The 127,841-nt window shown below is 42.4% G+C and overlaps 1 protein-coding gene across 6 annotated transcripts; it reads left to right on the forward strand.

The window, feature by feature from the left end:
* Positions 1–988: 988 nt before the first annotated feature.
* On the forward strand, positions 989–117,552 carry ARMC3 (armadillo repeat containing 3). Of its 6 annotated transcripts, none has more exons than XM_043541321.1 (20): positions 989–3,665; positions 7,629–7,673; positions 11,554–11,602; positions 16,836–16,953; positions 20,374–20,499; positions 32,797–32,865; positions 33,193–33,368; positions 34,832–35,026; positions 39,371–39,554; positions 47,609–47,761; positions 47,886–47,991; positions 81,167–81,416; positions 82,626–82,762; positions 90,398–90,566; positions 91,901–92,001; positions 93,350–93,436; positions 95,850–95,945; positions 104,909–105,112; positions 111,710–111,872; positions 116,042–117,552. In XM_043541321.1, exons 3-20 carry the CDS (start codon positions 11,555–11,557, stop codon positions 116,249–116,251), a joined length of 2,592 nt encoding a protein of 863 aa, XP_043397256.1. In that variant the 5' UTR covers positions 989–3,665; positions 7,629–7,673; position 11,554; the 3' UTR covers positions 116,252–117,552. The 6 variants fall into 6 exon arrangements, with proteins under 6 accessions (XP_043397256.1, XP_043397258.1, XP_043397254.1 ...); XM_043541319.1 differs by having other exon boundaries at positions 3,509–3,665; positions 7,479–7,673; positions 93,341–93,436; XM_043541320.1 differs by having other exon boundaries at positions 3,509–3,665; positions 93,341–93,436.
* Positions 117,553–127,841: the final 10,289 nt, after the last annotated feature.

Here is a 127,841-nt window from a genome sequence, read left to right on the forward strand (position 1 = left end):
CTTGACTTCTCGAAGTCCCTTCTAGGCCTACATTTCTATGATTCTATATGTCCATAATATGCAGCATACAAGTCTGGCTTCTTCAGATCTTTATAAGAATGTTAGCATCCTCTTTCTTTTCAAACATTTCTCAGTGTTATCAGCAAATCCATCTCTCACAATAGAAATGTGGCAAAGAGTCCTGTGGCACCTTATAGACTAACAGACATATTGGAGCATGAGCGTTCATGGGTGAATACCCACTTTGTCGGATGCATGTGCAGAAATGTGCAGGCTCTTGCACTGATCAACCACTGACGTCACAAGACTGTCTTCAGCAGATATATTTATAACATTTCCCACCTTTGAGCTCTGATCGGCTCCGCTATAAGGTGAGTAAACAGGAAGTGTCTTACCTACAATGAAAACATCCTATACTGCTTCAGAAACAAATATAGAGCATATCTAGTAACTGCCACACCCTATTTCTGGATGTTTCAGAGCAAACTGATCTGCCCTGCTCTCTGCATATGTGCTGAGACACAACATCACAATGTTTTAAGTGAGCTGAAAATATTTTTGTTGTGCCTATCAGATTGTGTTCCCACACTGTTGTGGATATCACAATAATGGACTCAATATTACTATCATGATGTACGAAAGGTTTAAACACAACAAATGCTGTATGTGTAAGTTAAATTTTTCTGGGATAAGATAAAGTTTCTATCATTTGTGGTTAATGAGCTGGTAGAGGCTGAAATCAAAGAGAAATCTTTAGAGGTAAAGCACCAAAACATATATCAATCAGTTAATTCTAGTGGAACAAGTGTCACCACTTTATTTGCACTGCTTATAGACAGGATCATTGGACAGCTAGGCCAACACCCTCTGTTGTGCACAACAGGATCTACCATGACATTATCAGGCCTTCATTCTCCCCGCCCATGAAAGGTGTCCTGACCAGCTTAGAACAGAAAGAAGGAGCAAGATCACCTTAAATTTTAATCTTACACCATTTATTGAAATTTTGTCATTCCAAAATTGATATCTATGAAATACTGCAAAGGCTTTTCTACAGGAAAAGTTCAGCTGAGTGCTCCATAACATCACTCCTTTGGACTTAAAATATCAAACAGGGGATACACATGGACTACACACAATTTTAAAAATGTTCAAAACAGGTCAAAGACCTGATGATTAATAGTGTTGGGGAAGGATTTCTGCAATCTTCTATGGTTGCCCTGGCTGCTGTTGACAAAACTAAGGCCACCTAACTCTGCTTCAACACAGGGGTTTACAACACTGTAATATATGTGCATTAACATCACACTTTCAGTGTCACACAATCTAGACAAGCCCTTAATAAAGGAAACTGAGGGTGGGAAAGCCTCTCTTAATTCCTTTAATTTAAAATGCTTTAACTGGTTTTCCATGAAACCTACACAAATAGGGGCAGCACACATTCAAACATAAATACATCTTACGGTGAAGGAGCAGCGTTAGCCACACAATCAGTATCAGAGTTGTCAAGCTATGAATAATAATGGTTCATTTGACATTTGAGTCTGCATTATAGTCTGTCCTCAGTGTTAAGAAAATATGTTTTTTCTGTGGGATAACTATTTGCTGTCCCCCTGTAAAAACATGTGGAGACAAGGCACTTTAGTTTCACCAAATGGCAACCAATGCAAAGGAGTAACAGAATAATTCATTTTAAAAAATCCTTGATTTTGGCAGTACAGAACAGTACACTTGTCAGAATGAAGAACATCACTGAAATGTATCATAACAAAATATGTAACATACATAAAATTAAAATATGCAATTAGTATAAACAATTCAGTAGAAAAAAAATCAGCATGTATGTATGCTACAAATGAAGTGACAGAAGAGTAAAGTGTGCTCTTCAGTGTTTGCAGGATGAGGAATTACTTGCAGAAATAAGGATTTTAAATAAGTTTTCACTTACAAAGGGCAGCGGAACCATGTTACTGGAAGTCAAAAATGATACTGAATGTTATAGGAATGTACAACCACTTTAAATATATGGATTCTTTGGGAGAGGTAACAGCGAAAGTATGAAACTAGCGTGCCCTAAAGACTCAGGAACAAAAAGGGAAATTTAAAAAACCCAGATGTATTTATGTATTTTAATTTCAGAACTTTTGGGTATATAACTCAAGACTTTTGAATACTTGTGGTTGTCAATCTATCTTGGGGGCGTATATCTGTACTTAGTAAAAAAAAAAAAAAAAAAAAAAGTAGAAATTGCCTTTGAGAAGGATTTCACAAAAGATAAAAACCTGGCCTTAAGGGTACGATGCTAAAGGTACTGAGGCAACTAGGGAGATTTTCAAAAGCGTCAAGGTGCTTTCAACCTTTACAAATCTGGTCTGTAGTGACTATTTGGGAACCAAGTTCAACACACAAGTGGTGACGTGAAAAAAGCACAAGGGTGCTGGCTAGAGAGGCAAAATAACCATTGACAAAGGCAATCCCTATTGGTGAATCACAAGAAACTAAGTTTTGACACCAAATCAGGAAATCAGTCATCCTTAATGTCACATGACACCATAGAATAAATTTGTACATCAAATATGCAAAAAAAAAATTAGAATTAAAAACTAACATATCCCAATACAAACAGGAAGCGGTACTAGAAACAGTGTGAGCCCTGATTGCTGAAGCTACTAGCAACTATTAATATTTTCAATGATTATTTACTATGAAAGTATCAACTAAATAGCACAATGACATCCATCTACTCAGCAGTAACCAAGGTAAATGATGAAGTGCTAAGAGTAATAAAAATAATAGTTTAAAAAAGGAATGAAACTCTATTTACAGGGATTACAAGGAAAAGGCAGCCCAGCTCAGGCAACCAGAACAGCCGCTGACACAAAGGTGAGCTGCGACTTGGCGCTATACAGCCTGTCCATTGATACGGGACTCGTATAAACACTGACGATTTTAATTTTTGGAGGGGGAAGGCGTCTGTAAAGGGTTTCACTGACTCAAGCCTCCTTTAGCAGCTCAATACATCCTATCAGAGAGGGAGGGAAGAGCCGCCGGGCAGGCAGCGCGCCTTTCAGCACAGCCCTGGGCCGTGGGCGCGCAGCTGCGCCGTCCTGTGGAGGGGGAAGCAGCTGGCTCACCGCATCTGGGTCACTTTCACCCGCTCGGCTCCCACCTCCCTGGCGGGGGATTTCCCCTCTGCCCTCGTCTCAGCCCCGGCTCCTACCCCCAGCCCTGGTTTTACCGCGCAGCCCCCGCTTCGGGAGCAGCGTTGCTGGGCGGCCCCAGGGCCCGCGCTTTGAAACCTCCCAGCGGCCGGGGCAGGGCCTCCTCCCAAAGGGGCTGCATATGGGTGCGATCGCTCCGCCCCGCCACTTAATGCACCGCACTCAGACCCGACCTCCTGCGCCGCTAACCGCAGCACCAGCTGCCAGCCCCAGGCAGCCCGATCCGCGACGCGAGATCGGACCCCGCGACAAGGTCGCGTGCGCATGCGCCACAAGCCTCGGCGCTGTCTCCTCCCTCCCTCTGTCGCCAGAGGGAGCTCCGGGAGCGTGCGCAGCGGGCACGTTCGGCGTTCCCTAGCAACCGGCAAACAACAGCGAGGCGGGGGAGAGCGCTGGCGATAGGCCCCGGCGGCACCCCTGGGCAGTGGGCACCCCTCGCCGCGGGTTAGTGGCACGTTCCCCGCGGGGCTGGGCGAGCCGGCGTGGGGGGGGGGGGGGGGGGGTGTCTGTCTATCGGGGTGGGGGAGAGTGGCCGACAACGCTCGTGTGTGTCATGTGTGGGGGAGGTGTAATGTCTGTCTGTCTGCCCGCCTCAGTCCTGCCCTTGCCGTGTCTCTGCCTGCATTGCTGTCCCTTAAGCGAATAATTTCCCAGTCTTCATTAGTAGTTCTCAACAAGTGGTCTATCATGTTAGCAGCTGGCACTTCAGGCTTCTGGGACTGGCACTCTAAATTGCCTCTTTCTGGATCCAGTCCAAATCCTGCTGAAGTCAATAGGAGTTCTTTCTGTTCTCTTGACTTTAAGGGGAGCTAGATCAGACCCTTAATGGTGAACTCTAGTAACCTGTTTCAGAGTCGCAGCTGTTAGTCTGTATCCGCAAAAAGAAAAGGAGTACTTGTGGCACCTTAGAGACTAACCAATTTATTTGAGCATAAGCTTTCGTGAGCTACAGCATCCGATGAAGTGAGCTGTAGCTAACGAAATCTTAGGCTCAAATAAATTGGTTAGTCTCTAAGGTGCCACAAGTACTTCTTTTCTTTTTTTTAGTAACCTGGAGTCTCTGCCTGCTTCCCATTCATTTGTGGCTACTCTGTTCTCTTGGGTGGCTTGTGGTCATGTGTGAACTCCAGGCATTCAAAAATCAAGGGTCAAAGTCCCCTAAAAATGAGTCTTTAAAATATTAATTTTACATTATTTTTATTTTCTTTCTGGCTTTTGAACTTTTAGAGTTCCCATTTTCAAGCTTTTCTCCACAACCACGAGGGATAGAAATTACTTTAAAAATAAAATAAAAGCTGAGATTCTCAGATACTCACATGACTCCAGTAGAAAGGGCTTTAAGAAAAACACCAAATGTTGCAATACTTGTGATAAAATCTTAAGAGTTGGCAACTTTGTGAAAAACTGTGAGAATGTACACAACTGAAATGGGAACCAAGAGGCACTGTTTGTTACCATCAAGATCATAGTTTAGTAAACTGGCACAGCTGCCTGAAAAGTTAGGAACCTCTGATTTATATGACCCTTTAAAATGGCTTGCTTGTGAGGTAGTGGCAGACACTCCTTGACTTGAGTATTAAAAATATCCTGCTGCTAATGTACAGAAAGTGATTGCATAACTGCCACGTCTCATTTATTTTAGATTCATATTAAAGCAGTTCTTCTTCAAGTCTCTCTCTCTTGGGATGAGGGATTTTGCTGTGTGTCTCAACGTGACATTTAAAATCTCACACATAATTTTTAAAAATCTCCCTCATTCAAATTGTCACAGCTTGGATTCTCCAAGGATATATACTAGGTCTGGTGTTATGTAATATGTTAGTTAATGATTTGGAAAAGGGAGAGAACAGTGAGATGGCAAAATTTGGAGATGAGACAAAATTATTTAGTTTTATCAAGATTTAAGAAGATTGTGAGGAACTTCTGAGTGACATAACAAAGCTAGGTGAAGGGCTGCTCTATGGCAGGTGAAAGTCATTGTTGATAAATGCAAGGTAATGCACATTGGAAGAAATAGTTTGAACTTTGCAGTCACATTAATGTGTTCTAAATTATCTGTAACCACTCTGGGAAATGACTTATTAACGTTGTGGACAGCTCAATGAAAACTTCCGCTCAAGGAACTTGGTAGAACCTAAAATTTTATGATGCCATGTTAGAAGCCATTACTACAAAGGAAACTGGAATGCTGTATTCATTTCTGGTCATCACATCTGAAAAAGATATAACAGACATTGAAGGAGATGAGAGACAACCAACGAATATGATTAGAGGCTTGGAAAGACTGCTAAATGAAGACATTTGGGGTGGTATGGGGAAGGCCTGTTTTGAGAGGTGACAGTTCAGAGAGAACAATAAAGAAGGATATAAATAAAATGAATAGTGTATAGAAAAGATAAATCAAGTATATATATTTACTCAGCCTTACAATACAAGAAAAAGGGAATGGTCTATGAAATTGAAAAGCAACAAATTTAAAACTAATGAAATCATGTTTACATAATGCATACTTGACTTGTGGAACTCGTTGCCACAACATATCATGGAGGCTCAGAATAGAATAGAATTAAAAAAGGGAATAAACATTTCTATAGCTAATAAGAACATCCACAATTGTGTTAGATAAAAAAAACTGTTAGAGATATAAAACCTCATGCTTCAAGGAATTAGCAAACCACTAACAGTTGCAAGTTTGGAAGACTGATTTGAGGGCAGGTTTCATGCAACTTCATCTGAAGTATTTGGTACATGCCACTGTGAGAGGCAGGATACTAGACTCCATGGACCTGTTGTGATCCAGTATGGCAATTTCTCTGTGCCTAACAAACCCTGTTGCTGTTTTCTTTTTCTCTCATTTCTACCCATTAATTCAATTTCTTCATTTATTAATCACATATTATGCTTTATACTATACAAAACAGAGAAAGACACCATTTTTGCCTCAAATAGCCTACAGTCTTAATAGGACATGACTTGAATGTTTTCAGCTGCACATGGACAGGGTTCGAGTGACTCACCTACTAGTCTCTGTGTCCTCGTGATAAACATCTTACTTTGAGTTTTTCTGAAAATAAAATGTAGTAGTTCAGTACTTTTTTAATATACTATTTTTGTCACAGGATGAGTGGCATAGAAGGTTGCTAAAGGGCATATGGATCCTTGTGCATCTAGGATGCCTGCTCAGATTTGAGCCCAACGTGTGGTTTCTGAGGCCAAGGCCCAGATTGGTGTCACTGGCTGTTTTGTTGATTTATCTGAAACGAATTGGTAGACAAGATTCGTTCTTAGTGAAAAAATGTCACAATAGAAAATCCTTGCAATTGGTACCCAATTGATGGTTTCAAAATCCAAGGGTTCAGTGAGCATGAAGACTGAAATACCCTCTCACCAAGTGCTTTGAGGGGCTCTCTTCAGAAGAGGTCTAAAGTATGTTTGGGGAACAACATGGAAAAAGGTAACCCTACCAATCACTGTTAGTATTGCCAACTCCTGTGATTTTTATCACAAGTCTTGTGATATTGGTGTATTTTTAAGAGCCCAGATCCTGGAATCATGTGAGAATCTCAGCTTCCATGAAAAAATAAGTAAGTTTTTAGCCCTTATGGTTGTGAAGAAAAGCTTGAAAATATTATTCAAGTGGACACTAAAGGTTCAAAAATCAGAAGGCAAATAAAAAGAACTGTGTGGTAGGATTTACAGATGATCCCACACAGAGATTAAGGAAGGGAAGGAGCAGTACTGTCTCAAGAGGGCCCCCACCCCCCATCCCCAGAACCTACAGCAGCATGCTTTCCATTGGAGCAGAGTGAAGGAGTCGCTGTCTGTAGGGAGGAAGCCAGTTTGAATGAGGAGAGGGTGAGGGCCTGGTGTACTGGGTTTGGGAGGTTTGTTCATACATAGGGGACAGGATGTAAGAAAGTTCAATGATAGGAGTTGGAGAAGGAAAGAAAGGGAGTTGCAGAGCGGGCATTACTGTTGGAGCAGTATGAAATGAGACCTGAGATGTAGGCTGGGCACAGTTATACAGGGCCTTGGTGGTAAAGATGAGAAGTTTAAACTTGTTTTGGTAGGCTAGGCTGTAGTAATCAAGGCAGGAGATGACAAGCATTTTAGCTGTTGGGACAGAAAGAAAGGGTTGGATTTCTATAATGGAGAAGAAATACCTAGACTTTATCTAGTCTAATTAGTTTTCATTTTAATTAAGTCAAACTAATTAACATTTTGAAGAAAAATAATACATTTCTGGGTCCTTCTTAGGAAAAACTTGAAGCTGGTGGCAAAGGTGGCAGTAACACAGCCACAAGCTCTCCTAGACAAGGGCACTGTCAGCTTCAGAAGTGGATCAAGTGATAAATAACTGCTCAGAAGTTATCCTTACATTCTTCTCTCTCTACCCCATCTCCACAGGAAGTAATTTCCCCCAGAACTGACCTCTGATTTCTTGACAAAGAGGTAAGTTCCACATCTGGCAGTGCTTTTTTCTTATTCCTTTGCTTTGTCTCACAGCTCACTGCTGCTCAGGGCTTGCAGGGTCTTAGGCTGTTCCTTCTGTCATTTGAGTTTTAGATAATGGGTGAAGGGAAGCACTGGAGGCAGTTAGTAGCTTTGTAAGTGCAAATATCTGATCCCACCATGGTGTAAGTTTTTGTTTGTGGATACAAACTGACGTGTTTGGGTTTGGGAGTAGAAGTAGACATCTGGTACTGTATAGGAACAGTTAGGATTTGAGAGTGTGTTTGAACACTGCAAATTTCAATGGACCTTTTCACATTTTTCAGAGCAAGTTTTACAGACTATTTTCCTTACAGTTCACTTGTCATCCATCACTCTGCTATGAATTAGTGGAAAGGAAAACTATTTCTTCACACTCATTTAATCCTCAAGTTTATTGGGGAATGATGCATTGAAAATTCACTTGTACTATGTGTTACTCCTCAGTATAAAAAAGCCAGTTGTCATAGAATATTAATTTTATACTTGACTAAGTTATTAAAAGCCCTTTTTATGCCCTTAATTCTTTGATCTCAAGTAATTTAGGAAAAGTGTAGGACTTGTGATGGTAACAGCTTTTAGAATGAGAGAACAATTTTCTGCATCACTGTGGTTAAAAGATCCTTTACTAGGTTCTCAAATTCAAATTGGTGATACTGCTTTTTTATTAATATAGAGTTCCATCTTTAAAAGGGACATATTGACAAGTAGTTTAGACCCAAAATTTGACCACAATTAAAGTTATAATCTCACGGGAAGGGTGTCTGTATTCTAAATATTTAATTGAATAATTAAATTAATTAATAAAATAATTAAAATACATTCATTTTCAAGCTTTTAAAATAACATTAGAAACAATGGAGAATAAAAAATAGTAAGACCGTTAAAAAGCAGGAGTGTATTCTCTTTCAGTTAGATGTGTTGCATTTTCCTTTCATTCTAACCTTAAAAGGACCTTACTACATAACCCAGTTAGGCAAACTACTTTACAGACTATAAAAAGCTACTGAGTAAGCACATGAGAACAAGGCACTGTATTTTCAGCTGGGGAAAGTTTATTGAATTTTGCATATACTTAAAACTGGAATACAGTTTTTTTAGTCCAGGGACTGAGCAGCGGAAATTGGCAGAAACTGCACTTCTCACTATTACTTGTTTTTTGGTGTAGCTACTTCCCTTAGCTAACAGTTGACTAAAATGTAAAATCCCTCACTTGTCTTTATGAAGCCTTGATATCACAGGTATGGTGATGAGAGAATGAAACAAAGGTTGGTTGAGTGGGTGCAAGTGTTAGTCAGAATGCAAAGAAAAGCAAAGGGGAAAATAGCTGACAGTTATAGCAACAGGAATGGAAAATAACCTCTGAAATAAATTCACACTACAGCATTTTGTGTGGGAAATCCTGTGCCTTAGGACTGCTCTACTTTATGCCAGCTGCGTGCAGTCCCCAGGACTTGTTCTGGAAGGCAGGGGATCACCAGGACATAAGACATCCCAGCCTTGCGACCTTTCCTCCATCCATGCTTCCTTCATTCCAACAACCCTACACCACCGGAGGACTCTCCTCAGTATGGGGAGTCCTTCTGAAACCAAATCTGCCTGGTTTAGGTTGATATACCCTACCAGAGAATCTGGCTGCAAATATCATCAGAAACAATTTAAAAAACATTCAAAATAAGGTAAAGTGACAGACTGTAATCTCATATGATAGGATTCTATCTATGTGTGTGGAATTCTTAGCCTTTATCAGGAGCAAGAAGGTACAGGAGGGAAAGTTGAAAGGGGTCAGGAAGAATAAGGATCAGAGGCAGACAGCTGTGTTGTGGACATATATGGCTGAGGGCATTAGGAAGTCAGAGCCCAAGAATATGCATACTATGTGATTATTGAGAAATAGCCATATGGTCAATATGCAGATTGACCATCCAGTCAGCAAGCAATAGGGATTTGCATTACTGAGGAATAGCCATTAGAACTGGCTGGGAAATTGAAAATTGTCATGGGGCAGGAAAACATGCTGTTGAAAAACTTCCTTTGTTCTGCAGCAGGATGAGCCTGAGACCTCTTGAAATTTATTGTGGAGAGTAACATTCCCACCCCCAGAATAGCCTGGTGGTTATGGTACTCAAAGGGCATGCAGGAGACATGGGGGATTTAGGCTCAGCTCCCTGCTTGGCCTGATTGAATGCTCTACCCAACAAGCTATTATAGTGTGGGTCTCTCAGGTGCTGGAGCTGCTCCCCTTTTTATAAATTATTAAATATTCATTGGGCCAGAATAAAAGCAATAGACTCTGTGGCCCTATAGTTAGGGAATACACCTGTGGCTTGGGAGGCTTGGGTTCAAGTCTCTGCTCTAAATCAGGCAGAGTAAGGACTTAAACTTAGTTCTCCCATTTTTTGTATCCCAGGTGAGTGCCATAACCGCCAGGCTCTTGGTGATGGGCTCACTGTTAGCAGGAATTCCATCCTGGATCTGAGAATCCTTCCCGAAAAAGGATTTTGTCATTACTCCCCCTTTAACTGGAAGAGTTTGAAGTTTTGACAAATTGGCACTTTTAGATGAAAAGCTGTCTTGTCTGAAAATTCCTGACCAGCTCTAAAAATTGTGGGTCGATATCTTTTCCACCTCTATTCACCCCAATTGACTGAGACAATTCAGTATAAAATTCACATTTTTTTAATTAGCAGAAAGTGGCCACTAAACAAAGGGAGCTTTTTGGTAACTAAACTGATGATACTATTTGATGACAAAATGTACTGAAACCCAGGATAGTCACTGTAGTGGTGAAGTAACTGTCCGTGTAGGGTAATTAGGCTCCTGAAGTGAGGCCAAAGGCTGTTAGCCCACTGAATATACGATTCCTTCATACTAAAGCTCATTCATATGGATCATACTGCTTTTTAACATTACCAAGGACCCAAAAACTCTTTGAATAGTGTAGGGAAGTGTAGCATTACTTGCATATTCATCTGCATTCTGAGTAAAATCCCATGATAAAATTATAAGCGCTTGATTCTTCACTGCCTTGAACCTTGTGTAATTATCGATCTCTGTATAAAGTGAATGAAAACACTGTCAAGTCAGAATTGAAGTATGTTACACTCACTTTTCACAGATGCATATGACTACACAAGGTACAAGGCAGCGGAGAAACAGGCTCTGGAGTTTTATTAAATAATTTGTTCTGTCTTCTTTTCCCTTTCCGCTTCCAGGGGCTAATCTGCCCTTATCAACAGTCACAGAGTGTTGTTATTCCACTGCTTGTAAATGCCAGTGTGTCTTCATAGAGTTGTCTGTCTATATTTGTATGGGTAATTACTGCAACCATCCATGGAAAAATACATTTATGCAACTAAACGCCTATTTTCATGTACAGTTGTAATAAATGGGTGCACAGTTTTGTGCATGCTTGTGAACCTAAACCTACAGAAAAGTTAAGCCTTAATATATTTCCTATATGGAAACAACAACTACCACTACAACCTGACCTTGTAGTATCACATTGCCTTCCAATCTAGTGTCTCTTTCTTCATCACTTTTCAGAAGTATATTGAGTTGGCATTTAAGCTTCTCCAGGTGTGATCAAGTGTTAAGAAGTTTGTTCTGTGGCACAAATATAATATTGCTGCCTTTGAGGGATGACTTTCAGCCAATGAAATTACTGTTGCTCCGTGCAAAAGAGTCCTCTAAGATTTGTCTAGACTGGCTAGGTGGGTCAAACAGGTGGGAGAGCCTGTCTTAAAAGCTTCTGTACAACATCCCTGGTGAACTAGGTCCTAAGACACACAACATCACTTGTTTGTTTATTAACTGCTTTTGTTTTTTTGTTTGTTTTTAGAATGGGTAAAAAAGTAAAGAAGGAAGTGGAGCCTCCTCCCAAGGATGTGGTAAGTTTATAAAATGCTATGTGCTGTGAAATGAACATATTACACAATTATAGGCTCCAATCATACCCTTCTTACATAGTCCCTTACTCCCACTAACTTCCGCATGCATTCTAAAAATGTCTCATAAAGATGATCCCATTTATGCTTTCTTTGGACAATATGCAAAACAGTGACCAGGCATGTGTTGTTTTTATGAAGAATGTTATCTTTGGCGGGGTTTATAAACAGTAATGTATGAAATAATCGAAGCTTCGTTTTTCTCTAAAGTCTATATGCTCCCCTCACACTGTAAACATCAGAGGAAGGGGGAAAGAACCAAAAACTCCATGGCGTTCAAACTGTGGAGCTGGCACATTCTCATCTCAATGGGATTAGTTGTGTAGCAGCGTGGATGGCTCTGTTACTGCACACACCTCAATGATTTACAGATGTTTCAAGCTCTAGCACTGTGGATTCTGTGTTATCAACTCCCCCCATGAGAAACAGCTCAGTCTTCTTCATTCAAGATTCATCCAAAATTCAAGAAAAATATTGATAAGTTGGAGAGGGTTTTGAGCAGAACCATGAGAATGATTAAAGGATTAGAAAACATGCCTTATAGTGATAGATTCAAGGAGCTGAGTTTATTTAGCATAACAAAGAGAAGGTTATGAGGCGACTTGATCACAGGTTATAAGACTCTAAATAGGAAACAAATATTTGATAATGGTTTCTTCAGTCTAGCAGACAAAGGTATAACATGATCCAATGGCTAGAAGTTCAAGCTAGAGACATTCAGACTGGAAATAAAGTGTACATTTTTGAAATAGTGAGGGTAATTAACTGTTGGAACAATTTACCAACAGTTAATGTTTTGGTAAATTCTCCATCACTGGCCATTTTAAAATCAGGACTGAATTTTTTAAAATAAATATTTATTTATGGGTCAGACTTGATGAGCACAATTCTCCCTTCTGGCCTCAGAATCTATAATTCTATATCTACCACTTCATCACCACAGCTAAATATTTTGACCAGATTCATCCCTTTTATAGGCAGGCCCAACTCTGGAAGTCAGTGGAGTTTCTCTAGCTTTCACCAGGGCTGAAAGTGACCCTCCCTCTTCAATAGGTGGCTCATTAGAATGTTAACTGTAAATCACCCTTCCGTTCAAAGCCTAATATCATTGCAAGGTCTGCAACTGCCTATGACAATTTCAAGAAGCCTAAGTTTCTGAAGTTTCAGAAAAAAGTGAGGTTATGGTTTATTCCAGTATTGTTTATATCTTTACCTTCTAGCCTAACCAAATGTTTATAGAAGCACACAACCTAAAGCTATAGAGAAATCACTCAAGGCTATGTCTAATGCAGTTGCACAGGGGTGAGGGAAGGGAGCAAGAATTCCTCCTTTATGTAGCCTGCATCAGGGAAGCCCAAATCACAGCCACAGCTCCTGAGGGAGTGCAGAGGCTGTGCCACAGATGCATCCTCCAGGCACAGCTGGGTGGAAAGGGACAAGGAGTATTCTTTTAGGTTTTTATTTATTTCCTTTCAAGTTAAAATAAAAAGTGCTCAGACAGACTTTTAGCACCTGCCCACTTATTTAAAATTACAAAACTAAAATCCAAGAAAAATCGGTTCAGAGCTATGGCTTTGCCTCCCACCCTCTCACGTGTTGGCCAGCAGAGCTAGCTATGCACTTGGGGAATTATGATGGCTGTGTCCCATGAAGAAGTGTCACAGATGATTTCGTACCTCCCTCCAAGCTCCTCACTGCTCCTTCCTACGGGCTGTTTGCTAAAAGTCCCAGCTAGACTTCAGATAGCAGAATATTTTGGAGGGTGGTGTATATATATCTGTTATTGGTTATCAGCTCAATTTGTCATATCTGCTTAGTATAGATGTAGTATAATAATAGTAATGCATACATTTTTAACAGTTGGGAACAAGTTACCAAGAGTTGGGGTGGATTCTCCATTACTTACAATGTTTAAATCAAGATTGGATGCTTTCCTAAAAGATATGCTGTAGGAATTATTTTGTGGTATTCTATGGCCAGGAGATCAGACTAGATAATCACAATGGTCCCTTCTGGCCTTAGAATCTATCAATAGTTTACATTTACAATATATAGAGCCCTTCACCCTAAAGGCTCCCAAACCTTTACAAGCTGAAATATAAATGTAGAAGTTAGGGTGACCAGATGTCCCGATTTTATAGGGACAGACGCAATATTTAGTGCTCTTTCTTATATAGGCACCTATTACCCCCCACCCCGTCCCGATTTTTCACACTTGCTATGTAGTCACCTTAGTAGAAGTAGAAATGAGGGATATGACATTAATCTCTTAAATCTCCACTGCATCAAAGGGCCCTGATCCAGCAATTAGAAAGGGGTGGGATGGGACAGGATTGTCTGACTCTCAGAATGGTTATATCCTGTGTTTACCACATAGTTCTTCTCTATAGGGGTTTCCTATGTCCCAGCACACAGAGAGATTTTTTGGTTGGGACAGGGGAAGAGTGAAGGTGTGGCAAGAGATCCTCAGCTGTCCTGTGGCCATTTGCCATGCAGGGAGAGTGAACCAACCACATAGGCTGTTGCAGCTGTGAGGCTGTTGTAGAGGCCATGGAATGGCTGTATTGCCTCTCTACAGCCTAGGGAAAAGATTCCCATATAGATCCCCAGCATATAGAGCTGTCATTTGGGCTGCACATTAGGATCAGAATTTGGCTCACTATGCTCATACCTCATAGAGCTGCTGTGAGGATTAACTAATTGCACTACTTCCCATGCCCGATGCTGATCACAGCATGAACTATGTGGGGGTTGCTGGGCCATATTGTCAAGCCAGCTGACAACATCGCTTGATGGGCATAAGCACAGACAGGTGCCTTAGCCAAGCAATCCCCTCATAGCATTCAAGGGAGTTCTAGGGGGCCAGTCCTGCAGACTTTTACTAATGTGAGTTGCCCCATTGAAGTCAGTGGAATTAATGACATGGTAAGGACTAGTTTTGCGAGGAGGAGTTTGTAGGATTGGGTCCTAGGAGCATATTTCGTCTTACTTCTGCACATGTGCACTGAGGATAGGGGACAAAAAGCTTCCTGTACCCTCATCTGCCCTCTTCTAGCACATCCTGCAGTTCAGGGCAAGATCTGAGTGATCTACCTGGTCCTAAGTGATATCCTTGACTGATGAGCTATGTATATACATTTTGGTGACCTCAATGTTCAGGATTATTTAGCAACATGGACCTCTGATGTATTAGTAATATGAAAAGGCACTAAAGAGTAGTATAGCAATACAAATAATAAATGGTTTAAAGTGTGTAATTATATGGTATAGATATATTTAATAGAATACTAGTACTAATACAATATATAACATGTATATTAGATATGCCATGATTTGTATTTTAAATGCTTTAATTTACTAAATTTTAAATAAAAATACATTTGTGGATTAGGAAATCTTCCTGACTTTAGCAGTCTGCTATATATTAGCCCCTTTAACACAGATACTCTGACACAGTCATTGAATGTGATATGGCCGGGATAGAAGACTGTTTTCCCAAAGTCACAAAAATTGTATGTTAAAGCCAAAAAAAAAAAGCTTACTTTTTGTTCGTGGTTGAATTTTAAAGTCTTCAGAAATGCTTCAGTCTAAATAAAGAACAAAAGGCTTGTTAAAAAATTGCCCTTTCTCAACCTATGTCTGTTTCAAACAGTCTGTTAAGAGAGTCAGAGCAGCTGGATTTGATGGAAGGTTTCTTTCTATATAAGAGAGGTCAGAAATGGAAATGAACACTTGTACCACTTCCAGCTATCTGAATAGAGACCGTGTCAGGGTAATGCTCCAACTAGCATAAGATCATGAAGAGCAGGTGTTTAACAAGGGATCTTGGGAAAAGATAGCACAGGAAGGATCATTTTATTTTTAAAAAACTACCACAATGTAGGAGTGCAGCAGAATGTGCACCAGGGCAAAACCTATTCCCCATGCAACATGTGAGTACATGGGTTCACCTCTTCTGCATGATGAAATCACATAGTTACTGCTGTCTTCAGGACTTTCTGGTTATACAAGGAAGTGTGAAGATTTTCCCAGAGTTTTCACATATGATGTCGTCTTGGTCTCATTTAAGTCAATGACTTCAGTGGAGCCAGGATTTCACACATTTTATCAGATGGGTATTTGCCAAACACACTGTGACTGTTATTGCAACCGCATATAATATCTTTGGGGAACATATTGTACTAAGGTTATGTATCACTGTGGGTCAGGGATTGTGTACAATTCCAGAGGGGAGAGTTATCACAGCTCCTCTAGGAGTCAAAAACAGTGGGGCATGACTAAGATGAATCACTCAGGTTGTAAACCTCTCCAGGGAGGTACCCTCTCCCCAAGGACGCTTGCATGGACTGGTTCAAACACGGTTTTCCAGAGACCAACAGACAAAGGGCTTTTGATATAAAAAGGCTGGGTTTGAACTGACTTAGGGCCTTCTTTCTGATCCAGCAAATGGACAGAACCTTTTGCCCAATGGGGGCCCCAGTCCTTAGGGGAGGATTGGAAAGACTGTGGCCTACTCGAGCCCGATAAATCTGGTATGTTTAGTGTGTTTAAATCTGATTATTGTTTTTATTATGTTTTTGCTATAATCCTTTTACTTTAAGAATACGTGTGCTTGCTTAGAAGGAGCTTTGTGGTAACTTGAAACTGCTGGCAATATACTGTTCATAGTCTTTGGAGAGAAAGCAAAGCACAGGTGCTGCTGGCTTTTAGGCAGAATGGCTTGCTGCCCAGAGATCTGAGACCTGGCTGGGTGGGATATAGGTGCAGGTGGTGTGGGAATATAGGTGTCAAATCAAAAACCACTAACCTCCTTCAGAGATCAGCAGAGTGAGTGAGTACGTACTCTTGTTGGTAAGTAATTTAATAAAACTTTGCGTGTGTCATCTGTATAATTAGTTTCACTGAATTTATAATTTTGTGTTAAATTAGCAATTTTAAAGGTGAGTTTTTGCCCTCTTATCTTTCAGCAGAAGCTCAAGCTGTTATTAGGAAAGATGAAAAAATGTCCTTGAATCTTATTGAGTATATGGAAAACCCATTTAAACGTATTTAGCTGGCCTATAAATCTCAGACTGGATCAAGTCTGATTTAAAAATATATATATATAGTGGGCTGCTGCATTGAACAGTAAGGCTTAGTATGACTGAGGAAATTCTCTTCTCTTTTGTATTTGTAGTTTGACCCTTTATCGATTGAAAGCAAAAAAGCAGCAACAGTGGTGCTGATGCTTAATTCTCCAGAAGAGGAAGTTTTGGCTAAAGCATGTGATGCTATATATAAATTTGCATCAAAAGGTTTGTCTTTTCATGATCAGTCTCTCTCCACATTTCCTACGTTTCCTAGAGTAGTTGTCCGGCATTTTTTTAGTTTCCATATTTAACTATCCTGCTTGGCAGTAAATGCTCCTATTGGAATTTTGTAAAATATTTTTCATGTATTATTTACAGTTATAAGGAAGTCCTGTGTTCTGCATGAAGTTAATTTTTTTGCATCTTTTAATAATAAAACTTACCCTGAATGTAGGATAGTCTAAATCTGTTTTATCTTGAGCATGAGATTGTGGCATCTTGGAAAACAAGAAATTCTTTCTTTGCATATGACAATTTGCTATAGCGGTACATAATTTAAATTGGAGAAATAGTTATTTCAAGCTTTTTTTTTGTGTCTCTGGGGATTTGTTTGTTTCCTTGTTTTTGTATTTTGCATTTAATCCTTTTCTTTTCTTTTTTCTTTTTTTCAAGAACAGTACTTCCATAGCAGAAGATCCTCATGAGAACAACCAGTCTCAATCATTGCTACATGTTTGGGAATCAAACAAGTGTCTAATATTTCAAATCCCCTAAATGTTCTTGTTTAAATTATATGTATAATAAAGGCACTATGTGTGTGGCACATCAAACATAAATCGGGGCAGGGCCATGTTTTTGTTCTGGGTTTTTACAGAACCTAAAAAATGGCCTAACAAAATGAGGTCCTGGTTTTTGACTGGGGCTCCTAGGTCTTATGGTAACAATAATAATAATAATAATTAATAAAGGAACCCACAATTATGTGACCCTGCCTTTCCCAAATTCTCTCCCACTCACTCCACTCCACCCAGTCTAGTCTAATTAGTGTACTGTAGTGGCATCTTTAGTTTAATTTATTTTTATATGATATTCCATCTATTTTATGTTGCCCTAAATTGTAAGGTTTCTGTGGGCTGCAGATTTTTGTATTGACAGACATTGATGACATTGTTAAAGTTGTTAGAGAAAAGCTGAAGCTTTTGACTGCTGGCTAGGGAGCATTTGGGGTTTCTGGAATGCTGGAAGGTATGCAGGCTGGGCTTGGTAAACAATATGCAGTTGAGGCTTTAGGTTCTGAGGAGGAGATGCAGCAATGTTTTGTGCAGGGCAGAGATTACTGTAAATTTGAGGAGAGGGGGTTGAATTCCTTGTTCCCCACCCCAACAGCTCTTGACAGCTATCCCTTTGCTCACTGCAACAATACTGTATCTGCCATCATGTCCAAAAATAACAAATATATTAGTTTGTTGTTTCTGCTAAATTAACTATTTAACAGATTATTGATGTGAATGTTCTTCTGACCCCACAACGGTGTTAGGATATAGATATTCAGGTCTGTCTGCAAAGGCCTATACTTTAAGAATTTAGGTGTATTCTTATCACTTAGCTAGTTATAGAGATTTAAAGAAAGAATCAAAATTACTGCCTTAAGGCCCTTACACTGGTAGACAGTGATTTTGATTCTTTCTTTTATACCTCTATAACTAGCTAAGTGATAAGAATACACCTAAATTCTTAAAGTATAAGCCTTTGCAGACAGACCTGAATATCTATATCCTAACAAGCGGGCTAGAGTGTACTTTTGCAATCAGCCCTGAATAGGGGTGTGTCTGCACTGCAGTTGGAGATGTCATTGCAGTTCAGGTAGGCATATTTGTGCGAGCTTTAATCTAGCCAGCACAGCTAAAAATAGCAGTGAAGATGCAGCACAGGTTATACAAGCCCACCCAGAAACCTAGGTACATGCTCACTTTTCTAGCACACATCATGGTCCATGCCATTGCATCTGCACTATTTTTAGCTGCACTAGCTAGATTAAAGCTAGTGCATGTATGCTTACCTGAGCTGCAGTCACGCCCCCGATTGCAGTGGCGACATATTCTAGGTAGTTGGGCTTGTCTTCACTGCAAAGTTAACTCAGGTAATAACCTGAGTCCCATCCACATACAAAAAAAGGTTCACTGGTGCAGTTAATTTGAATTGGCTAGCCCAAGAGGGAGTATAGGCTAAAACCTGAGTGAGCGCAACTCATCAGCTGCTAACATGACAACTCTGCAGTGTGGACACAGGCTAGCTCCACTCAAGTGCTGCTAGTCCTCCAGTGCCTTCCCATAGTCGTCCCCCCACCCCCACCCCATGTGCCCTGAAGGGACAGACAAGTTCTTCCACAATTCACTGGGAAATAATTGATGGAGCAACTCAGCTTACTGCAGTGCTAAGAACCACAGGCTGTGCCCCCAGTAGTCTTAGCACCACACATGAGAGAGTACAGCACCAGTGCAAACACAGCAGCTTGAGTGTTACTTTACAGTGTAGCTGCTCTCACTTAAGCTAGGCTAACTTGAGATGGGTAACTTGAGTGCTGATAACATGAGTTACTTCTTGAGTGAAGACATACCCTTGGTGTGTAGCTGCGCTGCCCCAAGAACAATTTCTTCTCTGCTCCCACTTTCATGCAGTAGAGTAAGTTATTTCACCCCTTTTAATGGAGCAACTGTCTCCTCATTGTGTGCCTGGTCAGCTACTTTGGCCAGCACATAGTAGGGACAGAGCACTCTCCACTCCATTCCCTCCACTCCCTCCATACCCATTTCTATGTACGGTGTGTGCAAGGTCATGATGCATGGAGGACACCATTTTGCTCTACAAAATGGTGTCCTCTGCACAGTGTGACTTCGTATGTATGGAGTGTGTGAGGTCAGACCGTGCAGAGAATGTCAGTTTGCTCTTCAAAATGGTGTCCTTCATGCTGTCTGGGGCTCCAGTAGGGATCATACCAGCAAAACTTTGGGAACCCTTGGGTTAGTGGCATGGATCTTGCTTTTTCCTTGCTCCTTTGTTAGGTTGGTGTTGGTCGTATCCCTCCAGCCTAGTGGGCCTTTGATCAACACCCAATTGAGATGCATAGGGCCGTGCACAACTTTCAGAGCTGTTGTTCCAGCCTCTCTGAAGACAAGCAGTTACACTTGGTTCACATTTTCAAACTTTTCTTCACGATCATATGGGCTAGAAACTTACTTTATATTTTCATGAGGAGTCTGAGGTGATCATATGACTCCAAGAGCTGGGGTCTTAGACCCGGGCCTTTAGTGCCTATGCTTTAATCCAGCTTTGGATGTGACATCGCATCCTTGTGAACCACACATTTTTTTATTTACATGTGGTGTATTATGTTTAATACTGCAGTGTTTAAGGCTATAATTCCATCAAAGAATTTTAATGACTGTGTTATGTTAGACTGCTTTATTTTAGATCATTTTGGTACTATTTGAAATATATTCTGTAATCCAATAAAGAGATTGATATCAATAATACCTTATATTAATATGTATGTATATTGCATTAGTATTAGCGTTTTTTTGTTGCATTCTGGTGTAAGGTATTTTCAATCATTCATATCAGAATTTAAACCTAATTACTGTTTAGGTGATGAAAACAAAGTGACACTCCTTGGTCTTGGAGCTGTGGAACCTTTATTTAAACTAGTCTCACATGAAGACCCACTTGTGCGAAGAAATGCCACCATGGTATTTGGGATCATGGCTTCTAATAGTAAGTCTTCCGTTTTTAATTTTTTTCATTAAATTGTATTTTGTAGGAATACAGTTAATGCAGATATAGGTGGCATGTGAAATGAAACTTTGATACAAATTAAAACATCCTACTAATGTTTGTTTCTTTGCTAATATGAAAAATATCTAATTTAAAAAACAACAACAAAGGGCCAACTTTATCTCTGGTGTAACTCAATTTTCTGTGATATACCATAGTTAGACCAGAAATACACTTCACCACAAACAATTTAATATTGATGTGATAATTTAGGTCTAAATTCCAGTGGCTAGCTACTGGAATTCTAGCATGTCTAGAAAGGCTTGATCACTCCCCTTTTATAGAAAATAGAGGAAAAAGAATTAGCTACTGCTTACCATCCCCACCAAAAGCTATGGTTAAATAAGTTATCTAAGAAAATAAGAAGATATAAGTAAATAGTATTTTTACAGTCACTTATAAGTTTCCACCCTGCTAGTATCACAGACGATGTCACTTTTTTGTAAGTAACCTGACCAATTTTTTTCCTGTCATGCCCTATTTAAATCTTTTCACTGTGTCCTCTGCCTTCCATACCAAGTTCTAGCTTCTGGTTCTGACCTTCAAGGCACTGCACAGTTCCCCACCTGCTTACATTTCTGCTCTGGTTTCTTCCTACTCTTCCTCTTGCCCCTTTTGCTCCGCACCAAGCTTCTTTCTCACTGACTCCCATTGTAAGTTTTTCCCATTTTCATCATCATGCCTTCTTCCATACTGCCCCTTATTTTTGGAACACACTCCCATTTCTGGTGCACTAACAGTTGCCTCAAGGTCAGGTCTGAAGGATCTTCCCCATAAACATCTAGGTCCTTTCCTTTTATGTATGTTCACCTCTAACTGTTTCTCCTCCAGTACAAACATGAACATTGTGTGACATGTTGATAGGCTGCAACACAGCATCATAATATTATGATATCAACTGTTTCAAAAGTAAGTGTCTCAAGTCAGCTCCTGAACCTGTGTCTCCTGTTGTCTGTGTTTATGCTAAGCAAATGGTCAACAATAATACTATCTTTTAAAAGTCTCTCTCAAAATGTCTTTGTCATAGTTTTTACAAAATCCATAAAAATTACATTATTTGATAATCAGATATGAAATTTGCTATGTGTGCTGTGTCATCAGGAAATTAGAAAATGATTACTTTGAAAAACAAATTCTTCAAAGATTATTTTAGGGCAATTAAAAAAAACCTTCATCCTTGCCAAACAACAAATTGTTGTTTATTCCCAAGGTTAGGTTTGGGTGTTTGCTGCCTAAATCTTTATAATAACTAGTAAGTTAAATAACTTGTCAGAAGCAAGTATTCTTTGATTAGTGTGCCTGTGGATGCTCCACATTAAGTATGCATGTATCCCTGCACCTTTGATTGGAGATTTTTGATAGCAGTGCCTGATTGGCCTGCTCATGCACCCTACATATCCTCTTGCCCTGTACTGAGGCTGTATAATACTCCTAAGGGAATTCTGCTTAAAAAAAAAAATCTGCCCACAATATTTTAAAATTCTGCATATTTTATTTGTCACTAATAAATGTGGAGGCTCCAGCATGGCAGTGGGGAACACAGGCCACTGGCTGCATGGAGATGGAAGATCACCCTGCAGCCCTCCTCGGGATATGGAATTGGTGGTGAGGCTGCACCCGACCCTGACATAGCACAAGGGCCAGGTCTGCCCCAGAAACGCCCCAGTGTCATGCCCCTCCAACCAGGTGCACCAAGATAGCAAGTGAGAGGGACAGAATCTCTCATGCACACCCAGCCTTAGCCCTGCTCCAGGTGTGGGGCAAGCAGGCTCAGCTCAGCAGGATCCAAGAATGGAGGGGCTTAGTGTGGGGGGATCCAGGTGTGGGGTAAGAGGATTCTGTATGGGACACTCTGGGTGCAGGCAGCTTAATGGGGGGAGGGGTCTTGCTGCACAGGGGAGGGGTTCAGAGGGGGTCCGGATGCAGGGGGGGGCTCAGCAGGGTGGGGAATATAGGTGTGGAGGGGTGAGGCTCAGCACTGGGGCTTGGGTATGGGAGGTCCAGATGCATGGGGGTTGGGTGGACGGGGAGCAGCTCCTCGTACAGTTACCTCGCCCCCTGTGACGGACGAGTGATGGGGACAGTAAGCAGGGGGCTATGCAGAGCTTCCTGCAGCTGGGGGAGGTTTCTGGAGGTGGGTCTGACCTGGCCCTGGACATTTCTTGCAGGGGAAGAGGAACTGAGTCTGGTGCAGGGTAGGAGCCACCAGCTGGAGCATCCCCAGCCCACTCCCCTTCCTCCCCCGCAGTGATTTCTCTCTCTACTGGCTGCTCTGGGTGCCCAAAATGACAGGCCCACACTGCCGGGGAGGAGTGTGTGACCACTGTTGCGGCTTCCCTTTGCTTCCCCATCAGAAAATCATTTTTCTGCAAGGAAGCCTGCGGGGGCATGAATTCTGCATGTGCGCGTAGTATAGGGCTGCACGGATTAACTGCCCTCAGCTCCTTCTCAACTACCTTTGGCCAGAGATGGAGTCTAGCATGTGTCAATTTACTGTGCACCTCTTCCATCTTGTATTAGTGTTTTGGCTTCTATAATTAGTCATTGTAGTAGCAGGTTTAGTACCTTATAGTTGTAGGAACACTTGTTCTCCCTTGTTCTTTTCTTCAAAAAAATGTGTTTTTTCTTTTTTCCTTATGGAGGGGCTTGAACAAATTTTCTCCTTTCAGGGATATCAGGCTCCCCAGACTTTTGAAAGGTGCCTCTCTTGTCAAGAAGGAATTCCTTTTAGCGACAGGCACTCCCAATGCATTCGTTGTTTGGAAGACTCTGATATTCCCAACAAGTGTAAGGTCTGCTCTTCTTTTAAAGGAAGATCTCAGAAGAACAGGGAAATAAAGTATAGGGAAACTGTTAATGATGGAGCAAGCCTGGAGACCGGCTGCTCACCAAGGGGCAGAGAACCCTCCAGTATAGGGATCCTCCACTTCTGTCAGTTCCCGTCATCAAGATCATGGTCATCGAGAGCTTCCAAGGGGAAGAAGGCATCCAACACTCTTTATGAGAGAGGTGTCTATAACTGTGACACTGAGAGCTTCCCACTCAAAGTATAAGGAAGGGAGAAGAGGAGGAGAACAGAGTTCCGCATTAAAGAAGATCCAGTCACTGGAAACCTCAGACCCCCAGAGGAGTGCTAGTGAGGCTCCAAGTACTTCAGGTACTGTGAAGGATTCTAAGAATTCAACTAAGTTCCATTCCTCTGGTCTAAAGGGCTCAGTACCAAAGATTGTTACTACCAAGAGACTGGCTTCAATGGAATCCTCAACCGCCTTGGTACAGATGTCAGTGCCTCGCACAACAGCTTCTGCAGCATCATTGGTGTTGGTATTGAGTTCTGTTGTGCTGCCAGTAGTGCAGGAATTCCAGTACCTGAAAGATCTTTTGGTACCGAATGAACCCGAATCTCCACTCCTTGCAACCTCCGGACATCTCTCAGTAGCAAGGTTGACTGGGTCACGGCCTGCTCGTGTTTCCATGAGATCTACCTCTTTTTCATCTTCCACTACCCATGAGGAGAGGATGTCACCACAGATACGATATGTGGAGGGGCATTCTGACTCACATTTTGAACTTTCTGTTCAAGGATCTCCAATTTATTCCAGGAGACATTATTCTCTGTTACAGATGTAACAGAGGCAGGACACCAGACCCCTGCCTTACAACATTTGGGATGACCAGTGTTGGATACCTCCACCCATGCCTTATAGTCTCCCTTATTGGCCTTACTGGGATCCCCTTGCAATTTTGAGGGATCTAAACTCAGTTTCACAGGGAACACAGAAGACTTTTTCACTGGTACCATCCATTCCTCCTCCCCACTCTGAGCCCAGGAATACCTTTGAGGAGCAAGAGGCAAGGGCAGTCAAGGAGGTTACCCCCTATCATCACCATATGAGGCAGTAATGCCACCACCACCACCATTATTAGCTGATGAGACAGTTCCAGGACCTGATGAAGTGGGTTGCTGACACCTTGCAAATTCCCCTGGAACAAGTCCTGGATTCCCATCACAAGCTTCTGAACATATCACACACTTCTATCTATGTATGGACTTGATGAATGGACTCTAAGGTGGATAGAAAGCTGGCTAGATTGTCGGGCTCAACGGGTATTGATCAACCATTCGATGTCTAGTTGGCAGCCAGTATCAAGCGGAGTGCCCCAGGGGTCAGTCCTGGGGCCAGTTTTGTTCAACATCTTTATTAATGATCTGAATGATGGGATTAATTGCACCCTCAGCAAGTTCGCAGATGACACTAAGCTGCGGGGAGAGGTAGATACGATGCAGGGTAGGGATAGGGTCCAGAGTGACCTAGACAAATTGGAGGATTGGGCCAAAAGAAATCTGATGAGGTTCAACAAGGACAAGTGCAGAATTCTGCACTTAGGAAGGAAGAATCCCATGCACCGCTACAGGCTGGGGACTGACTGGCTAAGCAACAGCTTTGCAGAAAAGGACCTGGGGATTACAATGGACAAGAAGCTGGATATGAGTCAGCAGTGTGCCCTTGTTGCCAAGAAAGCCAATGGCATATTGGGATGTATTAACAGGAGCATTGCCGGCAGATCGAGGGAAGTGATCATTCCCCTCTATTGGGCACTGGTGAGGCCACACCTGGAGTACTGCGTCCAGTTTTGGTCCCCTCACTACAGAAGTGATGTGGACAAATTGGAGAGAGTCCAGCGGAGAGCAATGACAATGATTAGGGGGCTGGAGCACATAGATTCATAGATACTAAGGTCAGAAGGGACCATTATGATCATCTAGTCCGACCTCCTGCACAACGCAGGCCACAGAATCTCACCCACCCACTCCTGCGAAAAACCTCTCACCTATGTCTGAGCTATTGAAGTCCTCAAATCGTGGTTTAAAGACTTCAAGGAGCAGAGAATCCTCCAGCAAGCGACCCGTGCCCCATGCTACAGAGGAAGGCGAAAAACCTCCAGGGCCTCTTCCAATCTGCCGTGGAGGAAGATTCCTTCCCGACCCCAAATATGGCGATCAGCTAAACCCTGAGCATATGGGCAAGATTCACCAGCCAGATACCCAGGAAAGAATTTTCTGTAGTAACTCAGATCTCACCCCATCTAACATTCCATCACAGGCCATTGGGCCTATTTACCATGAATATTTAAAGATCAATTAATTACCAAAATCATGTTATCCCATCATACCATCTCCTCCATAAACTTATCGAGCTTAATCTTGAAGCCAGATAGGTCTTTTGCCCCCACTGCTTCCCTTGGAAGGCTATTCCAAAACTTCACTCCTCTGATGATTAGAAACCTTCATCTAATTTCAAGTCTAAACTTCCCAATGACCAGTTTATATCCATTTGTTCTTGTGTCCACGTTGGTACTGAGCTTAAATAATTCCTCTCCCTCTCCGGTATTTATCCCTCTGATATATTTATAAAGAGCAATCATATCTCCCCTCAACCTTCTTTTAGTTAGGCTAAACAAGCCAAGCTCCTTGAGTCTCCTTTCGTAAGACAGGTTTTCCATTCCTCGGCTCATCCTAGTAGCCCTTCTGTGTATCTGTTCCAGTTTGAATTCATCCTTCTTAAACATGGGAGACCAGAACTGCACACAGTATTCCAGGTGAGGTCTCACCAGTGCCTTGTATAAAGGTACTAACACCTCCTTATCTCTACTGGAAATACCTCGCCTGATGCATCCCAAGACCGCATTAGCTTTTTTCACAGCCATATCACATTGGCGGCTCATAGTCATCCTATGATCAACCAATACTCCAAGGTCCTTTTCCTCCTCCATTACTTCTAATTAATGCGTCCCCAGCTTATAACTAAAATTCTTGTTATTAATCCCTAAATGCATAACCTTACACTTCTCACTATTAAATTTCATCCTATTACTATTACTCCAGTTTACAAGGTCATCCAAATCTTCCTGTAAGATTTTCTGGTCCTTCTCTAAATTGGCAATACCTCCCAGCTTTGTATCATCCGCAAACTTTATTAGCACACTCCCACTTTTTGTGCCGAGGTCAGTAATAAAAAGATTGGTCCCAAAACTGAAGGGCAACAAAGGTATGACAAAATTATGACTATCAACAGATGGCTTAGGCAGTGGTGCTATAAGGAGGGCTTTGGGATGTATGGCCACTGGGAGGCATTCATGGACAGAGGACAGTTCTCTCGGAATGGACTTCATCTGAGTAGGGAAGGAAATAGACTTCTAGGATGGAGGCTGGCACAACTGATTAAGAGAGCTTTAAACTAGGAATCTGGGGGAGATGGTTGGGAGATGTCCAGGTAATCTCCATGCCAGATTTTAGCATTGAGAGGGAAGAAAACGAAGTAAGAAAGGATACAGCCGTGGGTAGGAGAATGTATATAAGGAGGAAGGGCAGTGTGGATACCAGTCTAATAGGTTATACTGGCTGTAGAATGACCGTGCCTAATAGGGTACAGAATGTGAGCGAGGCCAAACAGCAAAAATTAAGATGTTTGTACACCAGTGCGAGGAGCCTAGGTAACAAAATGGAGGAACTAGAGCTACTGGTGCAGGAAGTGAAACCAGATATTATAGGGATAACAGAAACATGGTGGAATAGTAGTCATGACTGGACTACAGGTATTGAAGGGTATGTGCTGTTTAGGAAAGACAGAAATAAAGGCAAAGGTGGTGGAGTAGAATTGTATATCAATGATGAGGTAGAATGTAAAGAAATAAGAAGTGATGGAATGGATAAGACAGAGTCCGTCTGGGCAAAAATTACATTGGGGAAGAAAACTATTAGAGCCTCCCCTGGGATAGTGCTTGGGGTGTGCTATAGACCGCCAGGATCTAATTTGGATATGGATAGGGACCTCTTTAATGTTTTTAATGAAGTAAATACTAATGGAAACTGCGTGATCATGGGAGACTTTAACTTCCCAGATATAGACTGGAGGACGAGTGCTAGTAATAATAATAGGGCTCAGATTTTCCTAGATGCAATAGCTGATGGATTCCTTCATCAAATAGTTGCTGAACCGACTAGAGGGGATGCCATTTTAGATTTGGTTTTGCTGAGTAGTGAGGACCTCATAGAAGAAATGGTTGTAGGGGACAATCTTGGTTCAAGTGATCATGAGCTAATTCAGTTCAAACTGAACGGAAGGATTAACAAAAATAAATTTGCAACTAGGGTTTTTGATTTCAAAAGGGCTGACTGTCAAAAATTAAGGAAATTAGTTAGGGAAGTGGATTGGACTGAAGCACTTATGGATCTAAAGGCAGAGGAGGCCTGGGATTACTTTAAATCAAAGCTGCAGAGGCTATCGGAAGCCTGCATCCCAAGAACGGGGAAAAAATTCATAGGCAGTAGTTGTAGACCATGACTTATGAGGAGAGGCTGTGGGAACTGGGATTGTGTAGTCTGCAGAAGAGAAGAATGAGGGGGGATTTGATAGCAGCCTTCAATTACCTGAAGGGGGGTTCCAAAGAGGATGGAGCTAGGCTGTTCTCAGTGGTGGCAGATGACAGAACAAGCAGCAAGGGTCTCAAGTTGCAGTGGGGGAGGTCTAGATTGGATATTAGGAAACACTATTTCACTAGGAGGATGGTGAAGCACTGGAATGGGTTACCTAGGGAGGTGGTGGAATCTCCATCCTTAGAGGTTTTTAAGGTCCGGCTTGACAAAGCCCTGGCTGGGATGATTTACTTGGTGTTGGTCCTGCTTTGAGCAGGGACTTGGACTAGATGCCCTCCTGAGGTTTCTTCCAACCCTAATATTCTGTGATTCTATGATCTCAGCATGGGTGGTATGCCAATTAATGAAGCACTCCTTGAGCTAGCCAGGTTCATCTGGCAAATTACAACAACGCCTGCCCCCCATGCAAGAGGGGTGATAAAAAAATATTATGTCTTGGCCAGAGATTGTGAGTTTTTATTTTCTTATCCAGCACCAAATTCTTTAGTCATGAATCCAGTCAATGAAAGGGGAAGGCAACATACCCAAAACGCTACCTCTTATGATAAGGACCAGAAATGTTCAGTTTGGGATAGCTAACCACCAGGCACTGATGTCAAAATATGTCTACCTGAACTACAGGAGCTTAATGCTTCTATTCACCATTTACCACAGGAACATCAAGAACAATTCAGAGCCATAATAAAGGAGGATCAGCTTAGCAAAAACTTCACTGAAGTCTTCACTCAATGTAGTGGATACTGCAGCCAGGTCTATTTCCACCTCAGTAGCAATGGTGTGAGTTTCTGGCTTCAGTTGTCTGAGTTGTCAGAAAAGCAGACTTTGACTCCCTCAGGGAACTGATGGGCAGGATCCCCTGGGAGAATAACATGAGGGGGAAAGGAGTCCAGGAGAACTGGCTGTATTTTAAAGAATCCTTATTGAGGTTGCAGGAAGAAACCATCCCAATGTGTAGAAAGAATAGTAAATATGTCAGCTTGCTTAACAGTGAAATCCTTGCTGATCTTAAACACAGAAAAGAAGCTTACAAGAACTAGAAGACTGGACAAATGACCAGGGAGGAGTATAAAAATATTGCTCAGGCATGCAGGAGTGAAATCAGGAAGGCCAAATCACACTTGAAATTGCAGCTAGCAAGAGATGTTAAGAGTAACAAGAAGGATTTCTTCAGGTATGTTAGCAACAAGAAGAAAGTCAAGGAAAGTGTGGGCCCCTTACTGAATGAGGGAGGCAACATAGTGACAGAGGATGTGCAGTGCATCCGAGGGTGCTAAAGGAGTTGGTGGATGTGATTGCAGAACCATTGTCCATTATCTTTGAAAACTCATGGCGATCAGGGGAGGCCCCGGAAGACTGGAAAAAAGGCTAATGTAGTGCCCATCTTTAGAAAAGGGAAGGAGGAGGATCCGGGGAACTACAGGCCAGTCAGCCTCACCTCAGTCCCTAGAAAAATTATGGAGCAGGTCCTCAAGAAATCAATTCTGAAGCACTTAGAGGAGAGGAAAGTGATCAGGAACAGTCAGCATGGATTCACCAAGGGCAAGTCATGCCTGACTAACCTAATTGCCTTCTATGATGACATAACTGGCTCTGTGGATGAGGGGAAAGCAGTGGATGTGTTATTTCTTGACTTTAGCAAAGCTTTTGGTACGGTCTCCCACAGTATTCTTGCAAGCAAGTTAAAGAAGTATGGGCTGGATGAATGGACTATAAGGTGGATAGAAAGCTGGCTAGATCGTTGGGCTCAACGGGTAGTGATCAATGGCTTGACAGCCGGTATCAAGCGGAGTGCCTCAAGGGTCGGTCCTGGGGCCGGTTTTGTTCAATATCTTCATAAATGATCTGGAGGATGGCGTGGACTGCACCCTCAGCAAGTTTGAGGATGACACTAAACTGCGAGGAGTGGTAGATACTCTGGAAGGTAGGGATAGGATACAAAGGGACCTAGACAAATTGGAGAATTGGGCCAAAAGAAATCTGATGAGGTTCAACAAGGAGAAGTGCAGAGTCCTGCACTTAGGACGGAAGAATCCCATGCACTGCTACAGACTAGGGACCAAGCGGCTAGGCAGCAGTTCTGCAGAAAAGGACCTAGGGGTTACAGTGGACGAGAAGCTGGATATGAGTCAACAGTGTGCCCTTGTTGCCAAGAAGGCTAACGGCATTTTGGGCTGTATAGGTAGGGGCATTGCCAGCAGATTGAGGGACATGATCATTCCCCTCTATTCGACATTGGTGAGGCCTCATCTGGAGTACTGTGTCCAGTTTTGGGCCCTACACTACAAGAAGGATGTGGAAAAATTTGATAGGGATTTGATAGTTCCTTTCAACTACCTGAAAGGGGGTTCCAAAGAGGCTGGATCTAGACTGTTCTCAGTGGTACCAGCTGACAGAACAAGGAGTAATGGTCTCAAGTTGCAGTGGGGGAGGTTTAGGTTGCATGTCAGGAAAAACTTTTTCATTAGGAGGCTGGTGAAGCACTGGAATGGGTTACCTAGGGAGGTGGTGGAATCTCCTTCCTTAGAGGTTTTCAAGGTCAGGCTTGACAAAGTCCTGGCTGGGATGATTTAGTTGGGGATTGGTCCTGCTTTGAGTAGGGGGTTGGACTAGATGATCTCCTGAGGTCCCTTCCAACCCTGATAGTCTATGATTCTGTTAGTTTCCACAGGAGGTTCAATCGACCATGGAAGATTTATCTTTCGATGGCCATAAGCTTTTTGCAGACTTCGCGAATGACTCGCTTCATATCCTAAAGAACTCTAGAGCAGCTTGCAAATGAGCGGACATTTAGCAGGTCTCAGTTAGCACAAACATCCTGCCCTGCTCAATTTTTTGCTTTCTGTAGGCCACCGGTACCACTAGTAAGAGGTTGAGGTTTTGAAAGAAAAAGCCTAGAACTATCTTGACTGCTTCATGCCAATCTTCAACATTGTCCAAACACCAGTTTAGATGGTTTGGTTGAGAGTCCAAACCACCAAATGACCAGGTTTTTCCCAGCTGCGTGACACAACCCCAGTCCTCAATTTGGACACCTCCTCTGTCTTTTTCAGGAAGCATGAGGGACTATAACATCAGACAAATGGGTGTTAGAGGCCATTACTTTGGGCTATACTACCCAAATTACCTCCATCATGCCCTTCCAACCCCCGTCCCTCTTCAGGGACTGCCTCTCACTGTCAATTGCTGACACAGAAGATCTCATTGCTTCTAGGAGCCATAGAACCAGTCCCACCTCAATACAGAGGAAAAGGGTTCTATTCAAGATATTTTCTGATACCCAAGAAATAATGGGGGTTGGAGGCCGTTATTAGATGACAGACAATTGAACAAGCATGTTGACATCTGAAATTCAGGATGGCATCCCTAGCAGCTATAATTTCCTTCCTGGAATTAGGGAACTGGTTTGCAACCCTTGATCTCAAAGATGCCTATTTTCTAATAGGGTTTCATCCCTCTCACAAAAGATTTCTTCATTTCACATTCAATCACAATCATTACCAGTACAATGTCCTACCCTTTGGCTTGTCATCTGCCCAAGGAGCTTTCTTAAAAATCATGGTGATCATACCATGTTGTTTAGGAATAACTGTTTTTTCCTATCTCGACAACTGGCTCCTCAAGGGTCAATCATATCAGGAAGTTTGGTCAGCAGCTCAAACAACAACTTCGCTATTCCAAAGTCTAGGTCTGCAGATAAAGCTTAAGAAATCAATATTGACCCCCTACACAACAATTGTTTTTGGAATGTTTCCGAATTCAGTAACAGGCAGGGCTTATCTCCCTCTTGACAGGCTCTTTGCTTTGAAGGACCTTATCCAAAAAGTGCAGCTCAGCCCTCAAGTTCCAGCAAAGATATGTCTGCAACTACTGGGACACACGGCAACTTGAGTTTTTGTGATACAAAACACCAGGTTGCATCTTTCATGTCTCTGGGGGTGGCTCAGGATAGTTTATGTACCCAACAAATACCGCTTGAACAAGAAGGTGTCTGTATCCAGCCAGGTCCTACAGTCACTCACCTGGTGCTCATCTTAATTAATTAGCCTCTTAGAGTTGGTACGGCAGCTTCCACCTTTTCATGTTCTCTGTATGTATATATATCTTCTTATTATATGTTCCATTCTATGCACCTGATGAAGTGGGCAGTAGCCCATGAAAGCTTATGCTCAAATAAATTTGTTAGTCTCTAAGGTGCCACAAGTACTCCTGCTCTTTTTGCGGATACAGATTAACACGGCTGCTACTCTGAAACCTGTCATTAGCAAGTATCATTAGTATCAAAGTATCAAGGTATCATTAGTGCGTCCACACCAACCCAAATTCGACCCAGCGAGGTCTATTTAAGCACTAAACCCCTCGCCGGGAGGAGTACAGAAATCGATTTTAGGAGCCCTTTAAGTCAACAAAACAGGCTTGGTCGTGTGGACGGGTGCAGGGTTAAATCGACCGAATGCTGCTAAATTCGACCTAAACTCGTAGTGTAGACCAGGGCTAAGAGATGGTAGTTAAATCAGCAGAAGAAGTCTTCTGTTGACCTAGCTCCATCTATACCAGGGGTTAGCATGACCTGACTATGGTGCTCAGGGCACAAAAATTTTCACAGTCCTAAGCAACATAGCTAGGTCAATCTAATTTTTAAGCGTAGATCAGGCATAAGTCAGTTTCTCAGGATCAGGGAGTAGCATTAAGCAACCTCATTCAGTTTTCACTTTGCTTTTCATTCTGTGCATCAGCTGTATCTCTGCATTATTTCCATCTAACCACACAAAATCTTCATATTTATTTTTCTGTCATTGTAGATGACGTCAGAAAATTATTAAGAGAGCTAGATGTCACAAATTCAGTCATAGCTCGGCTGGCGCCAGAAGGTAACCTGCAATGCTCCTTTGTGTAAAAATACTGTCAAAAGTAATTTACTTTCACTATCTGATCAGGCAATTTAATAAAAAGCTTTCTTGTAAGTTATGATTTGTCATAACACATTAGATAAGTGATTGACCTAGTGCTTTTATAGCCACAATTCAGTAATTTACTGAGTATTATGATATTGTTATGTAGATTGAACAGTATGTTTATAGCAAAGTAAGGTAAGATTAACAGCTAATGTTTATTGACTTTCAAATAATATTTTAACCCAGTGGATGAATGAGCATATATTCTATTGAACAAAACCTAATTTTATTTTCACCCTGTAGAAGATATAGTTGTCCATGAGTTTGCCAGTCTTTGCCTAGCACATATGGCAGTCGAATATACCAGTAAAGTGCAAATATTTGAGCAAGGTGGACTAGAACCACTTATCAGATTGCTAAGTAGCCCTGACCCTGACGTTAAGAAGAACTCTGTTGAATGCATCTATCACCTCGTACAGGTAATTACAGAAACAGATCAGCATTGTATTTTTATTTCTTTTCTAGAGATTAATCACTTTAAAATATCTACTTCTATTCCTGTAATATCTAGAATTTATCAATTTATTAAAAAATCACTTAATCTCAAAGGGCATGAGTCTCATCTCAATTTCAGCTATAGTTTTACCTTACTGTAGCTCTTTTAACTTCAACTCAGTTACTCTTGATTTACCCCAGTGTGAGCAAGATCAAAATCAGACCCAAAAACGTTTGTTTAAATAAAAATCTTGTTTTTTCATTTGACAAGTCTTTATCCCCATAGTAAGGGTTACAGAAATGTCTGTCTATCCAAAACTGCACAAATAGAGTGATTAAAATTGCATCTTGCCTTATTCTTGCAAAAAAGTCCACAACAATGATTTTGAACTTATTCCTAAATATAGGTGAAAACTGTTGGCAGTTTTTTTTCCGTATGGGAGGAAGGTATTGTAATTGACTACTTTCACAATCAGCACTAATGTCACCCGTAAGCTGCTTAGCAAAAGAATGGTACAGTTGTATAGTAGTTCTTTTCAGAGGCTGGGCAAATCAATTCAGTAATGAATTCAATTCGTGGTTCTCTTTTTTGGGTGCATCAGAACAAGTCTTTATTCTGAATCACATTTTGCTGTATCTCCTCTCTTGCTATCTTGCTGACTTTGTTGCAGGGCGTATCTGGATAATTGCGCCAGGTGCTTGCTTAAATTGATAAGGAAAATTACACACTGTACAGGTGCAATATGCTATTATAAACAGATTATAACTACTTTATTCCTTTACTATTTTAATATGGTTATAGTATACATTCTTCATTGAGTGATATAGATAGAGATTAGATATATATGTAAAGGTTGAAATATTAAACAAAACCAGGTTTCAGAGTAACAGCTGTGTTAGTCTGTATTCGCAAAAAGAAAAGGAGGACTTGTGGCACCTTAGAGACTAACCAATTTATTTGAGCATAAAGTTTCGTGAGCTACAGCTCACTTCATCGGATGCAACCAAAACCAGTTTTTTAGTTATGGAAGCCTAAGAGAGGAAACCAGGCAAGTGCCTCAAAGTGTGAAAAAGTCTCTTTTTTGTCACTAAGATAACTTGAAATGAGCAAACTAAATTTCACCAAACTTTTCCAAAAAAATCCACATATGGACTGAGCTAAGCATCAACATTTTCGGCCTCCTCAACCATAACTAGGCATTATAATTAATACTTTAGTAATGCAAAATTTTTTGAACTGTTTTGAATATTGTTTTGTGGAATACTTATTTCAATTTCCATTTTTAGTCCAAATGTAAAGAAACCTTCAGAATTAAAAGTTGCAAAATATTACCTCATTAATATGTTTGAAATCAGAATTTCTTTGTTCTTTATGTAAAGCCAGGAGTCAACATGCTATTATATTGTGCTATCAGTTACACTTACTCAGTTTGGTATTTCACTGCAGGATTTTCAAAGCCGTGCTGCAGTTCGTGAACTAAATGCTATTCCTGCCTTACTGGAACTGCTGAAATCTGAATATCCAGTTGTTCAATTGTTAGCTCTCAAAACCTTTGGTGTAATTAGCAATGACAGAGAAACCAGGATAATACTGAGAGAAAACCAAGGATTAGATCATCTTTTTAAGATACTGGAAACTAAGGTACAGTTTATTTGAAATATGAACTATAAATGTAAACTTGAAAAAGTGTGTTTCAGATATTCTGTATCCAGTCTTCATCCATGCATCCTACTAAAGAAATGAACTTCATCATTTTAAATTTGTTGTTGTGGGGAGTAAGATTCTTTTTGTCAGATTCTGTTAGCATGTGTGTATTGTTTTATTGCTGTTTGATTATACCAATGAGCTGACAAGTTGACAGAGTAAACCAAATCCAGAGAAATGTTCATTTATGCTATTTCTTTGAAAAGTATAAACAAAATAAATTTTTTGCCCCTTTTTTGTGTAACCAAAGTAATAATAATTCATTCCAAGGAACTCTGCTTTTTACTTGAAAAGGCTGAATGTAGTATGTGTAATCAATGGGTCACTCATGAATGAGATACTCAACATAAGGATTCATAGATTCATAGATATTTAGGTCAGAAGGGACCATTATGATCATCTAGTCTGACCTTCTGCACAACGCAGGCCACAGAATTTCACCCACCACTCCTACAAAAAAAACCTCACACCTATATCTGTGCTATTGAAGTCCTCAAATACTAGTTTAAAGACTTCAAGGAGCAGAGAATCCTCCAGCAAGTGACCTGTGCCCCATGCTACAGTGGAAGGCGAAAAGCCTCCAGGGCCTCTTCCAATCTGCCCTGGAGGAAAATTCCTTCCCGACCCCAAATATGGCGATCAGCTAAACCCTGAGCATATGGGCAAGATTCATCAGCCAGATACTACAGAAAATTCTTTCCTGGGTAACTCGGATCTCACCCCATCTAATAGCCCATCACAGGCCATTGGGCCTATTTATGAATATTTAATTACCAAAACCATGTTATCCCATCATACCATCTCCTCCATAAACTTATCGAGTTTAATCTTAAAGCCAGATAGATCTTTTGCCCCCACTGCTTCCCTTGGAAGGTTATTCCAAAACTTCACTCCTCTGATGCTTAAAAACCTTCGTCTAATTTCTAGTCTAAATTTCCTAGTGGCCAGTTTATATCCATTTGTTCTTGTGTCCACATTGGTACTGAGCTTAAATAATTCCTCTCCCTCTCTGGTATTTATCCCTCTGATATATTTATATAGAGCAATCATATCTCCCCTCAACCGTCTTTTAGTTAGGCTAAACAAGCCGAGCTCCCTGAGTCTCCTTTCATAAGACAAGTTTTCCATTCCTCGGATCATCCTAGTAGCCCTTCTGTGTACCTGTTCCAGTTTGAATTCATCCTTCTTAAACATGGGAGACCAGAACTGCACACAGTATTCCAGGTGAGGTCTCACCAGTGCCTTGTATAACGGTACTAAAACCTCCTTTCCCTACTGGAAATACCTCTCCTGATGCAAGACCGCATTAGCTTTTTTCACAGCCATATCACATTGGCGGCTCATAGTCATCCTATGATCAACCAATACTCCAAGGTCCTTTTCCTCCTCTGTTACTTCTAATTGATGCATCCCTCGCTTATAACTAAAATTCTTGTTATTAATCCCTAAATGCATGACCTTACACTTCTCACTATTAAATTTCATCCTATTACTATTACTCCAGTTTACAAGGTCATCCAAATCTTCCTGTAAGATTTTCTGGTCCTTCTCTAAATTGGCAATACCTCCCAGCTTTGTATCATCCGCAAACTTTATTAGCACACTCCCACTTTTTGTGCCAAGGTCAGTAATAAAAAGATTAAATAAGATTGGTCCCAAAACCGATCCTTGAGGAACTCCACTGGTAACCTCCCTCCAGCCTGACAGTTCACCTTTCAGTAGGACCCGTTGTAGTCTCCCCTTTAACCAATTCCTTATCCACCTTTCAATTTTCCTATTGATCCCCATCTTATCCAATTTAACTAATAATTCCCCATGTGGCACGGTATCAAATGCCTTACTAAAATCTAGGTAAGTTAGATCCACTTCGTTTCCTTTGTCTAAAAATCTGTTACTTTCTCAAAGAAGGAGATCAGGTTGGTTTGGCACGATCTACCTTTTGTAAAATCATGTTGTATTTTGTCCCATTTATCATTGACTTCAATGTCCTATACTACCTTCTCCTTCAAAATTTTTTCCAAGACCTTGCATACTACAGATGTCAAACTAACAGGCCTATAATTACCCGGATCACTTTTTTTCCCTTTCTTAAAAATAGGAACTATGTTAGCAATTCTCCAATCATACGGTACAACCCCTGAGTTTACAGATTCATTAAAAATTCTTGCTAATGGGCTTGCAATTTCCTGTGCCAATTCCTTTAATATTCTTGGATGAAGATTATCTGGGCCCCCTGATTTGGTCCCATTAAGCTGTTTGAGTTTCGCTTCTACCTCAAATATGGTGATATCTACCTCCATATCCTCATTCCGGTTTGTCATGCTACCATTATCCCTAAGATCCTCTTTAGTCTTATTAAAGACTGATGCAAAGTATTTGTTTAGATATTGGGCCATGCCTAGATTATCCTTGACCTCCACTCCATCCTCAGTGTTTAGCGGTCCCACTTCTTCTTTCTTTGTTTTCTTCTTATTTATATGACTATAGAACCTTTTACTATTGGTTTTAATTCCCTTTGCAAGTCCAACTCTACTTGACTTTTAGCCTGTCTCACTTTATCCCTACATGTTCTGACCTCAATAAGGTAGCTTTCCTTGCTAATCCCTCCCATCTTCCACTCCCTGTATGCTTTCTGCTTTTTCTTAATCACCTCTCTGAGATGCTTGTTCATCCAGCTTGGTCTACAACTCCTGCCTATGATTTTTTTCCCCTTACTTGGGATGCAGGCTTCCGATAGCTTCTGCAGCTTTGATTTAAAATAATCCCAGGCCTCCTCTACCTTTAGATCCATAAATTCTTCAGTCCAATCCACTTCCCTAACTAATTTCCTTAATTTTTGAAAGTCAGCCCTTTTGAAATCAAAAACCCTAGCTTCAGATTTATTTTTATTAATCCTTCCGTTCAGTTTGAACTGAATTATCTCATGATCACTTGAGCCAAGATTATCCCCTACAACCATTTCTTCTATGAGGTCCTCACTACTCACCAAAAGCAAATCTAAAATGGCATCCCCTCTAGTCGGTTCAGCAACTACTTGATGAAGGAATCCATCAGCTATCGTATCTAGGAAAATCTGAGCCCTATTATTATTACTAGCACTCGTCCTCCAGTCTATATCTGGGAAGTTAAAGTCTCCCATGATCACACAGTTTACATTAGTATTTACTTTATTAAAAACATTAAAAAGGGCTCTATCCATATCCAATGGCACAATGGGGCCGAAGAGCAGCAGCCTAGGTAGTTTTTGTCATTGCTGTGGTACTGATCAGTAATATGCGAAGAGATGATAAAGTAAAGGAAGCGTTTCTCTCATATTAACCATCATCTGGGAAGCACATTTGGTTTTGTTTTTCAGCCTGTCAGCTTATTCAGATAAAAATAAGATCTCACCACATCTAAATGGTAGTTGGAAAATCTTTTTTCTTTTTTTTTTCTTTTTTTTTACAGCTATACCTGGTGAGTGAGTGGGAGAATCACTAGTTTTCATGCTGTGTTTATTGTTTTATCATTTTGGTTCTGTTAACACTCTTTTTATAATGACATTACTGTAACATTTTTCAAAGTATTTTAAATAGTGGAAGAATTCACATGGCTTAATTTTATGTGACTTTTCCATTTTCTATATTTTGTCCAGTGCTAGTGCAGTTTCAGAGCCAATCTTGTTCCCTTAATTTAGTCTAAACACCAGTGATTCCAGGTTCCATTCCTGACTTGGATACTCCACTGCTCCAGGCAGAGGTGATGCTGTCCCACTGGGGGCACTAAGCAGGAATGATTGCCCACCCACCCCCATCACATAATAAAAAAGCGAATGCGGGCCCCCTTGAGCTGCTTGGGATCCTAAGTAATTAGTTAGTCTGCTTATGCCTAGAAGCAGCTCTGGCTCTGAGATCTGGAACAAGTCACGTGAGCACCTCCTGCCTCAGTTTTAACCATCTGTAAAATGAGTATAATGATACTTATTTCCCTTGTGGGAGTATCATGAGGCTTAATATATAGTAAAGCTCTTTGAAGTCTTAAGATATCAGGTTCTCTCTAAGGACCTGATCCAAAGCCCATTGAACTCAATGGGAGTCTTTTCATTTTTTTCATAATTATAACCAAGCTTGACTCCATGTTAACACAGGTTGTGGAGTCTGTCAGCATAGTTTTAAAAGATGCACAATGGATTTCATTGTGTACCAGAATGTGCAATAATTAATTATGGTAATTATCTTAGAAGCTAGAAAAGTTAAAGATATTTTAATCTTCATTAGAAGACTTTTTATTTTTTCTTACTAGGAATTTAATGATCTTCATGTGGAAGCTCTTGCAGTAGTGGCAAATTGTCTTGAGGATGTGGATACTATGCAACTAATTCAGCAGACAGGGGGCCTTAAAAAGCTACTTTCGTTTGCAGAAATGTCTACCATTCCTGATATTCAGAAGAATGCAGCAAAGGCAATTACTAAAGCAGCTTATGATCGTATGTTACTTTTTAAAGTTCTATGTTAATTTCTTATGGAAATCCTGTGGGGGTGAATTTTCAGCCAGCCTGAGGGTCACTTCCCAGCATGAGACTACTAATCGTGCTGGGAAGAAATAATTCCATAAATGAATTGCAGTTGCAAATCTTAGTGGTCAAAATAGCAAACAGGTACTAAATTAGATATAGAAACTGCTAATATGTGGGTATAAAATGCTTCCAAAAAGGGAATCTTGGCCTCTGAAAATTTGGGCCTTTATCTTTTATTTAATGATTTTAGATACCTGATATCTCAAGCGTTGTTTGCCAGAAAATATTCCTCATTGGCAGTGGATAAACCTGAATAGCAATAATTGGGCTAGTCCCCTTTCTTAAACCTACAACTGCTCATCTATATGTCAGGCAAGTTAGGGTATAAATTCCTGTTGCAGGGACATAATAGACTTTAAATGGCCTGTAGATTAATAAATCCCTGTGGAATTAGATAGCTTTTTTTCTGCTCTTTTAATAATTATTCATAGCATGGTTCCTATTTTTGCAGCCAGGTTTTTTTAATTCACCATTGAGTTGAGAATTATGCAGAACAAACTCATCGCTTTCGCCCATGCGGATGCTGTTTAAATAAGTCTATACATGAAAATACCTCTGGTGGGAAGAGTGGAGAGTTACTGCAGCTCCTCTAGGAATGAAAAATAGTGTGGGGTGAGTAAGGTCAATCCCTCAGGTTGTAATCACCTCCAGAGTGGTACCACCCCCACTAGGGAGGCTGGCATGTGCTAATTCAAACTGAGTCTCCAGAGACCAAGAGACAAAGAAAAGATTTTCAGTATAAAAGGCTGAGTTTAAACTAACAGGGCTTTCTTTCTGACCCAGTAAACAGACAGGACCTTCTGTCCAGCAGCGGTTTCAACCTATGAAGAAGGGTGCTATCTGTCTGCTGAAACAAAATGAAGGCCTTGAGTCAGTTCAAGTTCATACTTTTATACCAAAAGCCCTTTCTTTGTCTCCTAGTTTCTGGAAAACCCAGCTTGAACTAGTATACACAAACCACCTCGGGGTGGAACTTCTCTGGAGTTGTTCACAATCTCAGAAGTAATCGCCCCCTACAGTTTCAGTTCCTATAGGATAACACAATCCTATGTAAACCATTCATAAATGTAATACAAAGGTCCCCAAAGATACTGTATGGGGTTGCAATATCTGTCAAATCTCTCCCATAAAGAAGTGGGTATAATTAGGGTGCTAGTCTAGCATCCTAGGGGAACCCACAAGTTTGTTCCCTGGCTGGCATGTCTGCCAATACCTTTTATAACTTGAGACTTCAATAATGCACATAATAAACATTCTCTCCCCCAGCCAAATTTCTTTGTCAATCCCACCTCCTTGGAGGTCAGGCCTCGGAACCCAGATGGCCTAAACTCAGCTTTGTTGAGGGGAGGAGGAAGATTATTGCTTTTGTTCCCCGCGGTTGAGTTGAGATAAGCAGCAGTTCCTCTCCCCTTTGCTCAGGGTCCTTTATATTTTCATAGACCACCAGGCAGTCACAGACTGGAGGGGGCAGGGAAGCTCCCCCTTCTTTGTAGCTATCTCAAGTATCAGTTTCTTTGTTACCTGCAAGGTATATCCAACCCTACTTATCCCTGTCACCTGCTCCATTTGCATTTTGGCTGACATGGTCCCTTGCAGCTGGGAGCTAACTGAGGGGTCCAGTTAACCCATTCTTCCTTAAAAGCCATAATATCCCTCCCCAACAGCAAAGAAAATGGAATGTCTGCTAGCACATCTACAACCAATACTCCTGACCTTCCTGGGTCTGTATGGAAGTCTGTGCTGTAGGTAGAGTGAAGGCTTTTACACTGGGAACTTTAACCCAGGTTTCACACGCTGGGAGCATTTGATGGGGTTTCACTACATGGAGTTTAACTACGTGGAGTTTTAGCAATCCCAGTATCTCTCCATACAATTATTGTTTCCTCGTTAACTATCGCCTGCTCCCACTGGTGATCAGATGAATGTGCACCCCAGAGAGTGTAGCATGACATGTGGGCAGTAGCTTCGTGTGTGAATGGTTCAGCATGAAAATTACATGCCATTGATGAACTGGCTCCACCTCCAAAGGTTTGGTCGCACAGTGTATTCTGAAGTTGCGGTGGAGCTGGCCTTCCCAGCACTGCACTGGGCCTCAGTGGTTGGATTGGGAAATCCCAGGCAAAATGACCCAGCTGGCCACAGATGGGACATCATATTTCCACATCCATCCCAGGGCTTCTCAGAGGAGGCTTCCCACCCCTCCTCCCCCAATTTCCCAGCTACGGTTACATCTCTAGGATCTTTTCTCATTGCTGCATCCTCTGCTGTACCCTTTGTGGCACCATCTCCTTGATCCCGTGCATGTCCTGTTGGAGAAAAAGGAAGCTCTTTTGGCTCCTTGTCTGTAGGGGATACCCCAACCTGCCTCAGATTGTCTGAATGCAGCATTGTTTACCCTCTCCAATTTCTTCAGATCACAGGGCAGCGTTATACATTTAATTTATGTACATTTTGTAAACATATTATCTAATTTAATATACAGTTAGAAAAAACTCTCCTTCCCCTCCCCTGCCTCTCAGGTCTCCTTTCTTGTGTCCTCATCTAATTCTTCTCATAACCTCCCTAGATTGACCAATTGAATATTTACAATTATTTTTATTGCAAATGCTATATGAAAAGAGCAACTCTGCCCTCCAGTCCACACTATGGATCTCTATTCATTTTCTCCACTTGTCAATGGAAGTTCCACACGTGGAATGTCAGTGAGAGTTCTGTACATTGATGATTGGCACCATAGATTGGAGAGGAGGAGATTGTGTCAAGACTTTCATGATGTATTTTTCCAGTGTTGCTATTTTATTATGACATTCTGGGAAAAAATGAACAATAAGAATGTAAACACCATTTTTCATAGTCCTATGACAGATTTCCATGTACTGCATTCCAAGTAGATTACTTATGTTCCTACTACTACAATATATTTTTATTTCTTCTTTCACATTTACTTCTTGCATATAAACACATACCTCTCTTCCCCCTTTGCTCACCTTTTTTTGCATTTTGGTGTCCTACTGTTTTAACATCTACAGTACGACATTCCTAAAGCACATGCTGACAAGAACTACTCATAATTATTACTGTATCATACAATCTTATGTCCTCGGATATAACTGTCAGTGATGATGCATCTTCTCGTTACCTTTCTTTACAAACGCAATCAATGGTCTCAGTATAAAGGCTTGGTCTCTTCTTCATACTACGATATATGGCGTAGATCAGTGGTCTCCAACCTTTTTATGCCCAAAATCATTTTTTGAATTTAAGGACAACCCAGGATCTGCCCCACCCCTTCCCCAAAGCTCCTCCCCACTCACTCCATCCCCACCTCTCTCCGTCACTCGCTCTCCCCCACCCTCACTCATTTTCACCAGACTGGCGTAGGGGGCTGGGGTTCGGGAGCGGCTGCGGGCTCTGGGCTGGGGCCGAGGGGTTTGCAGTGTAGGAGGGGGCTCTGGGCTGAGCCTGGGGCAGGGGGTAAGGGGTGCAGGAGGGGGTAAGGGGTGCAAGCTTTGGGAGGGAGTTTGAGTGCAGGAGGGGGCTCTGGACTGGGGCAGACTGTAAGGGTGCAGGAGGGGATACGGGGTGCTGGCTCTAGGAGAGGGCTCAGGGCTGCTTTGGGGGGCTGGCTCTGCAAGGGGGCTTGGGGCTTGAGCTTGGGGTGCAGGAGGGAGTTTGGGGTGCAGGAGGGGGTATGGGGTGCTGGCTCTGGGAGAGGGCTCAGGGCTGGTTTAGGGTGCTGGCTCTGGGACGGGGGTTTAGGGCTGGGGCTTGGGGTGCGGCCTGCCGCCGGGCAGCACTTACCTCCGGTGGCTCCCGGTCGGTGGTGTACATGGCTGCCGCTAAGGCAGGCTCCCTGCATACCCTGGCCCCACACTACTCATGGAAACACGCCCCTGCAGCCCTGAGGGTGGGGAGGCGGCACGTGGCTCCACGCACTGGCCCTCTCTGCAAGCACCACCCCCGCAGCTCCCATTGGCCACAGCTCCCCGTTCCCAGCCAATGGGAGCTGCGGGGATGGTGCTTGCAGGCAGGAGCAGTGTGTGGAGGGAGACCCCTGCCCCTCTGCCCCTGGGGCTCCGGGGCCAGACTGGCCACTTCCGGGAGTGGCGTGGGGACCAGGCAGGCAGGGAGCCTGTCTTAGCGGCAGCCCCGCTGTGCTGCTGGAGATCGCAATCGACTGGGAGATCCTCTACGTACACACTGTAATGAGAGTGATCAGGTAAGGTGAGCTATTATCAGGTAAGGTGAGCTATTACCAGCTATTACCCCGCTGTCCTGCTGGTAATAGCTCACCTTACCTGATCACTCTCGTTACAGAGTGTATGGTAACTCCCATTGTTTCATGTTCTCTGTGTATATAAATCTCCCCACTGTATTTTCCACTGCATGCACCCAATGAAGTGAGCTGTAGCTCACGAAAGCTTATGCTCAAATAAATTTGTTAGTCTCTAAGGTGCCACAAGTCCTCCTTTTCTTTTTGTCCAATATATTAGCTCCTAGACATGGCACCAGGGAGAGAGGGAGATGTTAAATACATTGCTGCTAGACAGGCTCATGATCTAAAGTTAACTTCTCAGCTGAAGAAAAGGTGGAACAGTAGCAATTACCAGGAACAGTGTAGGGGTAAATCAGAATCAACCGTATGCAATTGTGTTTTGGGAATTTTTTGTACTGTAAATGTACTAAACATGGAACATTTGTAAATTCATTGCATTAGTAGTATGCCTAGTGTCTGATATAGTACTCGATTATTACTCTGATTAAAATGTAAGTGCATGACTTCTTGGGCAGAAATCCAATATAGTGCATTATAGTCCTGAGTCAGCATGTGATTTCATCATTAAAATCTGTTATAACTATACAGTAATCTGCCCTTTGCAGGTTTGGTGAACACAGCTGGATTTTGAGAACATTTCCAGCAGGGTAGAGAAAAAGAATTATGGTCTTGCATTAAAATGGAAATTGTACCTCTGTTATGATGGTACATGTATCTATTTTCTGACGGCAACAGTTAGCTATAAACCAGTGCCAGTTTCTGAAATAAGTAGTGTTGGCAGCTGTAGCTGAAGTTGCTTTTTTCCTGATGGATGTGATGCTAGTAAACACATTATTTTTTTGCATGTCATCCTTCAAAAAAGTATTTGCCTTAGCTTTTCTTTGTTGGGAAAGATGTCACAAAAGGGTTACACTATATGAACAAAGCAACTTAGGTGGGATAAATATTTTATTAAATTTTGGACACCATCTTTAGTTCAGTGTTCTGCTTATATAAGGCCAAACTGGCAGTTTAATCACTGTGCTTTGTTGTGCCACAAAATTCTGTATTTAATACAGTTCCTTTGCAGGGCTTTTATTTTGTACATCCAGAGTTATGGATTGCAAGCTTTGACCCTGATTCACTGTTGTCTCACAAATAATGCAGTCATTTACATGAGTGCAAAGTGAGAACAAAATGTATTTAAAATTCTGTAATTGTAATTTAGTAGTATTTTTCATCCACTTTGACCTAACTTTGCTTTGGTATAAATTATTAGAGAAGGTGCAGGGCAATAGTGTATTGGGCTCTTTGTTCCTAGTTTTGGGGTAAAAATGAGGAGTAGTAAAAAAAACCAACCTAAACAAGAGTTAGTTCATGATGGGCTCAGTGCTCAAAAACAGGATGAGGTGTTGGTCCTCCAGACTCTGCTGGCTGCCTGTGTCTGATTGCTCTGTGTAGTATTAGATCAATATATTCAAATAATTCCAGGGTCAAGAGATTTATGAGCATGAGAAGTGCTTTGGTGCAAAATGATGCTGCTTTATTGTACATAAAAGGCCCATAATAAAACCCAAATGGACAAGCTCATGCAAATAGAGATAGGGTCAGCCAGAAATATTTGTCCTTAGAATACAATTGGAAAATGAAACTTAAAATGTTAATAATTTTCTTTATATATACACTGTAATAGTATACAATAAAGTCAAATCAAAATTTGCTGTTCTAGATTATTTCTAATACATTTGAAATGGCTATATTTACTAGTTTAAAGGAACTACTACAGAGTATTAATGTTCTTAATTTGCCTTCATGTAGGCAGTAAATATATTTTTTACCTATATTTGAAAAAAATGTTCATCCTTAATCACACATGGCATTTGGAAAAATAAGAATAGCATTTTAAAAAAATACAAAAATTCCATATAGCAATGATGAATTTGCCATATCAAAACAAATTACTGAAGCAAGAAGACTCCCCTAGAGAGCGTTATTAGGGATTACAGACTAGTTTGGCAAGCAACAGGTCGGAAGCAAAGTCTATTACTTGTCAAATCAGTCTGTAATCCCATTTAATGCCCTCTTGAGAGAGTTGGCTGTTACACGTCAATGCTGTGCCAAGTTTCTTTCTGCTGTTGCTTAAAATTCTCCCAACACTTGAGTTTTTGTGTATTATACTTTGTGATGTAGATTATGTAGCTTTGATGAGTATAAAATATGTAGAAACTGTCTGGAAAAGAGAAAACGATAGCCTTGTGATATGTATGCATTGAGCCATTTCTGCAGTAATAGGGCTTGATTGAAAATCTAGTTTTCATTAGCTTTGGTCAAACTGAGAATTTTTTTAAGCCAAACCAAAACTATCACAGAAGTTCTGTTTTTATTGAGAAGAACAATTTTCAATAACATAAAATAATAAATTTATAAAATGAATGTAAATGTTTTAGATAATATTAAAATTATCTTCTTTTTTTCAGTTAGACCACAGATTGCGGGCTGCATCTTGCCCTAGGCTCTGATTCAGCAAAGGATTTAAATAGTTGTGGCAAAAATGTCAAAAGTGGCTAAGTGATTTATATATCTGTCTCATTGAAAGTCAATGGAATTTGAGCTCTTGAATCACTGATGAACTTTTGAAAATTTTACTCCATATGCATAACTTTAAGCACATAAGTAGCCCTATTGCTGTCAATGGGACTACTCACAAGCATGGGTTATGCACATGCTTGAGTGTTTTGTTGGCTCTCGGCCCTAGTGATTACAGTGATGAAGAGCAGCAGATATGCTATCCAGTGCTTCCTTTGCTACAGACTCCTGCCAGTCAGGGAGGATGCACTCTGGTGTGCACTTTATTGTTACCCTGAACAGGATTGCTGACAGCAACATGTAGCCTTGCTGGGTGAAGGGAGGGAGCTGGACATGCCCTCTAAACTTCAGACCACACCTATTTTGAGGTAGGTGAGTTCTCCAAGCTTATAGGCCAGCCCTCCTTTGAGTGCTGTGGAAAGATCTTGTGCTCCTTCTTGTATAGTAGGAGGAGACTTCCTGTGCACTCTTCCTTGCCCCGGCACATCAGTGCAGCATAGGGCAAGACTGAGCCCAAGTCTTTTAACATTTTCTTTAAAGCTGCATTTTAATGAAGAACTATGAGTTGCACGTTTTTTATCTGCCTTTGTCTTTTGTTTGGTCCATATAATACTGTGGCTGATATGGGAACCATCAAGTACACAGCTTAATTGTTCTTTTACTTGTATATTTGCCTTTAAATTTCATGTACATGACTCCTATTAGCATGAACTGAGGGAAGAATATATCCCTTAAAGAGTATGACTGTAGTAAACAGAAAATGTGAAAGCTAAATCACTGAGTCTGCACAATCAGGAAACAAACTCTCGACTGAATTTGGTTATTTGTGTTTAAAGCTGGTTATTAAAATGCATCCTTTTTATCTCCCTTGCCTTTTAATGCGGGTCTCTGCCCAGGAGAGGTGACAGCTGAGGAACCGGGAGCTAGAGTGAGTGCCCTTGGTGGACCAGGAGGGAGGAGTATAGGTGCAATTGCCTTGAACTGTGATGCCACATGCTGGGCTTTAGTCTCTCATTTGTATCAAAAGCAAGGAACAAATGTGTGAGATCAAATAGATGTCGTTCTCATTTGCAATCCTATTTCTATGAAGATTAATGCTATTTTTTGTTTGTTTTGTGTAAAGCTGAAAATAGAAGAATTTTGCATGAAGAAGAGATTGAAAAGTGCCTTGTAACCCTTTTGGGAACTGACAATGATGGTGCTAAAGCTGCTGCTTCTCAAGCTATTTCTGCTATGTGTGAGAGTTTAGCAAGCAAAGATGCTTTTGGAATCCAAGGTGAGTAAATTGGGGAGGAGATGGAGTTAGCTCCATTAAGCTCCATTTTGTAAGGACCGTATTATCATTTTACAGTTTCCCATGGGTTATTTAAAGCAGCATATGTACAATTATTTTTTTAAAGGGATTCCCCAGCTAGTTCAGTTGCTAAGCAGTGAGAATGAAGAAGTAAAAGAAGGTGCTGCCATAGCTCTGGCTAATCTGACAACAGCCAGTCCTAGCAATGCAAGGTAAGTGTGCAATTTGTAAATAACTATGTAAAATACTAATCTGGACATACTTTGATTTTTAAAAAATTCTCCAGTCAATGTCCTAGATCTCTAGTCAATGTCAGTGGGAGTTACACATACATAAAAGAGAGCACAGTATTGTAGCCAAGAGGCCAGACTTTAACCTGCTGCAGCTACCAGGGGAATCTCTTGATGATGATGAGCTGGTATGGCAGTTCTATGCCACCCCCATTAGTCCTCAATGTAAGGGATGTGGTCAGGACATCCCTACACTATGGTAGTGTCCAGCTGCAAACTGTTCATTGAGGCCCTGGGCAGCCGATGTAAATTACAGCAGCCTTTGGCTGAGCTGATCTATGCACAGATCAAGGATCAGGGGAATGTAAAGCTGGCTTAAATTTACTTTTCTGTTATCACACAGTCCTGCACCAACCTTAGATGGACTGGTGAATCTGATCTTAGGTCTGCTTTGTAGATCAGAAAGCAATAACTTACATTAAATGGGTGTGCAGGATGAATGCTGTGTGACTATAATTACTTGCTAACTTCACTTGTAAATGAAACTCTTTTCTGAGTCATAGATGAGCCAAAGAGTAACTTTGGACTCATGAATGATAAGGCCAAACCCTTTGCTGATACAAATCAGCATAGCTCCAGCTCACCAGCTGAGAATCTGGCCCCTATTTGTTTTATATTCATATAACTAAAAAAAAAATACTAACCCTTTTTTTAATTTGGAAAAAAAAATCCAGCCTGAGATACTGTAATCCATATTCATCCTAGAACTGGGTTTGTTTATTGTTTGTTTTTAGTTTTGTTTTTGTTTTTTGTCTCACTTGTAAACCACTGAAAGTAAATACATTTAATGGGAATGCAGATATATCTTTAAATGATGTGAATTTGCTGTGTAATGATGTTGAGGATATTCTAGTCACAAATGGGACTAATGAGAATAGAACCATTTTATTAGTTATGTATTAGTTCCTTCTTATAAGCTCGCAGAGTGTTAAATCATAAAGCCAACAGCAACATATACATTTTGGTGTGACAAGAACAGCATAGTGGCTAACTTAAAGAGGGGTAGCCACTGGGGAAGAAGCACTGCGTCCCTGACTGAGGGAGACTGCTGAGGAGACCAAGGAGCAGTGAGCGAATGGTGTGACTGAACTATAGAGACATTTTGAAGTTAGGCCCCTCCAATTTTATGTCCGCCTTGCCCAGAGGCATAGGCGCCGACTCCATGGGTGCTCCGGGGCTGGAGCACTCACGGGGAAAAATTGGTGGATGCTCTGCACTCACTGGCAGCTCCCAGCCCTCCTCCCCCCCGCCCCCCCGGCCCCAGCTCACCTCCACTCCGCCTCCTCCCCTGAGTGCACTGCCGCTCCGCTTCTCCCCCTAGCTCCCACCGCTTGCTGCACGAAACAGCTGTTTCGCGTCGGGAAGCGCTGCGAGGGGAGGAGGGGAAACGAGGTGCGCTCTGGGAAGAGGCAGAGCTGGGGCGGGGATTTGGGGAAGGGGTCCAATAGGGCAAGGAGTGGGCAGAGTTGGGGTGGGGACTTTGGGGAAGGGGTTGTGATGGGGGTGGGGCAGAGGCGGGGGAGAGCACCCACCGGCACCTGGAAAAGTTGGCGCCTAGGCCCAGAGGGACCTAAGGCTGTGGCAAGATGCTGCAAAAGGTCCACAATGGGATGCTACTTGAGCTGTTATGCTTATAGAAAGCACACACAATTTTTTTATAGGGGAAAAGGCAACACGCTGCATTTATTGAGAATACAGCAGTTAGCATATGCTTTTTAGTTACACACATACACCATGCACACAGTTTTGCCAGTCGATGTTTATAGTTGTTAGTTTAGAGTTTGGTTTGATTTAGTGGCCAGCCAGATTGGTTCCAGAGGGGAGCTGGGCTTTGTTGGTTGCGATTTGATGCTTTTGGAGCTGTTGGCAAGACGAACCCAAAGCCCTGTGGCAGTGCATTTTGTTTTTATAGTTTTTTGTTGTTGTTGAAGTTTATAGATTTTGCTGTGTTAGTTTATAATTGATTATTTTTAGTGGGTGTTATTTTTTGATGGCTTAAAACACCTTTGGGAGGGTTATTTTGTTTGGTTTTGATTTAATTAATTATTTTGTGTTTTAAGGATGCTAGCCTTTACTTTAGGGTTGTTAATTTGCCCCTTTTTAACCATGGGTGCGCATTGATTTTTTTTGGCGTTTTGGTGGGGTTTTTTGGCCATTTGGCTTTAAAAATGGCCTTTATATATATATGATAGATGCATACATTTTTTATTTATGCAAATAGTTTTTTGCAGAGACCTTTAAAAGGTAACAAATAGCAGTGTTTTATGTTGAATAAGAAAGGCATTGTAAATTAGACCTTACCAAATTTTGTAATTATTTTTTTTCATACTGGGGCTTGGGCTTTTGAAATTTTTAAAATTTAATTAACATAGACAAAGACAAAACTTTGTTTGTTGCCTACAAGGCATAAAAAGAAAATGGTTAATATTAGTATTTACTATTTTATTTATTTATTTTAATATTTTAATTTTTATTATAAAACATACAATGTATACAGCCAAAACATAATTAATTATATAGCACAGTACCCATGGTACAACATAATTTCCCTTTTGACCCTTTGAGAACAATTTTTGAGTCATATTTTATATAATTGTTTCATAGCAATGTATTGGGAGGTAATTTGAGCTTGTGGTTGCAAGTTGATAAACATTTTTTTTATTTAGAAACACATACAGAACATTTTAATTGGGCAAACACGGGATAGTACCAATACAATTAACTATGGATGAAGCATGATTGACAATATACCTTTGGAAGTGGGAGACCAGCTTGTAAAAACATTATACCAATGATATGCAGTGAGGTTTTTTTAGAATTAGCAGTTTTAATTATGTTTTTATTTGCATGTGTTATTTGGAGAATTTGTTTTTTTATATTTTTGGGGTTTTTTTGTTTTGTTTTTTTTCCCCAAAAACTGAGTTATTTTTGCTTTTAGAAGCAGATGATTAGCTAATTTTTGCCAGTTTAAACCAAGGGAGATGGAGAAGTTAATCAAGGAGGTGATTACGGTACTTTGAGCTTTTTTTAGCTTACAGAGGTAATAAGTGTGGTTATTGGTGTATAAAGTGCTAGCATTGCATTTACACTTATTTACTGGTGGCTGGCTAATACTTTTTTTTAAATATTGTTTTTTAGGATATAACACATATATATTGTTCATTATATAAAACACGTGTTACATTTTTAAGTTTATTTTAAATGTATGTTCTTAACGATGTATTTTTATTGCATGGTTTTATGGTGGCAGGCAGAGAGAGGCATACCCATTTACAAGGGTCCCACTTTGTACACTGTTGTGTATTTAGAGTAACAGCCGTGTTAGTCTGTATTTGCAAAAAGAAAAGGAGGACTTGTGGCACCTTAGAGACTAACCAATTTATTTGAGCATGAGCTTTCGTGAGCTACAGCTCACTTCATCGGATGCATACTGTGGAAATCGCAGAAGACATTATATACACAGACACCATGAAACAATACCTCCTCCCACCCCACTCTCCTGCTGGTAATAGCTTATCTATAGCTATTACCAGCAGGAGAGTGGGGTGGGAGGAGGTATTGTTTCATGGTGTCTGTGTATATAATGTCTTCTGCGATTTCCACAGTATGCATCCGATGAAGTGAGCTGTAGCTCACGAAAGCTCATGCTCAAATAAATTGGTTAGTCTCTAAGGTGCCACAAGTCCTCCTTTTCTTGTTGTGTATTTAGTAGGTTTTTGGGTGGGGGGTTGGCCCATTGATCCATAATGCGAGGTAACTAGGAAGATCCCATGGTCAATTTTGATAGTGGCCTGGCTTTTCATAACTTTGCCTTTACAGATTGTTGATGGGCAATTTTGATAATAATTTTTTTAGTAGCAGTTTAGACTTAATTATGCTGGAGGCATATTCTATTTATTTATGCTTATAGGCATTAAATAAAGATTTTTGTTGTGGTTGTTTTAAAAGGTGTTTTAGTATTTTAATATTTTTTGATATTACCCAGAACATTTTATGTTCGAGTGATGCTAAATTGAGAATTTGCATTTTAGTGCATTTTATGGCTAAGGCAGTTTTATTTTTTAATTTTAGCTGTTTTTGTGATGTTTATAAGGTGAACTTTAAGTTCCACTTCCCCGTTCCAGGCATAAATATTGGTATTTTTTAGTGGCCTTAGGATTTGATTTGTATTTTTATTGTATTATTTTAAGAGGATTTTTGTTTTTTTTGATGGGGATTTATGTTTGATTAGTTAGGAGGGAATTATTTTTGACCAGGGAAGAGATTGTGGTGGGCTTTCCCAAGATATTTTTAAATATCTGGGACATACAGGCCCCCAAGAACAGGGACTGCTAAACCTTATACTGGGGTTTTATGGATTTGGAGGGTAGTAGTGGTTGAGCCAGCGCTTTATGTTTTGAATTTTAGGAGGGTGTTTTTGTAAAAAGTTTAAGACATTATTATTTATGCAAAAAATTTAATTTGTGAGACGTACCCATTTTAATTTTTTTTTTTTTTAATACAGTAAACTAGTGGGCTGAGGCGGTCCACTATGGAATAGGGTTTTGTTTGTTTTGATTTTAATGCGTGGCCCCCCTTTTTTAATTTGAGATATATGGTTTGATTTTTTTGTTTTTTATAGGGCTGTTTTAGTATGCTTTTGTGCATGGATTTTTTTATTTATTTGTTTGATAGCTTGATTAACCCTATATTGGAGAGTGGTTTTGTTTTTCTGCAGCTGCTTAAGCCACTATAAATATTTATGCTGTGTTACATTAGGGATTTTTTTTTTATTTTGTGTTAGGTGGCTAATGTTAATTATAAGGTGCATTGATTGTCCAAACGTAATTTGAAAAGGCTGGATTTTGGTTTTTAGCCTGTTGCTGCTGCGAATAGCTGCTAGAATTAGAGGCAGCTTGTCTGGTCAATTTTTTTGGTATGACTTACTATTTTTTTAATGCTTTTTTAATGCCTAGAGGTGTTGGCTTGATATTGCCAGAGATCTGGGTATACCCGATCCCCCTGCTGACCCCTATTCGCTCGTCCTTGGGAACGACCCCTAGCATATTCCCATTGATCCCTTTTGTACCGCTTTTGTTTGTATAGGTAACTGCTGGTTTTATTGCCACCACATAAGAGACCTTTTTTGTATATATATATTATACATTATACATATTTGTATATTACATCTACCTATCTGTTCCCCAAATGTTGCCATTAGACCCAGGAAACCAACGTTGTCAGTGACTACCAACCTATCCAAAGTGGCTCTAATTTCCGGGGCTGCACATACCCACATGAGTTGATAGACTTCCAGGGTAGTTAGCCCTTCCCTTTTTGCAAGTAAAACTGCATTGGTAAACCATCTAGAAAAGATGTCTCGGTTCAGGGTCCCCAAATGTCAGCCATTGTCTTTAAGCTGGTGATCGATACTGGAACTGTGGTAACGGTTGTGCTACCCCCACCCACTACGGGAGTTATTAGAGTGGTATGTTGGATCGCCGCTACTGGGGCCATGGGAGAGCACCCATTGTGTATACATTTTTGCGGACTATTTCATATATTTTCCTCCCAGGTTTCCCTGGGGTCCCATATTTCTTCCTCCCAGTCAGGGTTTACCCTGGACAGTGTTTGATCCCATTCTTTTGCTGTGACTGCTGCAACCTGGTGGATTGCGAAGCCTAGCTTCTAGTTAAGCTGCTTGATAATCAATTTGCAGCGATTATGACTTGCAGGAGCTCTGCCTTGTTTTAATATTAGTTTCTTTACTATGCCCTGTAGGACTTGGGATTTTTTTTTATTTTATTTTATTCTTTTATTTGTTTTAGTAATTCTTTTTCCCTTGCTTTTAGTTTTTGTACAGCGTCCTTAAGCATGTCCAATTGGCCGTGAACCCCTGTAGTCAATACTTTCCATATATTGGTGTTTTGCTTTCTCGCACCGAGCTTTTCATGCAGTGCAGTGTTTTTTGCTTGGCAATTGACCAGCCGGAGGAACACCTCATTACAGGCTTTCCACAATAGCCAGAGTGCAGCTGAATCCCTTTTTATTAGGGTTGAAAGGTTTATAAATTTGAGATTTGTTTAAAAGGGGTAATCTTTTGCACACACGGCAGCTTTTTTGGCTCTACCTGAGCATTTTCCTTAGGGGACTCCTTTCATAAGAATAGCCATACTGGGTCAGACCAAAGGTCCATCCGGTCCAGTGTCCAGTCTACCGACAGTGGCCAATGCCAGGTGCCCCAGAGGGAGTGAACCTAACAGGTAATGATCAAGTGATCTCTCTCCTGCCATCCATCTCCACCCTCTGATAAACAGAGGCTAGGGACACCATTCCTTACCCATCCTGGCTAATAGCCATTAATGGACTTAACCTCCATGAATTTATCCAGTTCTCTTTTAAACCCTGTTATAATCCGAGCCTTCACAACCTCCTCAAGCAAGGAGTTCCACAGGTTGACTGTGCGCTGAGTGAAGAAGAACTTCCTTTTATTTGTTTTAAACCTACTACCCATTAATTTCATTTGGTGGACTCTAGTTCTTATATTATGGGAACAAGTAAATAACTTTTCCTTATTCACATTCTCCACACCACTCATGATTTTGTATACCTCTATCATGCCCCCCCTTAGTCTCCTCTTTTCCAAGCTGGAAAGTCCTAGCCTCTTTAATCTCTCCTCGTATGGGACCTGTTCCAAACCCCTAATCATTTTAGTTGCCCTTTTCTGAACCTTTTCTAATGCCAGTATATCTTTTTTGAGATGAGGGGACCACATCTGTACGCAGTATTCAAGATGTGGTCGTACCATGGATTTATATAAGGACAATAATTCTCCGTCTTATTCTCTATCCCTTTTTTAATGATTCCTAACATCCCATTCGCTTTTTTGACTGCCGCTGCACACTGCTTGAACGTCTTCAGAGAACTGTCCACAATGTCTCCAAGATCTTTCTCCTGATTAGTTGTAGCTAAATTAGCCCCCATCATATTGTATATATAGTTGGGGTTATTTTTTCCAATGTGCATTACTTTACATTTATCCACATTAAATTTCATTTGCCATTTTGTTGCCCAATCACTTAGTTTTGAGAGATCTTTTTGAAGTTCTTCACAGTCTGCTTTGGTCTTCACTATCTTGAGCAGTTTAGTATCATCTGCAAACTTTGCCACTTCACTGTTTACCCCTTTCTCCAGATCATTTATGAATAAGTTGAATAGGATTGGTCCTAGGACTGAGCCTTGGGGAACACCACTAGTTACCCCTCTCCATTCTGAAAATTTACCATTTATTCCTACCCTTTGTTCCCTGTCTTTTAACCAGTTTTCAGTCCATGAAAGGATCTTCCCTCTTATCCCATGACAACTTAATTTACGTAAGAGCCTTTGGTGAGGGACCTTGTCAAAGGCTTTCCGGAAATCTAAGTATACTATGTCCACTGGATCCCCCTTGTTCACCTGTTTGTTAACCCCCTCAAAGAACTCTAATAGATTAGTAAGACATGATCTCCCTTTACAGAAACCATGTTGACTTTTGCGCAACAATTTATGTTCTTCTATGTGTCTGACAATTTTATTCTTTACTATCATTTCAACTAATTTGGCTGGTACTGACATTGGACTTACCGGTCTGTAATTGCCAGGATCAACTCTAGAGTCCTTTTTAAATATTGGCGTTACATTAGCTATCTTCCAGTCATTTGGGTACAGTAGCTGATTTAAAGGACAGGTTACAAACCATAGTTAATAGTTCCACAATTTCACATTTGAGTTCTTTCAGAACTCTTGGGTGAATGCCATCTTGTCCCAGTGACTTATTGCTGTTAAGTTTCTTAATTAATTCCAAAACCTCCTTCAGTCTGTGACAATTCCTCAGATTTGTCTACAAAAGACGGCTTAGGTTTGGGACTCTCCGTAACATCCTCAGCTGTCAAGACTGAAGCAAAGAATTCATTTAGTTTCTCTGCGATGACTTTATCGTCTTTAAGTGCTCCTTTTGTATCTCGATCGTCCAGGGGCCCCACTGGTTGTTTAGCAGGCATCCTGCTTCTGATGTACTTAAAAAACATTTTGTTATTACTTTTTGAGTTTTTGGCTAGCTGTTCTTCAAACTCCTTTTTGGCTTTTCTTATTACATTTTTACATTTAATTTGGCTGTGTTTATGCTCCTTTTTATTTACCTCACTAGGATTTGACTTCCACTTTTTAAAAGATGCCTTTTTATCTCTCACTGCTTCTTTTACATGGTTGTTAAGCCACGGCGGCTCTTTTTTAGTTCTTTTACTGTGTTTTTTAATTTGTGGTATACATTTAAGTTGAGCCTCTATTATGGTGTCTTTGAAAAGTGTCCATGCAGTTTGCAGGGATTTCACTCTAGTCACTGTACCTTTAAATTTCTAAATTAGTTAAATTTCTTTAACTAATCTCCTCATTTTTGCATAGTTCCCCTTTCTGAAATTAAATGCCACAGTGTTGGGCTGTTGAGGTGTTCTTCTCACCAGAGGAATGTTAAATGTTATTATATTATGGTCACTATTTCCAAGTGGTCCTGTTACCTCTTGGACCAGATCCTGCGCTCCACTCAGGACTAGATCGAGAATTGCCTCTCCCCTTGTGGGTTCCTGTACCAGCTGCTCCAAGAAGCAGTCATTTAAAGTATCGAGAAATTTTGGCCCTGCATTTTGTCCTGAGGCGATATGTACCTAGTCAATATGGGGATAATTGAAATCCCCCATTATTATTGAGTTTTTTATTTTGATAGCCTTTCATGTGAATATTTTGTATTTAAGGTCTTTGGTTGGTATTTTTAATTACTTTTAAGATTTTGTGTTGCCCACACCAGTGCCGAGGCTTACAAATTCCTTTTTTCACCCCTGTTGACCGTGCCAGTGCCGGGGCTTACAAATGTAACCTGTTCCGGGCCAGAGGGAGAGATGCTAAGCCTCCCTCTGTATAACTTGGACTACTACCACCAAGGGTTCATACACCAAACATAAAAATCTCTCCCAGGATCAGAGCAAGAAGCACTAAGTTCTCCTCTTGTGCTCAGTTTTGCTATAGCTGAGGGTGTATGCACCTAGGATTTTTCAGTTTGGAGCGAGGATCTCTAAGTCCTCCTCCTACTGCCCGACCTTTACTACGATTGGGGGTATACCCACCTCCAATTATTTTCCCCCCAGCAACCTGGGGTGGAGAGAGGACTGCTAAACCTTTCTTCTGTTTCTTAGCCCTGCTACGACTGAGTGTGTGTATACCTTTTAACCATCAAAATTCTCAATTCATAGAATACCAACAGTGAAGACAATATTAACCACAAATGGTTCCCTCTTTACTGCGCGGTATCTCTATGACTGGGGGTGCGCACACCTGAATGATTGATCACTTTTAAGTGTGTGATATACCTTCTTAGCAGTATTTTCAACTATTACAGCGCATATTCTTCCCCTTTTGCATTCTCCACCAAAAATGTTATGCTTATACAAAGCACATGAGATTTTTTTATAGGGGAAAAGGCAACAAGCTGTATTTATTGAGAATACAGCAGTTAGCTTATGCTTTTTAGTCACACACATCACATGCACACAGTCCCGCCGGTCGATGTTTATAGTTACCAGTTCAGAGTCTGGATTAATGTAGTGGTCAGCCAAATTGGTCACAGAGGGGAGCCGGGCTCTGTCGGTCACGATCCGATGCTTCTGGAGTTGTTGGCAAGACGAACCCAAAGCCCCAAGGCAAAGCACTGTGTTCTTATAGTCCTTTTTCTCTGTTGAAGTCTATGGATTTTGCTGTGTCAGTTTATGACCAGTTAATTTTCAGTGGATGTTATTTTTTTATGGCCCAAAACACCTCCAACAGGATCATTCTGTCTGTTTTTGATTTAATTAATTATTTTATGTTTTAAGGATGCCAGCCTTTACATCAGGGCCATTAATTTGACCCTTCTCGACCATGGATGCGCATTGATGGTTCTCTGACGTTTTTGAGTTTTTTCAGTTTCTTCACTTTTTTTTCCTTGGCCATCTGGCTTCAAAAATGGCTTTCACACCTTATTTTTCCCTGATGCACACATTCCTCATTCACACAAACAGTTTTTTGCAGAGACCTTCAAAAGGTAACAAATAGCAGTGTTTTACGTTGAACAAGAAAGGCATTGTAAATTAGACCTTACTAAATTTTGTAACTATTTTTTCCCCACATTGGGGCCTGGCCTTCCGAAATTTCTCGAATTTAATTAACATAGACACAGATAAAACCCTGTCTGTTACTTACAAGACATGAAAAGAAAATGGCTAATACTAGTATTCAGTATTCTGTTCATTTATTTTAATACCTTAATTTTTACTATAAAACATGGATATAGCCAAAACATAATTAATTATATAGCACAGTACCCATGGTACAACAGAGTTGAGCCTCTCCAGACTGTTTGGACTACAGGGGCCACACACCAAATTGAAGGGACAGGGCTGGGAAGTAGCCCAGGGCAGTGGACTTAGACTCTTTGCTGGGAAGCGTTCCTTCCATAGGGTCCCTTCTTAAGGACTGAAGTGCCTCTGCTAGGGGAGCAAGAGGCCAGAAGTCAGGTGTTCCAATCACTAGGCCACTGGCCCTGCATGCATCCTATTACAAAACTGGTAGAGAATGAAGGCAGATGCCCTAGTCCCTGCATAAGGAAGTCTGGGCACAGGGGGAAACACCCTCAAGAAAACGCCTCCTCCCATAGCTTAATGGAGGTGGATCAGCTGCTAAAATAAATGGCCAATCAGAATGCGCAGCAGCAGCAGCAGCAACAAGTGATCAGCAACAAATGGCCAACCAGCAGCAGCTGTTGATCCACAATTTAGCAGCCCAACAGCAGCAGCAGCTGGTACAGCAGGTGATTGTGATACTACAGCCATCTGACACAGCAGTGCCAGTGAGCCTCAACCTAGCCATGGCCACTGCCTGTCAGGCTTACCAAGATGCCGCCTGATGACAATCCTGAAGCCTTCCTTGAAATCTTTGAGCAAGTGGCTTTGGTGGCCAGATGGCCCCTAAACCAAAGAGCTGTTTTGCTGGCTCCATGCCTAACTGGGGTGGCACAACTGTATCATGCTTTAGAGACCTTGTTGTGGCACGAGAGTATGGTCAGGTCAAGGCAGCCATTCTTGATGCCTGGGACATTGTGGAAGAGACGTTCTGGCAACACTTCCACAATGAGCGGTGTCCTCTGGGACCAAGGCCCCACTTGGTTACCCAGAAGCAATGAGATGAGGATGGGTGCTCAGGTTGCCAAGCTTGTCCTATTCGAATAGTTCACCCACTAGAGGAAAACAATGAGTGATGTGACATCATTCCAAAACCCTGACTGACACTGCTCATCTCATGGAAAATTGTCTGGTGGCCAAGACCCGATACTAACAGTCCACCAGGGACCTGCTGGGACCAAGGGTCCCACACTGCCAAATGATAGAGCGGGCCATGGAAGTCAACATCTTGAGGGGCTTCAACCTACTCCCTCCTCACCTGGACTCAGGAGTGGACTGACGATCAAGAGGCCCATGGATACCCTGGACCAAATGTGCAGAGCCTTTGACCCACACCTCAGACTGAGAAACTGACGACCCACCAGAGTTTAAGAAGGGAATATCACTGGTCCCCGAACTAGGGGGATCCCATGCAGAGGGACCTCCCAGATACTCAGAGGAAGGCCCAATCATAACAGCAAACACCAAGACAGGTGTTTTGCTTGTGGTCTTCCAGGGCACTGGTTTCAAGATTGCCTCTATATGGAGTGCAGCTTTGAGAAGTTTTGGACCCAAGGGGCCTGAGCTTGACAAGGAAACCCTGCAATGTTGACCAGACCCATAAGATATTGGTAGATGTGGTGGGGCTTGTGGACTCAGGGTGTGCTCAGACCCTGCTGTGGAGCTCGGTGGTCCCAAACCCAGAGTTGACCCAAGGCACCATTCTGTTATAATGTGTGCATGGTGATGTAAAATCTTATCCCCACATTCAGGTGGCTCAAACAGTGGGTGAGCATACAAAGTCCCTAATGGACTGCAGTCCCTCTTACAGATCTCCTTAAAAAGGGTGTCCTCTTCCCCTATGCAGCATGTCTTCTCCTGCACCATACATCCAAGGTCACACTGGTGAAGGTGGGGGTCACACCAGCAGGGGCAGGTGTGTTCTCTCTAAGCTGTGCGCGTGTGCGCGTGCACACAGATCCTAAACCCTGTGGACACGGCGAAACACTGCGTGCACAAAAAATGAAATACTACATTGGAGCCAGGCCGAAATATCATTTATGGGCGACTTTTGACATTGTTCGCCTGCCATCTATCAACACAGCCAGATTCTACTAGCTGGCAAGGGGGGGAAAGGAGGGCAATGAATCGTACCCCTCCCCACCAGCATTTCAAACGTGGAAAGTTGGTCACATCTGGACTGTCGGGACCCACACATCTCCATTTTCCTGCGTTTTTTTGCCGCAGATGCATGGACGTGATCAGAGCTATGCACAAACTTCCAGTATCCTGATCTGAATGATCTCCTGTTTGCCCTTTTGTTGAGTCATGCTGTTAAGCGCATTGAAATAGTAGCCATATAATAAAAGTATTAATTTTAAATAAACCAGTGTGGTAAAAAATCAATCCCAAAATGTCACTGTCTAGAGGTCTAAAGCGTAAAAGAACAGCGACTTCATTTAAATCTGGATGGTAGGATGAGGCTATAGAGACGGTTACACTGAAGTCACATAGTGTAGAGCTTGTTAAACTTCATGAAATATTCACGTATGATGAGGACAACGGAGTGGTTTGTGTATATTGTCAAGATGCCAGAGCTGCGGGAGAATTTTCAACAGGAAGAATGTGGAACTATGTATGGAAGTTGGATTTCTTAAAGCGTCATCTGTCAAATCCCTATGTTCAAAATACAAAGACTTTCTTGCTGAAGAGATTGTTATAGTCAGTCAGTACAATGACTTCAAGTTTGCAGTAGCCGAAAGACTCAAAAGCCAATTGGTTTTAAGTTTCCCGGATATGGTGACATTTGCTCACCAGAACAAACAGTTTCAGAATCTTGCAAAGTTGATGGATATTGGAGGAACATTCCTAGCATCAAGTGCAGACTGTGAGCATGGCTTTAGCTTAATGAACGCTCTAAAAAGCAAACTATGGAATCGTTTACAAGTAAAATAGATAATTTTGACATGCTGGTGTGTATTAAGAGTTACCAGCTGGATGGAGGACTGATAGATCTGGACAGAGTTTGTATTGAATGGGCAAATGAAAAAGATCACAGGGAAAACCAAGGTTAGTTCAGCAGTCTTTGACATTTCGACCAATAAGGAAATTAAAATACATTTGTAATTACAGATCTTATTCTTGGTTGATAATCATTTATTGATATTTTTAGGAACATTTTAAATTTAAAACACAAATGCTTGTTTTTCTTTTTTTACTTATGACGTCTCTATCTGAAAACCCATATAAAATGACATAATGGCATACTTATTAAATTGTCTTTATTATATGTTTATCAAAATCTTTTCGGACATGTGTATAGAATGACAGGTGAAAGTGGACACAACGGGCTGAAACTCTGGAATGATAATGATCATGATTAATATGCTTGATATATGCTCGTGATTGTCTATAAAAAAGATCATAAAGCATAATGCTTAAAACTAACTTCTGCTTCATGAAGAATGGTTAAATTTCCTTTTTTCTTAGTATTTAAAAATGACATTTATAAAATAACACGGTGTAAAACTATTTTTATCTCAAATTGCAAATTAACACTTTTTAAATGTATAAGCATTTTACTCGCTTAGGCGCATTTGCCTCACAGCTCACAAATTTGAACTCTGCTTCAAAAATTTGCACAGAAGAAATTTTTTTGTGCACACGACCTGTCAAAAATTAGAAGGAACATTGGGCAGGTCCACGCTGTTCTTGGAAGTACCGGAAGTACCTAATAAGGGGAGATATACTTGGTAAAGCCAAGAAACATGACACCAGAACGAAAAGGGTTAAAGAAAACCTATGAGACTAGCTAGCCCTGCCCTGTTATAACTGCAGCCAATGCTAGGCTTGGAGGAAGAAGAAAAGGCGAGAACCTGGCTCAGTTCAGGGCTGATTGGCAAAGAGGCAGAAGCTAGCTGCCTCCCTAGAGGGGAGCATTACTAGAAGCCTGGCAGCTGGGGCAGCCATGGGGGAAGACGCACAGCAACTCTGACTAAAGGAGACTGCTAAGGAGACCAAGAAACACAGAGGTGCCATGTCAGATATTGATGGTAGGGGGCAACATTAATCACTATTCCAGGGGCTACTTAGGCACATGAAAACACTAGGTTTTTTTGCAGATACCTTAGAAATTAGCTGACACAGGAGCACTGTATCTAATTCCTAAATAAAGAAAGGAAAAATATATAGAAACAGCAATTAAAGCCATATTTTAAGTTTATATGTAAATTTAGAACAATCAAGTGATATTACAGCAAGATATTCCCAATCCCAAGCTTTGAGGTATCGGTTTTGGAACCTTAACATAGATATCTGAAACATAGGTTTGATACTTTGTACACTATCTTTGTACAATAACTTATTTAAAAATAAATAAAATCGGCTTAAAATCTGCTTACTTTCTCTGTTACTGCCATTATCTACTCTATTTTAGTCAATTGTTTTTCACTCCACTAAAAATGTATTACTTAATTCTAACATATGTGATTAAGTTTTTTTCTCTTTTATTAAGAATGGGAATTCATTCTTCTAATTATTTTGGCATTTATGTTTACCAATTACAATCATGTGATAATACTTAATCCTTCCATGAGTGCAGGGAACTGGACTAGATGAGGTTGCTTCCAGTCCTATGATTGTATGATTCTGTGTACGTGACTCACTAACATTTGACACCATTATTACCATTAGTATCAGACTTGGAACCACATTTATTTTCATACGAATTTTAAGTTATTTTACAGCTATAATTAAAATACAGTTTGAAAATAAGCGATCTTCATCTGCCCGGAGTCTAAAGTTATATGTTAGCTAATTTTTTTAAAATTTCCACTGCTAAGGTGAGTACAAGCTAAATTTACATTCTAGAAGGATACTATTATTTGATTGTATCACTTTAAATAATAAATGACAAAGCACAATCTGGTAATAAAAGTAATAATGATAATTACTCAAGCCAGGACTGGCTAGGCATTTTAGACCTCACTACTCAAAGAATTAAATTTAAGCATAAAAGAGAAATAAAATTATGAAAGGCACAGAGCAGTCAAAAAACTAAAATAACAGTACTGTAATAATTAATGAACTTTGAAAGAATAAAATTAGAGAATATATATATGTGCATTGCGCATTTTGACAGGAAGTACCAAGAAGTAACAACAACAATAATAATACAACTGTGTGAGAGAGAGAGAGATTGTGTGTGTTTGGGGGGAGTGTGTAAGGGAGACTCTGTGTGTAAATGTGTGTGTGTTGGGGAGTGTGAGAGAGAGTGTGTGTCTGTATTGAGGGAGACTGTGTGAGAGGGTGAGTGTTGGGGGCAGTGTGTGTGTGTGTGTGTGTGTGCGTGCGCAAGAGTGTGTGTTGGGGGAGTATGTGAGGGAGACTGTATGTGAGAGAGAGCATGTGGGGTAGGGTTGTGTTTGGGAGACTGTGTGTGTGCCTGAGTGTGTCAGCGCACTGTCTCTTTAAGCTGAGCATTCAGGAGCCTGAACACTCCGCAGCTCCCACTCCTGAGCCAGAAGCACCAGCCCAGACAAGCTCCCTGTCACCCCACCCCAGCTCAGCAGAGACCCACTCAGGCATGGCCACCTCTAACATCAGGTGAGCTCCTCAAGCGCCCTCCAACCATGGATCAGCTTCCCAAAAAAGAGGATACTGCAGTGGTGGCAGGAGCTGGGCTGCTGGAGAGCAGCTGGCTGGGCACCCAGCTCTGGGATGGGTGGCTATGGGAGAGCTAAAGCAAATTTTGGGATGGCTATAGCCCCTGCAAGCAGGGCCGGCTCCAGCATTTTTGCCTCCCCAAGCAGCAAAGAAAAACCCAACAACTTGCCACTGAATGGGGAGGCGGAATCCTACCCACCAAACACGGAGGCGTAGTGATGGTGCAGCTGCCGAATTGCCGCCAGCGACTGAAGAAGAGTCGCGTCCCTCCGCCGAATCGCTGCAGAGCGCTAAACATGCTGAGACGGAGCAGCCGCCGAATTCCCGCCGCCGCCGAATTCCCGCCGCCGCCACCCAGGGCGGATTGCCGCCGCAGAGCCCGACGTCCTGCCGCCCCTTTACATTTGCCTCCCCAGGCACCTGCTTGGTTTGCTGGTGCCTGGAGCCGGCCCTGCCCGCAAGACCCACCCCCAGCATCGCCCCTGTTTGTGAAATTGTAATGTGGTATGAAACTCCGGGGAGGGCAGGTGCTCCTCTAGGGGGAGCCCTCTCTGAGTGGAACCCCTGAAGGAACTCCAAGCCATGAGAGAACTGTGTGATTGAACTATAAAGACATTTTGGGATTAGGCCCCTTTAATCTTACATCCAGGCTGGGCAATGGACCTGAAACTGTGGCAGGAAGCTGGAAGAGGTCCACAAGAGTTGAGCCAGTATAGACTGTTCAGACTATGGGGCCACTCTTGAACTGAAGGGACAGAGGTAGGAAGTAGCCCAGAGCAGTAGATTAGACTTTGTGTTGGGAGAGTCCTGCTGGCATTTAGTCACACAGGGTCCTGGACTGGGACCCAGTGGAGAGGGAAGGCCTGGGTCCCCCTACCACACCTTCTTAAGGACTGAGGCACCTCTACTAGGGAAGCAAGGGGCCAGAAGTCAGGTGCTCCAACCAGTAGGCCCCCTGGCCCTCCAAGCACCCTATTACAATATGCAATACTGGTTTGTATAAATCTGAAGTTCCATACAGTCACTTGAACACCAAAATGCCATTGTCAAACAAATTGCACAAAAGAGCCTGTGAAATTTGTCTATTTATAGTGTGCCAGCTCCATGAAATCCGTAACACCTCAATAATATAAATTATGCAAAAATCTCAAAATATACTAGTGCTAGTAGAACTAGCTCTTAGTTCACAGGGGTTTTTTAGGCCTTATATTTCAGCAAAGTTTTACTATTAATTTATAACATCACTGCCATCTATTGGACACGAAAAGAAATTATTCCATGCTGGACAACTCATTTTAGAACCTGCATTTTATATGGCTCTATTCCTATATTAACCTTTTAAAATAGATCTCTATCTTATTGCCTTTCATTTTTATAGGATAACCTAGCCATACTGTAGACAATTATTAAAAGTAAAATGAAACTAGTTAGATACACTCTGAGGTAATGTGGGCTTAAACATGTTAAATATGCAAGCTGGTAAGGCATAAACTGATCTGACTCTCTCTCCTATCTTGAGTGTTGTTTCAGTATGTATATCATTTTATAGTTGTCTTAGTAATGCTGGTTACATTTGAATTTTAGGCATCTACTAGACTTATCATCAAGGAAGAAATAAGCTCTTAAATAGATTTAAGATTTAACACCTGTGTTAAATCATTCACACTATCTATAAAAATGAGGATATTATTATCATCTAAAATATATATTTTTGATTGTTGTAAGTGCAAAATATAGGGTTTTCAGCTAAAGATTTATTTGAGGGAGGAGGGAGAAAAACAGGTTATTGAGGGTGCATCAAGGGCTGAAGAGAGTTGTAGTACATACATGATTTCTTGTGTGATAGAACACAAATCCAGGTGACCACTACTGACTTGCCAGGGATCTTCTAAATAATACATCAGGATTCTGGGGATCACAGAACATCATCCCAAGAAGAGCAAGGTTACCAGACTAGAGGGTTTAAATTTTTTCATTTTCATTTTAATTTTTAATTGAACTCAGGAGGGCTACTCATTTTGGTAAAATTCTATCCATCTAGGTAACTGTATGGTCTCTATAACTGTAGTATCTAAGCACCTTTTTACTTACATGTATAAGTGTTTGCAGGATCTGGACCTTAGGCTGTAAGGTCCAGGTCAGGAACTTGCTGCTTGTCAAAAAGGCTCATCTAGAGTGTGATCCAGTGTCCTCCGAAGTCAAGGGGAGTTCCACCATTAATTTCAGTGGGCATTGGATCAAGCCTCTGTTGAAATTCATTTGTCTGCTGACCCAGCTCAACTACTGGTCCATTGTATCTGGACAATGCTTTATAAATAATAACAAAATGGACCTTTCCTGTGCTGAGAACCCAACCACTGTTTTTAAAGAAGTGCTTTCAATATCCAGTGAAGATACAGACAACGAGTGCTTAAAAATGCATAGCTGTCAAGGGAAGAAACGTTAAGTAACCTGTTTGTTTACATTTGGAATGTATGTCTTCATCAGTAGCCCAGCTAGTGCCCTGCCCTGCATCCCCATTAAATGGTAAAAGCATAAAACTATATTGTACAGATATTTTAATTTTTAATATGTTGCATTTTATTTGGTGTTCTGTTAAAAGTGTGCTAGGGAGTGCCTGATGATGGAAGCTATGAGAGAAGGGAAAGTTTAAACAAAGCCCTTGTCTCTCTCAAGTCATAGATTGGGTCTGACTCACACAAGTTAGATTAACATGAAAGAATTATTACCATACAAAATAATCTTTTAGAATTAACATAGAAGTATCAATGTACAAAAATACATAAGAAAATACTTGATCTATTATTGAGTATGCATACAAATTGCAAGATCTCTTCTGAGTGCTAAATTTTAAAACAGTGGTGTGTGATAATTTATAATATTACAGATTTTATTGTTTTTCCTAGTTTAAATGTCTCTTATAACTGAAGTTTGTACTCCTGAAAGAGGAATCTACAGCAGAATTTTACTAGCTGTATTGTATGAAGGTAATATGTCTTAATACTGACCCCTAGTGAAAATCAGAGTGAATTATTTCTTGTGGTACTATTAGCTTTAAAAGTAGACAGATTTTTGTTTGGTTTAGCTGTTAAATATTATTATTATTTTTACATTTTCACCCAAAGACTCTATTCTGCTAGGCACTGTACAAAACACACACAGTTAGTCCTTGCCCTGAACATCTTATTGTTTTAGTTTGGGTTTATTGTTCTCATAGGTGCTTTGCAGAGAGGAAAGAAAGAATAGTCTCTACCCAAAGCAGTTCAGTCTGTGTATAACCACATTGTGACGGAATGTGACTAAAATTGATTTGGTTTTGACCAATAAAATCTGTAAAATTGCACTAATAAAGTAGAACTGAAGCAGTAATTTCCATTCAAAACTGGAAAATGCATCACTCTAAAAAATACTCAATTGAAATCTAATGCCATAATAGCTTTCAGAAATGGGTAATCATCTGCAGCCTTAAGATAATGCCCGGTGACAGACACAAAGACCCCATAGCTATAAGTTCAAATTGCCTTCCCTTGTGCAGTATTAGAGGTATTACCTCAGCCAAATGCTGTTTTTTGTTTTTTTTTCACTTGACACACAAATGCCTGGCTATATGGAGGAGTCCCTCCTCTTAGATAGGGTTACTGTAGGTGCTTTGCTAACCAGCACTCCTTGCTGCAGCATTCTTTGATGGTACAGAGGAGTTACCCTTTGTTGGTGACTTTTCTGTTTTTGACTTGGTGTTGCTCATCTTTTGATGACAATTCAACTCTGAAACAATTTAGGGACACACTGGTGACAGAGAACTCTTCTATGCCACAGAAAATTTGTTCATCTCCCTCCATCCCACAGAAACCATAGAATCATAGAAATGTAGGGCTGGAATGGACCTCAAGAAGTCCTCAAGTCCAGCCCCCTGCGCAGAGGCATGACCAAATAAATTTAGACCATCCCTGACAGGTGTTTGTCCAACCTGTTCTTAAAACCCTCCAATGATGGGGATTCCACAACGTCTCTTGGAAGTCTATTCCAGTGCTTAACTACCCTTATAGTTAGAAAGTTTTTCCTAAAATATAACCTAAATCTCCATTGCTGCAGGCACATTACTTCTTGTCCTACTTTCAGTGGACATGGAGAATGATTGATCACCATCCTCTTTATAACAACTTTTAACACATTTGAAGACTGTTAATAGGTCTCCCCTCAGTCTTCTTTTCTCAAGAATGAACATAGCTAGTTTTTTAACCTTTCATCATAGGTCAGGTTTTCTAAATGTTCTATCATTTTTGATGCCATACTACCTTGAGATACAGGCCTCCTGAGTACCTAATCTGGAGGAGGCATTTGTGTAGTAGTTATACATGTCAAAAATGATTCCAAACAGGAAAGAGAGTGACTTTAAATTGGAAGGATAATGATTACGTACAGACCCTATCCAATGGAAGGTGGCAGTATCTGTTGGACCATAACACCCTCTTTCCCTCAAGCCCTTGCAATGTGATCACTGTCCTTGTTAGCTGCAGAGGACTGGGACTACCTTCAGAGCTGATAGACAGCAATCCTTAACTGACCACATTGAGTTCCCACTGAATGACAAGAAGCTGTCTCTTTCTAGGTTGGAGACTATTAGAGTTGGGAGTCAAACTTGTTTTTCATATAGCAGTGCAGGGTATATCTACCCTCTTCTTACTGCATGCCATTGATAGGGTATTCAGTAATATACATTGAGATACAATTTCTCATTGTGGTGAATTTTTTTAATGAATTAAAGATGCCAGGGCTTTCTGAATATTACGTTTAAATGTTAGTAAATAATCTGATGAGGCAGATTTTCTGATGCTCTTGTATATTTCTTACATAGGTATTTATACATTAAAAAAATGTATTAAAAGAACTTTATTTAAGTTGCAGAGCCAAACAGTGACAATTAGGGTATGGCAGATTTACAGTTGTCCATGCAATCTTAATTCAGCCCTCTTGTGAATCCATCATGTGCACTGAGTGTTGCAGGGGTCCTGCAGGAAAAAAGAGTATGTGATCATGTAATTAAAGGTTTCATCATAAAGCATGTGCTCAAGGGCTTAGAACTAAGGTTGCACAGGCAGCCTTAATTCTGGCATTTCCTAATTCCTAATTACTGAGTGCTTGACTGCCAATTTAATAATGTTCTTTAACCATAGTATTTTATATGTAATTTCTTAGTTTATTTTAAAGGGAAAAACAAATTCTGTAACAGTCCCTCCATCACGCGACAACAGCAGGTTTTGAACCTTCTGTGTAGCAACACAGACTACTACCATTTGAGTTACATTAACTGTTGGAAGGATAAGGCTGTGATCCCAGAAGGGAGGATGGGCTGCTAAGGCCAGGTGCTGGATGTCCGGAAGACTGGCCTGGCATAACTCTGTTTCCTTCCCATGGGTCTGGGGAAGCTCCTACCTTATTTGGTGCCCCCAAAGGAGGAGATGGGCCACCCAGATGCTGGGTCCAGGGAGTGGTTGTGGGGAGCCGGTTGTGGCTTTGTCGTCTTTTCTCCTGACCCGCAATGCTGCAGCTGCTCTGGCAGCTCCCAGACGTTCCGATTGCAGAGTTTGTTGCTTTTGCTTCGAATGTTCATGCTACTATAATTTTCCTGAGCAACACAGGCAAGCTAAACATAAATGGAATTTCAAGGGACAAAGAAAAAGGCCATTTTCTAACCAAAGGGCTTTCTCTCTGCTGCATTCAAAGCCCTTCTGCAAATAATGGAGGTGTTAGAGCTCCTCCAAAAAAAGATTGCAAAATCTTTTATTATGTAAAGAGTGAGGCAGTCTAAATAGGGGATTCACTACCATTTCCTCATGTAATATGGATTTGAATTTCAGTATACTATGGTGTTATAATTGAGCTCTTTGTAACTATTTCAGGTAAATTTAATGACAGATATTAGAATGTATCAATGGGCTTCTAAATGGGTCAGCTGTTCCAGTCCCTGCCAACCAAGGGAGCTTAAGACCTGGTTGCCTCAGGATTGCTAGGTTTATTGTCTTTTTAACCAGGTACCTGTCACTAACAAAAACAGGAACAGAGTTTTTGGGCCTGAACCAGTGAATGAATATTTCTTGTTTACTGATATCAAAATTGTAAACTTATTATTTATTATTTCCATTGTGGTAGCATATAGTGGCCCCAATCAGAGAGCACAGTACACGCATAATAAATAAATCAGCATTAATCTCTCTTGTACATAACTGAAAACAATGAGAGCTATTTAAGTGATACTGTACATGGTAAACTAATTTATATTAAGCAATAAGTTGCTTTTGGAAATTATTATAGGTCAAAGCAAAGGTGAAGATTTTGATAACCATAAGAGACATGTATTGCATATATATTCCTGTGATTCATTATTCTGATTATATGACAAGACAAATAAAGATTCAACAAAGCACAACATTAAAAAGGAGGAAAAAAGAATATCCTTTGTGAGGGTTTCAGAGTTTTCTTGGGCTTTAAAGTTGTTTTAGAATCAGAAATTATGTAATTGAGCTGGATCTGAAATGCCTAGTGTGGAAATGAAGTTATATGATTTGACATATATAGGCCTAATTTTAAAAAATGTGTTTGTGTAATAAGATGCACATAAATTATGCATAAAATTAGGCAATTATGCACGAAAATTAGGTATATGCATGCATAAATGGCCAGCTAAGCATCTCACACACAATCACGGTAATTTTGCACACAAATTGCAAACATTTTGAAAATGAAGTCCATAAGGAGTTCAGTGTCCCTGTGTGAGAAGATAGTATTTGATTTTTCTGAGCTGTAATTGAGTGAAATCCCACTCTTGATGGAGTGCAGCATAAGAACCTATGAAAAGAATAGAATAGATGTAGGGTAGTGGTGGAAGTGGCACAAAATAAAATTACTTTATAATTTATCTCATGAGTGCCCTGTGTAACCAGTGATGTGGAGCTTCGCCCCCAGATGTAGTTCAGGGACAGATTTTGTGAGACACAATTTGTCTCCAAGCTTACTGGTGCACAAGGGGCAAGCACAGTCTCCACCCATACTTTTGAACAGTGCTACCTACTTGCCCCATTGTTCTGGGCCTTCTCTGCAAGGTGGCCTGGACACAGGAGGCAGGGCTATGAGGCCACCTCCTTGCTGTCCTGTTTGGGGAGATATGTGTTGCATTGCAGTTGCTCAGTCATGCTTGGGGCTGCAATTGTCCCTGACCCTTCCCTTCAGGGGAAGGAGAGGAGAACATCTCCTTGGACCCTTCCTTTCACACATACTCACCAGGGACTGTCTAGCCTCAAGCTTGGAGAACTCCTGTGCATTCACTTCATTCACTTATTCTCAAAATAAGTGTAAAGGATTCATAGCTCTGTATTTCATGCCTTTCCTAATCCGTGGTGATTCATAGATTCTAAGACCAGAAGGGACCATTATGATAATCTAGTTTGACCTCCTGAATAACACAGGCCATAGAACTTCCCTGATATAATTCCTAGAGCATATGTTTTAGGAAAACATCCAATTTTGATTTAAAAATTGTCATTGATGAAGAATCCACCACAACCCTTGTTGATTCTCACTGTCAAAAATTTACAGCTTATTTCCAGTTTAAATTTGTTTAGCTTCAGCCTCCAGCCATTGGACCGTGCTATACTTTTCTCTGCAAGATTGAAAAACCCATTATTAAATATTTGTTCCCCAGGTAGATACTTATAGACTATTCAAGTCACCCCTTAACTTTCTCTTTGTTAAGCTAAATAGATTGAGCTCATTGAGCCTATCACTATAGGGCATGTTTTCTAATCCTTTAACCATTCTTGTGGTTTTTCTCTGAACCCTCTCCAATTTATCAACATCCTTCTTGACTGTGGGCACCAGAACTGGACACAATATTCCAGCAGTAATCACACCAGTGCCAAATACAGAGGTAAAATAACCATTCTACTCCTACTCAAGAGTCCCTGTTTATGCATCCCAGAATTTCATTAGTTCTTTAGCCACAGTATAGCATTGGGAGCTCATGTTCAGCTGACTATCCACCTCAACTCCTACATCTTTTTCGGAGTCACTGCTTCCCAGGATAGAGTACCCCATTCTGTAAGTGTGGCCTACGTTCTTTGTTTCTAGATTTATACATTTACATTTAACTGTATTAAAATACATATTGTTTGCTTGTGTCCTTTTTACCAAGCGATCCTGATCACTCTAAATCAGTGACTTGCCCTCTTCATTATTTACCACTCCCCCGATTTTTATGTCAGGTGAAAACGTTATCAGTGATGATTTTATGTTTTCTTCCAGGTCATTGATAAAAATGTTAAATAGCATAAGGCCAAGAACCGGTCCCTGCAGGATCCCACTGAAAACACACCCACTTGATGACAGTTCCCCATTTACAATTACATTATGAGACCTGTAATTTAGCCAGTTTTTAATTTCGTGCTTGCCATGTTAATTTTATATTGTTCTAGTTTGTGTCCTCAATACCGTGGCTAGCATCGACTTACAGAGCGGTGCACTCTGGGTAGCTATCCCACAGTTCCTGCAGTCTCTGCTGCCCATTGGAATTCTGGGTTAAGCTCCCAATACCTGATGGGGCAAAAACAATGTCAAGGGTGGTTTTGGGTACATGTCATCATTCGCCTCTCCCTCCCTTCCTCCCTCCGTGAAAGCAACGGAAGACAATCGTTTCACGCCTTTTTTCCTGGGTTACCCATGCAGACACCATACCACGGCAAGCATGGAGCCGGTTCAGCTCACCGCTGCTGTGTTGAGCATTGTAAACACCTCGCACATTATCCTGGAGTATGTGCAGAACCGGGTGAAGAGATGCCAGCACGAGGACGATTGTGATGAGGACATGGACACAGACGTTCCTGAAAGCATGGACTGTGGCAATTGGGACATCATGGTGGCATTGGGGCTGGTTGATACAGTGGAATGCCGATTCTGGGTCCGGCAAACAAGCACAGACTGGTGGGACTGCATAGTGTTGCAGGTATGGGATGATTCACAATGGCTGCAAAACTTTCGCATGCGTAAGGCCACTTTCCTTGAACTTTGTGAGTTGCTTTCCCCCTCCCTGAAGCGCAGGAATACCAAGATGAGAGCTGCCCTGACAGTTGAGAAGTGAGTGGTGATAGCCTGTGGAAGCTTGCAACGCCTGACTGCTACGGGTCACTCAGGAATCAATTTGGAATGGGCAAGTCTACTGTGGGGACTGCTGTGATCCAAGTAGCCAATGCAATCAATCATCAAGTATCAGAGGGGTAGCCTTGTTAGTCTGGATCTGTAAAAGCAGCAGAGAGTCCTGTGGCACCTTATAGACTAACAGACATATTGGAGCATGAGCTTTCGTGGGTGAATACCCACTTAGTCAGATGCATGTGACGTTCTGCTATCAAGGGTAGTGACTCTGGGAAATGTGCAGGTCATACTGGATGGCTTTGCTGCAGTGGGGTTCCCTAACTGTGGTGGGGCAATAGACGGAACACATATCCCTATCTTGGCACTGGACCACTTTGCCAACCAATACGTAAACCGCATGGGATACTTCTCAATGGTGCTGCAAGCACTGGTGGATCACAAGGGACGTTTCACCGACATCAGCGTGGGATGGCCGGGAAAGGTGCATGACGCGTGCATCTTCAGAAACTCTGGTCTGTTTGGAACGTACTTCCCAGACTGGAAAATTACTGTTGGGGAAGTTGAAATGCCAATAGTTATCCTTGGGGACCCGGCCTACCCCTTGCTTCCATGGCTCATGAAGCCGTACACAGACAGGCACCCTGGACAGTAGTCAGGAGCTGTTCAACTATAGGCTGAGCAAGTGCAGAATGGTGGTAGAATGTGCCTTTGGATGTTTAAAAGCTCGCTGGCGCTGTTTGCTGACAAGATTAGACCTCAGCACAACCAACAATCCCATTGTTATTGCTGCTTGATGTGTGCTCCATAATATCTGTGAGAGTAAGGGGGAGACGTTTATGGAGGGGTGGGAGGTTTAGGCAAATCTCCTAGCGGCCGATTTGGAGCAGCCAAACATTAGAAGAGCACAGCTAGGTGTGCTGCACATCAGAGAGGCTTTGAAAACCAGTTTCATGACTGGCCAGGCTATGGTGTGACAGCTGTGTGTGTTTCTCCTTGCTGCAAACCCGCCCTCTTTGTTGATTTTAATTCCCTGTAAGCCAGCTACCCTCCCACTTTCGATCACAGCTGGCAAAGGAAATATAGTAACTATTGTTTTGAAACCATGCATTTTTTCTTTATTAATTAAAAAAGAAGTGAGATAACTGACAAGGTAGCCCGGGTGGGGTGGGGTGCGGGAGAAGGGAAAGACAAGGCCACATTGCTTATTGTAGCCACGCTACAAATCAAAACCATTTGAATGACAGCCTTCTGTTGCTTGGGCCATCCTGTGGAGTGGAGTGTCTGGGTGCCCGGAGCCTCCCCCTGTGTACTTGGGCATCTGGGTGGGGAGGATATGGAACTTGGGGAGGAGGGCAGGCAGTTATACAACAGATGCAGCAGGGGTCTGTGCTCTTGTTGGCTTTCCTGCAGCTCCAACAGACGCTTCATCATGTCCATTTGCTCTCCCATTAGCCTCAGCATCGCCTCCTGCCTCTGCTCTTCACGCTCACTTAATGCTTTCCTGGCCTCTGCCACTGAATGCCTCCATGCATTAAGCTGTGCCCTATCAGTACGGAGGACTGCATGAGCTCAGAAAACATGTCATCGCAAGTGTGTTTTTTTCGCCTTCTAATCTGCGATAACCTCAGGGACGGAGATGATAGGGGGAGCATAGAAACATCTGCACCTGGGGGGAGATAAAAAGGGAGAGTAAAATTTAAGAGGATACATTTCTGAGAACAAAGGGGAGACTCTTTCACAGTGAATCATGCAATTCACAGCACACAGCACATGTGCTTTAGGTACAAGGTCGCATTTTGCCTTTTATATCGAGCGCCTGCCAGGATGGTGACACATCACACACTGCTGGGCAACAGAATTCAGTTTCCAGGCAGCCATGGTAAGCCTTTTGGTATGTGGGGTTGGCTTCTTCCGCCTTCATAACATGTGGGAATCGTTTCAAACTGCAGCGCCATCCTTTCCCATAGCAAGCAGTGCCAGTTGGGTTTCACCACAGGGGCTGCGGTTTTCGGGTGGATGTGCAGCACACACCTCTCCCTACCCCACCACATGGCTATTCTCTGGGATGATCCCTTCACCTCTCCCCCCACCACGTGGCTATTGTCCGGGATGATCCCTTTTAGCCAAGTGCAAACAACCCAGCATGAACGGGGTCCTTTTACTGTTTCCTTACAAAAATTCCCCTATTTCAACCAGGTGACCATGAATGATATCACTCTCCTGACACAGAAAGATAAAGACCGAATGTTGCTTGAATGCGACCAAAACCCAGGACCATTCGCTGCCATGCTTTGTGCTGCAATGATTCCAGACTACTTGCTACTGGCTTGGCATGGTAAAGTGTCCTACCATGGAGGACGAAATAAGACAACCCTCTCCAGAAACCTTCTGCAAAGGCTTTCAGAGTACCTCCAGGAGAGCTTCATGGAGATGTCCCTGGAGGATTCCCGCTTCATCCCCAGACACATTAACAGACTTTTCCAGTAGCTGTACTGGCCATGAATGCATCCAGATTCTTCAGGGCAAATCAAACATTAAACACTATTGCTTTTAAACCTTGTACTGTCATTACAAATGTGCATTCACCAGAGGTGCCTTCTCCAGCTTCAGGGTCGGGGATCCCACCTTGGGAGGGTATTGGCTCCAGGGTGATGAAAAGGTCCTGGCTGCCGGGGAGAACGGATTCACCGCTTGCCTGCTGCGCATTCTCCTCCTCCTCCTCTTCCTCATCCACAAAATCCTCCTCCCTGTTGCGTGAGATTCCCCCCTTGCAGGTGTCTGCGGACAGTGGTGGAGTAGTGGTAGGGTACCCCTCTTGTATGCCATGTAGCTGATCATAGAAGCAGCATGTATTGGGCTCTGACCCGGAGCGACCGTTTGCCTCCTTTGTCTTTTGGTAGGCTTGCCAGAGATCCTTAACTTTCACCTGGCACTGCTGTGTGTCCCTGTTGTAGCCTCTCTCCACCATGCCCTGTGCAATTTTGCCATATATATTTGCATTTCTTCTTTTTGATCGGAGTTTAGCCTGCACAGATTCTTCTCTCCATACAGCAATCAGATCCAGTGTCTCCCTACTGGTCCATGCTGGAGTTCGTTTGCGATTCTGGGGGGACTGCATGGTACCTATGCTGCTGAGCTCTCCACGCTGACCAAACAGGAAATGAAATTCAAAATTTCCTGGGGCTTTTACTGTGTACCTGGGTAGTGCATCGGTGTTCAAAGTGCTGTCCAGAACGGTCACATTGGAGCACTCTGGGATAGCTCCCGGAAGCCAATACCGTCGAATTGCGTCTGCACTACCCCAAATTTGTCCCAGCAAGGTCGATTTTTAGCACTACTCCCCTCGCCGAGGAGGAGTACAGAAGTCGATTTGAAGAGCCCTTTAGGTCGACGGAACGGGGTTGGTTGTGTAGACGCATTCATTTTAAAATCGACCTAATGCGGCTAAATTCAACCTAACCCCATAGTGTAGACCAGGGCTTAGTAAGGTGTTCTTAAATGATTCCTAGTTATCATTCACATTTTTCTGATTGAATTCGTCCTCACAGCTCCAGGCCGAATCGCAACTTCAAAGTACTGTCTATATAGCTATTTTTAGAGCACTAGTGCGAGCCCTGCTAGCCCAAATTTGTTGACCCAGGTGTGAGGCTTGCTCCCATTCACTCCAAAATGCTGTTCAGACATATCCGAAGAGATAACAGAAGAAACAGGCTATTGAGAAATCCAGGCAAAAACTCCTTGAGTCTAGATTGTAAGCTGTTTGGGTCGTGGACTGTCTTTTTGTTCTGTATTTCTACAGCACCTAGCATAATGGGGTCCTGGTCCATGAGTAGGGCTCCCAGGTCCTGTGGTAATACAAATAATTAAATAATGAACTAATTTGTTAGATAACACCCTTGTCCTAACAGATAAAGAACTGATTACAGATTTTAATCAAATAAAAATTAATGGTAATTTAGGTACAAGTGATCATCGCTTGATCCGCCCCACCCAACTCCATAGGCTTTGGAGCCTGAGCTCCAGCCCAAGCCACAACTTCAAGGCTCTATCTACAGAACTATTTTTAGAGCACAAGTGTGAGCCTTGCTAGCCTGAGTCTGTCAAGCCGGGATAGGAGGCTTGCTCTCACGTACTCCAAAATACTGTGTAGACATATCCTTTCTTTTGCACCCTCAGGATGCCAATAGTATGAATCAAATTTTCATCAGATCCACACAAAGCATTGTGTTTCTTCCCTCCATGCATCTTGGAAAACCTGTTCTCATTATGGAAGTGTAGCCCATGGTTTTATTGTTAAGTTTGTTTTAAGTTTTGAACTAATAGCAAACCTCTTCATTATGTATGCAGAATACAGCGGTATCTTGTCCAAATTTATAGCACTTACTCTTTGAGTACAGAAGGAATTGCTGAGAATTTTCAAGTAAATCTGTCTTTTTATTTGTGTTAAAATTCATTTGAAAATGGGTCCTTTATGAAATTTAGTACTTAGTGTCAGACCATTACTCTCCGCTGAAGTGATATCATGAGGGGGAAAATGAAAAAAAAAAAAGTGTCTTTAAAATCAGTTTTATCTAATCTGGGAACACAAACACTAAAATGCATTAATCATAATTGTATGTTTATAGCATGGCATCACTACAGGGCAGAGTTAAGATTATTTGAGGGCCTTAATTCTAGAGCGGGGCAGGAAACAGTTTCAGTTTTGATGAATTGGTATTTTTTGACAAAAAGAAGATTAGTCGAAAAATTCCTGACCAGCTCTACTTAACTCTGCCTTTCTTTTAATTGTATCCTTACCTCTGAATTTTCAGGACTTACAATTATTTTTTTAAAGTAGCATTGTATTAGTTTTAATAAAGCTAGCACAAGTAACAATAGTAGTGTAGAGATGGTAGTACGCGCTAGCTGCACAACTACAAGCCCACTGGGGAGCTGGGATACATACTCAGGTTGCTAGCCTGGGCCAACGTATCCACATGACTATTGTTACCTGTGCTAGAGCTAGATTAAAGTTAGCATGGGTAAACCTAATTGTGCTACAATCACACCTTCACTTGTGCCCCAGATCTCCATCTGCAAAAAGGGGATAATAGTACTCCCCTACCTCATAGGGTGTTGGAAGAATAAATCCATTAACAATTGGGAGGCACTCAGATACGACAGTAATGGAAGCTGTATAAGTAGTTACAATCTTCACTTATAGTGTAGACATACCCTAAGTAACTTTCCCAAGGTCACATGGGAAGGTTATGGAAAAGTAAGGAATTAAGCTGAGGTCTCACAAATCCTATGCTAGCACCCTAATCAAATTAGTGGGCTCCTTCTCCTCTCCTGCAAACCCACACTTATGTACTTATGCAGGGTTGGATACAATATTTCCCCTTAGTGTTCGAGCTCCTGTTAAAGCCTGATCTTGCAAGATGTTGCATACACTCAATTCCTGTTGCCTGTTGGTGTCATTTTTACTGGAATTTTTTTCAGTCTACTCCATGTTAGCCTTGATTAGATTTTGGAAGCAGCAAAAACAAAGATACCAAGCTTCAGAACTTTTTACAAAAGTGGAATCTGGGATTGAAACTTAGAGGTCTTATGTTCTGAATGAGATTGCAGAGTGGAAAGATCTGCAGTACTCATATATGTTTTATCAATAGCTTGACTCACTTGTGTGGCATGAATACTTCTTGTCTACTTAATAATTTTGGGCACATGATTGTTTTACAATTGGGAGAACTACCTGAGAGATTGGTATGGATTTTTGACAAGATCCATTCACCGGATTCTTGTTATGGTTAAAAGGAGAGTAGCACATCCAGATTTCTGTTATTAATATGTTGACAGCAAGTTACCGAAGCTAATAAAAAACTGTAAACTTTTCTCAAAAAGAAAAGGAGTACTTGTGGCACCTCAGAGACTAACAAATTTATTTGAGCATAAGCTTTCGTCAGCTACAGCTCACTTCATTGGATGCACGAAAGCTTATGCTCAAATAAATTTGTTAGTCTCTAAGGTGCCACAAGTACTCCTTTTCTTTTGTGAATACAGACTAACACGGCTGCTACTCTGAAACCTGTAAACTTTTCTGTTGCAGTAGCAATGTAGATAAGATCCTGTAATAGGGAGTTGACAGTTTTGAAAGAATATGTACTGCAGTAAAGATCTAAAAATAAGAAAGCACAAGGAAAATTCAGATTGCCATCTGCATATTTCCTGTGTTAACAGCATTGCCAACTTTTGTTTAACAAACAGATCATCCCAATGTAAAATTACTAAGAAAAAATAGTAAATTGGGCATATGCCTCAAGTCATTTGATCAAACAGCATATACAAACTTATAAGAAAAAGAATTCAATTCTTACAGTGATTTCTACTACTGTGTACTACTGCAAGAACCAGTAACATTGATATTAACAATAAGAAAAAAGGAGAATGCACATTAGGACAGGAGAAATTAGAAATCAATCCACAGTTTAGCAGGGGGTGGGGATCCCAGGGAACAAGGGGAATAAACCTGAAGCTATAGAAAGAATAACCATCCCAACGTATTTGAAGGAAGTAAGATATAGTCCTATCAATCCTCTTTTTTTTTGTCTAGGACACTTAGGGAAGTAGACACATTTTTCCCAAAAGGGCGCTATGGTGAGTTGGTAGCCCAGAAACTGTACACATTTTCAACATGAGCAACTCAGAGCTTTGCTGGGAATCACTGCATTTCCGTCCCATCCAATCCAACTTCTCTCTTGAGGGCTCGGATCAGGAAAAATCAGGATTTTAGAACCTTTATAGGTAATGTCAGCTGCTGCTTTCAGGATTTTTTTTCTCCCAGATGTTAGACAGGGAGATGATAATGATGGCATTCCCTATATTGTCCTTATTTCATGGTTAGCGCATAGGTCCTTTTGTTAGACATGGCTTCCTAGAAGATTAGATAGTTCTTTTACAACTTGGGCTTCAGGCTCAAAGTTATTTAGGAATCCTACAAGTCAATATTCTGAGTGTTCACCTGGTTTTCTAGTATTTCCAACCTTCTTTCCATTGCAGACTTATGATTAACAAGAAATTTTTCAAGTCTGGATGATTCTTCTGCTGCTTTTACCCTCTTAGTGCCTGATTCTGATCTCATTTACGCTAGTATCAATCAGGAGCAATGCCATTGACATCCACAGGGTTACATTAGTGTAAAATTGGTGTAAGAGAGAGCACAATGAGGTGCTCTCAATCTGCACATGGTTCAACCATGTTCACCTGTTCCATGGTTCAGTGGTTATCACTTTTTCTGTGTGCTACACCCTAAGATGTCTCAGTGTCAGGGATTCCCTGGTGGCATAAAGCCAGCACAGCACCCCTCTTCCATTCCCTCTCAGTTCCCCCATCTCTGGGGCAGATGATGATTGAGTTGGCTCACAATGTAGTTTTGAGCTGCTACATTTTAAAGTATGTCTCCGCTGCAATGGCCTCCCAAGGGTCCCTTCACCTGCTGGAGATTTCTGGAGCTCAGCCTGTTTTGACCATGTTTCCCACCTGCCCCCAACATACAATGGGCACTGAGAGGGGATGGAAGAGAGCTGCTGTGTTGGCTTAATGCCATCCAGGGAAGTCTACCAGAAAAAATATATCAGTTATTGCTTTATGCACTATAGTCCGCATTTTACAGATCTAGAGGGTTAAGGACTTGATTTTTCAGAGGTGCTGAGCATCTGCAGATCTCCTTGACTGGAAATGGAGTTGCAGATGTTCAGCATCTTTAAAAATCAGGCCATAAGTCTTTTGCTCTAGGCCTCAGAAGGAATCCATGTCTGAGCTGTCATTAGAACTCAGGAGTGTCTGGCTCTTTGTCATCTGTTCACGCTGTGCCTTCCTCAACTCCACCCAATGAAGGAAATGTATTACTGGTATCAGAGTATTTTTCAGGTTAGGTGCATTTATATACTGTAATTCAGAGTTGTACAGACAATCACTGTTGTGTTTTCTAACATTTTATTCACGTACTTTTTGAGCTAAAATATTGATTTGGTTTGTAAATACCTTAAGTTTAAAAAATATATATTTGGCTTTAAAGTAATGATTTCCCCCCTTCCCAATTTAACTAGTGCTGTTGCTGAAGCTGAAGGAATCGAGCCATTAATAAATGTCCTGAGTGCTAAGAGAGATGGGACTGTTGCTAATGCAGCTACAGTACTAACAAATATGGCCACGCAAGAGCCATTACGTTTCAGCATCCAGAGTCGTGGTGTTATGAATGCAATTGTAGAACCACTACAGTCTACCAACAGCCTGGTACAAAGCAAAGCAGCACTCACTGTGGCTGCCCTTGGTTGTGACGCTGATGCAAGAACTGAGGTAAGTCTTACGTTACCTTTTATCTGCTCTGTGGATATTTATTATATTTACTTTTTTAAAATAAAACTGATGTTTGTGTTTTGCTGACTCTGGGACCAACATAATTTAATATGTGTGTCTGAAAAAAATCCTTTATTTTATATAAAGTAAATCAACTTGTGTCTCCTTAATAGATAAATTCTCATTCAGATAAACTTAGTTCAGTTTGGCATGAGCACCTGGAAAAACTGAAATATAGAGGACCCTCTGTAATCTTCATTTCATTGCTGTAGATATACATAAACTGAATGGGCCAAGTTCATCTCTGGTGAAGCTCCAATGATTTCAGTGAGCTTTCACGCCCTATGAAACTTGACCACCAACATTCAGAAACATTTAAAATTAATTTATCCCCCCAAAAGGACCTTTTTGAAGCTTAGAAGCTTCCCTTATTGTTCTTTTACTATACACCTTCAGGCCCTTGTGGCACAGTGATTAACCCTCTATTAGGAGAGTTGGACATGACTCTTGTAAACATAATTCATGGAGAAGACCATTAATCCTTTGGTCAATGGAACCCAGTAAGTGAACCTGTGCCTACTTATTTATCAATGGCTGTGTTTTGACTCTTCTTGCACATACACACCCCATAAATAGAAAACCTTCTCAAGGGTCAAGACAGCTGGTCAGGTCAGGAAATATGGGGCATGGGCTTATCCATTTATCTGTATCTACATACTGAGAACATATTTATCCCTGAAAACTGGAATGACTGATATTTCCATGAGTATTTGGAAAAAGTACTGGAGCACCCCAGGAGAAAGGGTGTTAATGAGACTATGGCATACATACAAGGCAACACAAATTCATATATATTGTGATGTAAATTAGTTGCCAGGAGGCATCAGAACTCTGAGAATGTTTTACAGCTCTCCATGGCAACCTTGGGATGTACATTTTGTACAATTTTTAGAATGTAATCTAATAATTGACAAAGACACTGCCAATAGAATGGGTATGTGTATTTTTCCAGCCCACCCTTAAGCTTCTTTTTCTATTTGGAGCGTGCAATAGATGCAGAAAGCTTGTATGTGGACATTCTGCCAGTCCATTCCATCCACCTGCATAGCTTCTCTTCAGGACTTGAGAGTTTCAGAGGGGTTTGCACAGACCTTCCAGAGTGGGTTGAATGTAACTCTACATGAGCAATGTCTTTATATCTGTTTTTAGTTAAGAAATGCAAGTGGACTTGAACCACTCGTTAAACTGCTACATTCTAAGAATGATGAAGTCAGAAGAAATGCCTGTTGGGCTGTTATGGTTTGTGCAAGCGATGAACTAACAGCAGTTGAACTTTGCAGGCTAGGGTGAGTAGAAGTAGTATCAGCGCTTAGCGGGCATGGTTTGGATGAAGATGCTAACAAAGCTGTTGTTTGTATATTTTTGATTTTATACCAAAGTTAATTGTGCATTTCTTAAAACTAAATTAGTTTCACAATGTAACATTTATTTCAGAAGGAAAGTTATAGATTCTACATGTCAACTATACTAGAAGAAAATAGCTTGAAATGGGGCCTGCCTGCCTGAATTTACAGAAGCATTCTCAGTATTGTTACTATGATGGAACTTAACAAAACTATGTTTAACATTAAAGGTGAACTTATAGAAACAAAATTTAGGGGCCACCATGTAAAGGCCATATACAATTGAGATTAGCACTATGGGCCAGATTCAGCCCAGATGTGAGGAAGTGCAATCCCATTGAGGTCAACAGAATTTTTATATATTGAGATGCGTACAAAAAAAGTGCCTATCCAGGGTTCTGAGTGCCTTTGTCCTATATAAAATACAATCAAGCAAATACCAACAAAATAAATGTAACAGTCTCCCCAGACCTAGGAAGGGAAAAATACCCACCCCAACTACAAACCAAATGATGAAAACCAAACCCTAAAACTCCACCCAGAAACCAACAGGCAGCCATTGCCTCTCACATGGAACACTACTGTAATGTGCTTCTGATGAGAAACTCCACCTAACCAATGAGATACAACATTCTGCATGAGCTGCAGTTCCAGGTTGATTTAAGGTGTAACCCCACATAGAGTGTATCAGGGTAAATTTAATCTCAAAGGGACAATGGTACAGATCACAGCAATAAGGTTGCATTTAAATGGTTGCAATCGCCTGATGGACATAGATGAAAAATACTGTTCTGATCACTTCAGGTATATATTCTTCTAATAGCAGCTGCAGTAATCCCAGACTTCCAATTCTGGCAATGAATGAAGGGCAGATATTGTTTTTGTTATATCTTCCTACTACATGTCCCGTATTACCAGCAGAATTGCTTCTGTCTTACTTGGACTGAGTATCAGCCAGTTAGCCCTCATCTTCGTCCCATTCTCAGCCAAATGCTTGGTAAGGAAGTTGATAGTACTGACTGGGTCAGATGAAATAGACATATAAGGCCTTATCCAAAGCCCACTGAAGTCAATGAAAATACTTCCATTGACCAAATAGGCTTTGGATCAGGCGCATTAAACTGAGTGTCATCAGTATACAATACTGTAGCCCACACCTCCTTAAACCTTCTAATATATCCACATTGAAGAGGAAAGTGGGGCAAGAATTCCCCATCAGAAAATCAATGGGGCAGAAAAACAATTTCCCACAGTTAACACCTTGAACCTCCCTGATACGAGGGAATGAAGCTACTGAAGAGCAGCTGTGTTTACTCCTGCTAGGTGAGTGAACAACAGGTGAGTGAACAACAACTCATGGTCAACAATATTGAAAGCCTGTGCACAGATTGGTAAAGGCCATGGCAATATGAAGTGTCTAATTACTCAGAGAGCTGTCTTTCTGTGACCTTCATGATAATTTTTACAAAAAATGGAAGATTACTGGACAGTAGTTGGACAGCTTGTCAGCTCAAGTGCCATTAACAAGTAATGGTGGACAACAGCTTTCCATATAAAAGCCAGCAACCTGCCTTTCCTAAGGGAGGCATTGATCATCTCAATCAACAATGTATCCAGTTCTTCCCTGGTGTTCACCAGGCAGGAAGGACATAGGTCTGAAGCACAGGTTGTGGCTTGAAGAATTCCCAGTACTTCTAGTACCTCAGTGAGCATCACAGGCCTAAATTTAACCTGAGACGTTTGTACCTACTAGATATCATCCTGCACCCACAAAAGCAGGCAGTTCAGTTTGAATATGTTTGATTTTTCTCTGCAAAGACACTTGAAATTTCTTCAGTGGTTGTCACTTGTACCAGACACTGTGCAAAACCAGCCTGGATTGGTCAGGTGGTATGCTGCTTAGGTCAAATCTGCTGATAAAACATAGCAGACTCTGTGGTAGAAACAGAGAAACTCCTCTTTCACACAGCATAAAATTTCAAAAATCCTTTATTGCACAATTGGTGAGATTCAGCACAAGACTTTCCCCATCAGCACGCTGACCATTTTCCATCTCATTTCGGTGGTCACAAGTCATCTGTAAAGAATGGATTTGCACAGATTACACAAAGGCTGAATTTTGCTTCCAGGTACTGAGGCCTGGTCTACATTACGAGTTTATGTTGGATTTAGCAGTGTTAAATCTGAATTAACCCTGCACCCGTCCACACAACGAAGCCATTTTTCGTCATAAAGGGCTCTTAAAACCGATTTCTGTACTCCTCCCCAACGAGGGGATTAGCGCTGAAAACGACATCGCCATTTCGAATTAGGGTTAGTGTGGATGCAATTCAAAGGTATTGGCCTCCGAGAGCTATCCCACAGTGCACCATTGTGACCGCTCTGGACAGCACTCTGAACTCGGATGCACTGGCCAGGTGTATAGGAAAAGCCCCGGGAACTTTTGAATCTCATTTCCTGTTTGGCCAGGCGAGCTCATCAGCACAGGTGACCATGCAGTCCCAGAATCAAAAAAGTGCTCCAGCATGGACCGAACGGGAGGTACTGGATCTGATCGCTGTATGGGGAGAGGAATCCGTGCTATCAGAACTACGTTCCAAAAGATGAAATGCCAAAACATTTCAAAAAATCTCAGAGGCCATGAGGGACAGAGGCTACATCAGAGACGCAACACAGTGCCGCGTGAAACTTAAGGGGCTCAGACAAGCATACCAGAAAACCAAAGAATCAAATGGATGTTCCGGGACAGAGCCCCAGACATGCCGCTTCTATGCTGAGCTGCATGCAATGCTAGGGGGGGCCGCCACCACTCCCCCACCCCTGTCCGTGGGCTCCGATGACGGGGTACTCTCCGCCATGGGTGAGGATTTTGCAGATGAGGAGGACGAGCTTGGGCAGAGCACACAGCATACCGTTCTCCCCGACAGCCAGGATCTTTTTATCACCCTGACTGAAATACCCTCCCAACCCAACAAAGCCAGAGAAGGGACCTCTGGTGAGTGTACCTTTTAAAATATAATACATGTTATAAAAGCAAGCGTCTTTTAATGATTAAGTAGCCCTGAGGTCTTGGGATGCATTCGTGGCCAGTACTGCTACTGGAAAAGTCTGTTAACGTGTCTGGGGATGGAGCGGAAATCCTCCAGGGACATCTCCATGAAGCTCTCCCGGAGGTACTCTAAAACCCTTTGCAGAAGGTTTTGGGGAGAGCAGCCTTATTCCGTCCTCCATGGTAGGACACTTTACCACGCCATGCTAGTAGCAAGTAATCTGGTATCACTGCATGACAAAGCCTGGCAGCGTATGGTCCCAGTGTTTGCTGGCATTCAAGCAACATCCGTTCTTTATCTCTCTGTGTTATCCTCAGGAGAGTGATATCGTTCATGGTCACCTGGTTGAAATAGGGGAATTTGATTAAGGGGACATTCAGAGGTGCCCGTTCCTACTGGGCTGTTTGCCTGTGGCTGAAAAGAAATCCTCCCCGCAGTTAGCCACGCGGTGGGGGGGCCACTGGTGCTGAGCTGGTCGTGTTTGGCTAGCAGGTATCTTCCCTGATACCAGCCAGGCGGTGCGGGGAGGGGAAAAGCGATCATCCCAGAGAATTGGATGGGGGGAGGGGGTTAGTTTGGTTTCTGCTGCTGCACGTTAACAGGAAAACTGCAGCACTAAATGGCCATCTCAACGGGCTTTGCTTGGTATGGGAAAGGAGGGGGCTGCTGTTATGAAGGTTGCAGAAGCCAAAAGACTATGGCTTACCATGGCCGCCTGCAAGCCGAATTCTGTTGCCCAGCCCTGTGTGTGTGATCTCTAGCACCAGAGCCGCAGGCACTCAATATAAGATGCAAAATGCAACCTTGTACCAAAATCACATGTGCTTTGTAATGTGAATAGTGTTGTTTACCGGGAAAGAGTATAGCCATTGTTCTGTAAAATGTATCTTTTTAAATACTTCACTCCCTTTTTTTCCTCCAGCAGCTGCAAATGTTTCAAGCCTCCCTCCTCCGTCCCAAAGGCTATCTCAGATAAGGCAGCCAAAAAAACGCACGCGCAATGAAATGTTCTCTGAGCTCATGCAGTCGTCCAGCACTGACAGAGCTGTGTGGAGGGACACAATAGCAAAGTACAGGACGGTGACCGATGAACGTGAGGAGAGGTGGCGGCAGGAAGATCAGAGGAGGCATGAGGAAATGCTGGGGCTACTGAGGGATCAAACAGACATGCTTCGGCGTCTGGTGGAGGTTCATGAACAGAAGCAGGATCACAGACTGCTGCTGCAGCCCTGCTTAACCACCCTCCGTCCTCCCCAAGTTCCATAGCCTCCTCATCCAGATGCCCAAGAACGCAGGGGTGGGAGGCTCCGAGCACCCAACCACTCCACCCCAGTGGACAGCCCAAGCAACAGAAGGCTGGCATTCAACAAGTTTTACAGTGGCCTTTTCCTTCCCTCCTACCCTCCTCCTACACCTCACCTGGGCTACCTTGTGAGTTATCTCCCTATTTTTATAATCAATTAATAAAGAATACATGTTTTTTAAATGATAGTGACTTTACTTCCTTTGCAGGGTGGCTTACAGGGGATTAGAGTCAACCAAGGGGGTGGGTTTTCATCAAGGAGGAACAAACAGAAGTGTCACACAATACCCTGGCCAGTCATGAAACTGGTTTTCAGAACTTCTCTGATGTGCACCACTTCCTGCTGTGCTCTTCTAACTGCCCTGGTGTCTGGCTGCGCGTATTCAGCAGCCAGGCGATTTACATCAACCTCCCACCCCACCATAAACGTCCCCCCTTACTCTCACAGAGATTGTGGAGCACACAACAAGCAGCAATAACAATGGGAATATTGGTTTCGCTGAACGAGTCAGTAAACTGTGCCAGTGACCCTTTAAACGTCCAAATGCACACTCTTCCACCATTCTGCGCTTGCTCAGTCTATAGTTGAACAGCTCCTGACTACTGTCCAGGGTGCCTGTCTGTGTACGGCTTCATGAGCCAGGGCATTAAGGGGTAGGCTGGGTCCCCAAGGATAACTATAGGCATTTCAATATCCCTAACAGTTATTTTCTGGTCTGGGAAGTAAATCCCTTCCTGCAGCCATTTAAACAGACCAGAGTTACTGAAGACGCGAGCATCATGAACGTTTCCCGGCCATCCCACATTGATGTTGGTGAAATGTCCCTTGTGATCCACCAGTGCTTGCAGCACCATTGAAAAGTACCCCTTGCGGTTTATGTACTGGCTGCCCTGGTGGTCCGGTCGCAAGATAGGGATATGCGTTCCATCTATAGCCCCACCACAGTTAGGGAATCCCATTGCAGCAAAGCCATCCAGTATGACCTGTATATTTCCCGGAGTCACTACCTTTGATAGCAGCAGCTCAATGATTGCGTTGGCTGCTTGCATCACAGCAACCCCCACAGTAGATTTGCCCACTCCAAACTGATTACCGACTGACCGGTAGCTGTCTGGCGTTGTAAGCTTCCACAGGGCTATTGCCACTCGCTTGTGAGCTGTAAGGGCGGCTCTCATCTTGGTATTCTTGCGCTTCAGGGCGGGGGAAAGCAAGTCACAAAGTTCCATGAAAGTGACCTTAGGCATGTGAAAGTTTTGGAGCCACTGGGAATCATCCCAGACTTGCAACACTATTCGGTCCCACCACTCTGTGCTTGTTTCCCGGGCCCAGAATTGGCGTTCCACAGCATGAGCCTGCCCCATTAACACCATGATCTCCAAATTGTGGGGGAACGCGGTTTTAGAGAAAAGTGTGTTCATGTCCTCATCACCGCGCTGCCGTTGCCTCCTCGCCTGGTTTTTCAGGTGCTGGTTCTGCATACACTGCACGATAATGCGCGAGGTGTTTACAATGGTCATAACTGCTGTGGTGAGCTGAACGGGTTCCATGCTTGCTGTGCTATGGCATCTACTCCTGCTCGGGCAATCATGAGAAAAGGGCGCGAAACCATTGTATGCCGTTGCTCTGGCGGAGGGAAGGGCGACTGACAACATGGCTTACAGGGTTGGCTTACAGGGAATTAAAATCAACAAAGGGGATGGCTGTGTGAGAAACAGAATGGCCCCCTCAAGGATAGAACTCAAAACTGGGTTTAGCAGGCCGTTGATTTCACAGAGGGAGGGAGGACAAAATGAATACAAAACAAATCTGGTCTATTTCTTGTTTTGAGCCACTTCATCTATCTTTATACATCTTGCTGGCAGCAGACTGTGCAGTATGATCACTAGCCATTGTCATCTCCTGGGTGCTCGGCAGAAGACGGTGCAGTATGACTGCTGGCCATCGTCTTCTGATGGCTGCAGATTAAAAGTGCACTGCTGGTAGGACTGAATCGCCATGAGATGAAACTTAAAAGGGAAGTGACCTGGCTGAGTCACTCCCATGTTCGCCCAGGCGCCCCTGACCTCATCGAGGTCGGTTAAAAGAGCACCCTGGACAACGTTGACAATGGCTACTAGTCATACTGCACTGTCTGCTGCCAAAAGGCAATAAACTGCTGCTGTGTAGCAATCTACAGTACTGCGTCTGCCAGCACCCAGGAGATATATGGTGACGGTTAGCTGAGCAGGCTCCATGCTTGCCGTGGTATGGCGTCTGCACAGGTAACTCAAGAAAAAAGGCGCAAAACGATTATCTGCCCTTGCTTTCACGGAGGGAGGGAGGGAAGGGGGGCCTGACGAAATGTACCCAGAACCACCCACGACAATGTTTTAGCCCCATCAGGCACTGGGATTTCTACCCAGAATTCAAATGGGCAGCAAAGACTGCGGGAACTGTGGGGTAGCGACCCACAGTGCAACACTCTGGAAGTCGACAGTTGCCTCGGTACTGTGGACACACTCCGCCAACTACATGCACTTAGAGCATTTGTGTGGGGACACACACAATCGACTGTATAAAAACGCTTTCTACAAAACCAACTTCTATAAATTCGACCTAATTTCGTAGAGTAGACAAGGACTAAGTCAACGTAGTTGTGCTGAAACGTCACAAAAATTAATGCCGTGCAAGATAATTACTCTTTTCTTCCTCTACATGGACTCTACAATCTCCATACATCAGCATCTGAGTTAGCTGTGTTAGCCTGCGAGGCTTATGGTAGAACCGTAACTCTTCTGTGGAATTGTACATTTGGTTATTTTGTACTATAAAATATACATAATACATAGTTAACTCACCAGGTTCTTATATGAGGTCAGATTATTCTTCTGTTTTCTCTACTTTTACACTCCCCTTATCTTCAAGATCACTGACACAGTCAACATCTTTCTGACTGAGAACTAACTAGAACACCCCTTCGTCTTAATGCTCATACTTAACTGGCTAGAGGAATGGCTTTTGCTTCTGAGTAATATGAAGGATCTTTTTTCCTACAGAGACAGAATGCTGCACCCCATTCACAGCCTCCTGCGGGCCAAGGGACGGGAGGCTAGGATTGAAAATAAACGTGTCTCCGGAATAGCAGTGCAGAGTACTATCTCTGCACTGTGTAGTAATTAATTAATTAGTACTTAATGATGGATTAGTCACATTAATTGAATAATTGTTTCTATTTTGTTGAACAGTGCTTTAGACATCCTGGAAGAAATTAACTTGTCAACAGGGCGCAAAAATAACTTCAGTGAAGGAGCTCTGGAGAAGCTACTTGATAACAACCTTTCCCAAAAATACAGCCAGATGGGGTACTTATCATCCAGTAACATAATTACTGATGGGTTCTATGATTATGGTCAGGTAAATTACTTTAAGTATTATTTAAAAGTCTATGCAGGGCCTGACTTTTCACTCCTTCAGACAAAGTATTGGGTTTATGGCCCCATTATGCCACCACAATACAAAGGAGTCATAGCAGGGACCAGGATCTGGTCCATTGAATCACCTTGCTCCCTTCTCCTGTCCTATGCTGTGCCAGCTTGGTGCACTTTGTCACTCTTTTGATCACCTTCCCTGGCGAATGAATCCACATCTTTTCTCCTGCAGTCCCCATATCTGGTATCTTCCCACTGACCACAAGTGCTTTGCAACCACGGTCTCCTTTTTCAGATTCCTCCTGAGATACTTGGCTCCTCTCCTGCTCTTTTTCTCTACAATCTGTATAATAAAATGTCCTTCTCTCTGAAGCCTAATGTCTGCTGAGTCAGTGTGAAGCAATGGAAACAGCAACAAGCATGGTTAAGAGCTCTTTTTGTTCAGAATATCACCAGGTTCTGTCATCCCTGTGATTCATGGTCTGCTACTATACAGTTTTGAAGTTCACAGCCATTTTTACTTTACTAATTATACCTGTGAAATATTCAGCCACAATAAGGCATGTATCTATGCCATGCCAAGAGTCCTCGACCATTGAGATATCAGAGGTAACTCAACCAGTCACCACCCTTACTCTACAGTTAATTTGCATGGAACAATTCACTGGTTGTGGGGGAAACTGCACAAATAGTGTATTACTTGACCCAACTGCCGTATCCAAACACAGGCTTTTAGCTACTAGTATAATATATTAATCTGCCATCTAAATAACTATGTTGTTTTTTCACAAGAGGAACAAACAGGATGTGAATATAACAGAGACCAAAATGTGCTTCGTTACAGCCCTCTTTCCCATAAAATGGCCTTTCTAGAAGGACCACTCCATACTTTGTCATCTGTTGCACTCTTAATTGTGGGTGGAATCCTCAAAAATATCCAAGTATGTTACGAGCACAAGTCCTATTGAAAGTCAGTGGGGTTTGTGCTCCTAAATCACTTGGGTGCTTTTAAAAATCCCACCCTGGATTGTATGAACCTGTCTTTATTCTGAACTCGTTTTGGATTATATACTAGTAGTAACAACAATTTCAAATGAAATTATTTGTAATGCAGCTTTTCAATGGCAGTTAAGTGAAGAAGCAATTGATTTTTATGTATTTTATTTTTAAAAGTGTTTGTAATTTTAAGTTCTCAGCTACATTCTGTTAAAGATTCGGAATCTTAAATGATTCTTTTTAACCTTACTTTTTCAAAATAAACTTTTTCATTCACCTTTAATAGAATAAAATTTCTTTTCTTTTATTCTAATTTTCCTGTAGGTAAAGCCTGGAGTGAAACTTTTGTCTTTGGAGGAACTGAATTTACAAGAACTTAATGATCATCGTGCCATAATTTTAGTTAATGCTAAACTACCAGATGTGTGAGTCAGATTTGCTTTGGAAAGATTACATTTCATTAAAATAACTTGCCTTTTCCCCCTCTGCCTTCTCATAGCCCAATAGTACTGCAACTTTGACCTTCTATTGTGAGTAAGATCTTTCTAGGTTAACCTTAACATTGTGATTCCTTTTTCAGGAGCCAAAGGTTTTGCATTTTATAAACTCCGAGTTTTGATATATTTTTCTTTAAACGGCACAGAACTGTTCAGTTGAGTTGGTTACATTTAGAAAAGTGAGCCAGGAAAAATTTTCAATTTAGCTCCAACTCTCGATGGAGGGGCTCCCAAGGATTTAGGAGAGCATGCCATCTGCATTGATTACCGGGCTCTCAAAGCTTAGTACCTGTCTCAGAATTGCAATGAGTCCCATGAATTTGCTGAACTTCTTCACCAACCAAATTCATGAAAGCAGTATATTCCCAAAAACAAGAAACAGCCAAGCTTCATACTCTTTAGTGGCCTTCTACATTTGTGGTGCAGTACTGTCAAGAACTGATGTCTACCTCTTTCCTACTTAAATTTAAGACCACCTAACAAACCCTGTTACCTTTGAACACAGGAAATTGGTACTCTGGAAATCATTTAATCTATACAGTCTCCCAGATTAGAGAAGGCGCTGTAAATATTTTGTAAATCCCAAACCCTCCTTTCTGCTGTCATCAAGTTGATCTCTGTTATCATGTTTCCCTTTTTAACTTGTACATGATATAAAGATCTCTGAGATCACCTGTTACAACCTAAACCTCAGTGCTCTTTGCAGGTTCCTAATTCTTTCAAATATTCTTTATTTGCCATTCTTGTCACAACCCTGTGCCCTGGTAGCACCCTGAAGGCAATATACTGTCCAGTTTTCTTTATGTGGGTCACAGGATTTTTCACTATTTAGTAATTAATCAAGATCACTAATTACAGGTTGAACCTCTCTAGTCTGGCACCCTCAGGACCTGACCGGTGCCGAACCAGAGAATTTGCCGAACCACAGGAGGTCAATATTGTAGCAAGTGGGTCTTTTCTTATTTTTATCTCGCCAAGGCAAATAAACAGAACAGCGCTTTTAACACCGCCTAGCCAAGGCTTTCTGGCTCGCTTCATAACAAAGTGTTAGTGTTGTTACACAATTTTACTGTATTGACATAAGGAAATAAGTAGATAAAGCATAAAAAGCATAAAATAAAATCATGCTGGACCACAGATGTTGCCGGACTAGAGAGGTTCAACCTGTAATATTTTATTTCTCATAAAATATACTTGCTGTGCTTTGAAGGTGGCACAACTCTCTTGGCCTATTCTAACAGAATAAAAATATCTTGTATCATTTCACTTCCCTCAGTGCAGAGGACAAATCACAAGATCGATATGATGGAAGAACCACATCTTCTTCTTCTTCTATTAGAAAAAGTAGTAAAGAAAGAGCAAGGTATGACCTTTGGTTTAATTAACAGTCATTGTACTGTGATTGCGCAAACAGTCACAGTTTCAGGGTAACTGCACCTGTATCCCTCCATCCGTGACAGTGCCCAGTCAGGTCTCAGGTTTCTACCCATCGCCTATCCCACTCGCCTCTGACTGGGTGTTTTAAGTTTGCACTGCTCTCTGCCTTACACTGTGATATCCCCAGCAAGCCAGTCCGCCGAATGACCAGCAGCACTTGTGCTTTGATTTCTCTCTGAGGGCTGTGAACAGTGTATTTTTAGCAGTTACAAGTTACCACAAAACTCTTTCTAGGAAAGCACATTTATTCTTAAGGTAAAAGCCTTACAGAGAAAATGTAATGAAAACAATAAACAGATTAAAACCCTCTAAATGTGCAAGGAATCACCCATCAGTCTTATAGGGCCCTAGTAAGCCAAAGTCTTTTCAATGGTTCTGCAAGGGTTGGGGCCCGCTGTCCATTTGCTGGATCAGAAAGAAGACTCTGAGTCAGTTTAAACCCAGCTTTTTTATATCAAAAGCCCTTTGTCTGTTGATCTCTGGAAATCCCAGTTTGAACCAGTAGATGCAAGCCTCTCCAGGGGATGGTACCTCTCTGGAGGTGTTTACAACCTGAGTGATTAACCTGAATTACCTCACCCCCCACACACTGTTCTTTGTTCCTGGAGGCAACCCTCCCCACCCCACAGAGTTGCATACAATCCCTGGCCCACACTGACACACAAACCATTCATAAACCTAATACAATCTGCTTCCCCAAAGATACAGCATGTGGTTGCAATATCCATCACACAAGCATCTAAATTCAGACAAGGCTTACATACTGACTGACTTTTAAACAAAACTATTTTTAATGGAATGGAAACAATCTCTAAATATATAGGAATGTTTTAAGACACTTTGTCTATTGAAAAATATAATTTCAATTGAAATGGGTGAGGGACAGTTTCCTAAGAGAATAAAAATGATTAAATGTAAATTTAAGTTTTTGTCTCCAATTTCTTTTTCACCTCATAATTACAGAAATATCTATCTATTTGTCTGTCTAGCTGAGAGACAAGGTAAGTGAGATAATGTCTTTTATTGGGCCAACTTCTGTTTGTGAGAGAGGCACTTTCAGATTAATCAGAGCTCTTCTTCAGGTCTTGCATATACCTGAAAAAGAGCTTGGTGTAATCTTGAAAGCTTGTCTCTCTCACCAACAGAAGGTGGTCCAATAAAATATATCATCTCACTCACCTTGTCTAGCTAATATCCTGGGATCATCCTGGCTACAACACTGCATATCTATCTATCTAATCTATCATACTTATCTGTCCCCCAATACCATTGTATCCGAACACCTTATAATCTTTAATGTATTTATCCTCACAACACCCTGGTGAGTAGGGAAGTGCTATTATGCCAGATTGGGGATTGAGGTACAGAGAGACTAAGGGTAAAATTTTCAAAAGTGACTTCAGTACTTAGGATTCAAGACTCACTGACTTTCAGTTGTTCCTGAATTACTTTTGAAAATGGGACTTGGGACACAATTTTTAAAAAGCACTCAAGTGTCTTAGAAGTCTAAGTGACTTGCCAAAGGACACACAAGATATCTGTGGCAGAGAAGGAAATTCTCTGTCTCCTTTTCTTTATCTCTTACATAAATCCCATCCCTGCTGAGGTTGGGGCCCAGTCAATTCCCCGTGGAGTTGCAAGGCTGGTGTGGGAAGGGATTCTAAAAGTGTAGCACAGACTCTGTGTCAGCCAGGAGTAGCAACTGCCTACTGACCCTCTCCCCACTCTGACTTTGAATGGAGGGGGAGAGAAAAATAACTTTGCTGCCTCCCCTCCCTGGTGAAAGGTACAGGTTTCTACAATGCCGACCAGGAACAGAGATATCCCTTCTGGTTCCTCTTTGCTGTGAGGAAGGAGGGAGAGGAACCATAGTCCCAACTCAGGGATTAGGAGCTTCAATTTGTCAGCTGAAGCTCCCTACTTCCCAGAGACTAGGAAGATGCACCTGCATCCTGCTTGCCTGCTAAAGTTGAGGTGCCTCATGGATATGTGGGAGGTGCCTTTTCTATTTACGTGCAGGGGTTCAGAATAGCTGAGGCACCTTTGTACAGATGACTTCCTGCAGCACTGCATGGATTGTGGGACCAGAGAGAAATAGATGTTGGTGGGGGATACATGGAATGAGAAGACATTGGAAAGGAGTAGAGGTTGTGAAGGAATATTTCCAGTTTTTTCTTGGGGATCATCCACAAATCATGGCACCCCTACACTCCATGTAAGAATTTTATTGCTAGAGATGGTGATTCTTAATGTTGCCTATGTGCTGCTTTGTGTGTGTGTAAATTGAAATTTACTGTAAGAAAGTAAAAAGGATTTGGGAAACTACTTTGTAATTTCAGTAGTGCAGTGGTATCTCCTGTGGAGGAAAAACAAGAATCTTCTGGACGATCTCCCTCTTCGCTCAGCAAAAGCAGCACTAGAGAGAAAGGCTCAAGGTATTATAATTTGGATGAGGTATTTTTATTTTAATTTAGAGTAAAAATGCAAGCTATTGACAGATAGTAAGTATTGACTATTGAAAGCTAAGGACTTGATTCTCAGGTCTGGCTGAGCTCTGCTTGGTGCAGAACCCAAAGTAGGGCTCAAAGGTGACTGTACCTCCATGAGGAAAAAAAATCTATTAGTATACAGCTCTTTATCTAGTAGACAAAGATATAACAAGATCCAAGGGCTGGGAGCTGAAGCTAGACAAAACCAGACTAAAAATAAGGCAGACATTTTTAACAGTGGGGGTAACTAACCATTGGGACAGCTTAACTAGAGAGGTGGTGAATTTTCTAGCACTTGAATGATTGTGTTTCTAAAAGATATGCTCTAGCTCACCCAGAAGTTATGGGCTTGATGCAGGAACTACTGAGTGAAAATGTATGGTCTGTGCTGTACAAAAGGTCAGACTAAATTATCGGAGTGGTCCCTCCTGGCCTTAATATTTATGAGGAGGGCTACCAGTTAATACCATAATCCTTAATAAGGCAAAAGAAAAGTATTCAAACCTTTCTGGAGAGAGGAGTCCTCGAATAAGGCTACTGGTACATGGCTGATTATTCTGTACAGTGCATTCTATCCCAAGAATACAGAAATGTGTTAATTTTCACAACTTTATTAATAATTCTAAAAGTATAAAATAATTAGGGTCTGTCCTGAGTCCATATTGTCTGGTGGTTTTTTCATTGTTTCTGTTTTTTCTACAAAAGTCCCTGGGATACTGGGAATTTAAAAAGTAAGCCAGAATTGCTCACTTGCTGGAGTTATTAGAGATAGGGAAAATTAATATGTTTGGCTGGATTTCAGAGTTGTTTGCTTCTGATTAAGTTGAATTATGAGTAATTTGCCTTTGAGATGGAAGTTCAAGTTATGCATCTCTCAGGTCTCAAACTCTTTGAAGAAAGGCTTGATGGTTACAAGATGTGGGGTCTTTTGTATTTTTGTAAGTAAAGAAAGTGTTCTTCTTCAAGTGCTGTCCCTGTGAGTGCTCCACTCCAGATGACGATGCGTCCCAGTGCCATTGATCGGAGATCTTCGGTAGTAATGTCTGGTCGGGATGCACGTGCTCAGCTGCTGTCTCGCGATCTCATTAGAGTCTGCCTGAGCATGCGTGTCCCACACCCCCCTCAGTTCCTTCTCAACTGTCCTCGGCTGAAGACAGGACTCAGGGCAGTGCTGAACCTCTTCTCTTCCCTTCCTGTCACTGAAGGAAACAAGTACAAAGACATAGAAATAGTTAGTTAGAAACATCCCAGTTATTTCCCTTCCTTTAGAATAGTTACCTAGTTTAAAAAAAAAAACCTTCTTTTTCCTCCAGTTCGTCTCCCGTTGAGACACTCTCCCCTGGCATTCCTAGTGCAATAATGTCAGCGTCTTCAGGATTTAAGAAATGTGCCTCCTGTCAAGTAACTTCGCTGCGTGAAGTGCCTCGGCGAGAGACACATCCCTGCCAAGTGTGTCCATTGTACCAGCCTGAAAACCAGGGCTCTTTGTGACAGGGATCTGCAGCTGAAAATGCTCCTGATGGAGAAATCCCTACAGCCACCTATGTAGACGGGCAATAGCAAACCCTTTCCCTCATGCTCCCCGGCCAGGTCGGAACTGATTGGGAGCACGGCTTCACCCTCTCAAGCGAAGAGGCAGGAAGCCCAACCGTCTCTGTCCAGAGACTCTCAAAACGGTAAAGGATCTCCTGCAAGATCCTTACCCTCAGTGCTGATAGCGCTGAAGGAAGGCGCCTCCAACCATCCCAGCACCTCAGCTATGGCTCCCACAGAACACAGAGGCAGGGACCCGACTTCCCATAGCGGGAAGGTCTCCACGGCACCAGTCCCCTCAGCACTGAAAATAGACCCAGTGCCAACACCGCGTTCTGCTCCTGTGCTGACAAGAATGTCGGCACCGAGCCTGCCTACCACTCCAGCAGCAGGAGCGGACCTCCCGCAGGGTGCCTAAAAACAGCCTGCGGCACCGGCGAAAGCAAAACAGAAGTCAATACGGGCTTCTGAGCACATATCACGTTTAGCAGGGTCACAGCCCAGGGAGCAGCAGCAATTTTTAAATCAGGACGACATCTCAGTGGCCCCAAGCCTGACTCCCCGCTCCCTGACACACATTGCTCACTCTTGACGAGCTGCTCAGCCCACCTGACCTGGCTACCTTCACTGACAGCGAGCCCGATGTGCAGCAGCAGGCGGAGTTCTCCCCACCTGCCTCTCCTCCTCTACCGGAACCATTTACACTTCAGGTCACGGCTCACAAGCACCAGCCTCAGTTTCCCTACTTTGCTCCCCCATGGGCAGGACCTCACTTCTCTTATCCCATGCCTTGGCCTCAGTGGTACCCTTGGCTGGTTCCTACTGCCACTCATCCTCATGATTCTTCCACCAGTCCACAAGCATGTTCTGCCCCCTATCTCCAGCTCCACCTACTTCTAGAGCGCCTGAACCCCCTCCCTGAAGAGGTGAACTATGAACCATACCCTGATTCACCGACTCCTAACTCTCCATCAGCTCCAGACAGAACCCTCATTCCTCCACCTCCACAGAATATGGATGACTTTAAGCAATTCCAGGAACTTTTCAAGAGGGTGGCACTCAACCAGGACATCCCTTTAGAGGAGGTCCAGGAGACACAACACAGACTCCTCAAAATCCTCCAACCCTCTGCGCCCTCAAAGATTGTGCTCTCCGTAAATGAAGCACTCCTAGAACTAGCTGACACCCTTTGGCAGACCCCAGCCTCTATCCCACCAACTTGCAAAAAGGCTGAACGTAAATACTATGTTCCTGCTAAGGACGTAGACTTCTTATTTTCCCATTCACAACCAAATTCTCTTGTAGTGGATGCAGTGACACACGGGACGAAACAGCCGCAATACCAGCCCACCCCACAAGACAAGGACCTCAAACACCTTGACCTCTTGGGCCGCAAGATTTATACCTCTTCCACTTTGCAATTCAGAATTGCAAACTATTCCGCCCCACTTGCAAGCTACGACTTTGACAATTACAATAAGCTCTTTGATTTTACCTCCCATATCCTGGAGGACAGGAGAGCAGACTTTAAGTCAGTCCTTGTCGAGGGCCAATTGGTTTCCAGGATGGCCCTACAAAGCATCTCTGGACATGGTGGACACAGCAGCCCACACTACCGCAAATGCGGTGTTTATGTGCAGATCTTCCTGGCTGTCTGCAAACGGTATCCCCAAAGACCTGCAAACCAAAGTGGAGGACCTCCCCTTTGATAAAGATAAGTTTTTTCAAAAAAAAAAATGATGAATTCCTTCACACTATGAAAGACTCTAGAGCAACCCTGCACACCATGAGCATCTACCCGTCCCTTCCCAGGAGACAATGGTATCAACCTTATCAGAGGCCACACACACAACAATATCACCAGCCCCAGCCCAGACCATACAATATAACCAGGAATCGCACTAGACCTCCTAGACGCAGACAAAACCAGGCACAATCAGCTACCTCCCACCCATCGGGAAACAAAAAACAATTTTGAAGTGTTGGTTGAGGATCTGCGCGACCACCCCTTGACTCCAACGCCTGTTTGGCCACCGCCTCCATTCTTTCCACCATGCCTGGCAGCAGATCACACGGGATCGTTGAGTCCTGAAAATAGTTCAGTCACGTTACTCCATCCCTTTTATATCCTACTCTCCTACCCTTCTCTGTCCCTCTTCAGGGACCCCTCTCACAAGCACCTACTTCGCATAGAAGTGGCTCATCTTCTACATCTCACAGGAACCTCTGCCAACACAACATCGAGGAAAAGGGTTCTACTTCCACTACTTTCTGACCCAAAAGAAGAGCGGGGGATTGAGACCTATACTAGATCTACGCTGACTGAACAAATTTGTATGTGTACAGAAATTTAAGATGGTCACACTGGGCACAATAATACCTGCGCTGGATCAAGAGGACTGGTTCACAGTCTTCGACCTACAGGATGCCTATTTTCACATATCCATTCATCCAGCACACAGACGTTTCCTGCGATTCACACTCAGACACGACCATTTTCAATATAGGGTACTCCCTTTCGGACTTTCCACAGCACCGAGAATATTCTCCAAGACCCTAACGAGACATTATGAGCTACCTGTTTCGCCATCTCCCTCTTCCACAGCTTAAGTCTGTAAATAAACTTTCAAAAATCCACCCTGACACCCACACAGCGGATTGAGTTCATCAGAGCTCACCTGGACTCAATTCAAACCAGAGCCTCACTCCCACACAACAGATTCCTCGCTATTACACTTCTCATACGCATGCTCTCCTTTTGTCCCAGGATACAGGCAAGAATTTGCCCACAGCTCCTTGGCCACATGGCAGCCACCACCTTCGTGGTCAAGTACACCAGGCTGCACATGAGATGTCTTCAGGATTGGCTCAACTCCAACTACAAACCCAGCAGACACAGCTTCTGCATGATGCTAAGTCCTCCAGCGAACATATTAGCCTCCCTACAATGGTGAACAAGACCAGAGAACCTCTGCGTGGGCGTTACCTTGCGACCCCACCCTAAATTTCTCTCTAAGGTGGTATCCACCTTCCACCTTAACCAACCAATATACTTACCTGCATTCTATCCCAAACCTCATAAGACTCCACACGAAGCGGCCCTACATACCCTTGACATCAGACCGGGCAATCACTTTTTATCTAAACAGAACTCAACCATTTCGTAAATCCCCTTGGCTATTTGTCTACACTACAGAGAGATCGAAGGGTGTGGCTATCTCTAAGCAACGACTTTCCAAGTGGATCTCTGACTGCATTAAATCCTGTTACCGAACTCAGAATGCCCAACCACCCGAGGGCGTCAGAACTCATTCTACTCGAGCGATGTCAACATCCGTTGCCTTCCTCCATAACGTACCTATTACTGATATCTGCAATGTGGCCACATGGACATCCGACCACACATTTACAAACATTATGCTATCACACAGGATACCACGGCAGACACCATAGTAGGCCACACAGTACTGTCTACAGTTGTCACTGACGCAACTCCGAAGTCTCAGCAGCCATAGTGGGTACTGCTTCACATTCACCTGGAGTGGAGCACCCACAGGGACAGCACTCGAAGAAGAAGAGAAGGTTACTCACCTTGCAGTAACTGAGGTTCTTCGAGATGTGTGTCCCTGTGGGTGCTCCACTCCCCGCCCTCCTCCCCTCTACTTTGGAGTACTATTCTGACATCTCCATGGTAGAGAAGGAACTGAGGGGGGTGTGGGACACGCGCGCTCAGGCAGACTCTAATGAGACTGCAAGACAGCAGCTGAGCACGTGCTTCCCAACCAGGCGCTGCTGGGATGCACTGTCACCTGGAGTGGAGCACCCACAGGGACACACATCTCGAAGAACCTCAGTTACTGCAAGGTAGGTAACTGTCTCTTCTACAATATCTAGTAGTGCCTTTTAAAACTATATGTATAAAGTTTGGAATTTTGTAATCTGGAATTTTGTACAGCTGACATGTCAGGTTATTTTATTGTCCTCTTGATGATTTAGCAGGCTTCTGATGTACAGTTTTGTCTAAAAGTGCTCAAACTGCCTGTAAAGGTATTAAATGTATGTTTGTGACACTTTTGGAAATATGTTTGGATGACATATCCAGTAATATATAGATTTTTATAGTTACCACATAGAAAAGTATATAAATTTCACACGTTTATCTGGTCTAACCTAATGTTTAGTTTACATTTTTGCTAGACTCTTGTGATTGCCATTCATGATCATATGCATTTCTCAAATCATAAGCTGCAGTGAAGAATGCAGAATGTGCAATGAATAATCAATAAATACATAGACTTCTTATGAAATCTTAATAGGACATGTCATCTAGTAGTTGAGGTTTGTAGCAGCTTGCTTTGTATTATCTGCTCAACCATTTTGTTGATTCCCTGTTTGTTTGTTTGAAGTCACAGTGAAAAACTTTACAGGACTCATAGGAGTTGTTTTGTTTGTAAACTACCAACATTGTATGGAACCAAATTCTGTTTAGTTACAAAAATGCTTCAAAAATGGGTTTACATGTATGTTAAAGACAGGACTGGCCTTAGGAAAAATGGTACCCTGGGCGAACTTGTATTTTGGTGTCCCCCGCCCCATCACTCCTGGCCCCCATGGGCTCCCTGGGCTTCCCCCCCCCCATCACCTCTGTATCCTGCTGCCTCCCCCAGTGTTTAATTTATATTGAAAGAGATGCCAGAGGCTAGAGCTCAGCCCTGGCACAAATTAAGCACTGGCAGGGCAGCCTGATACTGGCGGGTGCTGGCTGGGCACCCAGCTCTGAAGGCAATGCCACCACATGCATCAGCGCAGAAGTAAAGATGGCATGGTATATGGTGTATTGCCACCTTTCTGCGCTGCTATTGTGGCTCATGGTGCCTGATGCTCAGCATGTGGCTCAAGGCGGGCTTCACGCTGTCACATGGGGGCTGCATCTTGCCAGAGCCCATGGCCCTCCTGGCTCACCCAGGGTGCCATTTCAGATTTAAGGGGGGGCGGGGAAGGAAAATTTAACCATGATTCCAGGGACTACTTAGGCACCTGAAAACTCTAAGGTTTTTGCAGATAATAACTTAGGAATTAGCTGACAGGAGCACTGTATCTAATTGTTATATAAAGAAAGAAAAAATATATACAAACTCCAATTAAAGCCACTTTTAAAGTTTATATGTAAATTTAGAACAATCAGGAGATAATACAGCAAGATATTCCCAATCCCAAGCCTTGAGGTATCAGTTCTAGAGCTTTAACACAGATATCAGAAACACATTTGATACTTTGTACACTATCTTTATTAGCGAAACATAAAAATAAATAAAATCTGCTTAAAATCTGTGTTACTGCCATTATCTACTCTATTTTAGTCAATTGCTTTTCACTAAAAACATAATTTTAACATATGTGATTAAGGGTTTTTTCCCTCTTTTATTAAGAAAGGGAATTTATTTTTCTAATTATTTTGGCATTTATGTTTACCAATCATAATCTTGTATGTGACTCACTAACATTTGACTCAATCATTGCTATTGGTATCATAGTTGGAACTGCATTTATTTTCATGCAAATTTTAAGTTATTTTACATTTATAACTAAAAATACAGTCTGAAAATAAGCAGCCTTCATCTGCCCAGTGTCTAAAGTTATGTATTTAGCTAATGTTTTTTAAACTGGCACTGCTAAGGTTAATACAAGCTAAAGTTACATTCTAGAACAGAGGTGGGCAAACTACGGCCCACGGGCCATATCCGGCCCACAGGACCATCCTGCCCAGCCCCTGAGCTCCTGGCCAGGGAGGCTGACCCCTGGCCCCTCCCCCACTGTTCCCCCTCTCCTGCAGCCACGCCGCCGCATGGGCAGAAGGGCTGCAAGCTCCTGCTGCTCTGAGCAGCATGGTAAGGGGGCAGCAGCGGCATGCGTGGTGGTGGGGGGGGGTTGGGTAGGGAGTCCCAGGGGGCAGTCAGGGGAATGGGCGGGTTGGATAGGGCATGGGAGTCCCAGGGGGCCTGTCAGGGGGAGGGGGGTGGATAGGGGCTGGGGGGCAGTCAGGGGACAGGGAGCAGGGGAGGTTGGATAGGGGGTGGGATCCCAGGGGTGGGGGCGGTTTGGGGCGGTCCTGGGAGGGGATGGTCAGGGGACAAGGAGAAGGTAGGGTTGGATGGGTCAGGGGTTCTGAGGGAGGCAGTCAGCGGGGCGGGAAGTGGGAGGGGGCGGGTAGGGGCCAAGCTGTTTGGGGGCACAGCCTTCCCTACCCGGCCCTCCATACAGTTTCGCACCCCGATGTGGCCTTTGGGCCAAAAAGTTTGCCCACCCCTGTTCTAGAAGGATACTATTGTTTGATTGTACCACTTTAAATAATGAATGACAAAGCACAATATGATAATACAAGTAATAATGATAATTATTCCAGCCAGGACAGGTTAGGCATTTTAGAACTCACTACTTAAAGAATTAAATGTAAGCATAAGAGAGAAATAAAACTATGAAATGCACAGACCAGTCAAAAAACTAAAATAATAGCACTTTGAAATAATAAAATTACAGAGAACATATATGCATTGCAGGAAGTACCAACAAGTAACAACAACAACAAAAGTATGTACTGGGGGGGTGAGTGTGAAAGAGAGAGCATATGTGAGCTGGGGGAGTGTGTGAGTGACTGCGCACTGCCCGTTTAAGAGAGTGGCACTCACCAGCCTGAAGGAAAGCAGCTCTGTCCCTCTGTCAGTGAGCCCTGTCCACACACACACACACACACCTCGCTCTGCGGAAATGGGGTACATGGGCCGGAGGGGGGCAGCACCCCCCGCCCCTGTACAGCAAACAGGAAGCTCCCAGGAGCAGTTGGCCCAGGGGCAGCTCCAAGGCAGGGGGCAGAGCCGCGGGGCTGCAGACACCAGCAGGGGGCGGGGCACTCCTGCTCCTGGAGGCGCCCCATTTATAACGGAGCCCTGAGCTTTCGCCCAGTTCGCCTCTATCTAAGACTGGCCCTGGTTATAGAAACCTCTTATTATTATGTGCCTATATTCAGATTGGTAGTGCTTACCACTGCAGATCCAGTAGTACAAACAGTCCTTATAGGGAGAGGTATGCTGGTGTCATTGTAGCTGTCTGGTCAAGGGTTATGTGAGCACAGACATGCAGACAATGTTACTTGGTACCTAAGCCCCTCCTCAGAACACCTTCCACAACTAGTGTTCACAGGTCCTGTGAAATAGCCTCTTTGTGGATTTGGAGGCATTCAGAATCAGAAGAGAAAACTTTCCAGGCACCTCCCCCAAAATTGGGTTTCCTGCTGTGTCCCTACACAGAGCCATGCAGCTGGAATTTGGCTCTGAGAGATTACATCATTCTAAATAAACATCCATTATTTTCTATTTAAGAAAAGGGAAAGGAAAAAAAGAAGAAGAAAAACCAAAAGATGAAGAAGAGTTGCAAACAATATCTAAAATCCAGCAGGAAGTAATTCTTGAAAAGGTACCATGGCTGCCACCATTTGACTCCATTTTACTGGATTACATTATGGATGCTTCCAAAATAATCCTACCATTAACTACTACCAAAGAACAGGTTGTGGCACTTGCACAGTGAGTATTGTATTGTGTCTGAAACAAAATACAAATAAATAGAGTTGAGTGGGAAACACTTTTTCCACTCCAGGAAAATGTTTGAGAATTTGAAAAGTTTTCCCGTCCCAAACTGGGACAAAAAGTCAAAATGTCAAATACTTTTTTTGTAAACCTGCGATGTGAAAAAAAAAATTCAGTTTGGGTCAATCGAAATGTTTAGTGTCCGCGATGTCAAGATGTTTCTTTTAGATTTTGCTCTTTTTTATTTAAAACTTTTTTTTACTATAATTAGCTTAAATTTATGGATATAATGTTGTATCAAGCCAAAGAAATGGAATTTTTCATTTTGAAAATGTCAAAATGAGGTCCCGCCAGGACCTTACCCCTCTGTAGAGCCCCCACAACCCAAAATGGTGCAGGGGAGCCCCACCGCCCCCACAGTCTGGGGAAACTGGAACCCAGGTGGTGCTTGCCCTCCCCCACCATATGGCCTGGCAATGTCTACACTTAGGCCTGGTCCACACTAAAAGGTTAGGTTGACCCAACTATGTCTCTCAGGGATGTGAAAAATCCACACCCATGAGCAATGTAGTTAAACCATCCCAACCCCATTGTGTAGACAGCACTAGGTCAATAGAAGAATTCTTCCATCATCTCAGCTGCTGCCTCTTGGGGAGTTGGATTACACAGAAGCACTATAGCAGCACAGCTGCAGCACTGCGGCTGTGATTCTGTAGCCAATTAAGTGTAGATATACCCTCAGCCAGTAAGGACTCTGACCAGACATGGGGAATTTGGGCTGTACCCAGCTGAAGGCTGGAGAGAAGACTTTTGTGTTTAGTTTTGAACTTTAAGTTAAGAAATCTGACCCTAAAGATGGCTGTTGTGAATGGACTGGAAAAACCCTGTGTGGAGTTTTTTGGGTGATCCATAAAAGGTAATTGAGATGAAGGGCTGCATGCAGGGCTGCTCTGAGGCCCCCAGAGGGTGCTGTGAGGTAGCCGCTCATCTACACTGACATTTGCCACCATCACATAGTCCATTCTGCTTGTGTGTTAGACCCCTTCCCTCAACCTGTGTGTGTCTTAGGCCAGGTCTACTCTACAGACCTATATCAGTATAACTACATCACTTAAGGGTGTGAAAAATCCACACTCCTGAGTGACGTAGCTATACAACCTAATCCCCGGTGTAGACAGTGCTATGGTGACGGGAGAGCTTCATAGCTATTGCCTCTTGGGTACGTGAATTAATTACACTGACGGAAGAAGCTTTCCCGTCAGCATAGTAGAGCTGTAAGTGAAGATAAGTCCTTATTTATTTATATTGTAAACCTTTTGGGGACGAGACTGTCTGCTACTCTGTGTGTGTACATAGCCTAGCACAATGGGGCCCTATTCTTGATTGGTCCTCGGGCACTGCCATAATAAACATGATGATGTTTGAAGATACTATTATTATTAATACCAGTACATCACATTGCATTGCATGTTACAGGATATCAATATCAACGTGTGGCTCAATAGTTATATTGATTGCAGTGTTGTGTTTGACTGATATTAACAAGTCCAGGCTGTAATCACGGCCACACTAGGTTGAATCCTCACCTCTGAACAGTCTGCTTGCTTTTGTCTTCTTCCCAGCTTACCCTTTAGTATTTTACAAGGTCCATGACTGGTTTCTGAGGCTAGCTATCTTGGTACCAGACCCTCCTTAGTCTTGCAAAATTGTTCATTTAGTGACCCCTCCCTTTTAATGATGTGATCTACCGTGGTCTGAGAAATGATTCTCCAGATGATTGCAAAGTTTGACAAGACACGTATTCATCTCTGTTTATTCAGCTATGTATAAACCAGGCTTCAGCCTGAGCCCAAACATCTACACTGCAATTTTAGAGCCCTATAGCCCAAGCCCCACAAGTCAGAGTCAGCTGACTTGGGTGTTTAATTGCAATGTAGATATATCCTATGTATGATTCTTCCTGGTTGCAGTGCTCAGGGATTCCTCTGGAGGGGCAACAGACAATTGAAGACCTCCCCTTTGAGGGTCGTGCTAGTTTTAGTCTAAAACACATGAGGCTTTGTATACTCTGAATGATGCAAGAGTGGTTCTGAAGCCCGTGGGCCTCTGTACTCCAGTGATGAAGAGGACAAACTATCGTCCTCAGTGCCAGCCTAGACAGCAGTATTACCCCTTCCATCAGGTTGACAAATCCAAGAGGAGCAAAGATTGCAGAGAAGAAAGCTGATGGCTTCTCCTTCCTTGGTCTCTTCATCTACACATCCCCAGGCCCCAGAGCAGCCAATTTGACACATACGTCAAGGACAGCATATTACTCGACCTGGTTCTCACTTGCTCTTTCTCTCCTTTCTGGGATAGGCTATCCCATTTCTCACATGCCTAGCAGTCCATCACCTCAGACAAATGGGTGCTAAGCATGGTGAAATTGGGATATACCCTGCATTGCCTTTCTGTCCTTTCCTCCCATGCCCCTACCTGGTCCCTCTTCTGGGAACCCTCTCCCAAGTCTGTACTAAGACAACAAGTGCAAACCCTATGGTCTTTGAGAGCCATAGAGGAGGAGCCTCTGTCTCATAGAGCCATCTGCATCAGGGCAGTGGGGATTATTCTTATTATATTCTAATACCCAAAGCCAAAGGGATCTCAGACCCATCCTAGACTTTTGGAAGCTGACCAAATACATCAAGAAGATAATATTCTGGATGGTGTCCCTGGCTATGATTATCACCCCCTTAGATCCAGTTTTCCAGTAATGGATATAAGACTCTCTTAATGGATGGAGGAGGGAGACTGAGGTTCCAAAGGGTTGACTTAGATGGCTAATGTTATTGTAAAAGTATCTCCTTTTATGCTTTTGTTCCATTGTTTTGGGACGAGGTGGGGGCTGTGCTGAGCTAACAGAAATGCTGTCCTTAACTTACAGGATGCCTAATTCCATGTGGCGATCCATCTTGGCCACAGGAAATTTCTGAGGTTCATGGTAGGAAATTATCAATTCACCGTCCTGCCATTCAAACCCTCATTGTCACAGAGGGTTTTAACAAGTCCATGGCAGTAGTGGTGGCCTGCCTCCATGAAAGAGACATCCACATGTATCCTTACCTGCCTCAGGCATGGGGTGGGAAGCCACATCTGGGTGACCTACAGGCTCTGGACTGCCCACGAGGCAGCTTACACATAAACATACTCGATATGTGCATAATATTCTCTTTGTGTTAGTGGTTCCTGCCTCACATTCAGGGCAAGACTGTCCATATACACAGCGACAACAGGACAGTGATGTTTTATGTGAACAAGCAGGGGGCACCAGGTCAGGCATCCTTTGTCAGTAGGCTGTCACATTGTGAAATTGGTTCATTCGGAGCTTGGTCACTCTCAGGGCATCTCATCTGAGCAGATGCTTCAACCACAAATGGTATCTCAACACAAACATTTTAGCTTGGATGTTATGCATAGGTGGCTTCCCATTAGTGTATCTGTTCACAACTTGGCAGAACAGGAAGTGTCCCTGATTCAGTTCCAGGGCAGGTCACGGTTCCAGATCAATATCAGGCATTTTCCAAGGGACATGGACCTGCTCTATGCATACCACCAGTACCCTTGATTCCCAGGGTCTTTATCAAGCTCAAGCAAGATCGTGGCAGAATGATCCTTATAGCTCCAACCTGTCCAATCGAGACAGATTTGGTAATCAGACCTCCACAAATCGCCGCCTCAAAAACTTTTGCTGTTACTGATAACAGAAGACCTCATCTAGTGCTGCACCTCACAGCACGGTTCAATGGTTAAATGCAAAAGGGATCCAGAATGTTCTCTTTAATAGTAGAAAACCTTCCCACAAAAGCTACTTACCAGACCAGTTGGAAGCATTTCGCCATCTGAACAGCCCCCCACAATGTGTTCCCAGCTCAGACTAAAATTCAAACAATTCTGGACTACTTTTTGCACCTTAAGGAGTACATCCCATAGCTCCATTAGAGTGCATCTGCAATCTCAGCATTTCACCCTTGTATAAAGGGTAAGATTGTTTTCACTCATCCTGTGATGACCAGATTCTTGGAAGGTCGAGATAAATTGTTTCCACCTATCAGAGTCCCAAAACTTTCTTGGGATTTGAATCTAGTGTGTTCACTTTTGACCCTCCTTTTGAGCTTTTAGCATTGTGCTTGCTTCTACACCAATTAGCGAAAGTAGCTTTCTTAGTGACCATCACCTTCGGAAGGAGGAGGGGAGGACAGAATGCATTGGTCACTGTTCTGCCATACAGTTTTCTACAAGGACAAGGTTCAGCTTAGACCACACCCTAAGTTTCTCTTAAAGATGGTATCTGATTTTCGCTTGAATCAGTCTATCTTCCTGCCAGTTTTCTTCCCAAAGCCACATATTCACAAGGATGAGAGAGGGCTCCCCACCTTCAGTTTTCACTGAGTATTTTCAAAGCCGTTTCAAATTTCTTCACAGCTCTTTGTTTCTTATGCAGAGCATATGAGAGGACAACCAATCACAACTCAGAGACTCTTCAAAGATAACACATTGTTATGCAGCTGGTGATCTGCTGCCAAAGGGATAATGCCTCCTGACAAACTCACAGCACACTCGACTAGAGCGTGTTCAATCTCAGCCGCGTTTGTGGCACATGGCCCCATTATGGACACCTGCAGGACAGCAGCGTGGTCTTCCATTCATACATTCACCAGACGTTATGGACTGTCTGCTATATCAAAGAAAGATGCAAATGTAGGCAAAGCAGTCCTACCAATGAGGCTCTGAGCCCCATCGCCTGGGATGACAGCTTGGAAGTCACCTACAGTGTAATGGACACAGAACAAGAAGAAAAAATAGTTACTCACCTTCTTGTAAATGCATTTCTTTGAGATGTGTTGCACATGGCCATTATGTGACCCACCCTCCTTTCCCAACACATCAGAGTCTCCCATCAGCTTCCAGTGGGGCAGCTCCACTCTTTATACCCTCTCTTTGGAGCATGAGGAGCTCACCTAGGGGTGCCCCCACCCCGTATGTGTACTGCTAGAGAAGATTTTCTGGCACTAGTGCACCAGATGCACTCACATCTACCGTGCAATGGACATATACAACACATCTCAAAGAATATCAGTTACGCGAAGATGAGTAACTGGTTTTCTCATCCTTGTCCTCACTTTTTCCCTTTGAGGGGTCTAGTATTACAGCTGGTGCAAGAAATTTCCAGATCTTGTGTTCACAGAAGGTACCTGCTCATAAACACCCTCCAGCCACTGTCTGGCACTTAGCAAAACTTTGGTTGCATGGAGTCACTTTAAAGCAAGATGCATCATTATGATATCAGAGTAACCTTTCTGTGGCTATGATAGAGAGAATTCCATTCTGAACTTTTATTTTCAGGTGCCTGTAAGTTTAGAAAAATACCTTCTGCCTGAAATTTCTCATGATTGGTTTCATACCAGAAATGAATGGTTGTGGAAAATTTTATTAAAATCTGTTCAGTTATTTTTGAAATAACGGATATGAAGGAGGCAAAGGTAAGAGAAGGGAAGTGTTTTTCTGTTGTTAATATAACTTATTGTTTTAATTTTGTGCTTGGAAACTCAAAAAAAGATTCAATTTTCTCCATTCGAAAATTTCTCTGTTTCTATATGTAAAATGTTTTAGTCCACAGCTTACTGTATTTTTGTTTATATCACATTTGAATAGGCATGAGCAACCAATGAAATTGCAGATTTTTTTAGCAGATTTCTCCTATGTACCCTCTGTGCATGGAAGAAGTACTCCATAAAAATGTATAAAGCCACTATCTTATCCTATCCGCTACTTTTAAATTCTTCCTTAAAACTCACCTCTGCTATGTCTTCAATGTACCACTGAAGTTAATAGGACTAAGGACATGCCTAAAGTAATACATGTACCTAAGTGCTTTGATGAACAGGGATGGACTTGCTGAATCAGGGCTTAATGCTTTGGTATGTGCAGTTGTCTGATAGTAGTGCACTATCACAGTAATTGCATAGGCATTTTTGACCTTGGGTTTCCTTGGTTTGGCCATTAATTTTTATACATAAATTATAAAATACAAATCAATACAATTACAAATGTTGGCCCTGGTTCAAGAAAGCAAATAAACACATGCATAACTTTAAATTTAATTGGATTGCTTTCATAAATCAATGGTCTTTAGCTGTGACCTTTTTTTTCTCATTTCATATTCTAATGCCTTTGATATTGGTTACTTAAAACAAATGGTAGGGCTGAGAATTATAGTAAATAGCACAAATGATTCTACTAACTTCAAAGATGAATCCTAGCTTCTGAATTACTTTATCATTAATTTTATGTAATTTTTGCTGGTTCTCTCTTGATAATTGGCATTATGTTGCTCACCTCCAGTGATCTGCATTATCATTTTAATTTATTTAAGGGTGGTGAATTCTAGTACCAGAAACTGAACAATAAAACTAAAGCATAGATAACAAAAGTAATACACTTTTATATGTCATACAGGTATTGTCTATATTTACGCAGCTTTGTCATTATACCATTCAGCATGATAAGTATGATAGAAATGACAGATTTAATTGATTGTGGTGTACCTCAAAACAGGTTTGTTGCAGATAAGATGGGTGGCCCAATTGAAAGAGACAAATTACATGAATTCAGCTGGGAACTTCATATAAGTGAAATTGAATTTGAACTGAAATGCAATGTCGTACCTATTGGGAAAATCAAGAAAGGGACTTTTTACCACAGGGCTTTGCTTTTCAAGGTATATTAGCATTTACTTTACCACTTAACTGATCTAAAAATACTGATGGAATTACAATTCTTTATTTTTGTTAAAGGGATAGCACAAACTACAGTATATTAGGTTCAATAGAACCTTGTTGAGTTATATTGCTGTTTATTTGTGTATATATTTAAGTCATTTTTCATTTGGCAAATATTTGATTTCCTTTTGAATGAAAGCCAGTATAGCTTCTTTCTGTAAACATCCTTGTTATTATAAGCATCATTGAACTTGTCTTAAGTGATGTCAGCAGAATTCTTGATATAAGGCAAAAAGCCAAAATGTTTGATTGTGAATCAAAATATGTTCCCTTTCCTGTAAACTGTAAAGCACTAAATTATGCAGTGCTCATTATTTTTCATGCTGCAAATGTAAAATTGTTGCAACAATAGCTTCTAGATGGTGCTCATGTGTAATACATTATGATAGGACATAGGGTCTTTCCTTACACCAGAGGTGGGCAAACTACGGTCCGCGGGCCACATCCGGCCCGTGAGACCGTCCTGCCTGACCCCTGAGCTCCTGGCCGGGGAGGCTAGCCCCCGGCCCCTCCCCCGCTGTTCCCCCTCCCATGCAGCTACGCCGCCTTGCAGGCAGTGTGGCTTGCACCCGCCCACCTCCCAGGCTTTCCAATAAGCCTGTCCTGCCGCCAGCATGAAGGAGGCGGGGTTGGATAAGGGGCAAGAGGTCCCGGGGGGCAGTCAGGGGACAGGGGGCGGTTGGATGGGGCAGAGATTTGGGTGGGTGGGGGGCGGTCAGGAGACAGGGAGCAGGGGGGGTTGGATGGGATTGGAGTCCTGGGGGGCAGTTAAGGACGGGGGTCCCAGGAGGGGGCGGTCAGGGGACAAGGAGTCGGGGGGGGTGGATGGGTTGGGGGTTTTGAGGGAGGCAGTCAGGGGGTGGGAAGTGGAAGGGGGTGCATAGGGGGCGGGGGCTAGGCTGTTTGTGGAGGCACAGCCTTCCCTACCTGGCCCGCCATACCGTTTCACATCCCCGACGTGGTCCTCGGGCCGAAAAGTTTGCCCAGCCCACCTTATACAGTCACAGAACACTTTACAATGTCATGTGCTGTTGGGCAAATACTCATTTTTCCATTATGAGCTAAGTGAGTGTGCACATAAATATTTCCTACATTAACTGTAATAAAATATCTAATTGAGCAGATAAATTGTCCTGTGGAAAGTACTCTGTCATTAAATAGCAGTATCATTTATATTTAATAATTGATGTTGTATCTTACAGTGTAGAAAAGTTTAGGCTCAAATTCTGATAGCAGTGAATAGCTCGTGAGTTGCACAGTTCCTTGGGGGACCAATGAGCTGGAGTAGCCTCAACATCCCCTGCCATTGGCTCCTTCTGTTACTACTACCACCCTCCCACTGAGGGAATGGCTAGTGGAATCAAACAGCCCCCCTAACAAACCTCCACTGCTTAGCCACATAATGGGTATGTCTACACTGCAACTGGGAGCTTGCCTCCCAGTCCAGGAGACAGATATGCACTAGCTTGAAGCGAGCTAGTGTGCTGAAAATAGCACTGTAGACATTGCGGAAGAGGTAGTGGCACGGAGTAGCCACCCAAGTACAAGCCCACCTGAAGCCCCTGGGTCCGAACTCGGGTGGCTAACCTGTGCTGCCACCCATTCTACAACGTCCACACTGCTATTTTTTAGCATGCTAGCTCAAGCACAGCTAGTGTGCATCTGTTTACCGAAGCTAGGAGCACATTCCTAGCTGCAGTGTAGATATATCCACAGAATTGGGCTCTGTGGCATTCAGGGTATACACCACCTGTGTGTGCCCCCCAAATTTTACTCCTTCCTGCATAGTTAGAAATGGGAACTTTACCCTATTGCAAAAAGGAATTTCCCGGCTTTTCAGTGGATCCTACAACACGTGCTTTGGGACCTGAAATACTTGATATTTTGGACTTCAAAAATTACCCAAAGTAGGTTTTTCATACATAATAATGTGATTTTAAAGGGTTCTACATTTTATTTTTTATATTTTTCTTTTCCCTGTGCAGTCTGTATGTGCATTTATGGTCCCAAGAGAGCCTGGCTTTACTTAATGAGGGATATGAAAAATAGTCCCAGTACAATTTTTTAAATACTTTGAAACTAGTTCTCAACCTCTTCCACACGGGACTCCCTCTCCCTTATAACCAGGACCTCTCTCATTCAACAATATGGGAAGGATAAGGTGCCCCCAGGTTGAGAACACCTCTAAACGAGTACTTTTGTTTATATTTTGGCTCTTTTAAAAATATGTAGCCTAAACAAACTAAATAATGGCATGTTGTAAAGACTGTACTAGCACTTGTTTGATGGGATAATTCATGAGCAAGCTGCCGGGTATACTACATTATATGTGCATCCCACAGTAGAGCACCTTCTGCCTCCCTTCTGCTGCACCACATACATATGTGGCAGGCCACAAGATCAGAGCAACAGCTGGCTAGCGAGGGTGCAGAAAGGAGAAAGAGAGTCTCCTTGGGTAGCACTGGGCTCCCTGGTCCTTTCTCTCTTTCTCCACTTCCCTCCAAGTTGCAGAGCGAGTGTCCCAGGAAGGGAACCCAGAAGCAATATTTTTGAGGAGGAAAATGGAGGAATGAGGTAGAATAGACTAAAGCAGGCTGAGCTGCTGTGTTTTTCACAGGATTGAGGGAGGAGGAAGTGGAGCAGACAATGAGTTGCTGGTCTCTTCACAGGCTGGTAGGCTCCAATCCGTCTTCCTCCCTGCTCCATATGGAAAATGATGTGGCGCAGCCTCCCTCTTCCTCTCCTGCAAAAACTAAGGCTCTGGGGCAGCCAGGCTCCCTCTCTGTGCTCGTTGGAGGAAAGGGTCAGAGAGGATCAGGGGCCCAGAGCAGCTTGACTGCCGACCCAGGTTCAAGACGCGCAGGTCATGAGAATCCCACTGCCATCTGGAACAAATTACAAAACTGATTTATTCCAGTCACACAACGAGGAAACATCCTTTGGAAGAATTTTTATACTTAAAAAAATTATAATTAGGCTTGGCAGAATTCAATTTTTATTTATAATTTCGACAAATAATACGAATGTTAATTTTGAATACTTTTTTTCAATTTTTATCAGTTTAAATATTCAGAGCTGTATGAATTTTGGACGGGGGGTTGTCCGATAATAATTACTTAAAGTAGACGTTCTTAACATTAACTTGTGGTATGAAGCACGGGGGAGGAGGGGGACTGCTCCCAAAGGCCTACCTAAATGGCAGCCCTACTCCTGCTCCACTTATGCTGGCATAACAACGCGTTTTATACCCATTAAGGTGCGACTCTGATAAGTTCTCAAGCAGCATTTTTCTTTCTTTTCCTATCCACATATTTAGATTATTATCAGTGGAAATACTTTTTCATTCGTTTGTGTGTGTGTGTGTGGTGATATTGATGTTTGCCGACAATTACCAATGAAAATTTAATCCTCCAAGCCTAATTACAATATGTCATTATAGTGTAATGTGCAACAAAACTCAGGTGTTCCACATTTCAGTCATCTGTCACACATTGCAATGGTTTGTATCATACACTGGCCGGTCTGAACGTTGAGAGATAAGCTTATGAATGATGTTGCAATCACAAACCCATGCCGGTTAAACCTTTGTATCAAACATCATCATATGTTCCATGTTGTATACATATGCAGAGCAAACATATATATCTTCATTTGTATTGGTAGATTATCTTAGGCTGTTGTAATTCAAAAACAACTCCTCCAATATTTTCTAAATTTGTTGAAAAGACTCTGTCTTGGGACCACATGTGCCCTGTTCAGTTTGATGCCTGGAGGACTGACTTATAACACAAAATGAGTTAGTTCTTGAAAAGAATTATAATAACTGTATATCACTGCTCCTCCGCTAGAATATGGTGGAAATCACATTTTAAAAACGCAATTTCCATCCAGGACCTACAGTGAAAACTTACTGTTTGCAGAACCCTGCAGGGAATCCAGAAAAATCTCCATTACCAAATCTCCTTTAGGAAGGCTCTGCACCTTTCAGCTGTTCTCTTGTTTAAGCATTTCCGTGGCCCAATGGTGCATTTCACAAACTAAATGTATTGTGATACCTTTCAGAAACTAGTAATGACTTTCATTAACTCCTTTTTGTTTTCTTTCATAGGTTATAGCAGACAGAATTGGCATTGGCTGTAGTTTAGTTCGTGGAGAATACGGCAGAGCTTGGAATGAAGTTAAATTAGTTGACGATTCTCCTCAAGGAATAACTGGGCTTCTGCTTCCTCCTCAAGTGTATATTTTAGATCTAATGTACCAGCCAGGCTGCTTAATGAAGCAAGGAAGTGCAGAGGCAGATCACTACCAACGTATTTAATTCTAATGTCAGATCTCTTTCAAAAAGAAAATATTTTTAAAGAGATTTCATTAATAAATTTGTATGAAACATAAAGATTTGTGGGCCGAACTTTCAAACTTTGATGCTGAAATTAAAGCACCTATTCCCACATTAAGTTGTCTAAAGAGGCACTTCGGTTCTAAATATCCATTTTAGGTGTCTACTCTAAATCCCTGTTTGTGATCCAGAATGTGAATTTAAGCATCTCATTTTAGGTATCCGAATTTGACATCTTAGACATTTTATTTATTTTATTTGATGCTGTATTATAGAATAAAAAGTAGAAATCCAGACTGTCAATATTGGTGGGCATAATACTTGACTGTGCATTATCATTTCTCCCAGTAAATGTGTTTAAAGTATTTAAGAACTTTTCCTTTGGCTCTCTCATCTTCCATTGATGTTAATGGGAGTACACGAGGTGAGGAGAATACAAAGCCAATGAAATAATTAGACATGGTTAAACCAATTTATAATATATTTTTTGTTAAAATAAGCAGAGTACTAGGAATTGTCTTAGTCTTTGTCTACATGAGCAGTTTTTCGGCAAAAATTTGCTGACATAAGTTTCAATGACAAAAGCTATGTCAGCGGGAGCGCGTCTTCCGCCGACATAGCTACTGCCATTCGTTGGGGGTGGTTTAATTATGCCTGTGGGAAGCTTGGCTGATTGTCAACAAAGTGCTTCCATCAATAACCAGGGTCATCAGCATGTTGAATGCATGCTTTGGAGAGATATGATGAGAGGTTGTATTTGTATTCATGACTGCTGATGAAATGGGACACTACCATTCCGCCCGCACCCTCTGCCCCAACTCTACAGACATGTGATGTGATTTCCTGGTGGGCTGTTTGGTAACATTTTCTCTTCTTTGGTTGTAAACAGAAACAAAATGCAAGTCATTTGAAGTAAAAAATGAAAAATACTTTTCTAGACACGTAGCAAACACATTTGACAAGTAGACACTATTTGACAAGTAAACCCTCAGCAAAACAAACAACTTTGTACACTGCAGACTTTGACAAGATTTCTATCAAAAATGTCATTTGTGTGCAGTTGTTATTTTCTGTCGTGCGTTTAGTTTTATATGAACTGAATTCTGTTGCTTGAAAACTATAAATCACCAGGAAGAAATGCCCTTGGCTAGCAAAAATTGACAACAAATCACGTGCAAGTTCAAAGTTGACTCAACATCAACAGGGTACATGACGTTCCATAGAAGCATTCAAGGTGAACTTTACATTGAGCTTTTCCTTTACAGTGTTTAACTAAATATAACTCTCTGGATATTTGAAAAAATAAATCATTGCTTTCTCTTGACTATGCAGGCATTCTTCCACCTAGGTCGTCAAGCCAGTCAGTCATCGACTGCCTTGGCTGCTGGAATCTATGCAATTCACAAATGCAGGTTCAGTGATGTAGCCTTCATATATAGAGTCCATAGATAGTATGTGGAATAGAAATGAGTTATGAATGGAAAAAATAATCCAAAATTCAGAAGGTGGAGAGTAGTCCACAGTACTTAGTATCTTGGGGGTGTCAGAGACACATAAGCTATAGAACTCCTTCTTCAGCTTGTGCAGAGTGAAGAAGAGGCCATGGCTAAGGCTATGATTTTTTCACGGAAGTCATGGAATACATGACTTCCAGCGACCTCTGTGCATTCAGCCCTGTTGGTTGGGAGCTGCAGGGTCCCCTGCTGCAGAAGGGAGACCCCACAGCTCCTCATGGCTGTGCTTGCTGGGGGGCCCCTGGAGTTCCCAGCCACCGCGGGCAGTGGGACTGCAGCTCCTGGCCACCATGGGCACCAGGGGCCCCCCACAGCTCCCAGCAGACATGGGCAGTGGGGGACCCTTGGATCTCCAAGCCACCATAGGTGGCTGGGGCCCCCACAGCTCCCATTCACTGCAGGGGGCAGGGGACCCGGGAGCTCCGAGCTGGGGTACCCTGGAGGTCCAAGCCCCCACAGGTGGTGGGGTCCCCAGAGCTCGGAGTGGCCCCTGCAGCTGCCCAACCTCTGCAGGCAGTGTGGGGGGACTCCACAGGTGGGCTCCCCATTTTGTCACGGATATCTTTAGTAAAATTCAGGGACAGGTCACAGGCTTCCATTAATTTTTCTTTATTGCTTGTGACCTGTCCCTAACTTTTACTAAAAATATCCATGACAAAATCTTATCCTTAGCCATGGCTAATGGCTGGGCCACTATTGAAATAGAAGACAAAGCTTTTGCTAGAGCCATGTCCCTCTGTGACACGAGTCAAACATTTGCAAGTCAACAAATATCCTGGCCAATCAAAATGTCAGTAAATTTAATAGGAGATATTAACCTCCTTTCCTAAATTAAAGGGCCTGTTTTGGCCTCTTGAAAAATTTCTGTTGAGAGGGATGATTTTAACAACTCAAGTAATTAACAAAAATCTATCTCCAGCCCTGATTTTCATCCGAATAAACATTTTACTTTGTTTGTAGCAAAGTGGAAATAAATCGGGATTGGGACCATGAGAAAGAAGTGTCATTCTGGGACACAACACAAAGTCACACACACAAAGCTTCTATTCATTTTTACTGTAAGGAATTTTGTTTTAGATTTAGATGTGAAAAATATATGTTCAATATGGAATACAGCCACATATGGTGAGAAATTAGACTGTACTGATAGGAGCTGGGATGTGATTCCACAACTCTAACTGATTCGAGTAGTCAAAGTAGTACACTGAAGTCCATGGCTGCACATGTTCATATGGATTGCAGTGGTGCTGTTTGACTGTAAATTGTGAAATGTTGCTCCATGCTTACAAGTTCTTATGCTAGTAGAAAGGCCCATTAAAGTCAATGGTGTTCTCTGTGGGTAGTTCGAGGTTTTTCAGCTGTGGGATTGTGGCTCAGAGCCAACTCTGGATTAGTTAACATTGTAATAATGCATTGGCATGGGAAATGCAGTCTTGGTAGCTGCTCATCACTGGATGCGGAACATTTGCACTTTGGATAGGCTGGCTTTTGGTGATGAATGTGATGTCTTTTGAAAGGTAATATGGCAATTGAATCCTCTGGTTTTTCCCTAGAGCAGGTGCAGAGAATGTACAATTTACTCCCAGCAGCAGTGCAAACAGGCCCACATGGGCCCACTGATATCTTTCACCCAGATCTGGAGAAACATTCAGGATAACTGATGTGTGTTTTATCTTTGTGTGACCAGGGAACAGCTGCTATACAAATGATAGAGTTAACACTTTTCAAGTAGTCTCTAATTCAGGGGTGGGCAAACTTTTTGGGCTGAGGGCCACATCTGGGTAGGAAAATTGTATGCAGGGCTGGGGCTGGGGGTTGGGGTGCGGGAGGGAGTGTGGGGTGTGGGAGGGGGTGTGGTGTGCAGGAACGGGCTCAGGGCAAGGGATTGGGGCAGGGGAGGGGTGTGGGGTTTATGAGGGGGCTCAGGGAGGGGGGTTGAGGTGCAGGAGAGGTGCAAGGGTTCAGGCAGGGAGTTGGCGGGCGGGGTGCAGGAGGGGTTCGGGCTCCGGGGTGGCAGCGGCATGCACGGGGCCAGGGCAGGCTTCCTGCCTGCCTGCCTGCCCTGGCCCCGCTCCACGCTGCTCTGGGAAGCAGCTGGCACCACGTCCCTGCACTGCCCCTGGGGGCAGGGGGGGGGCCACAGGGCTCCACGCGCTGCCCTTGCCACACCTCCAGGTACCTCCCCCAAAGCTCCCATTGGCCACGGTTCCCCGTTCCCGGCCAATGGGAGCTGGGGGCAGGGGCGGTGCCTGGAGGCAAGGGCAAAGCACAGAGCCCTCTGCCCACCCTCTTCCCGGGGCCCCAGGGACATGGTGCCAGCCGCTTCTGAGAGCGGCGCGGGGCCTGCGGCACCATGGGGGGCAATCCCGCGGGCCAGATCCAAAGCCCTGAGGGGCCAGATCTGGCCCACAGGCCGTAGTTTGCCCACCTCTGCTCTAATCATACGAGTAATAACATACTATGGCAATGACTGAAGTGTGACAATATGGCACTCTCCCAAGTTATGTATTCACTTGCATCTCTTTATATTGCTGGTTATTGATACACCTAAAGAAATCTCAAGCTTAAGATATTCCCGTTAATTTTATGTTCTTTTCCTTTTATTGCTCTAGTCCCTGTTCCCTCTACCCCCAAGAGATCTTTCTGAGTCTCTCTCAGACGGTAGCATATGTTTCAACATGAGTGAATTCATCTGATCACAGTTCTCCACTCAGTCAGTACAGCGGGCATTCCATGTACCATACAAACACATTTGCACCGTTTTTATTTTTCTGATTTGTGACTCTAGCTCTTGACACTTCCAGGATTTCGTCTCTTCTTGCTGTTTTTATTGATGATGTAAGCTGAGTCAGGATGAGCTCCACCCTGACATCCAGTGGTGAGTTGTGGCAAGTTGTGGAAAAGAACTTCAGGGGCTGATCTCATTTGCATAGGCACACCCACCCCGCCTAGCATGAGCCCATAGCTGCCCAAATGATTACTTTGGCTGCTGTGAGATCCCCAGTTTCTCTGTTATTGTGGCAGGAAGAATAAATTGTTATTATCCTGATTATGTGAATCAAGGACCGTGGAACTGTACTTGGCCTTTTGTTATGATGGAGGGACTCGCCATCAACTAAGTAGCACTAGCTAGGCAAGGAATATGGGTTCTAAAACACAGTGAATTGAGAGAGGTTGGGGATAGGTATTACTATGTGGTGGTGGTATGGACCCTTGGTGAGGGCCTTATATGCTAATTGCACCTCCTTCTTCCTCCACTGTAGAATGTCAGAGCTAATTTTGATTCCATTAGGAGTTTAGTTACAGGCTGCTGAGCTGAATTCACTTTAGGCCAATGGTGCACCAGCACTGAGGTTCCCCTATTACAAGCTGAACTCACAAAAGAGCTGAAATCACTGAGTGCTGTGTTAAGTAGTGGGGGAGCCTGAAGATATATTGCAGAGCAGTTTGCGGGATGGCTGGAGCAGCTCATGCATGGGGGCTGGTAGAGCAGAGCGATTTGTGGGACGGCTGGTAGAGTGGAGCGGAGCCCCATTGAGAGCTGGAGCAATCGGCTTTGGACCACGTAAGGTGCCCCTTAACCCTCCCATTTCCACCCAAGTTGGGAGGTAAAACACTGCAGATAAACTTTCGAACTCTGGGGCTGCACTGACCAGGGACAGAGACTTTGGGTTGTTGGATTTTGGGGACTTTGTGTGACTTTTGGGTTGCTGGACTCAAGAACCAAAGGGAAAGGACATGGCCCAATTTGCTTGGGATGGGTTTTGCTCATGGGTTGTGGTATGAATCCTTTGGGTGGTGTTTCCCCAAAATAATGCCACATTGTTTCTCTCTGTTATTAAAAGGCTTTTGCTACACTCAGACTCCGTGCTTGCAGGAGGGGAAGTATTGCCTCTTAGAGGCGCCCAACGGGGTGGTATATAGTTGTCCCAGGTCACTGGGTGGGGGCTTGAGCAGGTTTTGCATTGTATTATTGGAATGGAACCCCTAGATACTGAACCTGGCCCTTGTTGCTGCTAGCTCTGATGGGCAGAAGGGTTACAATACAAATACTCCAGGCATTATCAGCTCCCTCTCTTCCACTTTCTACACCCCTTGGATGGAGGTTAGGGAGCAGCTGCAAGGGAAGAGAACCAAGGGATGCATGTCTCACACAGTAGCTGTGCTCGTAGTTAGGGGGGGAGGTGATCAGGAAGCACTGCAAAGGGTCTGTTTTATGCACAATTGCCTATAACCAACAAAAATTGAAGTAGTTTCTCCCTTTGGGCTCTGTGGCATCTACAAGCTGTGTGCCCAGAACTCCCTCGTCTTGTGGGGTGAATAAGGAGGCAACTTAGGGAGATGAACCGAATGGATTTCCCAGCATACTTTGATCCGTCCTATCACAGATTTTTCTGCAGGAAGATTATGCCCTGCCTGAGTAAGGAGTGTGTGGTGTTTGAATGGTGACATGTGAACTTTCTCAGACTTGAAGGTCTTTCAAGTTGTACCATGTGTTATTGGACCATTAATTTTCCCTAGGATTGCCCCTTAGATCCTGATTTGACCTACTGGTATAACCTCAGTGTTACTTAACTTGCCCATCTCAGCATACCCATGCCTTAGATGGGTACTTCTAGTAGCGCTGGGTATGAACTTTCTAGGATGGGTAGATAAATCTTTACCTTGACAAATAAAAGCAAAAAATTAGGGGGAATAAATGGTCCCCATAGAGGATCTTTGATCTCTCGAAGTCCCTGTTCATTCATACTCACTGTTAGTACATTTCTGAATAAGGGCTTGTCTCTTTCTAGACCAGGGGTTCTCAAACTTCATTGCACCGCGACCCCCTTCTGACAGCAAAAATTATTCTATTAAAATTATTCCCAGGAGGGGGAACAGAAGCCTGAGCCCGCCCAAGTCCCGCTGCTTGTGGGGGAGGGGCAAAGGGCTTCAGCTCCAGGCAGGGGGGGCTGTAACCTGAGCCCTGCCACCCAGGGCTTTAGTTTTGGCCACAGGCAGTAGAGCTTGGGCTTGGGCTTCAGCCCCGGGCACCAGCGAGTCTAAGCCAGCCCTGGAGACCCCATTAAAATGGGGCTGCGACCCAATTTGAGAAGTGCTGCTCTATAGAACATGTTATTGTGTTTGACACCATTGCAATGAATTGGGTTGGCTGACACCATCCTGACTGGACAGCATAGACCAGGACAAATCACATTCAGCATTATATCTGCTAACTTGACTCTTCACAACTGTGTTCAGACATGATAATAGTTTCTAATGAAGCCAAGCCCTCTGAGGAAGAAGGCAGAATGTAAAGGCTGTTCCGATGGTCTCTTTTTTATAATTCCCTCAAGTAGACAAGAGGTGTGTGTGTTCTCCCAGTGTGCAGACCCTAAATGTCTTTTCTCACCAACTAAGGGCTAGGTCCCATGATGAAGTCTGTTGCAAGCAGGTTCTTGAATCTATGACAAGTTCCTACATTCTGCAGCATTTTGCTGCAGTGGAGTGGAAATTTGGTGGCAGCCTCATTTAAATGTAAAGAAGGAAGGATTTTATTAAAATGTGAATATTCACAGTCAATACAGTAGGCCCTGTGTTATTTCTTTTGCTATCAGTACAAGTTATCTTACGTTGAGACATATTTTTATTTTTCAATATGCCACTGATTTTTCTTTCTTGACCATGCTATCTGCATTGTAGAAGTTTCTAGCAGGTTCGTGAAGTCTGGCAGCTGGGTAGGGGACAGTTGGGGATTTTGACACCTGTGGGAGGCAGTTTGGGGATAGTGGGGGTAAAACATTGGCTGAATGTTTCTGATAAAATGTTCAGCAGAGAAACAGAGCTGGTAATAGTAAACAGAGCTGACATTTAAAATGGTCACTTTTCATCCTTAACAGCCCATGGAGGTTAATGGGCAGTTCGATCATAGAATATCAGGGTTGGACAGGACCTCATCTAGTCCAACCCCCTGCTCAAAGCAGGACCAATCCCCAATTTTTGCCCCAGATCCCTAAATGGCCCCCTCAAGGATTGAGCTCACAACCCTGGGTTTAGCAGGCTAATGCTCAAACCACTGAGCTATCCCTCCCCACAAATTCTGCACCACAGGGAGGTGGGGGGTCAGTTCACAGCTTCAGAGCTATTTTTCAGGCTGTCTGCAGTTTGTGAAAACAACACTGCACTCCTTTTACTTGGCTTATGATTTCAAGGGTATCTTCATAATCATGAGGACTGGAAACAGTTTCTTTATTGAAAGCTTTGATACTGGAGCACAGTTGTGCTGCAAGAAGGGGGATTCTGTGGCAAATTCCACAGCTGCAGCACTGGAGACGACATAAGGCCCTGCAAGCAATGGGTTAGAAACAGGTAACAGGCATTTCACATTCAGTAACAGCTGTCACAAAAGAGTAGGGAACCAGACCAAAGTGACAGCCGCTGCTGAAGGTGAAATGTCACTGGTTTCTAGCTATGCGTAGTGGCAAAAAGGCAGTCTCAGACATAGTGTATGTACCCGTTAGAATTTCCCCTGAAAATGTGGGCAGTGAGACCTGATGTAATGTTTTTTGACAACTCGATTGAACTAGTAAAAAGATTCAATATTTTTCATTTTTTAAAAAAATCATTGTTAATCCCTCACTGTCAGGTGCTGGGATATCTTGGCATGAAATGCCACGCAGCTCTCCCATGCATTTCACCTAATGCAGCATGAAGTAAGTGTCACTGACACAAGCAATATGACAAACCTGAGCAAACCAAAACGTCAGAGGGAATGGAAAAAGGACAGGGTGCTGAAAACCACCGTTCCAAGACAACAGTTTTCAAGGAAGGATTTAAAAAATAAAAGTGATAACCATTAAGTTTTGCACGTAGCTTGACTATGTCACTAGATAATCTTACTGCCTAATTGTCCACCCACTCACTTTCCCTCCTATTGTTTATTTTGTTCTTTTGTTGCATGTTGTCTCCAGGGCCTTGGGTAATACTACTACTACCACTAATTATTATTATTGATAATAATATAATAACGACATACTTTTATATAATGCTTTTCATCTTTAGATCTCGAAGTACTTTACGAAGGAGGTCAGTATCATCATCCCCATTGTACAGATGGCGAAACTGTTACCAGGTGACCTGCACTTTTAACCCCTCCTGGTCTTTTGATGTGCACCCTTTTCTAGGCCTCAGGTCTCAGGCTGTCCTTTCTCTTTCTGGGTGGAATCATGTGATTCTCCCACTCTCAGACCAACCCCTGGGCTGGAGTCCCCTGTGATCACCTGTGATTACTTAAGCAGGTCTGACTTAGGTGCAGCCCCTGCAATTCTAGGCAAAGACCATGGTAATAAGTGACCCAATAGCCTCCTTAAAGCAATGTATTATTTATTTAGAACAAAAGCATTACAGAGAGAACGTATTTTAAAAACAATAAAACAGACTGTACACGTATGTAGCTTTTCCCTAACATTTACCATTCCCTGGATCTGTGAAGGCCCAATTTATTTAGTCTCCCCTGGCAGAGTCTCTCACTCTCTCCGTCAGTCTCTCTCCCTAGAGAGCTTCTCGCAGGTGAGCCCCATGCTCGCTTTGAAAAGCTCTTTTTAACTCTTTAGTGTACTTTTGATCTCCAGGCTCTTACCTTTGGCAAACCCAAGCTTGTATGTTTCTTGGAGACAGGATCCTTGAAACTAACAGTTTGTCCCATTGCCTTTCAACTGTGTGCTGGAGTGTCCTTATCTAGATCTATTGTGTTGCTTTTCTGTTTGTTTTTCCCACAACCCCCCATTAATTTAGATCAGATTTACCTCACTGACCTGGTCACATACAATATTCATAAAATTATTATACATCAGTATCCATAGATAAATACATAGCAATCCCACATTTTGGTTACTTGCAAAAATTGCACTAATATAGTTATTAAACTGAGAGCACTGCACCAGCGTTGTGTGTTCACACTCCTGTGGTTGCATCGGTTTAAACTGCTTCCCAGTTGAAGTCATGTTGTGTCCACACAGCCCAGTGCTGTATCAACTGAAGCAAGTTGCACTGTGGCTACATATCCCAGAGTGCCTAGTGCTGCTTCTAGGCTCATGGCATTCTGGGCAGTTTTCACGGCTGATTGTTGGATACCACCTAGAGCCTGGAGGAATTGTGGGAGTAGGGATCAAACTCCCATGTCCTCACCCCACAGAATCCCTGAATTCATTTTATGTCCTTTTGCCCATGCCATTTGAAAACTGCCTTCTGCCAGCACTGTCAGCATGGAGGAATTCGAGGAGACTGCTGCAATCTTGTCTATAACTGAGATTACTAGGATGACTGTATGGTTGAGATTGGAAGAGAGCGGGATGCTTCTGGTCCAGATGACTCTCGAACAGTAAAGTGCAGAAAATTAAAAGGCCAGTCACGTCTGAAGTGACAGATGCAGTGTGGGATAGGAGTGGGAGGACCAGCTGAACTGGTTTAGTTCAACTGGAAGGGGAACATGTCCACATTGTCAGTAAACTGATTTAACTGTGTCTGAGCTGTAGTTAATCCTAAAGTGTACTGCCTTGTGTCCACACACACATTGATTGAAGAGAAGAAATATATCAAAATAAAACAATACGTGTGTAGACACAAGGCAGTACTCACCAGTATGTCTTTGCCAGTAAAAAGCATAGACAAGGCCAAATCATACTGTAAGCTTTTTGAGGCTGTGTCTCAAGGGGTTTCTCCACTCTGGGAAAATGTGAAGGCTTCTACAATGGGTTTAAGTCACAGATTTCTAACTAACACATTTGAAGTGCCAATTAGCACATAATGTGGACAAAGACATGTCGTGCAGTGTAGACACAAACATTTAAACACGTCAGCTAGCCATGGTTTGCCCTAAGGACTTTAGGATTAACCACAATCAGCAAACATATTTTGTCATGACCAGTTAACTTGTTTTTAAATGTCTTTATCTACACTAGATGCTGTTGTGTTTAGACGTGTGTTAATTAAAACAATGTGTTCCCTCTCTACCGTTGCCCTTCTGCACTCTACCCCCGCTTTGCTATACTTTCTTCATTGCCCAGATATGCTGGGCTTCTTTATTTCACCTTCATCTTTATTAAACATAAGCAGCAGAGGATTTTTTTAAAATATGACAAGTCAACTTTAATAACTGTAGCTGAGCATAACCCCAAATATGAGTTTTAGGCTTTAATGACAATGTTTACTTTTACTTTATTATTGCTATATTTGCAAATCTGTAAAGCTTCCCCTTGGTTATGGACTTTTTTTCTTCTGTGAGCAGATGTCCCATGGGTTTTGTTGGTAACATTAAAACCACACTACTCAGTGCTGGAGCCTGCAATCAGCTAAGTGGGTCAGGTATGCACATCTCCAAAATATAAGAATACTGAAAAAGAAACCCTTTCGTAAGTGCAGAATTTGGAGTGGGGAACATACATACCCCTACGGCAGAATCCAGGGCAGTCTATGGTGAATGAGATGTTACCATTATGTGTTGAGACCTAATCTCTGGCAATGTAACAGTGCAAGTAGGATGCAAGTAGGATGTCTGAGAAGATCCAGGAATGCACAGCTGTTCTTTGAACACCTATAAAAACAGACCACTACCATCCCAGCTAACTGATTTAAAAGCAAATAACTGATGAAATGCTTCTAAGCCAATCTATTTGGGCTCTCAGCAACTAGCACTAACAATGGACCACTCAAAAAAAATCTCTTACAGATCACCTTTAAAAAAAACACCATGAACAAAGAACAGCTCCATAACCAGATTACTGTACAGTGTCTCATAGCTTCTGTAGTAAACAAAGCTTGGCCTATAAACTATTTCCCCATGTTTATTCCCAACCTCCACCCCCCACTGTTCCTCAGACGTTCTTGTCAGCTGCTGGAAATGGCCCACCTTGATTATCACTACAAAAGGTTCTCTAACCACCACCTCCCTCCCCCCGCTCTCCTGCTGGTAATAGCTTACCTTAAGTGATCACTCTTGTTACAGTGTGTATGGTAACACCCATTGTTTCATGTTCTCTATGTATATAAATCTCCCCACTGTAATTTCCACTGAATGCATC

This window comes from Chelonia mydas, chromosome 2 (genome assembly GCF_015237465.2).
Source record: "Chelonia mydas isolate rCheMyd1 chromosome 2, rCheMyd1.pri.v2, whole genome shotgun sequence".
In the NCBI taxonomy this organism is placed as follows: Eukaryota; Metazoa; Chordata; order Testudines; family Cheloniidae; genus Chelonia; species Chelonia mydas.

Excerpts from the sequence above, each read along its gene's own strand:
- ARMC3 (XM_043541319.1), top strand. The coding sequence starts at position 11,555 with ATGGGTAAAAAAGTAAAGAAGGAAGTGGAGCCTCCTCCCAAGGATGTG. Across the intron at positions 11,603-16,835 it reads AGCCTCCTCCCAAGGATGTG|TTTGACCCTTTATCGATTGA; the intron begins GTAAGTTTATAA and ends TTGTATTTGTAG. Across the intron at positions 32,866-33,192 it reads AGCTCGGCTGGCGCCAGAAG|AAGATATAGTTGTCCATGAG; the intron begins GTAACCTGCAAT and ends TTCACCCTGTAG.